Below are 117,898 nucleotides of genomic sequence, written 5' to 3'. Positions count from 1 at the left end.
TGCTGCCAGTCGTAATAGTCTATGTGCTGTCAATTTATTATGGATTCTAAAATATCTGGTAAGTTCCGGACGTTGAACAATGGATGAATGCCAGTTATTTTCTTCTTGCAATTCAATTGATTGACGAACAATTTTGGACCACAAATGTTTGTCTGGTATATAACTTCGAATACATAGTTTTCGATGAATGATACATGTCATATTTAACCACAGTTTTGAACATATCATATGTTATGTTATGAATTCACCGATAAGTAGTTGGCTTAAACGGAAATTAAACAGTATCTTGTGAGTCGTTTCGGAATTGGACCTACATAGTCATCGGAAGAATAAAAGTTTAAATTTATCAATAGTGCCTTGGATTGTCCAAAGTCCTAAGTTTGTTATGCATGCATCTGTTGGAGATGTTTTCGGTAGTTTGAGTATAAATCGAGCAAAATATCTTTGTGTTTTCTCAAGCATATCGATTTCAGTCTCTGTTAACCTCCCCCACAGTTCACATGAATATAAAGCAGTAGGTAGGACAATTCTTTTCCATATAATATTATTTGAAGTCGGACTCATTCCATCGGGGTTGACACCGATATTATACAATGAGTGTAGATTTTGCTTCAATCTATTACAAGCTTTTTCTGTCCGCTCAATCGTTTTAAAGGAACAGTCTATGATATTTCCCGCATAAACCACAGTTTGACTTATTGGAACGTGTATATCACAAAGTCAAAAGTCGTATTCTGTTTCTCTTTTAGATTTCACACAGGTACTTTTTGGTGCATTGTACTTAAGTCTCCAAGAATATGCATAATTTCGAACAGTATCTAGTAATGTCGGTAGCCCGGTGGCTGTAGCATTAAGTAAAGTTGTATCATCGGCTAGAAGAATAGTTGGTATGTGTAGAGAGCCAACAATCGGACATCACTTTTCCATATCCAACGCCTTGTTTGATATGAAACGATCGACTCGTCAAACCATTAAACTGTATATGAGCGGTAGCAGTTTTGTAAGAAGTGAATATAATGTTCCACAATTTTCCCTGTATACCAATTTTCCAGAGTTTGTACATCAATTCATCTTGCCAGATACGATCGAAAGCTTTCTCGTTATCAAGAAAAGCCGAAAATATTTTGGAAGATTGTTCATTATAGTACCTGATCGATTCTTGCAGTGTGTATATTGCCGAATAGAGCCATGCATTTTCACGAATACAAATTGAAGTTTATGAGGTATGACAGTTTTAGTGCGTTCCAGATAATTTTGAATACGTGTTAGAAATATCTTTTCTGGGAGTTTGCTGATAACAGATGTAAGTCACAGCTCTGTAACTGTTTGGTGAACTTTTATCTTTATTCTTGCCTTTGTATATAGGAATCATTATACCGTGTCTAAGAGTATCCGGAAGATATTCATTTTTCAGTTTTATACAGGAAACTAATCACTTGATCGCCGCCGTATTTTAAATGTTCGTTCATTATTCCACCCGGACTTGGAGATTTCCCGTTTTGTAACGTTTTTACTTGATTTTTGATTTCGTCTACACTTATAGGTTTTTCCAATTGTGGAATAGAAACAGATGCACACATATTACTATATCTTTGAACGACTTCCGTTATTTCCTTATGGAAAATTTTATCAAAGTTTTCATTTTTCAGGTGTATAAAGTTCATTGAAGTATTGTTCCCACAGCTGACACACTTCAGCATCAGTCTCTGTGACCTTATTATCGTATACACGTTTAGTAGTAGATTGTTTCGATCGTCTCATTTTCCGGACATTTCTATAAAAATCGTTTATATCTGTCATTGCCGACATTTGAATGTCATCAAATTTATGTTCATGCCACAATTTCTCCTTATTTCGTTTTTGCCCACGAAATTCTCGTTTTTTTTGTCTTTGTATTCTATATATGTTACGTCATCATTTGATCTTGGTCTGTTCTCACTGATCCATTCACGTCTAGCTTTTCGTTGGTGATAATGGTAGTCATTAAGGTGTTCACTTTTCCAATAAAGTTTCAAAAACTGTCGATAACAGCCTGTCGGAATACACGAGTTCGCAGCAATATGGAGTCCATTTGTGAATAGACATGTCATTCTTTCAATTTCATCAGTGCCTTTTTGTTCATCAATGTTCACATCAAAGTTCAGTAAGCGATCCATATCGGTCTTGTACATCATTTTCTCAAACCAATCCGCTTTTGACCATTTGAGAGTTTTTACGCTCACAGAGGAAAGACCCGGTGCACTTTCAGCAGATCGATGTTAATATAAACAAAAACAGGTAAATGATCTGAAACATCATATGGACAATCATTCATAACCTCGATTAGTTCTAAATCATTAGATAAATACTCAGGTATACAGATATAATCAACAAGAGTTTTTCTACTATTATCTTTTGAATGAAAAGTATAAAAAGTATACAATGGCCCTTATCGTTTCTGAAGTAAAGGGGCTGGACATAAGTTTCTGTTTTCAAGAAATACACTTAGTGATTGACTTTTCATATTGTTCTTACTGTTACTCAGATCAACATTAATATCGCCACCTACGATAGTTTTACAGTTATCACATAACCTTAAATGCCTCTTCCAAATACATTACATAATCATCAGTTCTATAATTCGTTGACGGTAATAGTGTACACAAAATACAAATATCTTGAAAATTGTTTGATGACGGCCTGATACCACATACTCGATCACTTTGTATGTTTAGTTCAGTACATTTGAAATCAATTGTCTTTCTTACTAGAATGCTACCCATTTCACCAATATATTTAAGTTGTTTCTTGCCGTATTTTGATATGACAAACGTTTTTGGAAAGAGCAGTTTGAACTGCAGACGAGGTCTTATTTTTCATGACGTAATGATAAGATCAAAGCGTATCACAATAGCACAAATATCTCCCCTTTGATGTGGACATTGTAAAAATGGAAAGAAATCGATTTGAAGACTTTTTTTTAAAGTTATGCGAACAGCTTTTAATCGGGACTTTTATTAACTATATTGACAATTTATTACATAACCCCAATGAAAATATATATAAAACGTTCAATCAGTCTTTTTGTCCGTATTTCAATTATGTCAAAAATCTTATTTTTTTCGACGTTGACCATTGGCTACTTTCTTGCATACGGTTGAGAAATATAACAACGAATAGTATTTTTTCCAAAGTATATCCACCCTTAAAGGACTGTATAAATATTCAGAATATCATGTTTATTCTAAAAAAATAATGAGTTTTGTTGTCTATTAGTAGATAAATACGCACATATGTTGTGATGTCACTTTTTCCCGACGTTTTCTACACGTTGCGTGCTACCCAGTCTCTATCAAAAGCTTTTTCTCGTTGAGTGAACTTATAACTATGAAATTTTGAGTTTCACATGTTTATATGCTGCAGATAGTATATTCTAAAAATAATGGTACTTGGTTGAACTTGTATCTTAGCGCAGCATTTTGTCTCTGTCTAACCAAAATGTTACAACATCTAAAATTTGTATATTTTATTTATATACGCGTACATCATGCAAAATTCGAACCCGTCTCTAACAAAATATCACAAAGCGCATTTTTGACGTTTCCAAAGTAACGTTCTGTTGCGACGTAAAAACTTTTTTTAACGTCAATTTTAAAAAACAATAAAAAGTATTGAAAAGTTACGATACTAGATTAAATTAATTTGAGTGTGAATGAAAAAAAATACGATTTTAGCGAATCAGATAAAATAATGAAAGAAATGTTGAAAAGAAAACAGGAAAAAGAAAGCCCCTCCCCCCTTGCGCGCACTCCTGTCTGTTCATATGCAATGACGTCCTGGTGAAATCGGGATCAGCGTGTCTGCATCAAAGTATTTTGAAGTGTGTAGACACGCGCTTGCACATTCGCTAGTGAAATAATGTATACCATATTACGTCCTGTCAAAATTTTGATGGACGTATAAAAACCTAGAAAAGTGAAGAAATGTAGGGTCCCTGTCGGCAAAGACAGTGACTATAGCATATGTTCTGTTGCAATTAGTTAAACTCTCATCTCGACTTTTATAAATGGCAACTCGACAGTCCCTAACATACTAAAATCCTGATTTATTTCTCTTTCCCCAGTATGCATAAAACAAATATACACCTTCATTATAGGCTTAAAATTTATCCAGTATGAAGACCGGAGACGCAGAGTTTTTTTTTTTTTGTACATCATATAGACTTTGTTAGGAGTGATCAGTCCCTGTAATATAACGACCCAAGATCGACTTCTTGTGGAAGCAAAATGGCATCTTCATGGAACAACACAATTATTTTTATTAAACGACATATCGACATATAATATTTTGAGGGAACAACATAATGTATTGAGTGAACAACACATTAGGTTGAGGCAACGGCATAATATCACGAGTAAGCGACATAATAACTTGAGGGAACGACATAATATCTTTAAGTTTCTTGTGGAAACTACATAGTTTCATGAGGGAACGATAACTATCCTGTGGGAACGACATATTATCTGGAAGGAACAATATATCATGTTGTCTTCCTTAAATTTAAATTGTTAAATCCAACAAGTGTGAGCACACACTGGTAGTGCCCGAGGGGCAAGTATGGACGCAGACTGGTATTGCCCAAAGATCAAATTTGAACATACATACATTTTGTTTTGAAAGAGTAACCAATGGAACCAAAAATGTTATGTCGCCGAGTATTATTCTAAAATTTTGTAGAGTCGGTAGGTAATGATTTTTATTTTCATTTGAAATTTTTGAAATGAAATAAGTCATAAAGATACAATGTTGCTAAATATTTTTTTCTGTACTCTTTAAAATTTTTTATATTTTTTTAATACCAAATGAATTATAATATTTTTTCAGGAAGATGGCAATTTTTTTTTGCCAATCAACTTTACGATAAGAATAAATGGATAATATTATATAAATATCAAGGTAGGGCATATTACAGTAAAGATTCAGTTCAATCTTAATTTTATTCTTGTTAAAACTAAAGTAAAATTAATGAGATTTCAATTCCCTCCCGCTCCTAAAAAATGACATTTTTTTTAAAAATAAAATGGGACGGGAATTTCAAAATCAGGATTTTTTTCACATACGTTTCTTGTATTTAGACACTATTACGTACAGACCTTTCAATTCTTGGTGACCAAAATAATGTTTCTTCTCTGAAACTGATATGGCTATGGATTTGTAAGATGTCTATACATTAAATATCTAAAATTAAACTATAAAATATCAGCCGGTAAGGAGTAAAACGAAATAAAATCCTCCCAACCACCCCATATTTTTGGTGAGGGTTGGATGAAATTTACTTGGCCTAAACACGACATGGCTTTGTCTGTAGCCAGGAATTGGAACAAGAGCTGCTCCTTTTTTTCTGAACTATAACAGAGAACAGGAAAATCTGGGACTCGTGCAGACTGGAAAGCTTCCCCTGCGATAGCACGAGAAAGTCTGGGACTAGTGCAGTGAAGCAGCCCACGTCACAATCAATTATGCATGGCCAATCTAGATTGATCACCTGGTAGACATCATACTTTAAGCAACCCAAAAAAAAGACCAATTAAGCAAGAAGCAATCTATGAGTAAATATTATATCTAATTAAAACGCTTGCACACTTATATTGAAAATAAGGGGTGACAGGAGACAATCTTAGCATTCTCCTGTATGTACATTGAGGGATGGTGTGTTGAATTGTAGATGACTTGGCATTTGGTGTTTTTGTAGAGTCCTTGGATAATCTTTACTATTTAACAGGGATTCCATAGTGTCTTAGTACCTTTGAAAGTATATTTCTGTCAACTATGTCGAAGACCTAAAAGTCCACGATGTTGATGTTGAGGGGTGATTGCCATTCTATGGACTGCTCCATGATGACCCGTAACGTGGCAATTTGGTCAATACATGATCGGTCGCATTGGAACCCGGAGAGTATTTCCTCTGCCTGCAGTTTTTGGCAGTTACCCATATCGCCCTTCTCTGGAAGCTTAATAATGAAACCTAAACTCCACTCAGGGATTTCCACTGTTTACCAGATGTTTTCAAACAGCTCATGTAAGATGATGTTGGGCCCCATAGAATATGAAAAAGAATAGGCCCGCAACAGCGCTAAGTTTGTCTTAAAAGGCGACTAAATAGTGCTCAGAATCCTGGCGGGAGGGGAGGCTAGGGCACACACTGCCCACAGAGCAACTGGTTTGTGTGCTTCAGGTGGTGGAATTGGGTAACCCTGGCATTTTACGTGCTAGGGTTGTCAGGCTATCATACGAAAAGCTTGACTGCAAACCATAGTGGTGCAACGTGTTTGGAAAGGTGCCACGTTCCTCGCAAGTTAAATTACCCTTCTGTGATATTCTACCGGAGTAGATACCATTGGGTTCCGCCACAGAAGGTTAAATTGCCCGACCCTCCTCGCCTCTCCCAATTTCCAGTGGCAATTTGTCGACCACATTATCATTGTGTCCCATCTCATTTTTCATTTCATCATCATTTCATGTTCATTTTATCATCAATTTCATGTTCATCGCCTGGATATAGCTGAAATATTGCTGCTCTGGCGTTAAATCCAACAATCAATCAATCAATCAAGATGTTGTAGGTATTTTCAAGGTTGATCTTCAACACCTCAGATGGAAATTTGTTACGGCCCTGGGGCTTTTCCGGTCCTGATTCTCCAAAGGGATTTTTCATCCTTCATGATTGGGCAAGTATCAACATCAAGGTCTTCTCTAGGAGGTAAATTAGGAGCATCTCGTATATCTTCTCCATTTAAAAGTGGTCAATCTAGGTTTTTTTATCACATTGCCATCTTTGTCTTTCATTGGTTTTGATGTGTTGGTCGTTCTACCTGCCAATTGACATGTGATGCTGTACGCGGCTTTGGTGTAATTTTTGCCCATTGCATTCTTTGTTTTTGAAGCAAGCTCGTTGATGTAGGTTCTTTTATCCTGTTTGGTCTTTCTCTTTACTTCTTTTCTGACGTAGGTTCTTTTATCCTGTTTGGTCTTTCTCTTTACTTCTTTTCTAATGCTTATGTGTCCCCTCGTCAACTCTTGCAATCTTGTCTTGATCTAGGCAAGTTGTATCTTGACAGACCTACGCTTCTCAGCTGTCTCGATTTTATCGTCAGGTAACCGTGAGTTGTACTTCTTCTTTGATAATTCAAGTTTTTCTTGGCATGTGATGTTATATGTGGACTTTACTCTCTCCCATTGTTTGTCTACAGCGTCTCTTCCTTATGTTATACTTTTTGTTTCTAATCTGATCTTGTCTAATTGCCCTTGCTATCTTGATTTTAAATTTAGCCACCATAAGTTGATGATCGGATGTTATATCAACACCTCGATAAGCTCTAATGTCTGTCATGCTCTTTCTCTATCTCCTAGCGACTGTTATGTGGTCTATCTGGTTTCTAGTTTTCATTTCATGAGATACCCAGATTGTTTTGTGTATATCCTGTGAGGAAACAGTAATGTCGTACCTCCTATGACTAGATCGTTGTGGGAGCAAAGAGTTCGCCATTTTCGTTGATGTTACAAATTTCTTCTTCCCCCGTGATGAGTTCTCTTTCCGTGTTATCTTTTTAAACTTTGGCATTCATGTCACCCATTACATTCAAGATGCCTCGTGGTGTTGTTCAATCTAGGGTAGCTTGGAGCTGGTTGTAAAACTCCTCTTTGTCTTCTTCCTCTGCTACGTTGGTAGGAGCTTAGCATTGAATGACTGTTACTTTTTGTATCTTTGACATCAATCTTGCCACGATATTTTTTTCTTTCACAGGATTCCATTCGATGAGTGATGATTTGGCTTTCTTGTTGAGTAAGATTCATACTCCATGTTGATGGTTATCATCCTCGTTTGGTGGTCCAGCGTACAGTAGAGTTTGCCCTGAAGATAGTATAACTGCTCCAGATGATGTCCATCTAACTTCGTCCCAAAATATCAAGGTTGTAGTGCTTCATATGCATTTCTATGGCAGCCTGGGTAGCTTTTCCGGTTTCGTATAATGTCTGCGCGTCCAGCTCGCAATCATTGAGGCGATCTTAAGGGAGAAAAGTTTCACCTGCTAGTGGGTAGTACAAGCTGTATATTTTGCAGTCAAGTTACTTTTTTTTTTTAATGAATTAAACCTGTTGAGATTATGTATTAGGCACATTGGACAACTGTTAAGTCTTAAGTGTCGTAAGGTTTCACCCTATTTACTGAGGACTTAGATATCGTATAAGTAAATTTGAATAGTTCAGGTTCTTATATGCAATGTTAAATAACAATTGAAGTTGATCAAAGGACTCATTAAAACCAATAAAGCCATCATCTCTGAACTAATTATGTTGTTCTTGTTTAAGAACTTTTCAACCATAAATTCAATAAGTTCTTATTCTTCTATGTCGCATATGTCAGGGCTAGGGACTGTCTCCATTGTATGTCGCATATGTCAGGGCTAGGGACTGTCTCCATTGTATGTGGCATATGTCAGGGCTAGGGACTGTCTCCATTGTATGTCGCATATGTCAGGGCTAGGGACTGTCTCCATTGTATGTCGCATATGTCAGGGCTAGGGACTGTCTCCATTGCACATCATATAAAGAAGTAATTCTAATATAACTAATTCTGATATTAGAAGTAAATTCTGACTGATCAAAAGTGTACTGTGAAAGTCCTTAATTCGTTGATACCAATTTTAGTAGAATACGGAAGAAACACAAGTTCGTGGATTCTTTGAATTCATGGTTGTGAGATTTTTCAGTATACATTTCAACTGAAATCTCATTTTCGTTTGGAACTAAATTTAGTGGCTTGGCCTTCCCACGAAAACCACAAAAATTGGTACCAAGCGAACAATAATACTTTCACTGTAACATATTCTTCTTTTTTCATTTCAAGATAACGCTTTCAGCCGCCTTAATTAGTTGAATCAATTAACTTGCTTGTCATGTCATAAGAACATATATAGAAGCTGTTAGATTTCCGAGCTGTCGTGTACATAAGTTCCTTGTTTTTTAAATATAGGACGTAAAAATTAGTCAAGAAGTCTACGAAATTTCCACAATGATAATCGGACGGCCTGGTATTCTAATCTTTTCTCGGATGGAAATCAAATCTAAATTAGTTATAATGTTTCGTGGCAGTTCGAGTATTTTTGTGCATCGATCTTTCTAATAGTTTGATTCACATACTAGATTAATGTAAAACAAAAGTTTCTGGATATTGATATCCATTTAGTTGCTCATTATAACATCATGAATTTTGCGAATATAAACCGAAAAATGTTAGTATTAAAGACATTTGTTATGTAAGTCTTTGTTAAAGAGTTCGATTAATTTTTTACATTAAGCAGTTTTAGTTCAACCATAAGCAGTTTAAATCATATCGCGTCATCACAGCTGATGTAACTATTTCCGTTATCAGGTATGTTTAGTGGATGAGTGTCATCGCCTATTGTAATTGCGATTTGTCTCGCAGATATTATTAGGATTACAAGTGAACTAAGGGAGGTAATGTTGTTCCCGCGTGATTCCCAACATATGTTCCGAACGAAAACAATTTAGAGTAGTTCCGAAAGAGGAAGTCGAAAAGGGGAATTCCCGTTAAACTTTCCTAACCAAAATCTCCTACAAACTTTCCAAATGAAGAGGAAATTCGTAGTAAACATGGTAAATAGGGGTCCTCGTATTAACCAGGAATTCACTGTTTCTTTATTTTGAATTTAAAGTAGTCAAATTTACAGAGAAATCATCGAACATAACGGCCTCCGCATGAAGTGTATACTACAGAGGCGACATTGGGGACACGTAAATAAACAAATGCAGGGTTTTCCTGAAAATTGCTTTCTGTTTTACGTACTTTGACATAAAAATTTCCTGAGTTTTTAATGCAACTAAAAGATTAGCGTTCTGATAAGGTTGGTCAGTTATATGCTTTTATGAGAGGTCTTGAACCAAAACAATCCCAATTTTGTAGTGTATTACTGATTTCTCATGCTTGTGCTATGTCACATCCTCTTGGTAATTAGTAGCTGACCAAATCCTTCTACCAACAAAATGTATTTTAGTAATGTCTTATCACGAATGCTTGTATATCATTTCATATTTTCTGTATGTTTAGTCAGTTATATAAGTATAATCAGCATGCATTATTTTTATTTTCACTTTGTGTATGTATGATCTCTGAATGGCTTATGAAGCACCAAACATAAATGATTTTCGTGAAAGAATTTCTGAAGAGTCATAGTTAACTTTCAGTTACTTTGTTTATCATTCAAGTGTACTTCTTTCTGCTCAGTAGAATAATGAATTAAATAATTTTTAGAATAGGAACAGATTTTTACTTCAAAGACAAGAAAATGACACCTACTGTAACATTTTTGTTAGCATTTAATGACAATAGTTATAATGTAATGATGAAGTAAACAGTTTTGTACACAGTTTTACTTTTAAAACCCTTGTCTTTATTTTTTACAAAGCAGTGAGAGATAAATATTTAATGTGGCTACTTTGTCTGAAAACCATGTATATAAATCTAGATTAAGGTAGTTTTTAATTTGGGGTTAGGTTTTTTTTATATTTGCTCTAAGTAATCTGATAAGTGTCTTCAAAATATTTGACTTGTCCAAAGTCCATGTTATTCAAGAGCAGTGGTATTGTTTGCCTTTAATTACCTCCAAAATAAGCTGCTTCCCTTAATGTAGGATTCCTAATTAGTCTATAAAAATGGCTAAAAGAATCCAAAATTAGATCCATTATTTCCCAATTGGTAGTTGTAGGGTAGGATATGCTTTTCAAAATTACACTGATAAAATGTTTTGACTTTGTTCATATCATCTTCAGTGATTTTAACTACAAATTCAAGGTTTTGCATGGCTATTTCAAAGTTACAAATTTTAAAAAAGAATGATGCATATTGTCCCATTTTAAAAAGGATGAGATAGTTTTGGAAAAGGCCTACTATATCACAGAAGAGATTTTGTTGGTCCTGTTACAGAACTTTATGTCACGAGAAAGTCTTAGTGAAATTAAGTTAAAGTTGAAATAAGTTCTATTGCTAAACATAAAATGTGACACAAATACAATACCATGGCAAATCTTCTGTGTTGTAAACAAATTTGAGGGGATCTCCCTCTTTTTTTCACTGTTTGCACCTACAAATGTATGCTATATGCTAGGAACATTTGTATCTCTTGCAAAACCTAAGTCATATTCCTCATAAAGACATTTGTGGACTTAAGTTGACAAAATAGGTTGATTTGTTAGGGTTATAGTTACGATGTTGTTGTCAAGGTTTTTTTTTTTCATTTTTTTGGTATTAACATTGATTTGCTTATACATTGTAGGGTCTTTACAAACACACAATATTTATTTAATAGCAGTTTTCAGCATGACATGGGTTGTGTCCTTATTGTATGACTTATGATGTACCTTGGTTCTCAATCCTGCATGGAGAGAATTGGGATTGATATAACATACGATGAGGACATAACTTTTTGTAGGTTTAAACTGGTCTGAAGCGGGCATGTCAATTAAACTGATAACAGTCTTTTGTTTGTGCATTTGTGTAACATATAATCAGTTTCTTTATTTCTGTTGTAACAAGTGATTCAGACCTTTTTGAACTGATTTTTAGACCAAATGAAGTTTGTGGAGTAGATAGATTTGACCTTGTCTATTTGTCTGTCTGAACCATTTTCTAAGCAGCTTGCAGCACTGTTATGAAACTTTGTGGGATGTAATATAACCACATAGAAATGTGCATACTGTTAGGGATTTCTGTTTTGGAAAAAATTGTAGAAATGACGGTAGATCTTGATGGACTTACATGTAGGGGTTTTCAGAAAAACTTGGTCTCATCCATTTTCCTCACCTTCTTCTGAACGACTTGCAGAACTGTTATTAAACTTGATGGAGTGTAAAATGACTATATTCAGTGTTTTCATTTGGAACAGGCTGAAGGCCAGTTTGCATGTTTCAAACACCTGTATGTCCGGTTCAAGTGGAAAAAAGTTACATATAATTCAATTAAGAAATAATAGATTTGTCCTGTTCAAATCTTTATTTGACCTTTTAGGAGAAAAATAGTGAAAACACTGCATACTTGGATGTTTATATTGTCAAGAATTTATGTTTGGGCAATAATTGTAGAAATGATGCTGTTGGACTTGGGCTTTTTTCTGCAAATCTTAGTCTGATGCATTGTCCGCAACTCCTTAGTGACTTACACAGGATAGTAATGAAACTCAGTGGAGTATAGGTTACCATATGGAGGAGTACATATTATTGGGAGGCTATGTTTAAAGTAAAGTTGCAGTCATATTCTATTATTGTGTTGTCAACAACAAAAAAGTAATACTGATTTCGGTTTGGAGTTTAGTGCTTGAGAAATGGTAGCAAAATTGTGTGTCAAGAGTGCTTTGTCCCCCATAAAAATAGTGTTCAGTATGAATCCTGTGTCCACATTGGTCCCCTTATATACAAGATTCAACAGGCTGCAAGAGGGCATTAGTCCCGTTAGAGGCAATGTCTAGTTCACACCTGTCCCTAGCTGTAGCCTTTCTTGTGGTATGAGGGTTTCCATGTCATCCATTAAAGACCCATGGGCATGGGTGGCCTTGAGCTGACATTTTTCATCCCTGTGGGGTTGTTGTCTTTTTGACATATTCACCATATCAATTGGCATTATATTGAAGATAATACACATTCTCTGGAAGGATCAAAGTAGGTTAAAAATAACAATATCATTATTATTAAGTACATTACATTACACATGTACTTGCATTTTTTAATTATTGAATTATTCAGGCCATGTTTCTTATTCCATGCCTTTTCTGATAGGATTTTGGATATGACAATTATATTTTATTCACTGGTTAACAAATTAGTGAATTTTAGCATTTCAGCTATAGGTAACAAAGCTTGATTGGTACACAGCCAAATGTGCTACACATGATAATTATATGGTGCTTGATTCATATGATAATCATATGAAAATCATGATATTTAACATATGATAGTCATATGATTATCATATGATTCTCATGTGTTAATTTTGGTTTGAAAACATATGACAATCATATGTTTGTAAAAAACATATGATTATCATATGATAATCATGCGATTATAATATGTAAACTGAATCATATGATTATCATAGGTTGCTAGATTTATATGATAATCATATGATACAAACCATATGTTTCTCATATGTGGTATATTTACCGGTGTATTTGATAACCACTTAATCTGTCTACATGTCATTAAGAACTCATGACATTTCTGTATGATAATTCAGATGACAACATTGCTTCAGTTTTCCATTTATATCTACTGAAATATATCATATCAGTTTACGGCCATGACATGAGCAACTTGGTGGATGGGTTTAGGTCTATGTTTTTTAATTTTGTTTTTGTCCTCTGCTGCAATTTAAATTTAAAATTCTTTAGTAAGCACTCACCCACCTTCATTTGTCAATGGATTGGAATAAATTTATACAAAATGTGACAATAATGAATCACTCAAGCAAGTTAAAAAATTCTGCATGTGTGGCCATACAGATATTTTTTTTGTTCTTTCATTTCTATGGTGGAACCCAGATTGATCATTAACTGTTTGTTTTTCTGTGTGTTATCTTTTGGTTCTTGTATATTAAGTGTTTTTTGTATCCGTTTCTTGTTTCGAAATTGCTGCTTGTTTAAAATTCAACTAAATACTTTATAGTTTGATTTCAACATAGATTAATTATTTCATAAGCTAAATCTAAGCATGTGATTAGATTTTTGATCATATTAACATGTTTAATTCCAATATGATATGTTCAAGTTCTATGATCACTACTCATCCCTTGTCTTAGTCTGTGTAAAAATAAATTCAGAATCAAAACTAAGAAAGGTTTTGTCCATATTTGCTCCAACTGTTCATGGTTTGACATAAGTAGTTGTATCAAGCTACACCACACAAAACATTTTATGGTTAAATACATTTACTTTATTTTTTTTCAGTAGATTGTATACCCATGGTAAAAAATGGTGGAGTCTGTACACTTGTATCAGTGTTTTCACTGATAACTAGGTAGATGGAAGCATGGAACATAGATATGAAGCAGAGAAACTGTACAAACAAATACAATGCTACAGTTCAGAAGAAACAAATCAACTAACATCAGTTAAACAATATCTACGACAGTTTGTTTGTAAATGTCTACCTTCTCAAAAGTTTCAAATCAAAGAGATACCAGAAGTTGTCATGAAAAGTGCAAAGGAAACCACTTTTATTGCTATTAAAGCGTGTGAAGCATTTGAGAAATTAGAATATTACTTCAGCTTAGTATCCTGTAATCCATGGAAAGCTGAATTTCACACTATCAAGGTATATATTCGTGATAAAATCTGAAGACAAACCCTCTTTAAGAAAATATATATATACACAAAATAAAGAAAGGGTTGCAATAGGATTCCTACATTTCCATGTACACAGTACATGTATCTGCTTTAGACTAGATGCACCGGTAGGATAATCAAATGATTATGTCAAGTTTGAGCTTGGAAAAAAAACAATAAACAAACTTATATGAAGCTTACATATGATAGTTACCTACACATGTAGTTAATAGCCACCTGTAGATCAAATATTAAAATATAAATGTACAGAAAGCATGGGAGAGTAGGTACAATTTACAGAAATATAAATGTACAGAAAGCATGGGAAAATACGTACAATTTTTAGAAATATAAATGTACTGAATGCATGGGAGAATAGGTATGATTTGTACAGAATGCATGGGAGAGTAGGTACGATTTGTACAGAATGCATGGGAGAATAGGTACAATTTTTAGAAATATAAATGTACTGAATGCATGGGAGAATAGGTACAATTTTTAGAAATATAAATGTACTGAATGCATGGGAGAATAGGTACTATTTTCAGAAACTGTCACTATCAGACTTAATGATGTTTTTAGGTTGTAATTTTCATTATTGGTAGGTAGGTAGGTAAATAAATAATTTTATTTTACAATTTAGAATAAAAAAAAAAGGATTTAGAATGATCAATATTGGTGTTAATATCTTTTTTAAGATAAAAATTTTGCTGAAAAGTTTGTAGGGCCATTTTTTTAATGTAGATAGGAAAAGAGCAAACATAATTTTACTTCCGGATTAAGGATTTAAAATAAGTTGTGCTTATATTTAGACTCAACATGATAATTTTAAGCTGAAAGATATGTGTCAAATTTCTCTTGTACCTAAACATATATTAACCAGAATTGGTGAATTCAAAAAGACAGCTGTATTTCTCTAGTACATGTACATGTAATTTTTAAAGCATTTAAGAAATGCTAAAGCTTTCTTAATGACCACTTGTTTATAAAAATAGAAACTGACTGATTTTACTTTGAACTGATATAAGTAGTGTATTGTATAGGCAGTATTCTACATAATACTGACATGGGTTAGGAGTTCCATCTACTTTTTACGCTGAAAAAAACGTTATTTATTATTTTCTAAAACCTCAATAGACCAATTGTGCATTCACCTTCTATCTCAAATACAAGAGACCAATAAAGAACTTTGATATCAATACATTTCATATATCTCTTATACTCAATGCAAATAAAGAACATTTTATACTCAATGCAAATAAAGAACATTTTATGAAATGGAAGTGAATGTTTCATTAGGCTACCTACTCAGAGTGATGTTGTGTAGTGAGGTTTATTGGCTACCCAGTTTTATCTTTACTGGTACATGCTAATTGGTATTGTACATTTCAATAAAAATTGATACTTTCAGAAATACAGTGGATTTTTCCAGACAAAAATAGCTTCCCATCTTAAAGGAGTTGATACCCTATTCAAAAGAGCAGGATACTCAGAAAATAAAGCTGGAACAGAGTTGAACTGGTTAAAGAATACAGACAGGGATATTCTGTTGTCTATTGCTTTTGAGTGCTTAATTGCTTCAGTTGAATGTTTGATTATTCATGAAATTCAGGTTATGACAAAGCTTTCTGTGTCTCTTGTAGACATAGTAATATTGCGGACCTCGCATTCTGGTGATGTTGATGAAAATTTTGCTTTCTTACGCAAATCTCATAACTTAAGAAAAGATGATTCTGTGATAAAATCCCCAAATCATACAAAAAAACCTTTGGACTGTGTAGATCAATTACCACCAAGACAAATTCTTGATAGAAATCAGTATGGAAATAATGTGCCTGAAAATGAGTTGAGACCTGATGGTCATAACACTGAATTTAAAGAAGGGACTTTGGATGATCATTTATTAGCAAGTCTCCAACTAATTGAAGAGGAGAATTCACCAACAATACAACAACCATCAGTTAGACCTTCAGATGAATGGTCATTTGTCCAGGAAGGCTTAAGAAAAAAATTTGGAAATAAATACTTTGATGGCCAAAGAGGCGATATTTTGACTCCATCAAGTAAAGAAAGTAAACCATACCGAGATTCTGGAATAGGTTCTGGGATACCATCAGAACACCCTTATGGTACTGGTATAGGATCAGGAATTCCTTCTGAACAACCATATGGTGATGTGGACACAATAAAAACTAGAAGTTCTCGTAATGCTAAGGATAAAATTCCCCCAAGTGTTGCACATGCTCAGATATCTTGGCCAACTCGGCCAGAACAGTCCCCAGTTCACAGGTCACAGTATTCATGGCCTCAGCATGAACCACAGCCTCCTATTCATAGACCTCAATTTTCCTCTCCATTTCCCCAAGCAACAACGAAAACAGAACCTCTTAAAGCAAGAAATAAGTCATTAACTTGTACGTATCCTCCTGACCCTTGGCTGCCAAAAGACAATACCAATCAGAATATCTTAGAACATTCTAATGATGATGACATTGGCAGTGCCATTCGACCTTCACGCTCGATTACAAAAGCTGATTTTGCCCCAGATACATTATCTGATGTTACTGCTGTGCCAGTTTATTCACGCATATCCAAAGGTGTTGTGAAAGAGAAACTTCCCTCCCCAATGCAGTGTCATTATGGGAGTCATTCTGCTCCTATTGCAAGTCGGGAAACAGATGAGAGAGTACATTCATCAAGTCTTGGTGATGAACCAACATGGACATGTGATCACTGTACGATGAAAAATAGATACTCTAGTAATACATGCTCTGTGTGTTCAAAAAGTAAGGATATCCAAAAATCTCCAGACGTGCGATGGGGAAAGCAATGTCCTAGATGTACTTTGATAAACTCTCCTGAGGCATATGCTTGTGAGGCATGTGAGAACAAACTCCCAGAACCTTGTGATATTCCACTACAATAATCAATTCAACATTTTTTAAGTTCAGATTAATTCAATTTATTTTCGTAATTTGATTTTGAAATAATTTTTTATACTTTAAAAAGTAAACATTAATCAAATGAAAGTTAGGATTAAGTGCACTGAATATATGCCTCTTTTTTTTCTTTTTTTTTTCTTTTTTTTTTATGATATGCTTTTATAAATATTATATAAATACTTAAAATAGTTAGAGGAGTTTATATATCTGTTAAAATATAAAATATTTCAATTGAAAATGAACTTATTTTTGTAGTCTTAAATGAGTCCATTGAAGAATATTTATTCTGCAGTAGAAAGTGTGGACTTATTTACACATTGTGGATCTTGATATAGAATCTACAAATGAAAGTGGGTTTCAATGGGCCATGCTAAATCAAATTATTTGTTTATTGAATTGTCTTCTTGAGAGAGGTGGTATGGGATTTTTTATTGTTTTCAGCAGCAGCTGGAGTTAATTTTTTTATTTGAAAAAAAATTACTTTGTTAATTAATGGAGATTTGGGGTGGGGGAGGGGGTGATTAATTGAATCATATTTTTGTTCTGTCCACGGCTGAGAAATAAGTTTTCACTAAAATTTGAAATGATTTTTTCAACAACAAAAAAACAGTCCCCAGTACCCCCTTGCTAATAAAATGGTTAAAGTGGAGTCAGAAATGTAGTTATTTGTTCGTGAAGTTTGACTTACAAAAACATGTTTTTGGCCTGGTCTTATACACATGTACTTTGAACTAGGACTAGAACTTTGCATTGTCTTATCTTACAAACAAATATTTGTTTTTGTATGGCCTTTGCAATCATAAAACTATCTATTTTCCATGGTCTTGTCTGATCAACACAAAATCTATTTTGGTATGGTCATACCAGACAAAAAATGCATTTTGGCATACCCTATGTATAACAATTCATGAGGTAGAATTACTTATGTTCACTTCATTTATGGTAATTTTTCAGCAGTAGGTGGAGTCATGAAATAGTTCATTGGGCTGAGAAAATCTGTGTATGCTGGTAGTACTGTAATCAGTCTCCTTTGAAACAGTATTCAATTGACCTTTAACTTGTATGGATGATTATCTTAGTGCCATTGAACCATGAACTAAGAAAGCACCTATTTATACATCTGTGATCCTTTTCACAAAAAAAAATCATAATTGTAAAATTATTCGAAAGTTATGATATCATAGTAGATCAAAGTATTGTAAGGTCGTAACTTACGACAGATATTACTCTTATGTTTAGTTTTGTTTTTGTTTTTTGAAAAGGCTTGCAGTTAACTTAGTCGAGTTTATGGAGTATATACAGAATATCAGCAGTTTTGTCAATGGAAATTGCTGATATTTTTCAGTATCCTGACAGTAGCCTGAGATAAAAATTAGGTAGTAAGAAAAATAGTTATTGGATAATTGATTGGAAAAAGTAAATAAACAAAATATGATCAGGAGTGCCGAAGAACCGACGCCTAGATTTAACGCTCTTGGCAAGAGTGGTCATATTTTGGTTATCCACGATAGTTGTTCATGAAAGAAGTTGAATATTGTCCAATCAGAAGCAACATTCCTCTTGCTACTTGATATATTGTTTGATTCAAATGTTTCTTTGAAATCTCCTGCTTATCATAGATTATAAGGGGAACAATTAGAAACATGTATACACCTATTATAATGAAAATGTATTCACAGGTCAAATATATTCTATTGGTATATTTTCATATTTGAATTGGGTAACACTTTATTCCAGAAACCTTTAAATTATATTACACAGAGGTTGCTGTAATTTTTCATTTTATTTGAGATCATTTTGGACCGTTTTCCAAAACTGAATTATTTTACATTTAACCATGAAATGTATTGGGTCCACGTCTTTGCACTATATGTAGGGTACAATTATGATTGAGCTGAAATGTAGATTGTAGTATCCAACCTTCTACGTTCAACACTCTTAACCTTTATGTTAATTAACTGTTGTATGAACTCCAGTGATATTTTTTCCCATAAAAATATACCTTATTTGGCAAAGCTGTTATAAAAACCTTATAGTTAATGCTTTCACTTGTAAGGTACCCTGGAATGTTAGTACCTGCAAGTAGTCCAGTTATATTACATGTATTACATTTGAATGGGTTTGTCTCATTGCTGAATTTGAATGTGAAAGATTTTGTCTAGAATTTTTTGGCAGAAATAGTTGTTAAGTGATAAGAATTCACTTTTTAGAACTGTATTTATTTACTGATAAGTATGCATGTGAAACTGGTTAATTGAAAGGTTGTGTGAATAAAGGAAATCCGTATACAAAGATGTTTATTTTGTGTTGGTATTTGGTTTTTAGCTCCGCTTGCCGATGGCCATGTGAGCTATTACCATCACTTGGCGTCGTCGTCGTTAACAATTTTTCATAACTTTTTTCCTCTGACACTACTTGACTAATTGGTACCAAACTTGGTATGAATGTTTCTTGGTGTATCCTGCATAGGAATGATTTGGGAATTTTTGATCCGTCAAAAAACATGGCTGCCGTTACTAAAAATAGAACATTGGGGTCAGACAGTAATTTTCCCTCATATCTCCAAAACTTTCAGGTTTAGCGATATTCTTTCAATTGCTGAAATGATCCAGTTATTGCCCTGAAAGATGGAAAATGACGTGTTTTTTTTTACGGATATCAGCCAATATCTTTCAGAATAGAAACTTTCAGTTGCTGAAATGATCCTTATGATAAATACTACCAAAGTCTTCTTGAGTCAAAATTGTTCGACAACTCCTTTTTAAATTTATTGCACTTGAAAGACACAATTTAACCTGGTGAGCGATTCAGGCTCCCGGGAGCCTCTTGTTTGTCTCTTAGCAAAGAGGGAGGAGAATAATTTTAGGTTCTGTCCATCCATTTATCATTTGGTTCTGAATTGATTGAGATATTAGTTCAGTCTGTGGTACAGTCCATATAAGGACATGACTAAGTCTGTATTTGTATCAGAAGGTAAAGTCTTGTATGATGCTGTCATTGTCCCATTAATTGGGTTTTCATGCAATGTTAAAGGAAGTTAGGATATTTTTTTTTAGGATTGTGGCCACAACCAAAATAAATAAATAAATAAGGGCCAAAAGCAGCTTGTTATGCAACAGCAAAATATTTGCTGCTGTATAATGCTATCACATCCTGTCCTCGTCGGTTAACTTCGGTATATTTACAATATTTTGAAAAAGACTTAAAAGATCTTATTGAATTTTTTTTTCACATTGCTCCTAGGGACATGGAGAAGAGTCCTATCGTTTTAGGAGATTTTTAGCGCACCCCTTTGAAAATAGGGACTAAACGTGGTGAAAATATGGGCTAAAGTGGTGAAAATAGGTTTTATTATTGATAGAAACAGTTTATTATTAATCTGATTTTGTTGGATCTGTTGTCAATATGTTCCTTTTGAAATTTTGTTATGAGAGTTTTTCACAGAATAGACTATCTTTAATCGTTCAAGAGTGATAGGGGAACAAACTGGGCCATGCCCCCAAAAACGGCTTCCGTCATCTGTCATTGTTAACAATTTTTCAAAACTCTTCTCCTCTGACTCTACTTGACCAATTAGAACCATATATACTTGGTATGAATGTTTATGAGGGTGTTCTGCAAAGAACTGATATGGGGATTTTTTGTCCGTTGAACATGGCCGCCTTTCCTAAAATTGAATATAGGGGTCGGAGAGAAGTTTTTCGCATATATCTCCAAAACATTAGGTTTAACCTAAGTTCTGACATAGAGTAAAAATGTTCAGCATTATGAGATCTATTTGTGATCTAATTTTCGTGTTAATCTATCGGAGTTATTGCCCTTTTTTTCGTTTTTTTTTCTCGCCTAAATGTTATTATTATTTTTTTTAATTATCAGAAACTATTTTAAAAAATTGATATGATTGTACCTAATGTTTGATCGTTTGGAATTTTTATTTAAGAAAAAAAACATGGCTGCTTTTACAAAATAGAATGATGCTTATCGACTCAGGTGAGCGATTAAAGCTCTTTAGAGCCTCTAGTTAAATTTTAGTCCACTAAAAAAAAATTAGATTCCTCTTGAAATTCATGCCTGCGTATTTATGTCTCCCCTCACTTTGGTGGGGAGATATATTGTTTTTGGCCTGTCTGTCTATCCGTCCGCCTATCGTCCGTGTGTTCATCACAAAGTTTGTCAGCGCAACTCCTCTGAAAGAGTAATCAAGGGAATCAAGATTCTAGCGGAAATCAAAAGTATGTAATCCAGGGACAAAGACCACACATGGTAAACAGACAAACACAACAAAGAATATAAAGTAACTAAAATAATCATGGTGCAGATTGATACATCGTAACGATCCACGAGTTCATGATGACGACCATAAAACTTTTGTAGTGATGACTTTAATCTTGTGGCAATATAACCCAGTTCAAGAAGCCTAATTGTAAGAAGTCTAGCGCGATACAAATAGTCTGCGTAGTAATGGCAAGCTCTGGCATCAAGTATGAGGTGATATGGAAACTCCATAGGCAGGTGCTGAAGGGATGTTGCCACAGATGAAGGAAAGTTGACAATTCTGAATGAAAAGTCATGAAGTTTGGTCGATAGTTTTCCTTTACCATCGATCGATCTCTAAGTGTAGATCAAGATATGAGGCAGACTTCACAGTGTATGTAGTATCCTTTATCTCAAGTTCTTTGGGGTAGATCCGATGGTCCAAATTCCGAAAACTAGGATTGTTTAACGATAATACGTCATCTATATAGCGGAAACTGAGATTAAAGGATCTAGCTAAACAATGTGCTTTCTTTCGGATCAGGTCAGCTATAAAGTCAGCCTCATAAGAGTGAAGGAATGGGTCAGCAAGTAGAGGAGCACAATTTGTTCCCATTGGAATGCCAGCCGTTTGTTGAAAAAAAGCGTCCACTATACTTGACAAATATATTGTCGATAAAAAATTCCAGCATTTTTAAAACTACTCTTCTATATATTTGGAAGATGATTCGGGATTATTTTTTACAAGGTATGTGGAATCTCTACCAAGAACTAAATATTTGTATCTAGGTGTACCATCTTTTTTTGGAGAAACAACGATGTATAATGTATAATGAGTCGGGATTTTACCTGAGTATGGGGAATAGAAGAAGTATACAGTGTTCAGGAATCATAGGTTTTAATTCTATTATATTCTGATAATAATCTTGAATTGAGGGTCTCCAAAAGATCTTTCGAATTGTTCTGGATCCTCATTGAATTAATACCACTACGGGAGCAACAAGTGTTGTGGTAAGACTGGAGACCCTCTTTAACAGGTATGAGTATAGAAGTTAAAAGTTTTGAAAGAGGTTTGGTGGTACATTTTGCAGATCCAGCTATGTAACTTTGTTTGTATGGATTCTTGTGGAGTTTAGGAATCCAGTACATAGACGGTAAATGACAATCATCGTCTTTGGTAGGGAGACAAAAAGATGATAGCACAGATTTATGATTTTCCACTGTATCCTCTTTGGAAAGTGTAGTGGCAGTGTAGTAGGTCTTATCACTGCTATTATTTTCTACGTCTACCTCTTATGATAAACATTGGATGTAATATGTTTTGCAGACAAAGACAATGTTGTCTTTGGCTTTGTCTGTTGGTACATATTTGTCATGTATAGTAAACAATGTTTTTGCCACATCGGGGTCTTCGAAAACTGTAGCATTGACACTCATTGATCTACTTAAAACCTTCATTCGTTTCAAAATTAAAGACCTCACGGTCTTTACCCACTCTGACAGAGAATCAATGTCTTCTTGTTCTCATTTTATCCATTTTCTTGCGCAGTCCACCACGGCATCCATAAGAATTTTAAAGTTATAATTCCAATTTATGGAGCGTGGTTCATGGTACTTGGGACCTTAGAAAGGGTCTTACGCAGAGATTCGTTTTCGATGATGCTTAAATCTTCCGTAACGACGTGACCGCAAGGACCATATTTGAATGGAGAATAGTCCGGTGGTTTAGCCTTGAAATTCGCAATCTTGAGGTTTTGCAATAGCCTTTTATAATTGAAAATTTTGGATGTAATAGGTGAAGTATAGAAATATGAAATAATCGGTATTGATTTGTCCTTGAAAAATGGGGAAATTTTATTAGTTACGTTTTTGTGATGGAGGATGTCAGCCAAATTAATTGCATCTATACCTTTGTTGACAAACGGAAGTGGAAGAGATGATCGTTTTTATACGACGTATTATGGTATACCGTTGTCACCACTTCGGAGAATAACTCAAAAACACTTTCATCATCTTTAATGAAACTTTGGTGTATTGTTCATATCTACTGACGTATTAGCTCCCTTTCGATTTTTATAAAGTTCAGATTTTTCGTTTCCGTGTAAGGATTTTTTCATACTTAAAAAGGGGGATTTTCAAGTTTTCAGGCAATAACTCAAAAACTTTCACCTACTTTAATGAAACTTTGGTGAATTGTCTATATCTATTGACGTAAGCTCCCTTTCGATTTTTATAAATTTCAGATTTTTCGTTTCCGTGTTATGATTTTTTATACTTAAAGAGTAATCAAGGGAACCAAGGTTATAACGGTAATCAAAAGAATGTAATCCAGGGACAAAAAACAGACATACACAACAAAGGACATAAAATAACTAAAATCATACATACAAAGTAATAAAGTAAATGAGCAACTCGGACTCCACTAAAAACTGGGAGCATGGACCAGGTGCATTGGTAGGGTAAGCGTCCTCTGCTTTTCTATGCCCGCCGAGTTGCTCATAAAGTCAAGTCCGGGGTAGACAAACGAGGAAAGGAAAACCATGACCCGTTGAATAAATCAGTTTTCATGGTGCTGTTGGATGACGACCATAAAACTTCTGTAGTGATGACTTCAATCCTGTAGCAACACAACTCTTTTCCAGAAGCCTATTTGTTAGAGTTCTAGCGCGATACAAAAAGTCTGCGTGGTTTCGGCAAGCTCTGGCATAACGTATGAGTTGTGATATGAACACTCCATACGCCGGAGCCGAAGGGATGTTGCCACAGATGAAAGGAAAGTTGACAATTCTGAATGAAAAGTCATCACGTTTGTAGTAAAGTTAGGGTGATTAAAAAAAAAGTAAAAAAGGGTGATTTTCATGGTTTCGGACAATAACTCAAAAATACCTGCACCTACTTTAATGAAACTTTGGTGAATTATTCATATCTATTGATGTAAGCTCTCTTCCGATTTTTATAAATTTCAAATTTATCGTTTCTGTGTTATGAATTTTTATACTTAAAAAACGGGAAATTTTCAAGTTTTCGCACAATAACTCAAAAACACTTTCACCAACTTTTATGACACTTTGGTGAATTGTTCATATCTATTGAAGTAAGCTCCCTTCCGACTTGTATAAATGTCAAATTTTACGTTTCCGTTGTTATGAAGGTTTTTTTTTTTAAAAAAAGGCAGAAACGGCAAAGGAATTTTATTCGTTGAAAAATCGTTGAAAACGGACCATTTGTTATGATAGTGCCAAATTTTTTGCACATTTTTATTTACTTTGGGGGTGGGTGGGGGAGGAGGGTATTTGACAAGGCTCACAATATTTCTAGTTGATAAAATAACTTCATTAAAAGGACAAGTTAAAAGGGCAACGGGTGTATCATGCACTTAAAGCACAGCTCTTTATTCTTCATCTTGATCTTTTACACAAACTGGTTTACAGAATCTATGGAAACCAATATCCAAAATGATGGCAACAAGTCTGTATAATGATGAGGTAGGTTTAGCAACAGGGATGTCAAGGCTTGTTTTGTAAAGGGAGTGTAGTAGAGTGAGAGGTATAGAATAGAGTTTAGTTCGAATGTGATGAAGTCCAAGAGGTTTTTGTATGAAAGGTAGAATACCATCTATGGAGACAACATGCATCTTCGGTAGTACAATACAGTTAGGTCATTGCTGAAAATTTGGTTTCATCTTGTTGAAATAAAGGTGTTTTGAGGCAGTCCGCACAGAAATCTCTAGTGATTTGTCATAAAAATTGCATATTTTTGAAATCCTTGGTGTGTGGAGGTTCAAGTCATTTATAAGTAATTTAGTGATTATTGTTATAAAATCCAGTAGTCATGATAACATACTGAAAAAAATGTTACTGAGTTTTACTACAAATCAGGGGTGCCTTTCCAAAACTAACAGCCAAATACTATGTTTTATAAAATATCAGGCACTTGGACACTACCACAGGATGAAAGCATGCATGGAGTAGGTGGAAAAAGGTAAAAATAATAAGACCTTTTTCGATTCATTCTCTCAAAATTTTAGTTCCGAAAGGTCGTGCGAAATAAGGTATTTTGAAAATCAGACATCTGATGCTGAGGAGAGAACCTAACACGTCAGTGGACTGAAACGTTCCGGATACCATTCTTCATTTAAATTACACCTGTTTACCATTACATATGTTACATCTGTCTATGTATAAATGCTTTACTACATTTAAACAATATATCAACCAAATTTCAACTTTTAATTTTAAGTTTTACAAAATTTTATGGGGGTAACTTAGTGTGCGAAATAGTGCGCCTTAATGTAACTGTGTAGTGCACCCTTAGGTGACGTATAGTGGCGATGGCCTTTTCCGTCGTGGATCTTTGTCAAATAAGTTCATCACATTAATGCTATTGTTATTTTGGGAAATATTGAACCGAATTTTACGAAACTTGGTATGTAGCAAGAACTTTATGTGTAGTTGTGCATATTACCAGAAAAGTTTGATACCGCAAATTTTGTAGGAGATGCCCATTTGAACTCAGAAATTTGCCCAAAATCCTCATTAATTACCTTGTCAGTACAACTCCTCTGAAACTACTGACCGAATATTACGAGACTTGGTATGTAGCAAGAACGTCATACATGTAGTTGTGCATATTATTAGGAAATTTTGATTCCCTAATTTTTGTAGGAGTTGTGCCTCTTTGAACTTAGAAATTTGCCAAAAATCCTCATAAATTACCTTGTCAACGCAACTCCTCTGAAACTACTGACCGAATTTTACGAAATGTGGTATACGTGTAGCAAGAACATTATATGTTATTGTGCATATTACCAGGAAAGTTTGATCCCCCAATATTTGTAGGAGTTATGGCCTTTTGAACTTAGAAATTTGCGTGCACTCTTAACTTAGAAATTTGTCAAAAATCCTCATAACTACCTTGTCAGTTCAAATTCTCTGGAACCATTGAACCGGTTTGCGCAACTTCTCTGCAGCCTCTCAACATAATTTTATGACGCTGTTCTGTGGATGGGATGGATACTGCAAGTGGATCGAGTTTGCGGGACGGGAGAGACCAGTTTTTGCACACAAAAACAAACTGTAATTCGATTTATTTTGATTTCGATCAAAATTTGAAATACTTTCACTACATTTTTTAATCAGATTTCAGACATCTGTTATGGTTTTTGAAAAAAAAAGTTTTTATCTTAACAAGTTCAAAGGAGTTTTGTATATCGCCCAGTTTTCAATATGGCCGATATACATTTAAAGGTTCTAATCAGAGCCCCAAATTAAACTTAGTATGATAATTCAATTATTTCATTTCTTTGTTATACTTACTTTTAACTACAATAATTGGTAGGCCTAGATTGATTTTCGGGGTTGTCACATGAACTGTTAGGGACCAGCAACAAGCAGTTTCTAGATGTTCTGACAATAACGAGGGTAAATAGGAATGGATCTCTTTGACATCGTACTATCAAGTGTCATTCCACAAAAATAAAGTTGGGATTGAATTTGGGCGTTGTGACTAAATCAGTTAAAAGAATGAGGGGTCTAAAAGGGATCAGAAGCATGCATTTTCACGATGTCCGGGCAACGATTTGAGGTAGTCTTGAAATTATTTCTCATGGTGCATTTCAGTTAGAGAAAGACACGGATTGATTCTGGGGTATGTGATTTATACTGATAAGGAATTAGAAGCCAAAATGGTGAAATTCTTATCGTGTGTCAAACATATAGTCTCAATCCTAATTCAGAGCTGTATCAATTACTAATAAGATTAAATGGTGTGCCCATGCATACTTGTTGGAATTGAACCATGTGTTTAAATCTGTATCAATAGTATCACTATGTGTTAACTATATTGTTATATATTAGTCCACGAGATTAGCTAAAATACTTTGTTAGGAACAGGATTGCACAGCACACAAAATTGCTCTATTTTTAGGTCAATATAGTTGCATTTTAAATCACTGTAGTCATATCAAGCTGCACCCTGCCAAGCATTTTATTAGAGATATTTTCATGTAGTTGGAACTAAATGAATTACTGGTAAATTCACGAGTTAGGACACAAGATATGTTGGGTGGCCTTTTTAGAACTCTGTATTGCCATTGTATATATGCCCTTTCCCCATTAGCAAAATATTATAACTTTCAAAATTCTAATGGATGCTGTGGAGGGTTTAGTAAGATGATGGATTAAATGAGAACAAGAAAACATTGATTCGCTGTCACAGTGGATAAAAGCTATGAAGTCTTTAATTTTGAAACATATGAAATTTTCAAAAGTATCAGTGAATGTCATTGTTATATCAATTTTCAAATATCCTGATGTAGCCAAACATTGTCTAGTATGCATGACAAATAAGTTGTTGTACTAGCAGTCGAAGTCCAAAAGACCATTGATTTTGTCTGCAAAACGCATTACATCCAATGTTTGTTATTGGAATTAAACATAGGAAATAATAGCTGTAATGAGACCTATAATGCTACCACTCTCTCCAAAGAAGAGATAGTGGAAAACCATAAATCCGTGCTGTCCTCTTTTGGTTTCTCTACTAAAGACAATGACTGTAATCTACCGTCCATGCACTGGATTCCATAACTCTACAAGAACAACCCTTCGTGGCCCGGATCTGCAAAATATACTACCAAACTCCTTTCAAATCTTCACAGCTGTCAAAGAGGAAGTGGTTTCAATTCAATGTGGATCCGTGTGATGAACGTATTTTTCAACCAACAGTAGGGATTCCAATGTGAACAAATTGTGCTCCACTACTCGCTGACCAATGCTTTCACTCTTATTAAGCTACTTTATAACTGATCTGATTATTCTATTAGGGATCTTAGCAGAAAGTTAACCACAATGAGAGGTCATATAGTGTGTTGTAAAATAAAGTCAATCTCTTGTAACATGGTTTATTAGCATAATGTATGTTGGTGAGACTTGACAGGTTTACATGGTAATAACGATCTAACTATAGTACTTCTCATCGTGTTGGTATAAAGACTTTCGTTTACCAACGATCGATGCATGTAGAAAATGTGGATATAATCTAATCTAGCAATCAAAACAAGCTGACAATTTTGACCGGAAACTCAAAAGTGAAACTGAAAGTAGGTTCGGTAAGTATAAAAGATAAATTTATCAGTGAAACGAATTTAGCACTGGTAAGTATGAAAACGTTACCAAAATATTTAAAATATATCAAAACATTAAGAAAAAATAATAATAAATCAGATACACAAAAATGAGAGCCGGCACATTGATCCAAAAGAAGGAAAACTGTTTAGCCAGATCCTTTGAGCTCAGTTTCCACTATATAGATGAATTATCTTTAAACAATCGTAGTTTCCGAGATTTTATTGTTATACATTACATCTACTCCCAAAGAACTTGCGATAAAGGATACTACAGACACTATTAAGTCGGCCTCATATTTTGACCTATACTAACAAATCAATGGTAAAGGAAACTCACGACAAAACTATATGACAAGACGATGACTTCTCATTCTGGCTTCTTTTCTCTCATCTATGGTAACACCCCTTCAGCACATGCATATGGAGTTTTCATATCCCAACTCATATATTATGCCAGAGCTTGCCATCGACTTCTTACAATTAGGCTTCTGGTACAGGGTTATCTTGCTACAAGATTGAAGTCATCACTATAGAGGTTTTATGGCTGCCATCATGAATGTGGAATGTTACAGTGTATCCGTCTGCACCATGACAGCCTATTTGTTTACATGTCATAGTTTTCCTTTTTTCTTTTGTCTACCCTGGATTCCACAGATGTTTCTATTAAAAGCAGTGGATGCTTAACCTACAAGTGCACCTGGTCCATGCTCAAAATTTTTGGTTAAGTCCAAGTTGCTCATTTGCTTTTGTTTCTTTGTACATGTGATTTGGTATTTCAAGTTCTTTATTGTGTGTGTCAGTTTTACCGGTCTGGTTTTTATCCTTGGATTATACAATTTTGATTTCTGCTTGAATCTTGGTTCCCTTGATTACTCTTTAAATAAAACTAAGCATAGTAAATAACTGAAAACATGTGGAATAAATATGTATTCATGGATTGGTGAAAATAAGAAGACAATGTATTCATGTATATGTCTAAACAAAATTATGACAAAACTATATCACAGTAAATAAAGAGCTTTGTGCAGTGCAGCATGATTCAACAGCAACATGTCCATTACTATGTTCACTTGGGGCAAGTGTGGACACAATACTAGTTCTTGACACATCTGAGCATAGGTATTTCATTATGGTTTTGACAACTGGTTTGGACACAATAAAGCACAAAATTTGAAATTCAATACAAATTTTCGAAATTGGACCAAAAATAAGAATGTCGTTTTTTGGGCTGTGGACCCTTTGATGCCTCATAACTAAAACACCATAAGAGATGTCTGAAATCTGATTGAATAATGTTGGCAGATTTTTAAGGAATCCCCCCAAAAAATTGTTGAAATTTGACCTAAAACTAAAAGTCCATTTTTTGAATTGTGACCCCTTATCATGTGAAAACTGTAATAGTTAAAGATATCCAAAGTCAGGTTAAAAAAATACAGGTACGAATTTACAAGAGGCATCCAATAATTTTTTTTTAAATTGGACCAAAAACAAATAAGTAGTTTTATTTAGGTGTGGCCCCTTTGACCCCTTAGAACTCCAAAACCATTAGTGATATCTGAGATTTGATTGAAAATGCAGACAGAAACTTTTGTAAGGGATCTAACCAAAACAAAAAAACAAAAAAAACACAAAAATGCTGTTAACACTGGAGTTTTTCAATTCTAGTGAAAATGGAAGCATGAACAAATTTTCAAAGATTTAATGGTGTAAAATAAAATTGTAATCATACAAATGTACATTTGTGCTTTCGTTATTATTTATAACTGTTTTTTTTTTCAAAATGAAGAAACTGAATGTTAATTGCTACTACTTATTTCTGAAGTATAAACTGTAAAAAATAGTTAACAGAGTCCAACATCACACACATTTACAGATTTCCATTTCAACTTTTTCCCCAATTTTTAAACCTGTCCAAAAGTTAATGCAAACTATTTTAACTGCATTTATCCTACACTGTAATTATTCTCGAATAAAAACCAATTTCAGCTCAGTAAACAATTTCCTTGAACACAAGATTTTTCCCAAACTAGATACTTTTTATCAATTTCAATTTTCCCTCCAATTTTATTTGGTTAAAATCCCTCTGCTTCACTTCTTCCTGTTGTTATTCATAAAATATTAATGGTAGGATGAAGATTTTGACTGATAAAAATGTTTGCTTAACACATTTAATGTTTTTGACACAGAATTGCAAGAACTAAATTCCCTAAAAGCAATTTTATTACTAAACATCTTTCATGGCCAAAAAGGAGTCCCTCAAATCTTTAGTTGACTTGAAGACTAGATCTTAGTTTTATTTTGTAGAAATAAAAGAAATATTATTGAGCTGAACACTTACCAGAAACATATTTACTGGTTACAAAAGAGGTGTCGAATGATATAAAAGGAATTACATTTGGACTATCTTTCGTGTAGAGTTCAGTAAAAGTAGGGAAGATCCAGACATAAACCAGTGACATAAGGTATTTTTACCCTAAATGATCAAAAACCCAAAAAGCCTATTTTTGATGGGTGGCTCAAATTTGTACTATAGGATCCCTTGTATCCATAGAAAAAACATGTTGAAATATAGACAGGATAAGTTTTACTCAAGTTATTGTAAATAAACTAAAGTTAATGGACACCAACAACAACAGGGTGATACCATTGTATATATATAATATTTTGTGGTCATATAATGGTGTTAAAAGGGGGATGGCAAAATGTTGAAAAATGGTCTAACTCAAAAACAACATTTGGCATTTTGCTGAAAATTAAACTCGACCTGTATTATATGGTATTTAACAACTGTACAAAGTTTGATCTGTTCTCCAGTTAACATATAGAAATTGATGGACATACATGTAAGTTTTCAGAGGGTATCACATATTACCTTACCACTTCACATAGAACAATCAGAAACCATCTCCATTGTATCATCTACTGTTTAGACAGATAAAAACAGCCACAAGAAAATTAATTTTATAATTGTTCATTACAATCATCTATTGTTATTGTTGTTTAAAAATCAATTATCAAACATGATTTCTTCTGTAACTTTGATGGAAAGAAATACAGCTTTAATTATTCATACACCTGTAATCCTTCACAATTATTTTCCATTGATGCTGTCATTTATTCTGATTTTGCTTTCCTAATCATAGCCTCTAACATTGACCATTGTTCTTTAGTTACAACCTTAAGGTCATTGAACTCTCCTGCTCTGCTAACATATTCTCCTCCATCAAATTTTATAACCTACAAGTACACACATATAACAAAATGTTATTACATGTACATTGGCAGATATTTTTAGTGTGGGTCAAAACTTTAATATAATCTTCAACAAGATGACTAACTTAAAGACTTCTGCATAGATGATTCAAGATGAAAATTATATAAATAGGTTAGGAAAGGCAATTACATTCTTACATGTACAATTTCTTATCCATTTACTCCAACACTTACATTTTAGTGAAGATCAAAGTCTGTTTAAGTGGAAAACCAATGAGTAACAAACCTTGTTTGACAAATTGATATAAACTAAATGGTTCAAGCTCAGTATAAAGTACAAATCAAAAGGTGCTATTAACCCAGTCAATGAAGATAAATTGAGTATGAATGTAGCTCAATAGCACAATATTACCACAGGAAAAACTACATCTATCAGTTTCTTCTGGTTTTGTTCAAATTAATAGCAGTGTTTTTTTTTTACATAATTATCTCCCTTATTTTATTCAAAACCAACTAAAAATTTCTTTTTGTTGTAATTTTATCTATATAATCTCATTAGTTGGATATTTTCCTTTAGATAATTCTTGAACTCGTACATAAAAAGATAGTGCTTTCTTTTTGCAATTAGTTTGATGTTTTTTTACTAGACTGACTGGGGTATATCAATCTATCAATATTTGGAAAATATTGTGTAAAAATGCACTGTAAGAATCCCCTCCTCATAATGTTACTTGGAAGTGTTTACTAGTACTCAAATATTCTCTACACTGGTTAATATATGTATTTCATTCCCTATTGTGTTTAAAAAAAAAGGCAGTGGCTCCTCATCCATGCATTCGTGGATGGGGAGCCTCTTCAAGCTAATTGTCCACACATCCAGGTTGCATTAAAAACATACGGAATTGTGACAGAAACGCCTGATTCATTCCGAAATGTTGTTCTGCAAATGTGCAACTTATCTGCAAATGTACAACTATTAATGTCATCGCGAAATGTGTTCACATTTAATAAACTGAACAGTTTTCTGTTCATAATATATACTAGTTTGATTGCATATTTGATAGAGGGAGCAAGCCCCTGTGCTTGAAAATGAACGGTTTAATGTTGGTCAGACAAAGGACAAAACAGAAGTTATTATGACTGGTGCCAAAGTCGCTGCATCTTTACCAAATGTTTAAAAAAAATTAATTAAGTCTTGGTTGAAAATATAAATATCCTACATGTTAAAAAAAAATGCATGGAATGTTCTTAAAATTTTAGTTTCTTCAAAGAAGGACCAGTGCAAATGGATATATTTCACATCTGCCGTCTGGAATGGCAGCATTGTGATTTAAATTGTGATGTACTGAATCATGTGCCAAAACAATCTTTCTCTATGTGCAAACTTCATTTGAAACAGTCTTTTAAGTTTGTTAAATGTGTATATCTGAATGAATTTTTAATCGTTATTTGTTACATCAGTTACGATTTAAATTGAATTTGTATCATTTTGTAAATATTTGTATGAAAAGAATTTCTCACAATTTCCACATTACTAAAGTAAATGAACCTTTCCGTCATGATTCCACGTGTTATTGGCTCAAACCAGATGTGTGGAGGATTAGCCCGTAGAAGCTCCCTGTCCACAAATACAAATGCATGGACGAACAGCCACTGCCTTAAAAAAACTTTAAAATACCAGCAGTATTTATAGAAATTATGAATCTTACTCTCCTGAGAGTGCAAGCTGTGTTTGAAATTTGTGGTATAGTCATTGTCTATTTTAAAACATGCAGGTCTACACTCAATTCCAGTATTTTTATATACATTCAACGTAAAATTGGCTGTAGGTCTATGATGAAATAAATCTACTTTCAAAACACTGTGCAAGACAGAGAAATCTCAGACATCCAAGATAAGAGTTCAATGTTCCTTAAAATTGGCCATTTCAATATTCTCTGAACAAGGCTCTACCTAGGCTTTGTTTTTTTTTTAATAAAATATGAAAATATGCCTAAAACATTTGGTTGTCTTACAATAGCCCCGTGCAGGTCCGGGTGTTAAAAGAATAGGCCTGCAGCATCGCTAAGTTTGTCATAAAAGGCGACTAAATAGTGCTCAGAACCATAGCCGGGGACTAGGGCACTCTGCCCACAGAGCAACTGGGATGTGTGCCCCAGGTGGTGGAATGGGGTACCCCTGGCGTGTTGCATGCTGGGGTTGTCAGGCTATAATACGGAAAACCTGACCACAAACCATAGTGTGCACTGTGTTGGGAAAGATGCCAAGTTCCTTACACGTTAAAAAACCCTACTGTGGTATTCTCCCGGAACAGGAACCATAGGGCTCCGCCACAGGAGGCTAAATTGCCCGACCCTACCCACCTCTTCCTATTTCCAGTAGCAATCAAAATTTGGTGACCCCATTGTCCTTTTGTCCCTTCCCTTTTTCATTTCATCATCATTTCATGTTCATGTTATCATCAATTTCATGTTCATCATCTGAATATAGCTGAAATATTGCTGCTCGGACGTTAAACCCCAACAAACAAACAAACAAACAATATATGATTATACAATTACCTCCCCTGTCATCCAGTTGGCATAGTCGCTAACCATGTATGCAGCTAAATTTGCTATCTCTGGTACTTCTCCAAGCCTGCCTACAGGGAGTATATCATACAACTTCTCCTTAAACTGTCCTGTTGGATCCAATCTACCAAATGCTCCCTAAAAAGAAAGATCCATTACATATAAAGTTTCATTTACACTAATTTGTGTGCAAAATTCAATAGAAGTAAAATTCAAAAATTATTTATGCTGATTCCAAAATTCTTTGTAATGTTGCTTTTCATCTAAATTTCATGATTGACAACCACAGTTTTTTTAAAACAAACACAGATGTTATTTTTTAAGGTTTTTATTTCCCTTTTTTGGAGGATAATACAAATGTATATTCCACAATTGCATTAGAGTGGAGACCAAAGAATTTTATTTGAAAATTTGCTGTCATCCGGTTGGATGTAAGAGCAACTTAAATTACAACCCTTCAATCCAAGCATGACATCCTCAAACAGTTATAACTTTATTAATACTTGGATTAAAAATTTGATATTATAGCAGAGACTATGTAAAAAAATATGTGTATATTCTAATCTAACCTTAGTTTCAATAGGTCCAGGAGCTATGCAGTTAAATCTCAATCCATATCTACCCCACTCTGATGCTAGTGATCTACAAGAAACAGCATTACACTCTCACAGTAAATGCTACTATTATTAATGATATAATTACAATATGACTGTCACAGGTTTTGAGATAAGTCTCTTTATCTTTGTCTTAATTTGTTACTTACTATCATATACTAATAAGTTCCTCAAAGTGCTATGATTAATAAGGTTTCAGGGAGACACAGATTTGTAGCTTAAGGGAGCATGAACAAAAGTGTACATGACTTTGACCTAGATGTAATAATGGTGATTTTGTGGGGTTGTCATTTTTTGCAGTACAGCATCTGTTGCAGTTTTTACTGTAATATAACTCCTCTTTTTGATTCATACCAGTACACTGATTCATACAGTAGACCAATTCATACCAGTAGATTGATTCATACCAGTACATCGATTCATACCAGTAGATTGATTCTTACCAGTACACTGATTCATACCAGTAGATTGATTATTACCAGTACAATGATTCATACCAGTACACTGATTCATATTAGAACACTAATTCATACCAGTACACTGATTCATACCAGTAGATTGATTATTACCAGTACACTGATTCATACCAGTAGATTCATTGATTCATCTACTAGTAACTCAAGGTGATAACAACATATTAAGTTTATAAGATATAATGTTTAAAGCTGACAAAATGAAGCGAAAATTTCAGACTGTTGTACTATCCAAATAAACTATTTATACATTATTTGAACTGTATTCATCAGGTATGTAATGCAAAGTGAAATCTTTACTTGTTGAAAGCACACATCAAGGAATTTACTGCTTGTTTGTACCCACCGGCTTAATCATAGGTCTTCAGGAAATATCGCCCTTTGTACCAACTGACCAAAAAAAGAGGTCTGTAGGAAATATTGACATTTGCACCTACTGACCTAATCAGAGGTCTGTAAGACATATCGACATTTGTACCTACTGACCTAATCAGAGGTCTGTAGGAAATATCGACATTTGTACCTACTGACCTAATCAGAGGTCTGTGGGACATATCGACATTTGCACCTACAGACCTAATCAGAGGTCTGTAGGAAATATCGACATTTGTACCTACTGACCAAATCAGAGGTTTGTAGGAAAAATCGACTTTTGCACCTACTGACCTAATCAGAGGTCTGTAGGAAAAATTGACTTTTGCACCTACTGACCTAATCAGAGGTTTGTAGGAAATATCGACATTTGTACCTACTGACCTAATCAGAGGTCTGTAGGAAAAATCGACTTTTGCACCTACTGACCAAATCTGAGGTCTGTAGGGAATATCAACTTTTGCACCTACAGCCAAAATCAGAGGTCTGTAGGAAAAATCAACATATGTACCAGGAGTTACTGAATTTAAATGGTCTTTAATCTTCATTTGATGAACTTGTCTTACTTTATAAATAAATAAATGAGTAACAAAAATCAGTAAGTACTTAGTGAGGCACTCAACACCAGCCTTAGCAGCAGCACTTGGTGTCACAAACCCAGATCCACTTGTTGCATAGATTGTTGTTATAGCCAGAAACGATGCTCCTTGTCCAGCTTCTATTAACCTTTTACCAATATCTAGAGTGACGTAAGCTGTACCATTCAGCACAATGTCTACTACAGTCTTCCAAGCATTTGGTGACAGTTTTTCTGATGGCGAGATGAAATTCCCTGCTGCATTGTTGATGACTACAGATGGAAGACCGAATTCTGAAACACACTCATCAACAGCTGATTGAATAGTGACTGGATCTCTTACATCTGCAGCAATAGGTAATACCTACAAAGTTTTTAACTGTTCTTAATTTACATATACCAGATGTGAAAACACATGCAGTAATGCACAAGATAAGTCCATGACCCTTTTCTTTGTTTCAAGTAACATAAAAAATTAAATAACACTATTTTTTCTACTGTTCTGCCCATACAACTAGGGAAAAGATCATGAAAATTGTGACTTTGGTAAATCATCTATACAAATAAGGACAAGGATTTTTCATATGGCATTTTAAAAGTAATTTCTAAGTAAAATCCTGGATGAAGACCACAACAGTTTTTATTGTACTGAATGAAGATCAACATCTGACTAATTTGATTCATCTTACTAATCATGTACAAATCTTGAGATGATGTTACAAGTCATAATTGGAAAATTTACAGTAGAAATTTAGGGAATTTCGAGCATATTTCTCTTTAGGAATAGGATAAAATTGAGACCTAAAATAAGGGTTGGAAAATCACTGAGAAACAAAACAAAAAACAAGCACTTCACCAAAACTGACTGAAATCTATCAAGGGATCTTTATATATATCTTAGGACTTGTGAACAGACAGTGGTATAATATAAAACATCTGTTAAGAGATGGGCACCTAAAAAAAAATGAAGAATCTTAGAAAAAAAGTTGTGAATAAATCAAACCATTAAGTACATAAATGTTTTATTATTCAAAGACAAAGGAAAATTAAAAAGGATACAGATGTCACATAAACCATGGTACACCTTTATAGTAGTTGCTGTAATAAAATGACAATAAGGGCACTTCCATTGCTTTCAGTAATAATTAAAAAATGATTGGAATATTATAGATACCATATGATTGTTACCTTGTTTCCTGTCTGTGAAGTTATATCTGATGCAGCTTTTTCTAAAACATCCAATTTTCTGTTAAAATCAAGTTGTATCATTGAAATGTCATTTGGCATGGATGAGCTAACAGAAAGTGTGTAATTAATAATTGCCTGCTGTCCTTAACTTTCTTAAAAATAGGAAGGCATTTACGATGAGAACATAACTTTTTGTACAGGTAGGTTTAAACTGGTGTGAAGTCAGTTAACTGCTATAGTACCAGTAGTGGTTTATTGGTTCATTGGAGTAATGTATAATCAATTTCTGTTTTAACAAAGAACTCAAACCTTTTTGAAGTGATTTTTAAGTATGTTTAATTGTGTAAAATTTTGTGATCATGCCAAAGTACTTAAACCCGGGCACATTTTTTCCACCTGTCAGGAATTTCAGGCCTTTGTATGTTTTGTTTCATTTTCAAGTTCAGTTTATTTTATGTTTTTGTCTATAGGAGCAACTATTTTGTTGTACCAGTGTTTCATGTTTTTTTGGAGGGGACAGCTGCAGCCTATCCAGTGGAATGAGGGTTTCCTCCTCATTTACTGAAGATCAATGGGTGGCATCAAGCTGACAATTTTCATCCCAGTAGTATTGTTGTCTTTTTGACATATTCACCATATCCATTCTCTTTATATTAGATTTTCTTACATCAATACAATCTATGTATATCTTATATTTATATATTGACAGTGAGATGTTAATGAACTATCTAACAATGCATTTGTTGAAACATGATTAATGTCTGTACAAATGTACAAGAAAGGAAGACAATCACCAGCATTTGTCAGTTAATACTATATTTTGTCTATGTCCTCTTAGGTACTATGACTTATCTTATCTTATTTGTACATTTGTAAAATAAGTTCTAAACCTGCTGGTTATAACAACTTGTGCACCAAGTTTTGACAACATAGTAGCCATTCCTTTCCCAAGTCCTGTCCCACCACCTGTAATTAATGCTGTCTTCCCATTAAATGAACCATCTGGCAGCATTGGAGTTGACATGGCAGGAAATAGTTTGGCATGTTCTTTGGCACAACAGACAGTAGATGTAGAAAAATTATTCTGGAATAGAAAAGACTATTGAAAAAATTATATAGTGTTATCACCAAGACTATTGAAAAAATTATATAGTGTTATCACCAAGGTGTTTAGTAATATTTGTGTATATACATATATATCCTTACTATATTGCCAATGTTTTTTTCCTCTGTAAATTTATACTCATGTAGCCCACTATGGGCCCTTTAATTTAGAAAATAAAATATGTTCTGTTCATACCACCATCTTATTTATAGTTTGTAAGAACACCTTTAATATATTGGATTGAATATAATAATTTCATGTTTTTTAAATGAATTTTCAACTCACTGTTGCTACTACAATACAGCTCTTGTGGCATAAATTGCTTTGGGAAGAGCTACAAAGCAGTCTAGAATTATTTACCATTCCTTACCTAGAGCAGCCATGGTCATGATTTACAACCAGGCAATTTGAAGTGTAAAAACAACTTTTACTATTATATATTTAGTTTTTGGTTCCATCTGTGCAAGACCTGTAATGGTAGTCAGGAACATCAAAAACCGCCAAATAATTTAGAAATGGAAGAATGTTATTGAGTCAATTGTTCAGGGCTATAGACAAGAGGCTCTCAGAAGCCTGAATCACTCATCTGGTTGAATTTTGCCTTTCAACGGCAATAAATTTTACAAGAAGTTGTCCAACAATTTTGACTCAAAAAGACTTTGGTAGAACTTATCATAACGATCATTTCACTAATTAAAAGTTCTTTCTATCTATCATAGTTTTAAAAATACTGGCTGAATACTGTAAAAAAATGTCATTTTTCCCCTTTCAAGGGCAATAACTCTTACAAGGAGTCGTCTGGCAACTTTTATCCCTGAAGACTTGTGTAGGCCTTATATTAAGGATCATTTCAGCAATTAAAAGAATTTGGCTAGACCTAACCGTTTGGAAGAGTAATCAAGGGAACCAAGGTTGTAGCGGTAATCAAAAGAATGTAATCCAGGGACAAAGACCAGACATGGAAAACAGACATACACAACAAAGAACATAAAATAACTAAAATCATACATACAAAGTAACAAAAGTAAATGAGCAACTCGGACTCCACTAAAAACTGGGAGCATGGACCAGGTGCACCGGTAGGGTAAGCGTCCTCAGCTTTTCTAGAAACATCCGCCGAGTTGCTCATAAAAAGTCAAGTCCGGGGTAGACAAACGAGGAAAGGAAAACTATGACCCGTTGAATAAATCAGTTTTCATGGTGCTGATGGATACACCATAACGATCCACGAGTTCATGATGACGACCATAACTTCTGTAGTGATGACTTCAATCTTGTTGCAACATAACTCTCTTCCAGAAGCCTATTTGTTAGAGTTCTAGCGCGATACAAAAAGTCTGCTTAGTTTCGGCAAGCTCTGGCATAACGTATGAGTTGTGATACGAAGGGATGTTGCCACAGATGAAAGGAAAGTTGACAATTCTGAATGAAAAGTCATCACGTTTGTCTTAAAGTTTGGTCAATAGTTTTCATTTACCATCCATTTCTAAGTGTAGGTCAAGATATCAAGATATGAGGCTGACTTCACAGTGTCTGTAGTATCTTTTATCTCAAGTTCTTTTGGGTAGATGCGATTTATCAAAATTAGGATTGTTTAAAGATAACACGTCATCTATATAGCGGAAACTGAGATTGAAGGATCTAGCCAAACAATATTCTTTCTTTCTGATCAGATCAGCTATAAAGTCAGCCTCATAAGAGTGAAGGAATAGGTCAGCTAGTAAAGGAGCACAATTTGTTCCCATTGGAATGCCGACCATTTGTTGAAAAACACGTCCACCACACTGGAAATATGTTGTCGATTAAAAATTTCAGCATTTTGTAAACATCTTCCTCTGTATATTTGGAAGATGATTTGGAATTATTTCTTACAAAGTATGAGGAATCTCTACCAAGAACTATACATTTGTATCTAGGTGTACCATCTTTTTTGGAAAAACAACGATGTATAATGTTTTTAAGTCAGGATTTTAACTGAGTATGGGGAATAGAAGTATACAGTGTTGAAAAATCATAGGTTTTAATGCTATTATATTCAGATAATAGTCTTGAACTGATTGCCTCCAAAAGATCTTTTGAATTTTTCAGGATTCACATTGAATTAATACCACTACGGGAGTAACAAGTGTTGTGGTAGGACTGTAGACCCTCTTTGACAGTTGTGAGTATAGAAGTTAAAAGTTTTGAAAGAGGTTTGGTGATACATTTTGCAGATCCAGCTATTTACCTGAGTAACTCATTCTCAGGTTTGAACCAACAAGTAGTAGTCATGTTTTAAAGCTGTCTTGAATTTTCATTATATCTATTATACCCCACGCAACTAAGTTGCGAAGGGTATAATGTTTTCCACCCGTCTGTCAGTCCATCCATCAGTCCATCATCAGTTTTCCGTACTTTTTTTCTAAACACTTGCAGATATTGACATGATTTTGGTATATAAATTCACCATAAGTTAGTGGTCAAGTTTACTGATAATTTTAAAATTAACAGAAAAAAGTTTTTCTGACTTTATTTCTAAATGCTTGCAGATATTGACATGATTTTTAGTACAAAAATTCAACATGATAAGTTACAGGTCAAGTTCAACTTTCGTTCCGCTCCGATGATTTTTACCGAAATTATGGGCCTTAAACTTAGCAAAATTCACGGAAAAAAAAGTTTTCCAGACTTTTTTTCTGAATGCTTGCAGATATTGACATGATTATTGGTATATAAATTCACCATGATAAGTTACAGGTCAAGTTTACGTATTGTTCCGCTCTGATAATTTTTACTGCAATTACGGGCCTTAAACTTAGGAAAATTCACAGAAATAACAGTTTTTCCGGACTTTTTATCTTAAAGCTTGCAGATATTGACATGATTTTTAGTACAGAAATTCAACATGATAATTACAGGACAAGTTCGTAGTTGGTTCCACTCCAATGATTTTTACCCAAATTACGGGCCTTGAACTTAGTTAAATTCACAGAAATAGCCCTTTTTGGACTTTCTTTTCTAAATGCTTGTAGATTATGACATGATTTTCAGTACATAAATTCACCATGATAAGTTACAAGTCAAGTGTATGTTTTGTTCCGCTACGATATTTACTTTGAATGAAGTAAAACTCAAGGAAATCACAGTCTGGAGTTTGAAACTACCATTCTGAGTAACAGAATTTAGTTAGAAGAAAAAGGTCTAAAGCCTAAAAAAAACCCTCATTCCTTTTTTATCGGGGTCCTTCTACATGTCCTTTCTCTTACAAATTTACTTGAGTATCCATCATGAGGACATGTGGGGTATGTGAGCACGCTCACTAAGGTTCTTCAATTTTACTGAGAACTGTGTCATGTTCTTATTTTTTCCCAACCCGCCAACCCATATTCCCTTTAGTGTATATTTTGAGTTTTTTGAGAATGTGATTTGGGTTAGATTGAAATATTTCAATTTCATTTAAAATTTTGTGGTATTTTTTGCAAAATATTTATCAGATTTTATATGAATGTCAGTTATCTAAGTTTGTGATATAATTTGAAGTAGACTGAAATATTTTTGATAATTCTTTTTGTAATGTTTGTATTTCTATATGATCAACAACACCTACACTGCTTAAATAAATGTTTTTATATTTATATTTAAAACACAAAATTATACTCCGCCACAGAGGATTGAACCTTAAACCGCTTGGCGATAACCCAGTGCCAAACCGATTTGGCTAAAGAATTAATCCTTTAGACAAGTCAATAAACTGGCTATTTATATCTCAGTACCTACAACAAAGTAGGTAGGCAGTCCTTCCACAATTCCCCACCTTAAGAGTCTACGTACCACAAAGACTAATACTAGCTAATTAGCAAACCAAACCCTGTGGGTTTTTTAGTTGGGTGCCAAATGTTACGGGAAAACATGATCTGACAAAATTGTACTCCGCTACCAAGGATCAAAACCTTGGTGACAAGCCAGGGAGAAACTAATTAGGCTAATGAATTAATCCTTCAGCCAAGTCAATTAACTGGCTGTTTAGGTTACAGACCACCAATTCAACCAATGAGCATTTGGAACGTACGCAAAAATAGTCTTACGCAGAAATTACCCCTGTTCCTCATAGTGCTGTGAAAAAAGTTCTCATCTTATTTTAAAAAATTAAACAGTTTCTGAAAGGAAAAACATTTCTGTACAATTTATAGGTGCATTTTGCTTCTTGTGATGTGAAGCCTAATCTCCATTATGATTTCTATATATACCCCTATCTTGTGAAAACACTGGGATTTCCCATGCTATTTATAACCCTTCACTTCCAGTGACCAGTACTGCACTGCAAGTCTGCTAACCCCACATGCCATTCTGAGGATTGTGAGCTGACATATGTAGAATCATGCTGATATATAGTCCTCTGCAGGTTAAAGTTAAGGTAAAGTCCAGAGAAGCCATTGAATATTGTGAAAATAGCATATAAGCCTATGGGAAGTGGAATTAGTGGTTTCTAGCCTTTATATCTCAGTACCTACTACAAGGCAAGGAGGTTATCCTGCCACACTAGACTTGATCAAGTATAAGTAGTAAGTAGTATTTATCTAGTGTCAGGGATGCAACAAAGCTCTTAAACCAATTACGGGTTTAATTTTAGCTGATTCAACACTACAGATTTAATATTACAATCACAATTATTGATAATTGAATCACAATTCAATATTTTGATTGTAAAATGTAATTTGTAATTGTAATTTTATTCATATTCTGTAAGGCTACTTGTCAAGATGTAGTTACAATATTTAACTCCTTGTTACAATGTATCACCTTCTACCAATATTTGCCACCAGAGTTTTCGTCTACTCCAGTACAAAAAAAAACATTCTTGTCATACTTCTAAGTTCTAGTTCTGGAAAAAGTAACCATTGTGCTCTCAAAATTGTGCAATGACAGAAAGATAAAAAATTGACACATTGGCTAGTACAAATTTACTCTGTCCCTACAACCCTTACTTTTTATTTAGATATTGATATGTCTACCAAGTAATGAATTTTCACAGCAGACGAAGGGGTCAAAAATTGGGTCGATGTGCAATAGCTTATTAGTATGCTACTAAAATGTACATATGATGCTTGGGTTGTATATAAAAACCCTGAATTATCGTTTGTAAACCGTCTCTGTAGAATTAATCACTTACAACAAAATGATTTGGTCGCAATGCTTGTTGACGAAGTAAAACACTTAAAAACTTTTTACTGGGCGCAGCCATATTTTTTCAGTGGTGAACTGGTCCTTTTATGACAAAAATAAAAGCAGAGCCAAGCAAGACGAATGTGTTAAAAAGGCGGTATCAGAGGCTGCTCTGCACACATTTGAAGGTGACATGCAAAATGTTACGAAACGTTTTTCGTCTTCATACGGTAATAAGAAACAAAATATCATTATATTATTATTCAGTATTTCAAAAACACTTTGGTGTACATGTATGGGAAGATGTCATTGTATGCCGACTTTTTGCATCAGTTGAAAATGATTTTAAAAATGTAAAATTTACTCAGTACCTAGACCTATAGTTAGTATAGATATTACCCTAGGGAAAATCAATGAAATTATGTAAACTTCTAACTATTAATCAAGTATTGCAAAATTATTACGCAATAAAAGTTATACTATTTTAAAGATCTTTTTATTGGTAGAAAATTCCAAAGGTTAAAAACGATGATTAAAATTCAAATTATTTATTGTTCAAACACATTTTCATTAAATGGTTATGACGCAATAATAACATAATGCACATACATTTGTATAAACAAAACATTGCTATCAATTACATGTATAATGGGGTACTACTAAACAAAGAGTTGTAAAGAGCACAAAAGTCTGGTAAAGACTGGTACCGAAATATTGAATTATTTTATTGAATAAAAGTTTCTTTGTATCTATATAGTGATATTCATTTATTTTTACTAAAATAAATATTTTTGGTGCATTTCTGTAGACATTTATTTACATACGGTCACGACTTCAACATTTTCGTTTCTCCAACATGACGGCCGTAAAATCTGGAGGTACACAATTCGTGACAATTTCAGTGTATAATATTGTTTTTATGCGAGTTGTAGTTTAATCATGTTATTTTGTCATTTTCATATGTTTTTTTAAACTTTTTCAGTCTTTAATATTGTATTTTATCACTCATTTATAACTCCCAGATGTCATGACAGATTCATTGTAAGGAAAAAGTAAGTATAAAATGGATTCGGAATGGAGATGAAAAAAAACATAAAGAATGTTCAAATAGATATATTTATTAGTGGTGTTTTAAGCTCGATCAGCACAGAAAGGCTGTATCCAGGCAATGTTCATATTAGACAACCATTACATGCAGTAATTATGTAAATAATGGAAGAGCCCCACGCAACATCAAGGCTATGAAACGTGTGGGGGTGGGCCCCCAAATTTCTTTAGCCAAAGTTTCGGTGATCAACCATACCCCTCCTTTCATTTCCTTTGATGTCGGATAATTTTGGTTTCATATAGAAAATTTATTCTGGAATATTCAATCAAAAAATAATTTATAAAATTTAAAATCCACAAAGAGAAATTTAAGGGGAAAGTTGAACTTAATGAATACTCAATCAACCAATCATTGATAATTCATTTTTTTTTCTGTTATTTACCTAAAAAATTATCTAAAATTATTTTATGTCATTTCTATTTGAAAAAAAATGTATGTCAGGTCTTTTACTCTCCTGTCTTGCAGGCAAATAAAGGTTGTCCATAGACAGTAATGTAAAAAAAAATCTAAGTAATTTTAACTATATATAAGTTTTTGAAATGCAAGATGTCCAGATGCCGATCTATGAATAAATATCCAGAATAGTAGTTGATATATTATTTTCAATGGTCACATAGAAAAATAAACACTATATAGGTACTAAGAAACATTTATTTACTCAAATAATTCAAAATTACGATACCAGTCTTTACCAGACTTTTGTGCTCTCTACCACTCTGTTTAGTAGGACCGGTATAATGTTGTGGTCTACGGTGACCAACCAGAAAATTATAACGTTATACTTTGAATGAAAGCTTGGCAGTTGTTGATATAATCAATTGTTGCCTTGAGTATTGGGAGTGAGTTAGAGTTAAAAATCAAACTTATGTTGTTTTCTGTTAGTGAGATGAAGTGCTTTATATATTTTTTTAATTTTAGTTATTAAATTATTTCTATAATTAATGTAGACAGGACAGTGTATGAAGAAATGGGTTTCATCTTCAATTTTATTTAATTGACATGATTTGCAAATGGGTTCATTAGCTAAAATGTTTTTGTATCGTCCTCTCTCAATTGAAAGAGAGTGGGTACTAATTCGGTATTTGCAAATTATAGATCTGTCTGATTTGTATTTACCTGTATGAACATAAGATGGTTTTTTGTTAACCTTATAGATTTTATTAAAAGAACAGAAGTTTCTAATTATCTCTCAATGTACAGAGTTGATTTTGAATACTTTGATCAATGATTCTTTGCTTTATATGTTTTATATTATGTTAAAGTAGATGTGTAAAATGTAATTTAAACCAAGTTCTTTTATCCAATTGTGAACTGTTGTTTACCATTTATTATTTTGTGGAATATTTTTATATACATGTATTTCATTTTCAAGGGTGTTATTGGAGTTAATAATGTGTTCCCATAATAACTTGAACCATAATTTTGACTTTGAGAGGTTGTCTTTTTAGTTCTGCTAAGCATGCAGAATTGGTTGCCTTGCTGTGAACACCAAGGATTTCTTTTATAAATTTTAAGTGGAGATATTCAAATGGTTCACAATTTTTGAAATTACAATTGGTTCATAAGCATATTAAATAGTTTTTCTAGCATAGAGCATGGATTGTTCAATCCTATAGAGTTTTTAATCTTAAACCATGTCTTGCAACCTTTCTCCATTAATATCTGAGAACAGATGTTAAAATTGCCTGTATATTCAATTGTTAAACCGAGATAGCAATATGTTTTTACAGTTTCTAAAGTGTTATCAATAAGTTTATAACTATTAAGATGAGTTTTTCCATTTGAATTGAATATCAAAATTTTAGATTTTTGTTGGTTGACCTCTAGCTTCCATGATTCACAAAAATTGTGCAAAATATTCAATGAGTTTTGAAGACCAGTTTGAGAATTAGATAATAATATAATGTCATCTGCGTATAGTAGTGAGTTAATTGAGATATTTCCGATAATGATAGGATCAACCTCGCCTTCACTAAGATTTGAAATTAAATCCTTTATATATAAATTAAAAAGAACAGGTAAAGAACATCTCCTTGCATGACTCCACATTTTGACACAAATTTCCTACTTAAACCTTGTTTGAACTTCAATGTACAAGAAGGTTCTTGATACATTGAAAGAATAATTTTAAGTATTTGAGAAGGGAAGTTACTTTTCCATAATTTATAAAATAGGTCTTCTCTCCAAACTGTATCGAAGGCCTTTCTTAAGTCTATGAAAGCTGCATATACTTTTTTATTGTTTGATTTATATTTTTCAACAATTGTTTTAATGTAAAATGATGATCCGTTGTTCTGATTAACAGCTACAATTAGTCAAATATTTGTATTTGAAGTCTATTGCTGTCCATTGCTCCAGTCGGACAGTAAACCAGTCTGTCGGGTTGGAAGGTTACTTCCCTTTGTGCAAAATCTCTTAAATCAAAGTCAAAGGCGGGAATATGGAAATGGTCTATTGGAGTCAGAGATGTATGATTAAAGAGATAAAAAACTTGCTAAATAGCCAGTTTATCGATAAAATTATCATGTGGTGGAGAACAAGATTCTTTAACCTTACCACTTATTTATTAAACTACTTTTTCCCCTATTGAGAAATGATCTGAAATAAATTGTAGAAGATGCTCAGAAGACATAAAAATAGGAAACAGAAGATTTGATTTAATTATCTTTAAAAACAAAAAAAAAATATGATAGGTAAATGGGAAAAAAATGAATTTAATTTTGAATTTTTTCATTTTCGTAACAATCAGGGAGCTGGTAGCTTGTTTTCAATTCCTGGTACTTCTTTGTTTGGTAGAAAGAAGTGTGGTATGAACATGAAACTAAGATACTGTAAGATGGGAACGAAGGTTTTATTTCAACTTTTGGAATACTTTTTTAGTTATGATCATTTAAATCAAGTTGTTATTGTTAATTAAGTAAGTCCGAGATCTTGTTTCCTGCCGCAAGTTGATATGAGATTTCAGTTAGTTGCAAATCTCTTTAATTACAGGTCTATATTGGAGTTCAGTTTTGAAAATGGAAATTTTGACATTTCTTTCACATTGTAGTTACATTCATTTTATTTTTGTACTGAATTCTACTTAAATCTAAGATTAATGATGTCACAATTAAAAATGACATGGTTTCATTGATTCAAAGTATGTATTCAAAGCACATTTTAAAGCCATTACCATTCAGCTGCGTTTTCTCTTTTATTTGATATTAATTTCGTTTTAATCAAACAATCAATGACAATCCAACCTTTATGAACCTTTTAAAAAGTTCTTTTTTTGTCATTTGTCTAAAAAGACATTAATTTGAACTAGAAAATATTAACATTCCTCATATTTCCAATAAAAAAAGATATGTTGCTATTCTCAAATCTTTTATCTTTAGATTGATACATCATTCATCATAATCCAATTCAGTGGATTTTACAAACACCCTTAGCAAATTTACCCTATTTTCAACACAGAAATTTGAGAAAATGTGATACAGGATGAATAATCAAAAGCTAAACATAGGCAACCACTAGGATAACATGGGTTAGCACTAGGATAACATGGGTTAGCACTAGCATAACATGGGTAACCACTAGGATAACATGGGTTAGCACTAGCATAACATGGGTAACCACTAGGATAACATGGGTTAGCACTAGCATAACATGGGTAACCACTGGCATAACATGGGTAACAGAAATAATGGTTACTAACCGGTCAAGCTGAAATGTGGATGGGAATCGGCACAAGGCACAGGATGGCAACTCTGAAATTAGGCACACATGAACAATAGAAAAGGAAAAAAAAGAAAGAACTGCTATAATTTACTCAGAGGAAAAAGTAACTTAAAAAGACAAAATTATCTTGTATATGATTTATGTTTAAAAATATTTTCGATGAAAAACCTACATGTAAGAACATGTTACTGGGATATGCAGATTCAACCGAAAATACCTGATACAGCAACATTTCGCAGGCTTTTTCTACATTTGGAGCCGTAAATTCACTTACATAAAAAATGGTTTATTAAAAGGTTTGCCATTAGAATACCAATCGTTTAATCATAAAAAAATTGCATAAAATTTTATTCTCAACATTCGATAAAGGTAAGAGACAGTTAGCTTTATAGAAAAGTCAGTCTAAATCATCATTTTTTCATCAATAGTTTATAATTGATTAACAGGAAGTTAAGAGCAGTAATTTTAACCAAGTAAAATTGGCAGGAAAATTCAAATTGATTATAAACATCCTTTTCAATCTAATTAAAACTAGCTGTTGTAATTTGTCCAATACATTCCCACATTATTTGCTGACTTTATGAACATGATGAAAGTGATTGCGAATTAGTTTTTGGACTGGTTAAAAAATTGTGAAAAGGGAAACTCCAAGGAAATCAATAAAAAATTTAGATTCCCCAAATGTCATATTTTTGGTTAAGATTACTATATTTACTGTGAAAAATATGAAATAGTTGAATTTTTATATAAAAATGTACTTTTATGTAAAAAATCTCTCACATAAGACAGTGTCTATGGAGAAAAATCTCTTACATGAATTGTTCCAATTTAGGTTAACAGGTGTGCATATCTCTAAGAACATTCAGCTTAAATATTTAAGAAAAAACAGTTCTCAATTATATGGGTAATACAAATTTATGATTACAGTTTTATTTTTTATCTTTAGCAAGAAATATGAGCAGCCAATAAAGTTTCAAATAAATATTTTTTACATAACATGTACATTGCCCAACAATCACATCGATGGACAAGATTCACTGAAGAGCACTTTGGTTTTGTTTTTGATCAGAATATGATCAGATCCAGTTTCAGATAAAAATCTTTTCCTAAGTTTTGTCACAAGTCCTGTACATGACAATATCCTTTTGGAAACAGTGGATGTTGCTGATACTTCTAAAACATGTTTAGAGATGCAAGATTTCAATTTCATATTTGAGACGAACTGATTTATACTGTTTATATAACTAATAAAATTTTGAATTGTCAAGTTGATATTTTCAAGGAAAACAAATTAAGGAGAACTATCTCAAGAGTTTTAAAAGGAAAATGACGATCCAAGCACTAATATTATACTTTAAAAATATTTTACCCGGATTACATTCTTTTGATTACTGCTAAAACCTTGGTTCCCTTGATTACTCTTCCAACTGAGTACTGGAGTACTTGTCCCCATTCCTTATATACCTTATGAAGGAGATAAGAAGACAATGATGATGTTACTTCCACATCCAAGGGCCCCATATAAGGCATGATTGACAGTATGAACAGTTATGAGTCATACAAAATAAGATAACTTTATGCAATATACAATGTATTTCAACAGGTATTATTTATTTACTGAAACCATCACCTTTCTATGGACTGTTGATTCTCAGTTCTTTATGTCATCAGGTCGAAAAGTTTTCCTAAAACATTCTCCATGATATTTTTTATTATTTAAATTTAGTTAGCCAGAAGTTCTGCCTGTAGGTTCACTAAGAGAAACTGTTCATCGGAGGCTGCAGAGCTTACTGAAGGTGAACAGAAACTCATTACTGTACTGAAAGAAAAATTCCCTGCAGCTAACGATGTACAGGTGTTGGATATCTCAGGTAAATTGTCCAGACTTACTATAGACACCATGATAATCAGATATTGATGAGAACTACATAGAACTGTGAAACATTGAAAAAAAAATATGATGTGGATAAAGAAATTGATTTATGATTCAAAGGTACTCCTTTTTAGCTCACATGGCCAAAGTCCATGTGAGCTATTGCCATCACTTGGATGTCTGTCATCATCGTCGAAACTCTTCTCCTCTGAAACTACTTGACTTATTAGAACCAAACTTGGTATGAATGTACCTTGGAATATCAGGGCATAATCTAGGATTCAGTAAATAGGAGAAGTGACTTCTCCCTTCCAGGAGTGATAGGGAGATGTGAGTCTGGAATGGGGAGAAATCATACTTCACCGCTGGAATATTTTATCACATTGATACTGTATGAAGTTGTATCTCAAGGACATGTATTCTAATAAATAATGAATTAATAAGGTAAGTTTAATACTGTAATTCCACTTTTTATTGCAAATGAGTAAGTTAGTGTATAATAAGTAACTTTAATTGAATATAGTAAGTGATAAGATTGTCATTGAGAACTTGTCTCTTATAGTAGTCTGTTCTTAAAGTCTAATGATGGTTTCCACCTTCATGTGTGGTCTCCTCCTGAAAAAGAAAAGGATAATTATGTAAATCATCTCTGTTCTGACATTATGAGGAGTGCACTTGTATTGTTATTGATACAAAGCACAAATCAACCTGCACAGACATGCATGTACATGTATGTATACATGTACCATTGTTTAGTGGGAGTAATTGAAAGTTACAATTTAAATTGATAAATGAATGACTGTATCTTGATATGGTAGTCTATTATCCAATAAATTTCCTTGATGTGGGTTTTTTGATTCATCAAGCCGCCATGACTAAAAACAGAACATAGGGGTCAGACGTAATTTTTCGCATTTATCTACGAAACCGTTTAGCCAAACTCTTTCAATAGCTGAAATGATCCTTATTTTAAAGACTACAAAAGACGACTCTTTGTAAAAGTTATTGCCCTTGAAAGGGAAAAATGACATTTTTTTTATAGTTTTTAGTCAGTATCTTGAAACTTATGATAGATTAAAAGAAACTTTTAATTGTTGAAATGATCCTTATGATAAGTCCTATCAAAGACTTCTTGAGTTAAAATTGTTGGGCAACTTCATGTTAAATTTATTGCATCTGAACATCTGTTCAGTTGTAACCTTGTTAATTCCCCTAATTGCACCTGTGGTCATGTGGAATCAACTTCCCATTTTTTTCTCTTTTGTCCCAAATATACTTTATTACGATGTGAAATTATATTTTCTATGGCACTTATTGTACCTATTACTGTAAATGTATTTTATGGCTAAAATATTCTAAATGCTGAACAAAATGTAGAAGTTTTTCTGAAAGCTCAGAAGTTTATTATCAAAAGTAAAAGGTTTATAAATGCTTGACTTCCATGTACTGCATCTGTACACTAATTTTGTAATTCCATTTTTGTTTTTCTATTCTTATTTACTAGTCATTTATAAAAATCATTCCACATGCATCTTATATATAAGAATATTCTTGCAAGTTTACTCTTAAGGACACGGAACTTTGTATAAGCTATCTAGCTTCTTTCCGAATCCTACTATGAGTTTGTATGTAAATGTGTATACTGTATTTGCTTGTGCTTATGTACTTGAATAAATATGTTTAAACTAAATTTATTGCTTTTGAAAGGCAAAATTCAGCCAGGTGAGCGATTCAGGCTCCTGGGAACCTCTTGTTTTGAAATACTGAGGTGATTTCTGGTAGAGTTTTGTACAATTTATTACTGCTATCTTAAGTATCAATGATTATTTTGTAGGAGGATGTGGGGCAATGTTTAAAGTTTATATAGAATCAACAGAATTCTCTGGTAAAAGAACTGTGATGCAACACAGAATGGTTAACGAGGTCAGTACTGGTATTGACTGTTATTCTTTTCCAATCCAGGGATTGCCAAATACATGTATAGGTTCAACTATCTTTGAATGACCTCTGCTTCTTCAAACTCCAAAAAAGATTCATTTTCTTCAAAACAAATAAGCACTTTTAAGTCAGTTGAATTGAAATTTTAATGCTTCCTCAGGATTTTCATTTCAAATTAGAAATCACTACCAAAGGTTTCTGAGATTTTACAAATCAAGTAGTAAGATGTGCAACTTACTGGAAAGCTTACATATGCTACAACCTGTCAAGATTCATACTTAATTTCAAACCATTCCCATGAAAGGTGAAAACTTGTGAATTTGTCCATTAATTGCAATGTTTTAAGTAGAAGTGTACTTTACATGAATAATTTCTACTTTTTTTAGGCTTTGAAAGAAGAAATCAAAGGAATGCATGGTCTGAACATTATTACTAAAGTTCCTGATTGAGAGAGGAGAATTGACATAGTATGATTGGCAGAGAAAATCCAGTAACACACTTCATGTTATTAATGACAATCTATATGTGGAGAAAGAATGCATATTGTGTACTGTGTGCAAGGACATTTACTTCATTTATGAATGATTTAAGTAATAAATCTATACTCAGTCATGATTTGTTTTGTAATGATGATCCTAGTACATTTTCATTGTCAGTATGTGTTACTCTGAGTCAGTATATTTATCAAGATGTCTGTATGTTAATCATGGTGTCAGTTGTGCTCTTAATATGTCTAACTAAAACTCTATATTCAATACTGCAGGATGTTCATTTAGTTATAACAAACCATATAAGGGACTTCTTTACGTAGTCAATATTCCTAATTTCCAATAAATACACTTTTCACCTGCGGGAAATAATTTAAATTATGAAATGAAAATATTCTTATTTCTCAGTAAAATGGAAAAGAAAATATATGTATTGAATCAGTACCAATTTTCTTTTTCAAAGAGTAAAAATATAGTTAGAATTTGCTATATATTATAATTGTATGCTTATAACATGTATGATATTTATATGTCTTGTTATACAACATGTGAATATGCCTCCTATTGTTGCATGTTTATTAAACAATACTATAGTTTTGTTTGATAGATAAGCAATATTGGAATTTACTATTACAATTATCATTTACAATTACTATTTACATTTTCTAAAAAGAATTATTTATACAAGAGAATCAAAAATGAAAATGTTTAGAAAATTTTTACCAGTTTAAATGATGCGTCTCAGTTAAAAGATAGAGTTATCTTTCTTTTCACACACTTTAGCAAAAATTTACATAATAATACTTCATGTTCAATTCAACTGCACTCATTCTGAAACCCATTGTATACTTTTGTATGTAGTTTTTTTTAGATCAAATGAAAAAACCTCATCTCAAAAACCTAAACATTTCCATGTGGAACATACATGGTTTTTCCCAAAGCAAGCCAGATGAAAATTTCTTAAAAAAATTAAGTAATGTTGATGTTTTTTTAAGTTTAATTGAAACTTGGTGCTGTGGTGACAATCCACAAATTGATGTTTCCGGATTTTCATTCATAAATAGTAGTACAAGAAATAAGCACAAGAAAGCTAGACATTTCTCTGGCTGTATCTCAGTATATGTAAAAAATAACCTAAGAAATGGTGTGTCCAAATTACCCTTTAGTAACTGGAACATTGTCTGGATCAAATTATTGAAATCTTTCTTTAACCTAAAAAAAGATGTTATATCTTGGTATCATTTATTTCTCACATGAAGGTTCAACCAGCAACAATCAAGATTTTAATGTTGTATACTCCAAACTCCTAAGTGACATTGAACGCTATAGCTCTCAAGGTGATATTGTAATCCAAGGAGATAGTGGTAAACAACTTTGTAACCATTGTAAAGAAGCAAGTCTTTGTATATTAAATGGAAGAACAATAGGAGATCCTAATGGTAAATGTACCACCTACAATGTAAGTAGCGTTGTTGACTACACTAGTAAATACTGACTTGTTACAAAGAATTGGCAGCTTCAAAGTAGCTTTGACAGAATTGTCAGATCATTGTTGATTAAATTAGTGCCTTCTGACATGCTTTTATAATAACACTCATAACATTCATAGAGATAACCTAACCCCCTTGCCTGGGAAATTCTTATGGAATAATGATGCAATTGAAAATTATAAAGCCAACTTGCAATGTGAACTAATAAAACACAAACTAAATGCTTTTTTTACTTGATAATTTTAGTAATAGCAATGTAGCAGTGGAAAATTTTAACTCAATACTACATGAAACAACTTTTATGTCAGCTAAATTTATTAAAGGAAAAACATAAAGCAAAAAATCTATAAAGAAAAAGAAAGAATGGTTCTCTCATTCATGTCATGAGCTCAGAAAAACTGTAAAAAATTATCTTTCACTTGTAAATAAATACTCAAATAATGACACTTACAGAATCAAGTACTACTACTTCCTGAAAATTCGGACTACATGTCCTATTGAATGTAACATACTGCAAAGGTCCCAAAATATGATACAATGCGGTATCCACAAAATTTCATCATCGGTAGTCCGAATTTCAGTAAAATAGAATACAATATTATAATTTAAGTTCACAAATACATATGGTTTTCCATACAAAGACAACGGAAATATTCCAATTGAAAGTCTGGCAAGTACAATACGGCGTCCGTACCTTAACTATCGGATTTCCGAACTGTAACAATTGTTACAATTTGTAAACAAAACTATGTTTTGACAGATGTGTAACCTTGCCAACTTAACAACTTAAAGGATTATAAGAGTAATTAGGGGAACCAAGGTTATAGCGGTAATCAAAAGAATGTAATCCAGGGATAAAGACCACACATACACAACAAAGAACATAAAGTAACAAAAGTAAATGAGCAACTCGGACTCCACTAAAAACTGGGAGCATTGACCAGGTGCACCGGTAGGGTAAGCGTCCTCTGCTTTTCTAGAAACAACCGCCGAGTTGCTCATAAAAAGTCAAGTCCGGGGTAGACAAATTTGATAATTAATTCGATAGTCCAGGATGGACAAATGACCGGCATTCCAATGGGAACAAATTGTGCTCCTCTAATCACTCTTATGAGGTTGACTTTATAGCTGATCTAATCCAAAGAAAGGAACATCGTTTAGCCAGATTCTTTGACCTAGGTTTCCGCTATATAGATGACGTATTATCGTTAAACAATCTCTAGTTTATGGGATTTCATACATCGCATCTACCTCCCAAAGAACTTAATTGAGATAAAGGATACTACAGACACTGTGATATGCTTGCCTCATATCTTGACCTACCCTTAGAGAACGATGGTAAGGGAAAACTATTGATCAAACTATGCGAAAAACGTGATGCCTTTTCATTCCGTATTGTCAACTTCCCTTTCATCCGTGGCAGCACCCCTTCAGCACCCTCGTATTGAGATTTCACATCACAGCTCCTACGTTATGCCAGACCTTGCCGTAACTATGCAGACGTTTTGTACCGCGACTTCCTACAATTAGGATTCTGGAACAGGGTCGTCATCATGCATTTAATGTGGATCGTTATGGTGTATCCATCTGTAGTGTGAGAATCGATTTATTCAACGTGTCATAGTTTTCCTTTCCTCTTTCGTCTACCCCGGACTTGACTTTTTATGAGCAGCTCGGTGGGTGATTCTAGAAAAGCAGAGGACACTTACCCTACCGATGCACCTGGTCCATGCTCCCAGGTTTTAGTGGAGTCCGAGTTGCTCATTTTCTTTTGTTACTTTGTATGTTTTATTTATATTATTTGTTGCGTGTGTCTGTTTTCCATGTCTGGTCTTTGTCCCTGGATTACATTCTTTTGATTTCCTCTAGAATCTTGATTACTCTTATTAAAAATACGAGCAAAACGGACCAGTTGTTAAATGTAAATACCGTAAGAGCTAGGGTGTGTCAGGAATATCGCCATCTAGGAATGGAAAATTGACAACAGGAAAATCAAAATCATCTCTTTTATCACAAATTCTGGTATGAATTAAGGCTGCCATTTTCTAGTGTAATATCTTAATCAAGAAAAAATAAAGGTGTACGGGGATCCTACTAATTTCTTATCTTAAACAAAAACAAAATGTTTGTCTGTTTATGGCTCATACCAGGGACTTAATATTACACTCCCTACTCACACCTTAAAGGTTGGGTAAATTATGAGAAAAAACAAACCCCAGTATATGTATTAAAACTGCAAAAGACATGCTTATTTGAATTTAAAAAAAACATCAATATATTCTACTTCGTCCATTTACAGATTATATATGCCTTATATCAGACTAAAGGTAGGAGGTACGTAAATGTACGCCCCTAGCGGATTGCGGGAAAAAAACGTTGAAGTTGCGTTACTATGCGAGTTATTTCTCTTTGACCACTGAATAAAATGTCCGAGGCAATCGAAATTCCCATCGATATTTCGTTCGTTAATTGTATTTTACTAAATTACATAACCTTCGCGGAAAAGACCCAGAAGACGTTCACGAGAACTGAAAAAATAGAAGCAGACGAAAGTAATTACGACAATTTGGAATGGAGACAGGGTAGAAGAGTAGTCGAATTTGGGCAGATGTACTGTTCTAAAGGGTGTAAAAAAAACTGTAGTTCTTATTGTTTTTGCATAATAGACTTTTTTGTGGCAAGTTGGTGAGCATGCTCAATATACACTTCCGCAAGGTAGGGCTTGGGTAGAACAACAGAATTTTCCTGGCGGAAGTGTATATATATTGATCATGCTCTACGCATGCTCATAGGTCACCCCAACGTTAGCACCAAATGGTCTATTGAAAATCAAAGAAAATATATGGTCTTGGGAGCAACTTTATGTATAATGTGAAAATTGCCCTCATATAAATTCCATTTTGACCAACAAAAGACACAGAGAAAAAAATGTCAGTACTAGGTTTAGGGGAATGCAGATCTGGGATTATTTACGATAACGTCAACTTCCATCCACGGGAAAAATTATGAGGATGGAGGGTTACGTTATCGTAATTAATCCGAGATGTAAACACAAAATTGAGTCTGGTTATGAAATTAAACTAGAAAGCATTTGTGTTCTGCATAAGTTTTTCACTGTATCTATGTATTCTCATATTTAAAGGGAGGGTGCCGGTGCGTATATGAAATTTATCAGATACGTAATAAATGAGTTTTCGGGAATTCATTTTCTTTATACATACCGCATGTCTTCTTTGGCGTACATCAATACTAAATGTACATCATTTATCATTTTATGAGTAACTTTAAAAATAAAGTGAACCTATAAGAAAAAAAATTATGTTCATGTTGCACATATCTGAGATACAACTCTAATTCCAGTCTGCCCCTTCTTTTCTCTCTCTTACATTCCTTTGTTTTTGTCAACCAGCTGACACAGAAAAGCCAAATGATGATTAATAAGGCAATAACACCATACCATAGACTAACACCATTCCATAGAAAATTGCATGATCACAATTACTATACTATACTTCTTTGCGAAGTCTTATTTTATTTGTCATTTCTTTTTTCCGATAGCCGTGCTAAAATTCTGTTGAAATTAAGATCGACCAGCACACTAGTTGTTTTCAATCTAGCAGCCACTTTTAGTTCGTTTGATTCAGCTTTTATAGTTTATGTTGTTGGTTTTATTCTATTATTTGCTTACTTTTGCCCAAACACTGCATGACATTTTTAACCGACTTTTGATCCACCACTGGTATAAGAAATCAAACCGAAATAATATGGAAATCGGAACGAAGGAGGGGACTTGATCTACTACTGGTATAAGAAATCAAACCGAAACAATATGGAAATCGGAACAAAGGGAGGACGATTCAAACATCTCAATTAGACCCCTAGAGGAGAATGGCTTGTTGGAAAGTTTTAAGGAAAAGTGTGTAGGATTTATAAATACTCTATCGCTTACGAAAGAGTTTAAAGTAAAGCGGAAAATTGAAAAGAAAAGCTTTAGTCAGGTGGCGTTAGTAACCAATTTATTCAGCATATATGACGCTCATGATGCCATCGGGGAAATGAAAGTCTTGCAAATGCTGAAAAAAAAAATGATAAAAGTCACACCTTCGCTGTTGAATTCATCATGAATTCGTTTTGGACATAACTGTGACATTAATATCCAAGGTTCACATCTGTTCCGTCTAATGTAATTTCAAAGGCTATGGTTAAGAAAAATGTGTTATCTGTATTAGAACTATTGCTGCTTTGAAATTGGAATTAGCCTATAAACGCAGAACATGGAAGTTGTAGAACAGCTACTCGGCGAAGAACTTTACAATGGCAAGCCAAGAGTAACACACACAAAAAAAAAAACAAAAACAAAAAAAAACAAAAACAAAAAAAAACAACAAAAAAAACACGAAAGAATCGATCAATCGCTTCACTTTTGAAAAAACCGCATCGATCGTGTGTCCATTTTACTTTTTTAAGAGATCTTTTTTCGATACAAATACAAGTTGTTAAATAAATGAATAAAAAGAAAATTCTTTCGTTAAAATATAACAATCAGAAATAGAATGGTTATAAAGTGCTATTCATAAATCGTGAAAACTGCCTTTTCGGTATTTTAAATACCTTTTCCATTATTTTAATATTCATTTGAAACTAAAGAAAAAACTGTGTTCAGGGCCTTCTCTTCATTAGTTTTGCTACACGTACTATATATGTAACAAGTGTCGTAGCAAGCCTAGCGTTTGGACATTCACAACCGCAAAAACATGTAAAGATATGTGACGTTATAGAAAAAGTCAGAAAAAATTGAAAGAATTTCCACTTTAAGAAAGCATGAAGGGTTAACTAGTCCCGTTGTCAAGTGATTTTTTTTTATATCGTTATAGATAGCTATTGATAATTATATATTATTTTTTAAAGAAAATTCTAGACACCGTTTTTTCACAATACTAAGAAATAATTTCATACCTGTCATATTTTTTTTCAAAAATTTCCCTGTATTTGATGTATTTTCAATATTGTACTTGTATATTTCAAATCTATGTACAAAGAAAACGATTTCCAATACAATGTCATATTTTTTCTGTTATATGATTGCATTCGAGTCGATCTTTCCACATGCAAAATTTCAGAAAAGTTATATGACGCGATATTTACGTATCCCCTACCTTAAGGGATATTTCAGACAGTAATAATTTTTGGGCTTGGCGATCTGATCATCATACTAATTTTGACTATCAGTCCGTTCTTGGTTTATATTATAACAACATCTGAGTTGGAATTAAGCTAGTATTACTTTCGGCAGCAGTTTCATCTAAAATGTTTCGGACATGCATATCGGAACATAAATATATAAATGACGATAAAAAATATTTAATGATAATTTTTACACGAAACAGAATCGAACATTTTTAATCGCCTATGCCAGTTTAAGTATTTGCGAAACAAACAAAGCTGGTACTCAAACTCGCACGAGGATATTTCTGTCGCTCAACGGTGACCAGAGCTCCCCCTTAAATAGTGCCAGATGATTGCGTACTAATTTACACATATTGGAGGTTATTTATATCTACTTTCATTTCACCAGACGTGGGATTGTTGCATAGAAAATAAAAGGAGTTTTTTTGCCGAAAAGTTAATCATTAAATAACTAAAATGATACAAAAGTAAATGAGAAACTCGAACTCCACTTGAAACTGGGAGCATGGCCCAGGTGCACCGGTAGGTTGAATGTGTGCTTTTTTTTTTTTTTGCATCGGCCAGAAAACTCGGCAAAGTCGGAATTAGGACATGCTCTATTTTCAATTCCCTAAAAGGCCTCTTATGACCAAATTAGTAGTGTATGATTTGCTATGATTTACATCTATAATGTCTTTGTTTTTACATTAGTCCTAGTTAAACAGTTCTCTAGCAAAGGAGAATAAAACAGCATAATGGAAATTTTTTCCACTTACAGTTATGTACTCAACGAAAAACATTCGAAATTCTTATGGAACAAAAATAAAATACCGGCATATAAAAGACTTTAAGGCTAAATCCATCAATACTGGTTCACAAATCAATATTTCAACTAATCTTGTATTAAACAATTTTATCTAATTCTAAATAGTCACATACATTTGTAGCCTGAAACTGTTTCCTTGGACAAAAACTGTACCGTTGTTATGAATTTTTTAATCGACAACATATTTGCCCAATGTGGTGAAAGCGTTTTTCTAAAAAAAAAAAAAAACAACATATATATATGTATGTCAGAAGTTGGGATATCCCAAGCCAAGTCAGAAAAAAAGGCTTGCCAGACAATCTCTAGCACTACTGGAGTAAATAAATAGACCGTCCGTTTAGGCCTAAAACTGTTTCCGGTCATCCTACTGACCCTCCTTCAGACCCCCTACTTATTTGAAATTTTTAAGAATAAAAATTCTGCCGTCGATTGTCTTTCAGAAAAAAAAAGATAATTGAAAACACACATGCCATGAGTGTGCTCTTGGTCGTGGATAATCCCTTTTTGGAATTCGGCACTTGAGATATTTTTTTTTGCATTTACCACCTCTGTCAAAACAATACTCATGCGCCGAATCCCAAATGGGATTAGGCTGTAGACTAAGTCTATTACGTGTTTAGTCTTTCCATATTTGGTTTTCATTGTACCTTTATGACTTATTTCATATAAAAAATATCAAATGAAAATAAAAATCCCTACCTACCGATCCTACAAAATTTTAGAATAGTGCTCGAAAACATAACATTATTTTTTTTGCCTTGGAAATATCTCATCAATTGACTGGGATGCACCAATATCTGTCTTACAAGCACCTGAAAGTGTTGATTTTATCCCAAAAATTATTTTGCTGGGTCAAAAAATACAGCAAATACTGCTGTAGGTCATACAACACTGTATATAACGTGCACATTACGAATTGAATCACTAGGTCACCGATCGACATTAAATCACGTTATAGTGCATTAATTTTAATAAATGTAACGAATGAACGTGGTCACATGACAACTAATTTCCCCGAATACACAATGATCCACACTCACCGGTTTGACTATGCCTGGGGACTGTGTAAACTCTTTGATGCTTTACGCCGTCCGTGAGAGACGCCAAACGATAGCCAAGATGAATGCAAACCGGGTCTAACAGTATTGAGTATATACATGTATGTTAGCAAGAAAACGAAAATTAAACCAAGTATAGGAACAGTCAGCTGATTGTCAGCGTCACTCCTATCGTGCAAATGATTGGCTACGAAAGGTTGTTAGGGATTTTAGTGGTTTATATCCACAAAGAAAGTCGAATTATCTCCTAGAAGCAACGATGTTCTAGTTTTATTATGCACGAAATAAAGGATGTAACGGATATACGGGAAGGGCTATCATTTTCAACTTTATTGTTATGGTGTTATTTAATAAAGTTACAGTACTCCTTTACTTGCTGACCTATTCCTTCATTCTTATGAGGCTGACTTTATAGCTGATCTGATCAGAAAGAAAGAATATCGTTTGGCTAGATCCCTCAATCTCAGTTTCCGCTATATAGATGACGTATTATCTTTAAACAATCCTAATTTCGGGGATTTGATACATCGCATCTACCCAAAAGAACTTGAGATAAAAGATACTACAGACACTGTGAAGTCAGCCTCATATCTTGACCTACACTTAGAAATCGATGATAAAGGAAAGCTATCGACCACAATTTACGACAAACGTGATGACTTTTCATTCAGAATTGTCAACTTTCCTTTCATCTGTGGCAACATCCCTTCAGCACCTGCATAAGGAGTGTTCATGTCACAACTCAAACGTTATGCCAAAGCTCGCCGAAACTACGCAGACTTTTTGTATCGCGGTAGAACTCTAACAAATAGGCTTCTGGAACAGGGTTATGTTGCTACCAGGTTGAAGTCACTACAGAAGTTTTATGGTCGTCATCATGAACTCGTGGATCATTATGGTGTATCCATCAGCACCATGAAAACTGATTTATTCAATGGGTCATAGTTTTCCTTTCCTCGTTGGTCTACCCCGGACTTGACTTTTTATGAGCAACTCGGCGGGTGTTTCTAGAAAAGCAGAGGACGCTTACCCTACCGGTGCACCTGGTCCATGCTCCCAGTTTTTAGTAGAGTCCGAGTTGCTCATTTACTTTTGTTACTTTGTATGTATGATTTTAGTTACTTTATGTTCCTTGTTGTGTATTTCTGTTTTCCATGTCTGGTCTTTGTCCCTGGATTACATTCTTTTGATTACCGCTATAACCTTGGTTCCCTTGTTTACTCTCTCATTTGTAGGGTATTCAGATTCAGATTTGTCAACATGTCAAGGGTGTGCCATTCTGAATGTCTACCTCAAATGAGAGTTGCAATGCTCTGGTTTTTTTTTTATAATCAAGTTATCTACTATTGATTTTTACATTAGTTTAGGAGTGTTGTACCCTGAGTTGTTTATATTCTGTCTAGAAATGCTTTGTGCAATATTTCAGATGGACGTTTGCCTAAACAGTTATGTTCTGACAAACATTGGTAGGGGTAAGACTTTAGTAAAGTGGTCCAAAAAGGTAAAATTTCATATCTGCTGCAAAATCAAACAGAAAAATGTGGTCGAAAAAATGAAAGTGTCCTTATAAGTCCTGTGCAAAAAGACATCACTTTGTACTAATTACATATAGATAAACACTGTGAATCAAATGATGTAATTTAAAAAAAAATCATAAATAATTAAATATTAAAAGGAGTAACTCCCTTATACACAAAACTGAAGGGATGTTGCCACAGATGAAAGGAAAGTTGACAATTCTAAATGAAAAGTCATCACGTTTGTCGTAAAGTTTGGTCAATAGTTTTCCTTTACCATCGATTTCTACTTGTAGGTCAAGATATGAGGCTGACTTCACAGTGTCTGTAGTATCCTTTATCTCAAGTTCTATGGGGAAATGCGATGTATCAAATCCCCGAAATTAGGATTGTTTGAGGATAATACGTCATCTATATAGCGGAAACTGAGATTGAAGGATCTAGCCAAACGATATTCTTTCTTTCTGATCAGATCAGCTATAAAGTCAGCCTCATAAGAATGAAGAAATAGGTCAGCAAGTAAAGGAGCACAATTTGTTGCCATTGGAATGCCGACCGTTTGTTGAAAAACACGTTCACCACACTGGACAAATATGTTGTCGATTAAAAATTCCAGCATTTTGTAAACATCTTCCTCTGTATGATTTGAAATTATTTCTTACAAAGTATGAGGAATCTCTACCAAGAACTATATATTTGTATCTAGGTGTACCATCTTTTTTGGAAAAAACAACGATGTATAATGTTTTTAAGTCGGGATCTTAACTGAGTATGGGGAATTGAAGTATACAGTGTTGAAAAATCATAGGTCTTAATGCCATTATATTCAGATAATAGTCTTGAACTGATTGTCTCCAAAAGATCTTTTGAATTTTTCAGGATCCACATTGAATTAATACCACTACGGGAGTAACAAGTGTTGTGGTAGGACTGCAGACCCTCTTTGACAGTTGTGAGTGTAGAGGTTAAAAGTTTTGAAAGAGGTTTGGTGGTACATTTTGCAGATCCAGTCATGAAACGTTGTTTGTATGGATTCTTGTGAAGTTTAGGAATCCAGTACATAGACGGTAAATCACATTGCGAGGTATCTAGATACTTATGGGAAGAATCTAGATACTTGAAAGAAGTATTTAGATACTTTTGATATGTACATGTGTTTCTTGATATTTGTGAGAATCTTCTAGATTCTCTTGCGAAGTATCTAGATGCTTTTGCAAAGTCTATAGATATCAGTAAGAAGTATCTAAATATATCATTTGTTATAAGCATCTAGATAGTTGTGGGAAGTATCTATATAGTGTGAGAAGCATTTAAATGTTTTCGCGAAGTATCTAAATACTTTTGATAAGTATCTAGATATTTGTGAGAAACATCTAGATGCTTTTTGAAGTATCAAGATGTTCGTGAGAATTTTTTGTGTATCTAGATACTTGCAAAAAACAGCAAGATAGAAGTTAGAAGTATATAGATAGTAGTGCGAAGTATCTAGATAGTTTAGGGAGGTATCTATATGTATGTTCCTATAGGGGACCAATGGTCACCCAGTGTTATATCTATATGTATGTTCCTATAGGGACCATGGGTAATCCAATGTTATATCTATATGTTTGTTCCTAAAGGAGGCCATGGGTAACCCAGCGTTATATCTATATGTATGTTCCTAAAGGGGGCCATAGGTAACCCAATGTTATATCTATATGTATGTTCTTATAGGGGACCATGGGTAATCCAATGTTATATCTATATGTTGTTCCTAAAGGAGGCCATGGGTAACCCAGCGTTATATCTATATGTATGTTCCTATAGGGAACCAATGGTCACCCAATGTTATATCTATATGTATGTTCCTATAGGGGACCATGGGTAATCCAAACTTATATCTATGTTTGTTCTTAAAGGGGGCCATGGGTAACCCAGCGTTATATCTATATGTATGTTCCTATAGGGAACCAATGGTCACCCAGTGTTATATCTATATTTATGTTCCTATAGGGGACCATGGGTAACCCAGTGTTATATCTATATGTATGTTCCTACGGAGGCCATGGGTTACCCAGTGTTATATCTATATGTATGTTCCTATAGGGGACCACGGGTAACCCAGTGTTATATCTATATGTATGTTCCTATAGGGAACCAATGGTCACCCAATGTTATATCTATATGTATGTTCCTATAGGGGACCATGGGTAACCCAAACTTATATCTATGTTTGTTCTTAAAGGGGGCCATGGGTAACCCAGTGTTATATCTATATTTATGTTCCTATAGGGGACCATGGGTAACCCAGTGTTATATCTATATGTATGTTCCTACGGGGACCATGGGTAACCCAGTGTTATATCTATATGTATGTTCCTATAGGGACCATGGGTAACCCAGTGTTATATCTATATGTATGTTCCTATAGGGGACCATTGATAGCCCGATGTTATATCAATATGTATGTTTCAATAGGGGACCATGGGTAACCCAATGTTATATCTATATGTATTTTCAAATGGATCACTGGTAAATAAATGTAAAATGTACGTTATAAAAGTCAAATAAAATCCAACTTAGGAGCTGCACTTAACAGGCTTATCTTGCGAAATCAGCCTAATCATATTGTTTTTCTTTTTTTATAATCTGCATATTTTGCTGTTATTGCTATTATTGTACATAGTGTACACTGTTATGTTTATCTTTTCCCTACTTTCAATTTCATTTGTATCGAACTATATTTTGCGTATTAAAAGAGGTCGTGATTAGACAGGGGAACCTCTGGTCACCGTTGAGCGACAGAAATATCCTCCTGCCGCGAACTCTACGAATTGGCGGGATTTTGCTGGATCAACAATTTTTTTTTTCTTCGTAGTAGACAAGTAGAGGACATGGGAATTCTAGGCCTTACTAAGCTCCTGGGCGACCATGCCCCAGGCTGCATGAAAGAGCAAGAAATAAAAAATTATTTTGGTAATTAATCTAATGAAACATTAGATTCATTTTTCACAAGAGCGGCTGAAAAGTTTCTGGAAATGATTAGACTAATCAAACTAAAAAAAAACATCTATTGTGCTGCATAAGTACCGTACATGTTATTTTATATCATAAATTAAGAATAAAATATACTTTTTTTGTTTATGCTAAGAAATTGTAAAAACCCAAACAAAAGTTACAAAGTAACAAGAGCAAATGAGCAACTCGGACGCCACTAAAAACTTTGGCCCAGGTGCACCGGTGGAGTAAGTATCCTCTGCTTTTCCTAGAAACACTGGCCAGTTACTTTTAAAAAGTCAAGACTGGGGCAGACGAAAGAGGAAAGTTTAACTATGACACGTTGAACAATCAAGTTTTCATGGTGTAGATGGATACACCATAACGATCCACGAGTTCATGATGACGACCATAAAACTTTTGTAGTGATGACTTCAATCTTGTAGCAATATAACCCTGTTCCAGAAGCCTATTAAAATTCAACGTGATACTAAAAGTCTTTGTAGTTTTGGCGAGCTTTGGCATAACGTTTGAGTTGTGACATAAACACTCCTTATGCAGGTGTTGAAGGGATGTTGCCACAGATGAAAGGAAAGTTGACAATTCTGAGTGAAAAGTCATTACGTTTGTTGGAAAGTTTGGTCAATAGTTTTCCTTTACCATTGATTTCTAAGTGTAGGTCAAGATATGAGGCTGACTTCACAGTGTCTGTAGTATCCTTTATCTCAAGTTCTATGGGGTAGATGTGATGTATCAAATCCCCAAAATTATGATTGTTGAAAGATAAAACGTCATCTGTATAGTGGAAACTGAGAATTTGTGAGCAAAAATGGAACTAAATACTTGTTAAATTTAAATAGTACATTGTAGATGTATGTCAAAACTAAAATACGCATCTTTAACCCTTTCAAGGCAAATGTATCCTATACGATACACAATGCGCAGGGCGAATGTATCCTTCAGGGTACATAGAACACATGATTTTTTTACTTTGGTTTTTATACCATTTATCGCTCTCTTAGTTCACTCATAATGAATTAATCAGAATTATACATATCTAGCGATTTGTATTGTTCACCTTCATCACCCCAAAAGCTTTACAAGATTAGATTTTACTAAATAAAACAATGGAATTTTTCTGTGCTAAAATTAGATCGGAAGTTCATATGCCATGTGATCTTGCAAAATGGCAATGCTTTTTAGAAAAAATAAATTCGTTATTAACGAAGGTTTATGGCTGTAATTGAAATTAACAATGGTAAATTTGGACGAAAATTGAAGATAAGATTATAATGTTTGTCTTTTTACACTGCTAGAACTTATAGGTAAGTTTTTATGGGGAAAATATTGACTTGAAATAGAAAATACGTTCGAGTTCGGTATTGCGCTACTAATATTTATGTTAGATAAGTTCAGAGGCCGTCTGCTGTGGTGTTAAACATGTCTTCGGATGAATCTGAAAGTGAATTTAAAGGTTTTAGCGAATCTGATGTTGTAAATGCTCGGAGGGAAGTCTTAGCAGCGGAAGAAAGATTAAGAAATGTTCTACATGAACAGGGTATAGGTGATGATTCAGAATCGGATGAAACCCCTGAAAATGAACTTGCAAATGAAGTACCCATTAATATCAATGAGAGAGGTGACTGTTGATGGTTGGCATTCCAGCTTTGATATCATTGACAGGGATCTGCCCCATATATTTACACCTAGGGGAATAACTGGCCCCCAGACTACAATGGACCCATTAAAGAGGCTTTAGATTTTTGGCAGCTCTTTATTGATGATAGTTTTCTACAAAATTTGATAGAAAAAAACAAACAGTTAGGCCAATTACCAAATAACGAACATGCCAGGTAATAATAAAATGCCATGGAGTACACCAACCCTTCCAGAAATGAAAGCTTTTCTTGGTCTAACATACCAAATTGGTATAAAACAAAAACCTAGCACTAAACTATACTGGTCTACTGATCCTGTCATGTCAACTCCCATATTTTCTTCAACAATGACCTAGATACACACAAATTTTGAGTTATCTGCACTTTTCTGATCATGCAGCTGAGCTAAGACCAGGTAATCCCAACTATGATCCGTTGTTCAAAATTAGGCCAGTGGTAAATCATTTAAATGACACTTTTGGTTCTCGGTATATTCTAAGAAGAAATGTCACAATTGATGAATGTATGGTGCCCTTCAAAGGTTGTACATCCCTGAAACAGTATATACCCTCTAAACCTAACAAATGGGGTATTAAGATAAGGATGCTGGCAAGTTCTGATAATAGTTATATACAGTATATTGGTATATACCCAGGCAAAACTTAGATCTGAAGGAAGCTTAGCAACCTCTGTAGTTTAAGAACTGCATTGTTAATGAAAGACTAAGAGACCAGGGCTATCATGTGTATACTGATTTTTTTACTTCTCCCTGTCTTGTAACTGAATTGTGGGGAAACTATGGTACTGGTGCATGTGGCACTGTACGTACAAACAGGACAGGTTTGCCGAAGGACGTAATGTGTAAAAACTCCAATATCAACACGAGAGGTGATTATCAATTCAGGCAAAAGGACCCATATTAGCCACAAGGCACAATATGGAAAGATAAAAGAAATGTATCAGTCATCTCCACAATCATGATGACAGTGTAGGACATGTAAGTCGCCTAGTCAATGAAATTGGTACATTTTCTAGAAAAGATATTGTTTATCCTAATTGTTGATTGTACAGCAAACATGGGAGGAGTTGATAAAGCTGAGCAATATATACAGTACTACATTTATAATCATAAAACATTGAAATGGCCAAAGAAAGTTTTCTTCCAGTTATTTGAAATGGTAAAATTCAATGCTTTCGGACTTTAGTTTAAGTTGCAATCACTCATCCACCATCACCTCCTTAGATTTCTCTTCTATGCTTATTAAAAGGCTATAATCTGGTAATGTACGGGAGGTCCACCAAGGGAGGCCAGCAGTTAACTTACCAGAACTCAGATTAGTTCAGACTATGCCAACAACCTTGCAAATTAAATACAGAAGTCGTGTCTGTTACATGAATTTCAGAAGTGGCAAACAAGAAAAAGTAGGCAGACGAATTATGGCTGCAGGGATTACCAAAAACATTTATGTTTATCTAACTGCTTCACGAAGTACCATACCCTGAAAAACTATTGCTAATTTGACAATTCTAAGAAATTTCTTGTTCGTTCCTGTTTCTGATTTTAAATTGACCAATTCGTTAGAGTTTTTTATACTTAATTGAATATTACATTTCCATGGTTAAAATTGGATAGAGCTGGCTTAATGTAAGGAAATCTAGTGAAGGCAAAGATGCATTGTAACTTGTCAAAAAGTAATTTATTTAAGGTGAGGGATAGTTGTTTTGTTGTTATCATTCAATTTTATTAATTTTTATTTTTTGGAGTTCATTTTGATGCATGGTGTCAGTTCAGTTATCAAAATTTTATTTGATATTTGAAATGAAAAATCCTTCATCTGTTCACATGTGTAATTTTGCAATTGAAATATCAAGTCGATAACTCTCAATTTTTCTTAAAAAAAAGTTTCAACTTTCGATTTTAAAATTTATTACATATATATTTATATTAGTACACTTTTTCTGTTAAATTTATGGGTGTGAAACAATGGGCAACATCAAGTATTATAATCCTTGTGTTTTGTTCTGTCATTTCAAGTAATAAATTACTAGCTTGTAAATCCGTATTTGACGGCTATTGACATCTCGGGGACAAAACAAGTTGGGTCAAACTGATAGAATTTTATTGTAGAGTTACTTCGCTTGATATCAACAATGGAAGTTTAATGAAAAACTGATAAACTTGTTCATGCTTTAAAACTTTTCAACGTTCCTGAATAGAAAACCCAATTGATGGATAGACGGACGACCATCTAAATTTCACAATTTAATATACGATGATAATTTTCCTATGCAGGTCTGTGGAAAAATTAGACATTAAATTGCGTAGTTGAAGTTTGGCGCAATGATTACCCGAACGGGTGATTTTAAATCCTGAAATTTATTTGAAATTACAATGTGCCTTTATATGGAGTGCCCGAGTGTCTCTAATACATCCCCACTTAGGTACATATCAAATTTCACAACTCTACTATGTTGAATGACTTAGTAATCTTGAGTTTTGCAAGTGTCGCCATTTCATCTAGCACATGTTCAGAAATTAATTCCGCCCAGCGCGGTATGTCACATAAAATTAACTCAGCTGCTTAGACGCACCAAAAATACAAATTCAGTACTGAAAGTGTTAAAATACAAAAATGTAATACTGTAACAAAGAATTTCCAGATAAATATTTTGTGCTTTAAAGTTTTTGAATCAATTTGTAGGGAGAAAAGTAGCAATAGATGCTTCGATGTGTATATACCAGTTCCTGATAGCTGTCAGACAGGATGGGAGTCAGTTAATGAGTGAAGATGGAGAGACTACAAGGTGCCATTAGCGAGTGATATTAATAGTTACAACAAAGGTTGAATTAAAATCCTGCCTCAGAATCATGCAAATTCAGACCATAAGTGATGCTTTGGCATATAATATTTTGCTGCAGGCTAAAGGAGCAAAAAAAATGCTGAATGTTTTCTTGTGGTATGCCAGTTGATATGTTATCAAAATGGTATACCCATGTGGGATTCTGTTCAAAATTTTGATTTTTCAACTTAATACACCAGACTTCTGCATGATATGTTAAAACAAAAATTCACATATCTTAGCAGATGGTCATTTGATAAATCGAAATGTGAATATATTTGTTTGATTTTTTTCTGTCACAAAAAACATAAAAACTACGTTAATTGGACTTCTTTTGACATGCTTACAGCACACGAATTCCTTTTAGACAACATTTTCGTACGCTTTGGTTGAAACTGTTCATTGTCAAGTTAATTCCCATAGTGACCAATTGTGCACCACTTATTGTGGACCTCTTTCTGTACTGTTATGAATCACAATTTATGACTAGTATAAATATAGACCCTTCCAAACAACATTTGGTAGAAAAATTTAATAACGTCTTTGGATATTTGAATGATATTTTAACCATAAAAAATGATGACTTCAATATTTATACAAAAGATATATATCCTGTAGGACTGTCTTTGAATAAAGCTAATATTGATATTAATAATAAAGAATGTCTGCCTCTTGATCATAGTATTCATAACTTAATACTAAAATTTACAATTAAAGGGATGATTTTTCATTCCCTATTGTCAACTATCTGTTTTTAGATGGTGATGTCCCCCTGTCACCGTCATATGGTGTTTACATATCACAATTGGTTCAATTTGCTCATATTTGTAACAATGTTTCGGATTTTAATGAAAGGAATCTATATATGACATCAAGGTTTTCCATATCATACATATATATTTAAAGCTCATAAAAACATTTTTCAGCCGATACATGGATCTCGTTCTCAAATGCAGATGTTATTGTAAAGGATTATTAGGTGCGGGTATCTCTCACCGTTTGTTTTAAGGTAATATTCTACTCAAAGCATGGAAAGCTTGATACTTGTTCAATAAGTTAACTTAACTGTTGAATATGCTTATTCCTAAGGGATATAATTATGAAATTGTTGTCAAATTGCTCAGGATAGCCAAAGGCCACGTGAGCTATTGCCATCACTTGGTGTCCGTCATCGTCTGTCGTCGTCGTCAACAATTATACAAAACTCTTCTCCTCTGAAACTACTTGACTGATTAGAAACAAACTTAGTATAAATGTTTCATGGGGAATTCTGTATGAAACTGATGTGGGGGTTTTTGATTCATGGAAAAACATGGCCGCTCTTACTAAAAATAGAACATAGGGGTCAGACAGTAGTTCTTCACATATATCTCCAAAACCGTTAGGTTTAACTAAATTCAGACATCGGGTGGAAGTGTTCAGCATGATAAGATCTATCTCTGGTCAAATTTTAGTTATAATCCGTTAAGCCATGTTGGAGTTATTGCCCTTTTTCAACATTATTTGCTATTTTTAATGTTATTTCTGTCTAAAATCTTCTCCTCCTCTGACATTATTTGATCAATTGGAACCAAACTTAGTACGAATGTTCCTTGGGGTATCTTGCGTTGATATGGGGATTATTGCTCCGTCAAAATACATGGCAGTCGTTACTAAAAATAGAACATACGGTATATGGGTCAGACAGTATTTTTTCGCATAAACTGTTGGGTTTGGCCAAATTCTTTCAATAGTTGAAATGATCCTTATTATTAGGACTACAAAAGTTGTTAGGGATAAAAGTTGTCAGATGAGGTCTCACTAAACACTTATAAAGTTTCCATTACTTTACATGTTAAACAAGTAAGTTTCAATGTTTCACTGTAAATTCCCAGGACAAATGACACCTGAAAGTTGCATACCATTGCAAAGCTTGGAAAATAAGGCTTTCAAAATCATTTTTCTAATGGTATAATGACCTTAGAAATTCTTCACAGAATTTTACCTGAATAAAAAATACTGAAAATCAACATTTTTACCTTTTCTGCTAACTGAAAGCATGGAGGCAAATTACTCACACATGTAAACAATATTCATACACTTTCGTAGTAAATTACAAATATGACTTTAAAGTACACATTCTCAGCTTTATTTTAACTACTTTTGACCAGAATACACACAAATAATGCACTTTACAATGCATATTTCTAGGTTCAGTGTGTTTTTGGTACTACATAGGGGTGGGGGTGGTCATTTGACCCGGAAGTGGTTAGTGAGACCCGACTCCTTGTAAGAGTTATTGCCTTTGAAAGGGGAAAAATGACTTTTTTTAAGTTTTCAGTCAATATCTTGAAAACAGTGAATGATAGATTAAAAGAAACTTTCATTTGTTGAAATGACCCTTATGATAAGCCCGACCAAAGACTTCTAGAGTCAAAATTGTTGGACAACTTCTTGTTAAATTTATTGCTTTTGAAAGGCAAAATTCAACCAGGTGGGCGATTCGGGCACCTGGTAGCCTCTAGTTTTGGTATTAATTCGCTCATACAGGGATCTACTGTGACTGGAAATACTCGCTAAATGCGAGTGGAATTTAGCGAGTTGAAGCTACTTCATGCGGCAAATTTTAGAGAGTTTTTTTTTAATGCCAAGTTTCACTTTCAAGCGTCTGGATCATTTAAACGCTTGATACTAGGGCCAACTTATTTCTTTTGCCTTTAAGCGTTTTATTGACCAGGGTAATACACAGGAAAATTAAAGACCTTGTATGGTCAATATTCATTATGCTGGCATGAGTCGACAAATTATGGCTTTTTTGAAGTAATGTTAACAAATGGAAACTCTCAGAAGTAGGCTTAGATCATGCAGATGGTGACACCACAAGCCAGCCGGACAATATGAACAACATTGTTATTAATCAAGCTGTTACTGCTTCTTTAAAAACCATTTGGAAATGGTGGAATTTCAAATCATTTAATGAGAATTGACGTGAGTGTGAAGGCACTGGACAGTTTCCACTCAAGACCTTTTGTTACACGTTGATGGTATAATGGACAGAAAACAAAGAGGCCAGTTGCTGTCCCTTATGGCCCTAACCAAATTGTGTAATATTACTACACATTAAAACAAAATTAGCTAGTAGATAAATCAGCACTTGCTTTTTAGGTCACCTTGCCAAAGGCCATGTGAGCAATTGCCATCACTTGGCGTCCGTTGTCGTCTGTTAATAATTTTTCAAAACTCTTTTCCTCTGACACTACTTGACCAATTAGAACCAAACTTGGTACGAACCTTTCTTGGGGTATCGTGCATAGAGCTGATGTGGGGATTTTTGATCCGTCGAAAAACATGGCCGCCGTTACTAAAAAAAAAGAATGTAGGGGTCAGAAAGTAGTTTTTCACATATTCCTCCAAAATCGTTAGGTTTAGTCTAATTCTGACATGGGGTAAAAGTGTTCAGCATGATGAGGTTTATCTGTGTTCAAATATTTGTTTTAATTGGTTTGGCCATGTTGAAGTAATTGCCCTTTTTTGACGTTTTTTTGGCTATTTTAACTGTTATTTCTTTCAAAAATCTTCTCTGACATTATTTGATCAATTTGAACCAAACTTGGTATGAACCTTCCTTGTGGTATTGTGCATAGAACTGAAGTGGGGTTTTTTATTGCGTTGAAAAACATGGTCGTCAACAATCATCAGGGATCAAAGTTGACAGGTGACTCCTTGTAAGAGTTATTGCCCTTGAATGATGAATTTGTAGTTTTCAGCCATTATCTTGAAAATTATAATAGATAGAAAGAAATTTTCTATCACTGAAATGATCCTTATGATCATCCTACCAAAGTCTTCTTGAGTCCGAATTGTTGGATAACTCCTTGTTAAATTTATTGCCCTTAAAAGACAAACTTTAAACAGGTGAGCGATTCTGGCTCCTGGGAGCCTCTTGTTTTAGCAAGTGGTAGAAAATGGGAAAATCGATCCCTGTCATAGGGTCTTTACACTGAAATTAAAATATATTTAAAAGCAGTTTTTTGCATGACATGTTATGACCCTATTGTATGTCTTGTGATGTACTGCAGTCATGACGAAGTTGATTTTTGGTGCGCCAGGCTTAATAACAAATTTAGACTTTTTTTCTTATATGTGCAAATAAAAAATCTGAAATTTTCTGCTGGACTGAAAAAAATTACCAGACATCGCCTTTGGTCTGACAAATTTTGCCATGACTGATGTACTGTGGTTCTCAACCCCACATGGGAAGAATTGGGATTGATTTTACATACGATGCGGACATAACTTTTTGTGGGTTTAAACTGGTCTGGAGCTGGCATGTCAGTTAACTGCTATTAGTCTTTAGTTTGTACATTTGTGTAATTGATATTCAGTTTCTTTTTTTCAGTTGTAAGAAGGGGCTCGTACCTTTTTGAACTGATTTTTAGGTGTGTTAATTATGTAATATTTTTTCCACATTGGCCAGATTTTACATGGAAGAGTTGTGATCATGCCAGAGTACTTAAACCCATCCCCCCCCCCCCCCACACACACACACACATTTTTTGTGCCTGTCCCAGATCACAAATTTCTTGCCTCTGTTTGTCTTGTTTCATTTTCACCTTCAGTATACCTTTATGTTACTGGAGTATATTGGGACAACTATTTTGCTGTACCTGTGTATGATGATGTTTTGGGGCCAGCTGCAGCCTTCCCTGTAGTGTGAGGGTTTTCTCGTTAATTGAAGACCAATGGTTGGCCTTGTGCTGATTTTTTCATCCCAGTGGGGTTGTCTCTCTGATATATTCAGCATACCTATTCACATTATAAATTCATCAAGTTTAATCAGTTTCAAAATTTGATCTAGTAGTAAATAGCCTCATACCCGGTTAGCTGCCTTCTTAGAAGTTGTTCTGTCTTATCTGAAGTTTTTGCTGTTTTACACACCATTTGTTTACAAAATTCAGCTATAATCCAGAGGTTGGCCTATTCAAAACATTGCTGTCAAGAATGATGCTTTTGAAAATTTGATTAGCGGTATTTTTGTTAAGAAGTAAGAATTGGCAGTAGAGACACATTTTTTACACCAAGGCAAGGTTTTCACAAAAAAAAGTGTTGGTGAAGTTGGGACTTGATGATTACAGCTGAATTTGAGTTTACTTGTACATTAATGTTTATTTTATTTTTTTACAGTCACTTAATGGGCATGTTCTACAGATCAATCAGGATGTTGGAGAATGGTATAAAACCAGTTTATGTATTTGATGGTAAACCACCAGACATGAAATCAGGGGAGGTAATTCAGATAAACCATCTACATGTACACCTCAGAAAAATCAAATTACATGTTTTATTGTCATCTGATGAAGTGGAATAACAAAACAATAAGAAAAGTCACTATGAAGTATTTAAGATGCAGTAGTTACAATTTGTATCTTGTACTAAATCATAATAATGAATATATGTGATAGTTACTGAATTCATAGAACTGAAGCATATAATAAGTTTTTTGAAAAGTTTTAATGCTTAAGTTTATTTTCAGTTGGAGAAGAGAAAAGAAAGAAGAGAAGAGGCTCAGAAAGCTTTAGAGAAAGCAGAGGAAGCAGGTAATGACAAATTGAATCCGTGAAACAATCATTAACTTGTGATCCTGCAATGTTCAGTAATGAATTATTCCTCCTTTTATTTAAATAAAAAAAACATATTGGATAGGTATTGGATACTATCTGGAATTAGCTAATTACGGCACACCATTAAAATTGGTGGCCGCCCTATAGTGATCACACTGCCCGTCCGTCCGTTCATCCATTACAAATTGTGTTCAGGCTGTAGCTTTTTTTGTCTTCTAATGTAGGCTTTTGATATTTTGCATGTGGGTGGATCACCTAAAGATGATGTTTCATGTACCATGGATATTGACCTATGATGTTGAACTTTGACCTCAAGGTCAAATTCCTTTTTTTTTTTTTTTTTTTTTTTTTTTTCAGTGACTCTTGTCTTGACTGTAACTTATTTTGTCTTTCAATATGAGCTTTTGATATTTGGCATGTGGGTAAATCATCTAAAGAGAATGTGTTTGTGTATCATGCATATTGATCTTTGACCTTGAACTTTGACCTCAAGGTCAAATTCCTGTTTTGTTTTTTTTGTTTTTGTTTTTTTTTTTTCAGTGACAAACTTGTGTCCCAGTTGTAAATTTTTTGTCTTTCAATGTGGAATTTTGATATTTGGCATGTAGGTAGATCATGTTAAGATTGTGTGTTGCATAACATGGATTTGGTCCTATGACCTTGATTATTTACCTCCAGGTCAAATTTTTTTTTGTGTTTTTTTTTTGTGACAAACTTGTGTCCAGGCTCTAACTTTTTGTCGCTTGCACATAAAGATGATGTGTTGTGTAATGGCCTATGTTATTGAACTTTGATCCAAAGGTCTAATTTCTGTTGTTTTTTTTTTTTTCAGTCACAACTTGTGTCCAGACTATAACTTTTTTTTTGTCTTTCGATGTGGGCTTATGTGGTTTATGACCTTTAACTTCAACCTCAAAGTCAAATTAATGTTTTTTTTTTTGTTGACCAACTCTTGTCCAAGCCGTTACTTTTTTGTCTTTTGAAGTTGGCTTTTGATATTTGGCATGTGGATTGATCACCTAAATTAAATTTATATACAACAATGTATTTGGCTTGATTGCCATGGCAGGGCTCACAGAGATGAATTCCATCAGAATGATTTCTAGTTTATGATTATGATTAATAGGAGAAAATTAAAATGGCTTGGAATGGTGGAAGTTTCTATATACACCATGACATATTTGTTATATAGAAAGTTTAATCCTATGGTCTGTTGTTTTTAGGTTTTTGATCTTTCTGTTTCTGTACGGGTCCATGTGTCCAAGAATAAAACTGCAGCAGCACTAAGCTGGCTGTAAATGGCAACTAAAAGGCATTCATTATCCTGGCCAGGGGTCAGGGCACTCTCTCCATAGAGCAACTGGGTTTTGTACCCAAGGTGGTTGAATGGCCAGTGTGGGAAACCATTTTTTTTTCCCAAATTGCCATTCTGGCTAGTGGAATATTGATCTTACTAACCAAATAGAAATTCAATTAACCAAATTTTTTTGGATTTTTTTTATCTGTACTATCATCTGTTTTCTCTTGGATTTGACTATCTTCTGCCTTTCTTTTTCTTTTTTCAACTATCTTTTCATTTGTTTTTAAATTTATTAAAAACTTTTCCATTTTCGAATATTCCCTCCCATTGAATTTGTTCATGTACAATAAGTACTCCATTTCTGAACTCATATTTTAAAAATAAAATTACATTTTAACAGACTGATCATTAAGAAACAAGAAAATGTTTATCTTTGTTTTCATTTTTATTTTGACAATAAACAAATAATTTAAGGTAACATATCATAAATTACCCAGATAATTTCGTTTGAATTCTAATTTGAGATTGCGACGTAGGTTTTGGCACATCCCGTGTATCGGAAATTAAAATGGCAGATTGTAAACAATGCTTTACATCAATAAAATTGTACGTATTATGCCAAAACTCACTTGACATATTAAATCTAAAGCTATACTTCTTAAAATGTAAGGAACATGTTTTTAATGTATGTTAAGGGATGTTTAACTAAATAACCTGTTGGATGGTTAACTTTCCTTGGAACTCTCCAATCAAATAACTGTCGCCAAATTGATGAGTGTAAGCTAATGAGAATTCGTCAAATTACACACACTCATATTTGGCGAGCTGGTGAGTGTTGGTTTCCCATACTAATGGGGTACCCCTGGTATCTTACATAATGGGCTGTCAGGCCTTAGCACTGAAAACCTGACGGCAAACTGTAGTCATGCTGCTTGGGTGTAAAACACCAATCAATTAATCAATCTGTCCATCAGTCTGGTTGATAATTCTTTTTTCTAGACATATGTTTGTATATTTACCCTGTATTCTTCATCAGTATAGTTGTTGGCATCTGTTAATTCTAGTTTTATTTATGATAATTTGAGTAACGGTAAAACTTATCTGATCTTTTTTTAAATTTTAACATACTGGGACAGGGTAGAGGGCCCTATATTTAATGGAGGATTTTGTCCCACCCCTTCTAAAATTAAGGTGCTAAAAGGGTGAAAATGGGATTTATCATTAGAATTGATAGGGAAAGTTTATTGTTGCTCCATCTTTTATGCTTTAGATGTTGATCAGTTCCTTTTGAAATTTGGTTTTTAGAAACTTTTGTTTACAGGGTAGGCTTATCTTTAATTATTTTGGAGTTAAAGTGGTACAAAATTAGGCCCTACCCAAAAAATCAACTTTTAAAAATTTTTTTCTGATTTTTTTTGGATTACTCATGAAATTCCCTGCCTGTGGTTTTCAATCAGAATTCAAATATTACGGTTTATTTAGTTATAATTTGCCAAAGCGGGCACACCCAAAAAAAAAAATAAAACTTTTTATACCCCAGCTCCAAAGGTGAGGGAGTAAACTGTTTTATCCTTGTCAATGTATCCATGTTTCCGTGGGTTCATGTGTCCGTATCAATGTTTTTCGTCAGTTTTCTTAGCAACTACTCATTACAGTGGCTTGAAATTTTAACACTTTCTACCTGCATGTTTGCCATATGGTGGGGTACATTTTTTTGAGAAATTCCACCACGACAACTTACTTAAACTTAAACTTTTTCTATATTTTAAAAGTTAAAATTTTTGTTGCACTTTCCTCGATCATCACAGCGGCAACACCTTCCTATAGGTATATATGGCAGGATACATTTTTGGAAAAATTTAAGACCAACTTTCTGTTTACTGAAGACTTTATTTTCTTCTACTGTGATTGGTAGAAGGAGTATCACTAGTGAGCCATCGATTGCAGATTAGTGCACATTTTGAAATTTTTTCATTGAATTACAAATTTGGTGCTATATCGTGTCCAAACTAGTTGTTGTGTCCATAATGAGCTGTAAGTCCTTTTGCTAAAAACTGAAATTGTGTTCACACTTGCCCCAAATGTGTTTGACATGCTGCTGTCATATCATGTTGCACAGCACAAACCTTTCAACATGGATTCCTGTCTGGGCCATAACTTCTTTGTTCTTTAACATAGGCATACCATGTTTGGCACATGCACCTATGATAACTCTGTATGACCATGACCTTTGACCTCAAGTTTTTTTACGTGGATTCTTGTCCGGGCAACAATTCTTTGCTCATTGTCTAAAGCATTCCATTTGGTCAGGTGAGCTACTGCCATCACTTGGCATCTGCCGTTGTCCTCCATTAACAATTATTCTCATCTAACACTGCTTGACTCCTTAGAACCAAACTTGGTATGAATGTTCCTTAGGGTATCCTGCAGCTAGAGAACTGATGTGGGGGTTCTTGTTTGTTTTGTTTGTTTGTTGGGGTTTAACGTCCGAGCAGCAATAGGTTCTTGATCCATCGAAAAACGTGGCTGCTGTTAATAGAAATAGAAAATAGTGGTCAGATAGTTGTTTTTTGCATATATCTTAAAAATCCTTAGGTTTAGCCAAATTCTGACAAAAGTGTTCAGCATGATGAGCTCTAGCTGTGGTTATAATTTCATTTTAATATGTGAAGCCATGTTGGAATTATTGCCCTTTTTTGACATTTTTTGCTATTTTTAATGTTATTTCTTTTCTTTCAAAAATCTTCTTCTCTGAAATTACTTGATCAATTGGAACCAAAGTTAGTATGAATGTTCCTTAGGGTGTCCTGCATATTTTAAAATGATATGCCAAAAGCATGGCTGATGTTACCAAAATAGAATACAGGGGCAGACAGTATTTGTTTGCTTATTATATCTCCGAAACCATTAGGTTTAGCCAAATTCTTTCAAGTGCTGAAATGATCCTTATTATAAGCCTACAAAAGTCTTTAAGGGATCAAAGTTGTCAGATGACGTAGTCTGCGAAAACTTGACTCGCCCTATCAGTCATGGGACTGACTGGCTGGTTAGATTGTCCAGTCAGTCCCACAGATATTTAGCCAGTCCAACTCATTTTTTTGTTAATTTGCTGTTAGTGAATTAATATTCTTCAATGACTTTATGGTATGCAAAGTTGTTTTTCATTGTTTTGTATTGACTTGGTTGTGGAGCTTTTTCCTCAATCTGTTTTCAGAAATGTTTTTTAATAAAGATTTATTTATTTCTCATTTTGCATGTGATTAGTTCAGTAACTTTAGTTTGTATCAATATACTTATCTGATTATCAATAATTTTATTTTATCATTATCATTCTTCAACAGCAAATTTTATAATCCATGAGAAGTTTTCTGCTTCAGTCTGCTCAAAGTCAAACTCATCACCACTGTCCATTTCCCCATTTGCTGCTAAATTGTAGCTTTTGATCTTTTTCTTTTTTTGCTGATCGAACATTAAAATCACAAAAAAATAGTTCGAGCTACATTTCACAGCTATTTCTCCCATGATGATCATCTTTTATGGGTGTTGTATTATTAGTCTGAACATATGACAGTTGCTTAGCTGGTCGTATGGCAGGAACGGCACTGGTAAAGTGTTGAATAGGTCACATTAGCATGATGTCAACAATCTGGTACCCGATGTTAAACCGGAAATGGAATTACACAAATCAGTCAATGTCTAAATAGGTTTTTAGACATATAATCAAACCAACAAAGCACTGTGACGGCCATTTTTTACCGGAGGTCCCTGGACCGTCCCTTGTGGTGAAAATATCAGGCAGACCGTTCTTTAACAGTGAGGATCGACAAATTTCGTGTATTCTGAGACGACTCCTTGTATGAGTTGTTGCCCTTGAGTTTTTATGAACAGTTTTGAGCCAATATCTTGAAAACAAAGGTCCGGAAACGGAAATAAATGGCGGTCATTGACCGACCAATTTTGCGAATGATCAACGATCATTTTCCAATATCGAATATAAAAAATTGTCAGTCCTAAGTGCATAAACTTCCTGTCTACTTGTCTCCTAATTGCTTATTGGAAATTAATTGACAGGTGTGTGACAATTTCAGCCGATATGCAGCCACTTGTGACTGTGATTTACTTGTTACTAATTAGTTGATTACATTAACGTTACACTTGCTGCCCCATTGCGTCTACCTATATGAATTAATTAAAGTAATTGGGAGAATTTTCATACATTTATTACTTGATTTATAAAGAAAAAGATTGACAAATCCATTCCGCCGATCTTTCAGATTTAACGAACATGGAAAGCACATGGTACTCAAACTACGAATTGGTCGTAGTTTGTAATTATTAATATATTGATTGAATCTTTTTAGCACAGAAGTCAACAGGTCATTTAAATCAGTATACAAAATGTATTTGTTATTTTCTTTCATAAATAATCAACATTTTTTTCATCACTCGGAAGTTTTCAGCTGTTTGTGGATGTGATGAAAAAGTCTGGGAGATACGATGTTTTGTTTACATGTTAGAACATCCATGTGTGGTCGAAACCGAACTTGTTCACTCGTTCAGATATTTTGTAAAAGACGGTGTATGTGATGAAATTACACAAATTCCAATATTTATCTTGAAATAACTACATAAGAAGAAGTGTTTTTAAAGTTAATTTTCGATCTGAGTTTGTAAAAGACTGACACACACTTCTGCTGAAGTTTGATAAAATAACCAGCATGGGCAATCAAAATTTCTGGACCCTTGCTTGAAAACAATAATAGATAGAAACTCTTAATTGCTGAAATGGTCCTTATGATAAGTCCTACCAAAGCTTTCTTGAGTCATAATTTTTGTACAACTCTGTCAAATTTATTGCCCTTGAAAGACAAAATTTAACAAGGTGATCGATTCAGGCTCCTTGAAGCCTCTTGTTTTGTATTTGGCACATTGATGTATTTTGACTATATTTTTTGAAAATTGAAACTTTTTAAGCAATTTTCTCATCTCGGAAAATTTTTAATTGAATTTTTATTTTTGTGCAATATTGTGTTTGAACTAGTTGTTGTGTCCATAAGGAACTGTAAGTTCTTATTCTTAACATTAAGTGTGTCAAAAACTAATTAAGCGGGACTGGAATTGTGGCCCCTAGAACAGAGTGGGTTGTTTTAAAAGTACATTCTTAATTGAGCAATCTTTTGAGGTGACGAAATCGTGTTCCTACAAACCCAAATAAGACAATATAAATATAAGTGCTAAGAAAGATAACTCTAACCTGTCAATGTAATTTCACAATGTAGCACTTATGAAAATAACCTAAATAAAATATAGCAAATTTGCATATTAACGTATTATGAAACTTTCTATGTCATACAATAATTTTGTGTCCCTGTTTATAGTATGAATTTAGTTATTAACCAGTACGACCAAACATTTCAAACACATGCAAAGCAAAGCATTTTAGTATGCTTTCTAACTAAACAAAATATAAGCAAAGCAACATAATAAAATAATAAAAATAATAGCAAAGCTCACCTCACAAAGTAAAGATCCAGAGTCTTAATGAATTAACATCATCTATCTTCATTGTACATTGTGAACGCAAAACCTTCAAGACAGATATCCCAGGACCAATATGAATGCTATAGTTTGTAGGAAATCAAAAATGTCTGACTTTCTATACCAAAATCTAATTTACAGTGACCCCTAAAGGGATTTATAAAAAGAAATCCCTCCAAAACTACATGTATCTCAACAGTTAAACTACAAAGCAAATCAACAGAACACACTTGAGAAATAAAAAAACCTATTAATAGAAATGACATGACCAGACATTCCAAACTGAACTGTCAGTGGCTAAAGTTACACTGAGAGGTAAATATCAGCAGGGATGTACAGTGAAACCTCTCCAAACTGGACTGGGACAAGAGCAAATGGCCGGTTTATAGGGATGGCTGGTTTTGTGAAAAATAGCAATGAATTCTAACAGCTGTTTCCTTTAATGTGTTCTATAACCCTAAATATTGTCAGTTTATTGGTTGAGACTTGTATAATGCCAATTCAAAACTTTGGGCCTTTTATTACATTTCAAAGCTTGCATCATTTGTAAATGATTTGATTTTACAAACGGTACTGCCGACAAAATAATGGTTTTGAAAATATGTGTATTAAAGATCAAAGGGCTATTGATGGTAACTGATCATTTGTATTGTTTTTGTAAATTGCCTATCTACAAAAAATAATAATTTTACCCCTTTATTGTTTTGGCTTGGGTACAGTTCACATTAATTGTCAGTTTAAAGATCATACTATTAAATGACCCTGGTTGCCTAACGCGTGTATACACCAATTAACACCCAACCAGTCACAAAATATGATGTCTGGATTAAATTTGTTATTTAAACAACTGTCCCCTTCAATTATCATCTGTCCACTGATGAAATGCAAACCGGTCAGTGAATGAATTTTTAATATGTAATATTACGTAATCATTTACAATTTTGTTCACACATTTGTTATAGGTAATCGATAACTGGACGGCTGAAATTGATAGGTTGTTTTTACTTGAAATATGTTACTAAAACTGAAAAACCAGCCGATGTATGGTTTTAGAGGGTGGCCGGTCTATGGAAGACAAAACACAGTTTATAAGTTTTATCAGCCAGTATGAAGGGAAGACCGGTTTTCTGAAGGTCCAGTTTGCAGAAGTTTGACTGTATATGTAATTAACTTGCAAACGTACCAATGTATGAAATTAAGTATTTTTTAGCTCACCTGGCCAAAGTCCATATGAGCTATTGCAGTCACTTGGTGTTCGTTGTCATTTATAATTTTTCAAAACCCTTCTCCAGTGACATTACTTGCCCAATTAGAACCAAACTTGGTATGAATGTTCCTTGGGGTATCTTGCATAGAACTGATGTGGAGATTTTTGATCTGTTGAAAAACAATTCATAATTCTTGTGATCAACTTTAAGTATCTATTCGTCTCATCTCAAAATTGTCCTTTAAAAGTTGAGGTCACCTGATCTAGTCCATGTTGTTTGTATCGTTATATATATATTATTAAAAGCTTACGAATTGCTGAGTTGAAGATAGGTTATTTAACTGATAATAGGCTAGATAGCATTATAGTCAGAAATGGTGACTGAGTTATTTCTGGAAATAACAACTTTAAAATTTTTGTCCCCAGCTGTGAGAATTGCCATCACTTGGCGTCCTTCATCGTTGTCTGTACCAATTTTTCAAAACTCTTCTCCTCAGACACCACTTGACCAATTGAAATCAAACTTGGTATGAATGTTTCTTGGGGTAACCTGCATAGAACTGATGTGGGGATTTTTGAACTGTTAAAAAAACATGGCCACCTTTACTAAAAATAGAACATAGGGGCCTGACAGTAGTTTTTCCCATTTATCTCCAAAACCATTAGGTTTTGCCAAATTCTGACGTGGGGGTAAAAGTGTTCAGCATGATAAGATCTATCTTTGGTCAAATTTTCATTTTAATGTGTTAAGCCATGTTGGAGTTATTGCCCTTTTTCGACAGTTTTTGCTATTTTGAATGTTATTTCTTTCAGAAATCTTCTCCTCTGACACCACTTGACCAATTGGAACCAATTTTGGTATGAATGTTTTTTTGGGGTATCCTACAAAGAACTAATGTGGGGATTTTTGATCTGTAGATGAACATTGCCACCATCACTAAAAATAGAACATAGGGGTCAGACTGTGTGTTTTTTGCATATATCTCCAAAACCATTAGGTTTAGCATAATTATTTCAATTGCTGAAATGACCCTTATTATAAGGCTTCGAAAGTCATCAGGGATCAAAGTTGTCAGGTGACTCCTCGTAAGAGTTATTGCCCTTGAAAGATGAAAAATGCTTTTATTTTTACAGTTTTCAGCCAATGTCTTAAAAAACTATAATAGATGGAAAGAAACTTTCAATTGCTGAAATGATCCTTAAGAAAGTCCTATTAAAGTCTTGTTGAGTCAAAATTGTTGGACAACTCCTTGTTCAATTTATTGCACTTGAATGACCAACTTTAACCAGGTAAGCAATTCAGGCTCCTGGGAGCCTTTAGTTATTGTCCAGATCATTAGAACCATCACATAATTGTATAATTTTATGTTGTAGGTGATGAAGAAAATATAGAAAAGTTTAACAGACGTTTAGTAAAGGTTTCAAAACAACACAATGAAGAATGTAAAGAATTACTCAAGCTGATGGGAGTTCCTTATATTGAGGTATAAATGAGTATTTTGAGAACCTGATGGGAGCTCCTTAGGGTGTACTATATAGTTACATTTAGGCACACTGTTTTGCACACGAAGTTGACTAGGTCTATTTTTGTAAAACTTAAAATTCAAAGTTGAAATTAGGTGGATATATTGTTTAGATATAGTTAAGCATTTATACATAGACAGATGTAAAATTTGAATGGTAAAGTAGTGTAATTGAAATGAAGAAAGGTATCCCAAATGTTTTAGATTCCTGTTGGATTAGGTTCACTCCTCAGTATCAGATGGCTGATCTTTAAAATACCTTATTTCACACGAACTTGAGGAACTAAAATTGGGAGAAAATAAATCCAAAGTAGTGTTATTATTTTTACCTTTTTTCCACTTCCTCCATGCATGCTTTCATTCTGTGCTAGTTGCATAGAGCCTGATATTTTATAAAACATAGTATTTGGCTTTTTTGTTAAGGCACCCCTCAGGCTTATTAGTACTAAATCTCAGTAATATTTGTTTTTAGTATCTTACCTTGGCTACTGGCTTTTTTAACAATTATTGCTAATTTACTAAAAAAATTACTTAAACCTCCACACACCCAGGATTAGAAAAATATATACTTTTTATGGAAGAAATATTTTCTGTGTGGACTGCCTCAAAACAGCTTTATTTCAACAAAATGAGCAGGGATTGAATTTCCAAGTTTTTCCCAGTAGCTAAATTTAACAAGTACTGAAAATTTACACTCACAAAATTAAAATTTTTAAGGCTATTTCTGGACTTTACCTATATTACATACAGAATTCCACTAGCAAATTTTAGCAAGTGGAAATAGTTTCTACTAGCAAAATTGAATTTCGACTTCCATTTAGCGAGTATTTCCGCAAGGTACAAGGGAGTATTTGGAGAACCTGATGGGAGTTCCATATTTCCTTACATATTTAGGTATAAATGAGCATTTATAGAACCTGATTAGCATTCCGCATATATATTGAGATATAAATAAACATTTATTGAACTTGCTGGGAGTTCCATACTTCCATATGTTGATTTATAGAAATTGATGGGAGTTCAATATATTGAGATATGAACATCTATAGAAATTGATGCATAGTCAAGGCAGTGCATGTATATATATATCAAATATTGCTGTAAATACATGTGTTTATAGAAAATATATAGTTGAACTCTTCTTAAAAATTGGAATGGGAAATTTCCTAATACAATACATCACTATATAACCAGTCAAACCTTGTTGCGTGGAACTTGGATTAGTCGAAATCTGGGATAACACGAACTAATTACAAAGTCCCAGCAAAACTCGCCTTACTAGCTCATTACAATTTTACCTTGGATAACTTGAGGTAATCAGCCAGTCCCCTTGATAGCACTTTGAGGTTAATTAACCCTGTTGTCTTGAAGTCAACTAATTAGTCAGAAAACTGATTGGGTTTTTGCAAACCATGATCGAAGTGTGTTTTAACATGTATTAGCATGGCCTTTAAAATTAATTTGTTGACACTCTTCATGGCATGATTTGTGTATTTAATTATTTTAAAATAGTGCGTGTAGTGAATAGAAATGAATTTTATAAATTATACGTTGGAATTCACACTAACAGGGATAATTTGATATTTTGATTAATTTTTTTTTAAAAATACAGATGAATTGTAATGGTGTCTGACTATTTAATGAAACATCAAACAGCTGATAGTAAGTGTATTTCAATGACTACATTCATTTTGGTAGTTCATTTGAATTTTTTACCATAATAATGTAGAACACATGATGATACTCCTGATTGTGAGTCAAACAAAGCAGTATGTTATGATATATGGTGTTTTGGATGTAGAAAAAATAAAAAAGAAATTTCACTAAAGCACTCAGTGCCGTTCATTATTTCAAACATGATATACAACAAAAAAAATTCTTATATAAAACGCAAGACATTATGGAGTATCGTGTAAAGTGAAGTACATGTACATGTACAAGCACAACAAATAATGTAAATGCAGAAACAAACAACTAGTATTTATGGTTTATCCTCGACCTAATGTTAACTAACATTTTTGTATGGTCCCTTCAACTTCGACTGAATGAGGTTCGACTAAATATCACTATGTAACCAGCATACTTGCTCATACAATACATTACTATATTACCAGTGAACTTACTCATACAATTCATTATTATATAATCAGTGAACTAGCTTATACAATACATCATTATATAACCAGCATACTTGCTCCTACAGTACATCACTATATGACCAGTGAACTTGCTCATACAATAAATCACTATATAACAGTGAACTAGCTCCTACGATACATCTTTATATAATAGTGAACTTGCTCATACAATACATCAATATATAACAGTGAACTAGCTCCTACGATACATCTTTATATAATAGTGAACTTGCTCATACAATACATCATTAAATAACAGTGAACTAGTATATATAATTCACCATTATTAACCAGTGAACTAGCTCATACAATACATCATTATCTAACAGTGAACTTGCTCATATAATTCACCATTATATAACCAGTGAACTTGCTCCTACAGTACATCACTATATAACCAGTGAACTTGCTCCTACAATACATCACTATATAACCTGTGAACTAGCTCATACAATACATCATTATATAACCAGTGAACTTGCTCATATAATTCACCATTATATAACCAGTGAACTTGCTCCTACAGTACATCACTATATAACCAGTGAACTTGCTCACACAATACATCACTGTATAACCAGTGAACTAGCTCATATAATTCACCATTATATAACCAGTGAACTTGCTCATACAATACATCATTATATAACCTGTGAACTAGCTCATACAATACATCACTGTATAACCAATGAATTAGCTCATACAATGCATCACTGTATAACCAGCGAACTTGCTCATACAATTTACCATTATATAACCAGTGAACTAGCTTATACAATACATCATTATATAACCAGCATACTTACTCATACAATACATTACAATATAACCAATGAACTAGCTCATACAATACATTGCTGTATAACCAATGAACTTGTTCATACAATACATCACTATATAACCAGTGAACTAGCTCATACAATACAGCCCCTTGCAGGTCCAGGTGTTAAAAGAATAGGCCTGCAGCAGCGCTAAGCTTGTCGTAAAAGGCGACTTAATAGTGCTCAGAACCCTAGCAGGGGGCTAGGGCGCTCTGCCCACAGTTTGTTTGTTTGTTGGGGTTTAACGTCCGAGCAGCAATATTTCAGCTATATTCAGAAGATCTCTGCCCACAGAGCATCTGAGTTGTTAGCCCCAGGTGGTGGAATGGGGTACATGCTGGGGTTGTCAGGCTATAATACGGAAAACCTGACTGCAAACCATAGTGGTGCACCGTGTTGGGAAAGATGCCACATTCCTCACACGTTAAAGAACCCTACTGTGGTATTCTCACGGAGTAGAAACCATAGGGCTCCGCCACAGGAGGCTAAATTGCCCGACCCTACCCACCTCTCCCTATTTCCAATGGCAATCAAAATTTGTCGACCCCATTGTCCTTGTATCCCATCCCTTTTTCATTTCATCATCATTTCATGTTCATTTTATCATTTTATCATTTTCTCATACAACACATCACTGTATAACCTGTGAACTAGCTTACACAATACATCATTATATAACCTGTGAACTTGCTCATACAATACATTATTATATAACCAGCGAACTAGCTCATACAATTCACCATTATATAACCAGTGAACTTGTTCATACATTACATCACTGTATGACCTGTGAACTAGCTTATACAATACATCATTATATAACCAGTGACCTTGCTCATACATCATTATATAATCAGCGAACTAGCTCATACAATTCACCATTATATAACCAGTGAATTAGCTCATACAATACATCATTATATAACCAGTGAACTTGCTCATAAAATACATCAATATGTATGGCCAATGTACTAGCTCATACACAATTTTAATGGGATAGTTTATAGGGTATTAAAGTAAAATTATAGTAAAATATATTTGTCACCCTCCATATTATTTTTGAAAGGAACCATTCTTGAACAAATGATTTGCCTATTGATAACCATGCTTTCGAAATTTAGAACCAAAGAAAGGCTATGACTCCCTATAATATAGTATTATTGCGTTATTCCTGTGCTAGCAGTATTGGACTTCGGCTACACCTCGGACCAATAACTTAGCCAATATGGTAAACCTTGCGTAATTATACCTTTATTGACTATCTAGTCCAATACGTCATATTGGATTTTAATCAGGCTAATATGACGTGTTGGACAGGTAAAAGCCGTATTGGACGGCTAAATCTTGTATTGGACATCTAAAGCACGTAATGGTGCACTTTTGTAGTTTGTATTGGATTGGCAGCTTTGATCATATTTAGGCTTATATTTGAACTTTAGTATATAATGAAATTTATTATATAGATAGCAGTGTTTTATCGAATGTTCCCAGTGAAATAATTTCATTAATTTCGTGCTCAGACTTTCTCCTGCCAAAATTTCACAACTTATATATCAATCCACCGTTCACAAAATTTGAAAATAGCAATGAATCATCAGGGAAATCTATATAATAAATAGGATAATCACTTGGTTATTCTGAATAATCAAAATATGATCACTCATGCCAAGAATGCAGTAAGATTTAACTTGAACAAGTTCTGCACACTTATTAAATCTAGTCGTTCTTCGGCTTGATATTTCACTCACTTGATATTTTCACAATTAATTATCCTATTAATATTATAATAAACTTCACCTGTGTTTCATGGTCCACAACATTTAGTTAATGTTCACTGAACTAAAAGGTATCATATTCTGTTCATGAACAAAATACATGTACATGTATTAAAAATGTTATACAATTAAATTATTTTACATGTTAACAGGCCCCTGGTGAGGCTGAGGCTCAGTGTGCTGCCCTAGTAAAATCAGGTAAAGTTTATGCTACTGGAACAGAAGATATGGATGCTTTAACCTTTGGTACAAGTGTACAGTTACGTAATCTTACAGTTGCTGAGGCAAGGTAAACTTTATTCATTGTAGGTGAATTGAAAGATATTAAGTCAATTTTTTCATTTAAATTTTTCAGTCAATTAAAATGTTTTTTAAGTCCTAAATTGATAATTGTGTGAGCTGTAATAATCTTGTAATACTCTGTTAGTTTTTTAATATAAACCATACTTTTCTTTGAGAATTGATTATCTTTTTCCCCAATTATATTTATACCTTGTGGGGTTACATAGTGATTGGACTGTACATTCTTCCCTCCGTTTATCAGAGGAGTACCTCTTATTTTAGATTTTGATCCAAATCTGTTTGAAGGTCTCATCATATCAGTGATATTGTTTGCCTTAAAATACTTTCAAAATAAGGTTGTCTCTCTTAATGAAAGTTATCAAATATGAAAAAAAAAATGCCTACAGAATAATAAACTATATCTCAATTGGTAGTCAAAGGGTAGGATATGATGTTCTGTTCAAAGTTATACTGATTAATTACACCCCCCTCCAGAGGATAAGGGGATGGGGTAAACTGTTTTGTCCTTGTTCATGTTTCTGTGTGTTGGTGTTTCCATAACCATTTTCCGTCACAATTATCTCGGCAACTACTCATCACAACAGCTTGAAATTTTCTGGTGGGATCCATTTTCATAGAAATTGGACAACAACCTGAAGAATTTACAGTCCCATCACTATATAACCCCACAAAGCATAAATATACAGCATGATGAGTTGAACCTGTGATTAAATTTTCAGAAAGATTAGTAGACAGATGAATGAGTTATGGGTCATTAAGCGAATTTTTTTCCTGAATTTTACATTTCCAACTTTAAAAATCTTCTCCTCTGAGACAACTTGTAGGATGGATTGTAACCTAACATGGCATAGATGTTTGTTAGAAAACCTGTAACATTTTTTTGTGTTAAAAACATATTAGTGGGGGGAATTGATCAGCATGCTGAGATCTGTTGCCCGTTGTTGGAGTTATTGCCCTTGAAGAGTAAATAAATGACTATGAGAGATTTATTTTATAAATGGTCATCCAGGCGTACAACTAAGATGCTTTCTATTGATTAAATGATTCTTGTGACAATGGTATGGTAGGTCAACTCAAGAGGCCAGCTTTAAAAGCTAAAAACACTATTTTTGACCAGATAAGCGTTTCAGGCTCCCTACAGCCTATAGTTTTATGTTCCTGATATGATGATTGAATGTGGGGTATAATTAGTGAGCCATCCCTCACTGATTCCATGTTGTTTTTATCTTGGCATCCTCTATAAAATTAGTCTAAGTGCAAATTCAAGGTTTTGTATGGTTATTCCAAATTCCAAATTTTAAAAAATGACTCATTTTTCCCCCAACTGAAAAAAATTTGCAAAATATCTACTTAAAAATCACTGCATGGGGGTACCTATCTTTTACCTGTTACTCCATTTACACTGTTGAAACCATCACAGAATCTTTATTACATATTCCTATATTGCTTATCTTATTTTAGAGTTTATTCCCAATTAATGTGGGGATTTCATATAGCAAAACATGGGACTTGCACTATGTAGTCATTTACAGATATGGGGACATTGGGGTACCCTTCTCTTATCCGTTACTCTTCTGAAACAACTGAATGGAATATGATGAAACTTTCATAGAGTACATTTCTTTTATTTAAATAGATCTTGCATCATTTTACATAACAAAACTGTGATCAGATCAGTCATCAATCATCGATCCATCAAATCCTTGAGCGAATTTGTTCAAGTACTGTACTTTTAGGTGTCAAATCAGAAACATAGACTTTATCATTCTCAGACATGAGGGTATCCATCTCTTATTTTTAACTAGTTTACACTACTGAATGGATTTTAATATAACTTTTGCTAAGAACTAATTACAGTGTACCATTTTGCACCCTCCTGTGTGGATTTTGATCCAAATCAATTTGGAAATTAACAAGAAGCTCACAGGAGCCTGAATCACTCGCCTGGTTGAATTTTGCCTTTCAAGGGTAATAAATTTAACAAGAAGTTGTCCAATAATTTTGACTCAAGAAGACTTTGGTAGGACTTATCATAAGAATCATTTCAGCAATTGAAAGTTTCTATCTATAACTTTTCAAGATATTGGCTAAAAACTGTTAAATAAATGTCATTTTTAGCTCACCTGGCCAATGGCCATGTGAGCTATTGCCATCACTTGGCGTCCGTCGTGGTCGTCCGTCAAATTTGTTAACAATTATACAAAAGTCTTCTCTGAAACTACTTGACCGATTGAAACCAAATGTGCCTTGGGGTATCTTGCATAGAACTGAAGTGGGGATTTTTAATTCGTAGAAATACATGGCAACCGTTACTAAAAATAGAACATAGGGGTCAGACAGTAATTTTTCACATATATCTCCAAAACATTAGGTTTAGCTAAATTCTGACAGAGGAAATGTGTTCAGCATGATGAGATCTATCTCTGGGCAAATTTTGGTTTTAATCTGTTAAGACATGTTGGAGTTACTGCCTTTTTTAAATGATTTTTGCCATTTTTAATGTTATTTCTTTCAAAAATCTTCTCTGACACTATTTCACTAATTGAAACCAAACTTTGTGTGAATGTTACTTGGGGTATCCTGCATAGAACTGAGGTGGGGATTTTTGATTTGTGGAAAAACATGGCCGCTGTTACTAAAATAGAACATAGGGGTCAGACAGCAGTTTTTCGCATATATCTCCAAAACCATTAGGTTGAGCAAAATTCTTTCAATAGCTGAAATGATCCATATTATTAGGACTACAAAAGTCTTCAGGGATAAAAGTTGTCAGATGACTCTTTGTAAGAGTTACTGTCCTTGAAAGGGGAAAAATGACTCCTTTTTTTTAATAGTTTTCAGTCAATGTCTTGAAAATTATGATAGATTAAAAGAAACTTTAATTGTTGAGAAGATCTTAATGTAAGTCCTACCAAAGAATTCTTGAGTCAAAATTGTTGGACAACTTCTCCTCTCGATTCAGGCTCATGGGAGCCTTTGGTCCCCTTTCAAGAGCAATAACTCTTACAAGGAGTCGTCAGACAAATTTTATCCCTGCTTTTGTAGTACTAATAATAAGGATAATTTCAGCTATTGAAAGAATTATGCTAAACCTAATGGTTTTGGACATATATGCAAAAAACTACTGTCTGACCCCTTTGTTCTATTTTAAGTAATGGCAGCCATGATTTTCAATGGATCAAAAATCCCTACATCAGTTCTATGCAGGATACCCCAAGAAACATTCACACCAAGTTTGGTTCCAAAAGGTCAAGTAGTGTCAGAGTAGAAGAGTTTTGAAAAATTAACAAAATTAATGGATGCCAAGTGATGGCAATAGCAAAAAAGGTGCTTATTCAGTGATATTTTTTTGCCTTAATTACCTTCAAAATAAGGCTTTTTTTCCTGTTTTGAAAAAGGGAATCTCACCGTTGTTATCAAATGGATGTGTGGGGGTATTAATTAAGTGAGCATAAAATAATCTTTAAGTTAAGAAAAATTCAGATAACTATATGTCATGTCAATGATAACACTATATAAATTTGACCTGTTTACAGGAAGCTACCTATTAAAGAATATCATTACCAGAAAGTTTTAGAAGAATTAGGAATGAATGCTGAACAGGTGATTTATATACTTGTCATTACTCCTTAGAAGTTATTTAAGGAATTAGAGGTGTCACTAAACTCTACTAGGTCCTTTAAGTAGTGTAAGGGTTGTTATTGTTTGTCTATCCATCAGCCTAGTTCTTGTCACCTGAACTCTTTCCTATCCATCAGCCCAATTATTGTCAGCTGAACTCTTTCCGAACAACTTTGTAAAACATAAAATATAGAAATACAAGCATATAGTTTTATTCTGATGTTATAAATGTTTTACCCCACCTTGACCACTTGATGGATTTAATCATACTTTACAAGAAGTAGGAACTTAATACATTACTTTCACAGAGCAATATATGTTTTGTCATATCTAAATGTGATTTTCAATCAAAGCTCAGTAGCCTTAACTTAAGTCCTTAAACAACCAGCAGTTTACAAACTGAATCATCTCCCTTGTGCCATGTTAATTCATCCCCTGTATGTTCAACAGTTACTCATTTGATAAGACAGATGGAATGTCTTAATAGAGGTAAATCCTGAATTTGATGGAAATGGTCTTGGGAATTTGTTTTTGTTATGTAATTTATCAAGTTATTTTAATCACAACTCAAAAACAGCAATTTCTCCTTTGTACACATATTTTTCCTTGAAAACTACTGATAATCCTTAAAAAAACCTTAAATTTTATGTCTTAGAAAGAGTAGCAACCTTGTAAAACCTGGTATGATTTGTAGATATTATAATTGTTATGTTTGACTTTTGTATAACCCAAATAATGAACTTGTGGGTAGGAAGGGGGAATAAGACTTCTTAAGTTATGATGTGGCATGATAATGATTACCATAATACATTCCTTCTTCATATGTAAGATGTTTGAGAAATCTTAAGTATAGTGGAGGTCTCCTTCATACCTTAAGTGTATGAGAAATCTCTTAATAGGCTTCAAAAAGGTTTGTTAGTAAAGACATGTAGCATATATACAGTTCCTTGTAAAGGTCATGTATCTAACTTGAAAAATTAAAAGTTCTGATTACATAACCTTTACAAGGAAATGTATATATGCTGCTATATTTATTTGTACAGTATACTAACCATATTTATTTGTATATTTCATTGACCTGTAAAGTTTATTGACCTGTGTATACTGTTGGGATGTGACTACTGTGACTCTATCAGAGGTATTGGACCAAAGAGAGCTTATGATCTTGTTAAACAACACCACAGTATAGAAGAGATCCTCAAACACTTAGACAGCAAGGTAAAACCTAATTAGATAGCAATGTCAAACTGAGTAGACATCAAGGTCAAACCTAATTAGATAGCAATGTCAAACTGAGTAGACATCAAGGTCAAACCTAATTGAAACAGTCAAAGGTACTCATACAGCTGCTCCCATTTGAGTTATAGCTAAGTTAATAGCTATAAATACTATATATCACTGTGCAGTTTGAATTTACAGGTTTTTGTGTATGTAAATATGCTAAAGCTTCATTACTGCCTTGGATTATGTCAAGATGTATTCTTTCAAGTATGATGGAATGATTTTAGGGTAATGAAAGGTTTGTTTTTGAACCTATTCTTTACATATGCAGTAGACGTTAACTTTCCTTGGTCATTATAAGAAGTAATTATATTTAATTGCAGCTCTGTAATAAGATCAGTTTGGGACAAATAAGGGATAATAACATGTCCAAACTCTGAGACTCCAGTGTCACTAGAGGATCACTCATTTACATTTTCTTTGTGAAAATTAATGTTTCTGAAGGAGTTTAAAAAATAGAGGTAGTTGCATGTAACTTGGCAGTGAATTCAATTATTTCTTATTTTTCTCAGAAAATACACAATGAATCAGTATTATGTGTTCTTATGGTCTTGCAACACTTGAAAACATAAAGAAAATCTAAGATTTCAATGTTTATATTACTTCAAAAATTTATATACATTAATTTAATGATGATGAGGAGATAGTAATTTGTATAATCTTTGAAGAATGTTGTATTGTAAAATGGTTGGTTAGATGATGATATGTTGTTATTGTTACAGAAATACACAGTACCAGATGACTGGATGTACAAGGTATCACCGGTTAATATTATACATTCCTACAAAATCCTCATTTACTGTTTAATTTAGGGGTTAATTGGGGATAAATTGTAGACTGTTTAGGGCTTGCTAATATTAAATTATTATGTAAATGAAAACAAGTCTACAACCTTTGAATATAACAACAGGACAATTTTGCATCGTTGAAGAATTGCATGTAAACTATTAAGTGTAAGTTTTAGTAAGAATCAGGCAAAGTGGGGAAAATCTGAAATGTTCATTTCAAAACCCTGCCGATCTGACAGTATTTTTTTTACTCAAGGATGCTTTCTCTATTTGAAAAGACCATTATTTGATCTCTGCATGGCAGGATTTGCTTAGAAGTTTTTCAATAGAATGTTAGAAAAATGAGGCTTTCCAGAATTATATGCCCTAGAAATATTCATTTTCGGTGCATTTCAGTGAAACTATAACTTCAATTACCAACGTGATGTGGAAAATCATGTCTTTTTTCCTTCATTCTGATGGTGCAAAATTCTTCTCCTCTGAAACCACCTGACCAATTGAAACCAAACTTGATATGAATGTTCCTTGGGGTATCCTGCATAGACATGATATGGGGATTTTTTATTTCTCAAAAAACATGGCCACCGTTACTAAAAATAGAACATATGGGTCAGACAGTAATTTTTCACATATATCTCCTAAACCATTAGGTTTAACTAAATTTTGACTGGATAAAAGTGTTGAGCATGATGAGATATGTCTCTGGTCAAATTTTAGTTTTAATCCGTTCAAGCCATGTTGGAGTTATTGCCCTTTTTAAATGATTTTTGCCATTTTTTAGCTCACCTGACCAAAGGCCATGTGAGCTATTGCCATCACTTGGCATCCGTTGTCGTCAACCATCATCGTTAACAATTTTTCAAAAATCTTCTCTGACACTACTTGACCAATTGATACCAAACTTACTTCGTTGGGGTATTGTGCATAGAACTGATGTGGGGAGTTTTGATCCGTCGAAAAACATGGTTACTAAAAATAGAACATAGGGGTCAGACAGTAGTTTTTTTGCATATATCTCCTGAACCGTTAGGTTTAGCCAAATTCTGTCAGGAGTTGAAATTATTCAGCATGAAGAGATCTATCTGTTGTCAAATTTTGGTGATAATTTGTTGACCCATGTTGGAGTTATCACCCTTTTTGGGCGTTTTTATGGTGTTTATGATGTTATTACATAAAAAATTCTGCTTTTCAGTACAGTGAAAGTTGGCATTTTTGTTTTATAGGGTTTCCTTAATGAAATGACTGATTTTTGATCGCTGAAAAAAACATGGCTGTTTCTAAAAATAGAACAATGGGGTTAGACAGCAGATTTTTGCATACATCTCCAAATCTGTTAGGTTTAGCCAATAGCTTTCAATTGCTGAAATGATCCTTGTTATAAGGCTTACAAATGTGTCCAATGAATTAAATGGAATTAAAATTGTCTGACAACTTCTTGTTAGAGTTATTGCCCTTAAAAGGCAAAAATTTAATCAGGCGAGAGATTCAGACTCCTGGGAGTCTCTTTTTTTTTTTTTTTTAGCAGTTTTTAGTAATATCTTGAAAACTATGATAGATTAAAAGAAACTTTCAGTTGTTGATAAGTCCTACCAAAGACTTCTTGAGTCAAAATTGCTGGACAACTTCTTGTTAAATTTAGTGCCTTTGAAAGGCAAAATTCAACCAGGTGAGTAATTCAGGCTCTTGTATTTCAACACATTTATGGGAGTCTTTTGTACATTGACATAATAAGATTTTGTGAACGCAACTCATCTGAAACCACCGGACAGATTTTGTTCAAATTGTGTACGATTATTAGATACACTATGTAGTTTATCACATCACACCACCATTTTGTTTTGACAAATAATGCGGGAGTTATTGGGTTTTCTGCACATCTTTGTTGAGGTGGAGAACCGTTGTTACATGTAGCAATTTTGTTTTTAATTGTTTTTGTATGATTTTTTAATTAGGAAGCTCGACGGTTATTCCGGGAACCAGATATAGCAGACCCTGAAACACTTGAGGTAGGACTTGCAAGAACTTTATTCATATTATTTACATTTCAAGTCTTAATAGGGGAACAGAACTTTCTGCACAAGACTATCCTTGCCTATGGAATAGAAAGCAACAACAACTAAGTTTACTAATGTCTGGCCACGTACTTTATTTAATAATATGACTTTTATGATATTGTTTGTTATTGGTTCAAAATGGTAATTAATGTAAAATGATATCAAGTATCAGTAAAATAATACATGTAAAATGGTCTCAGATATAGCAAAGTAATACATGTAAAATGATTTCAAGTATCAGTAAAATAATACATGTAAAATAATTTCTAGTATCAGTAAAATAATACATGTAAAATGATTTTAAGTGTCACTACAGTAATACATGTATAATAGTTTCAAGTATCAGTACAGTAATACATGTAAAATGGTTTTATGTATCAGTTTAGTAATATGGATGCAGCATCAGCAAAGTCCTATATATGTATAATGTAAGACCAGAACTATGAATGGCTAACAAATATTCTGACCGAAGTAGATGATTGCACAAGTGCAGAGGTGCTGTTTTGTCTAGAATACGACATTGAGCTCAGTCCATCATAGGCATAGCTTAAAATCATATTACATGCACATGTAAAATGGTTTCAATTATAGCAAAGTGATACAGGTAAAATGATTTCAGATATCAGCAAAGTAATATACATGTATGTAAAATTGTTTCGGGTATCCATAAAGTAATACATGTAAAAATTATTTCAGGTGTCAGTAAAGTTGTATGTGTAAAATTACTTCAGGTATTAGTAATGTAACACATGTAAAATGGTTTCAAGTGTCAGCAAGGAAATACAGTCAAACTTCACTCGCTCGAACTGATGGCTCGACCACACCAGATTTCTCTAACACAATTCAAAGTACCAAATTTTTCTCCTATATAACCAATTGAAATAACTTGGATTTCTCAAACACTTGACTAGCAAGTCTGTTCAGTAATAAATCTTAGAGAATAACCCTCATTAACTGGAACTCCTCAGCCATTTTGTCAGCTAAGGTAATAAAAGGTGTGAAAAACTGATACCCTATCAGTATTCAAATGTGTCATTTTAGTTAGTGACCAAGGAACTCAAACTGTGAAAGTTTTTTTAAAAGGAAAACATGGCTTTTTTAATGTCTAAAAATATCCAAGAAATAACAAAACTTTGTAGGAAGTAAGCAATTTCTGACGATAAAGTTGAAGTCGGATCAGCAACAAAAGAAATCCAGAAATCTACAAACTTCAATTTCTTGAACTCCCGATAACTCGGAACACATTTCAATGGTCCCTTGGAGTTCGAGCTGTTAAGGTTTGACTCAACCCCTTTATATTGCCATATCTAGAAAGTACCTTCCTGAACTTTTTTCTTGGTGTGAACAAACCATGCTCATCACCTTTTTAGCTCACCTGGTCGAAGGCCATGTGAGCTATTGCCATCACTTGGCGTCCGTGGTCATTAACAATTTTTCAATTTCTTCTCCTCTGAAACTACTTCACCAATTGGAACCAAACTTGATATGAATGTTCCTTGGGGTATCCTGCATAGAACTGATGTAGGGATTTTTGATCTGTTGAAAAACATGGCCGCTAAAAATAGAACAAGGGGTCAGACAGTAGTTTTTCACATATATCTCCACAACAGTTAGGTTTAGTCCAATTCTGACAGGGGTAGAAGTGTTCAGCATAATGAGATCTATCTGTGGTCAGGTCTCACTAACCACTTCTAACGTTTCCATTATTTTACATGTTAAAAAGTAATTTTCAGTCTCACTGTGAATTCCCAGGACAAATGACATCTTAAAGTTGCATACCGTTGCGAAGCTTGGAAAATAAGGCTTCCAAAATCATTATGCTAATGGTACGATGATTGTAGAAATTCTTCACAAAATTTACTGGAATAAATAATACTGAAAATCACATTTTTACCTGTTCTGCTAACTGACAGCATGGAGGTAAATTACTCACACATGTAAACAATATTCATATACATTTGTAGTTAATTACATATATGATTTTAAAGTACACATTCTCAGCTTAATTTTGACTACTTTCAATCATAATACACACAAATAATGCACTTACAATGCATATGTCTAGGTTCAGTGTGTTTTGGTACTACATAGGGGGGGTGGCCATTTGACCCAGAAGTGGTTTAATATAGTGAGACCTCAAATTTTCATTTTTATCTGTTCAGCCATGTTGGAGTTATTGCCCTTTTTCAACGTTTTTTTTGCTATTGTTAATGTTATTTCTTTCAAAAATCTTCTACTATGACACTACTTGACCAATTGGAATTAAACTTTGTATGAATGTTCTTTGGGGTATCATGCATAGAACTGATGTGGGGAATTTTGATCCATCGAAAGACATGGCTGGTGTTTGTAAAAATAGAACAAGGGGTCACACCATAGTTTTTCACATATATCTCCAAAACCGTTAGGTTTAGCCAAATTCTTTCAGTAGATGAAACGATCCTTATTTTTTGGACAACAAAAGTCCTCAAGCATAAAATTTGTCAGACGCCTTCTTATAAGAGTTAGTGCCGCTGACGGGAAAATAACAGGTTTTTTTTTAGCTCACCTGGCCAAAGGCCAAGTGAGCTTATGTCATCACTTGGTGTCCGTCGTCATCATGGACAAATTTTAAAAAATCTTCTCTTCTGAAACTACTGGACTGACAGGTTATAAACTTTGCATAACTGTTGCTTAGGGTGTTCTGCACAAAATGACCGTTGGGATTTTTGATCCATTAAAAAACATGGCCACTGTTAATAAAAATACAACATAGAGGTCAGATTGCAGTTTTTTGCAAATAACTAAAAAATCATTGCCTTTAGCAAATTTCTGGCGTGGGGTAATATTGTTCAGCATCATGAGATGGACCTATGCTAAAATTTCATAACGATTGGTCAACTGATGTAGGAGTTATGGCTCCTGGAACAGTTTTTTTTTTTTGCATTTCTTGCATATGCAACTTTGAAAATCTTCTTCTCAAAATCCATTTCACAAAATTCAATGAAAGTTGGCATATATGTTCCTTAGGGTATCCCACACAGAATAATCGTTGGGATTGTTGATTCATGAAAAACATTGCCGCCGTTACTAAAAATAGAACATAGGGGTCAGATGGCAGTTTTTTTTTTTTTCAAAGAACTCAAAAACCATTGTCTTTTCCAAATTTCTGGCATAGGGTAAAATTGATTATCATCATCAGAAGGACCTATGCCGAAATTTTCAAAACCATTCATTGACTAATGTTGGAGTTGCGACCCCTGAAACAGTTTTCTTGTTTTTTTTGTTTTTTTTTCAACTTTGAAAAATCTTCTTCTCTAAAACCATTTAAGATCATTGAATGAAAATACGAATAATAGTTCTTTAGTGTATTGTGCTCAAAATGACTGTTGTGATTTTTAATCCATGTATAGATATGGCTGCCTGTACTAAAAATGGAACTTAGGGGTCACAAGACAGGTTTTTGAAAAAAATTCAAAAATTGCTGCCTTTAGCAGAATTCTGGTTCAGGTCATGAAAATGCTATGAATAATTTTAGTTGATTTTTACTTAACCTGTCTCATTCTTTAAGTTTTTCAAATAAACAAAAGGTTAACCAGGTGAAGAATTGAGGCTATCTTGAACCTCTAGTTTACAGTTTTCAGCCAATGTCTTGAAAACTATGATAGATTTAAATTTTTATTTGCTGAAGTGATCCTTATGATAAGTCCTATCAAAGTTTTCTTGTGCCAAAATTTTTGGACAACTTCTTGTTTAATTTATTGCCCTTGAAAGGCAGAATTCAACAAGGTGAGCAATTCACGCTCCTGGGAGCCTCTTGTTTGAGCAATGAAATAATAAAATAAAATGCCTGCTTCCTTCATTGATTTTCATAAAATTAGCTTGAGAACCTAGAAATTAGCATTGAATTGCCTTATCGTAAAAATTAATATTGAATTGAGTTATCTTAGAAATTCTGCAGTAACCTTTGCACTGCTTAGTTGTTCACTTAGCACAGTGGACCCAATAAACCAAGACATGGCATTTTATCTTCTAAGAAATGTATTTCATACCACAAACTCTTACGACTGTTACTGGGCAGTGTGATTATTATTGAGGTAACATCCTATATATCCTCACATAATGCTTTATCTATATACAGTTAAAATGGTCTGAACCAGATGAAGAAGCACTGGTAGAATATATGGTGAACAAGAAAAACTTCAAGTAAGATTTAAATGACTCAGTTGTAATATAAATGACGAAGTCTTAAATTCAAATGATTTAGTTGTAAGATAAACAAATAAGTTGCAAAACAAATTACATAGTCGTAGGCTAAATGATTTAGTTGTAGGATAAATGACTTAGTTGTAATGTAAATGACCTGGTTTTCAAGATAAATAACTACAATAGAACTTTAAGTTTGAATTGTAAGTTTAACAATTTTTATATGGTCTTAGTATTAAGTAGAATTTTGTGCTTGACCATCTATTTGCCACACAAAAGTTTTGAATATTTATTCTACCTGCCTGGGTAGAGAAACAATTCTGGACCTATTACTTTCATGATGAATACCCAGTAAGAAAAAAAAAACATTTATATAAACTGACAAAAGAAATTATATTAATGATTCCATAGGCTTCCATACATTCCATAGACTTCCCTACATTTCATAGGCTTCCATACATTTCTCTGACATTTTTTGTTTCGCTTGCAACGAAAGCTGCAGACGGCGAGACTTGGTTTTGCTATGACGGTGATGGCGTCCACAAACTTAACCGTAAGTTTTCTGACAAATGCATTTAAACATGAACCTCTCATGCTAAATGAGTGATATTTGCTGTACAGATGCATTACCATCATTGCATCACAAATTCATGCCAATTTTATGCATATACCCCCCAGTTATTGTTGACTTCAATAATTCAATGCTTCAGTTTGAAGTTAAGTTTCCTGATAAGTTCATTTTAACATGAACCCCTTGTGGTAAGTCAATGATTTTTGTGTACAGATGCATTACCATCACTGCATCACAAATTCATGCCAATTTTACACATATACCCCCGCAGCCTTGGTTTGTTGGCTTAGAAAATTCAATGTTATAAGTTTAACATTAAGGTTTCCTATTCATTTGAAACATTTTTATTTGAATTCCATTTTTAACTCACCTGCTGAAGGCCATGTGAGCTATTGCCATCACTTGGCGTCAGTCGTTGTTAAGAATGTTTCAAAACGCTTCTCCTCTGACACTAGTTGACCAGTTTGAATTAAACTTGGTTTGAATGTCCTTGGGGTATCCTGCATAGAACTGATGTGGGGATTTTTGATTGGTTGAAAAACATGACGGCAGTTAGTAAAATAGAACATAGGGGTCAGACAGTAGTTTTTCGCATATATATCCAAAACGGTTTAGCTAAATTCTGACATAGGGTTACAGTGTTCAGCATGATGAGATCTATCTGTTGTCAAATTTTCATTTTAATCCATTAAGCCATATTGGAGTTACTGCCCTTTTTCAACATTTTTTGCTATTTTTTTACGTTATTTCTTTAAAAAATCTTCTCTGACACTACTTTACCAATTGGAACAGAACTTGGTATGAATGTTACTTGGGGTATTCTGCATAGGACTGATTTGGGGAGTTCTGATCTGTCAAAGAACATGGCCACTGTTAGTATAAATAAAACATAGGGTCAGACAGTAGTTTTTCGCATACAATATCCCCAAAACCGTTAAGGTTAGCCATATTCTTTCAATAGCTGAAATGATCCATATTATTAGGACTACAAAAGTCTTCAGGGAAAAATGTTGTCAGACGATTTCTTGTAAGAGTTATTGCCCTTGAATTGGGAAAAAATGACGTTGTTTTTTTTTTACAGTTTTCAGCTAATATTTTGAAACTATGATAGATAGAAATTTTTCTTAAATTTACTGCCCTTGAAAGACAAAATTCAACCAGGTGAGCAGTTCAGGCTCCTGGGAGCCTCTTGTCACTTAAATCCTTTCTATCTCAATGTGTTGGAAAAAAGAACACTCCCCAGCTACTCACATTTTTGCCATTCATAATCGCATGTTATTTAAAAAAAAAAAAAAATCCATTTTTCACATCTTTAATTTGTCCTCAGTCCTTTCTTATTTAACAAAAGCATGTTGTAATTATGTGACCACTTTTTATACCCTGCCACAGGAAGTGGCGAGGTATTTTCTGATGGCCTCCAGAAAAAATTAAGTTGAGTGTTCATTCATCTGTTGCCAAGTGCATTCCTTGTAGTGGTATCACAAAAATGATTACTTTGCAATTTCATATTATTATACAAAATATGAAAGCAACAGAAAAAATAATATTTAACAGAAACACCATTATATTGACAATATCAAACAGGCAAGACTTATTTCTTTGATAACAGTTTATGGTTGTGAATTGACCCATATTGTGTATCTTAGGGACCACTTAAAACAACCATAATACTCATTGGACACTCCATTTAAAATATCAGTGGGCAAAGCATAATTTTTTTCTGCTGTTCTCTAAATCCTATGGTAGTGACTAACTTTCCTCCGCTACACAAAAGTAATCCATGAAACTGTTGATCGTTCCTTGAGTATATATATATATATTTTTTAATCTTTTTGGAAAGCATTCCAAAGAATTAAAAGTCTAATACACTTCACTTGGAGTAATTAATGTAGCTGACATCCAAGTATCTGTTTCAGTGTCTGTCCAGTATTACTTTTTTCATCTTACTAAGATCAAATTGAATCAGAAATATCTGGCCAACTTAAAAAAAAAAACACACACACTATGTACTATTTTTATAGTGAAGAAAGAATCAGAAATGGGGTGAAGAAATTACAGAAAGCAAAGCAGGGATCAACACAAGGCAGAATGGATTCTTTCTTCTCTATTGTATCAACAACCAGTACAAAACGAAAGGTATGTTTCAAATTAATTATGAGGATAAATTGATGAATCTATATCCTGTCCTAGATCATAGAGAGATAGGGAGGGGGAGCGGGGTGTCCGTCCTTAGTCGAAGTGCTAAGTAGGTACCCATCTCATATCTGCTACTCCTCCTTCACCATTTGATAGAATTATGAAACTTTCACAAAGTCTTTATTTCATATTAAACTGAAGTCTATCCCCAGACGGTTTCCTGATGATAACTTCGGGATAGATCAATGAATTGTTTAACTTCGTAAAGTTGTTTAGTGCCATAAAGTACAGGTTCACTTCAATTTTTAGCAAAATCCAAAATGTTGTTTTCAAGTTAGGCCATTTTGAACATTTTGTCATCCTCCTATTTATACAACCACACAAATATTTTTTTGGTCATATAATGTTATTACCTCCTCGTCATCGTTGTCATTTACTTATGATAACTTGAGTAAAACATGTCTGATCTTTTGATATTTTAATACATGCTTTTTAAAATTGAGAAAATGGGTGTTATCATTAGAATAGATAGAAAAGGTGTATTGTTGATCCAATTTTTATTAGAATAGATAGGAAAGGTGTATTGTTGATCCAATTTTTATGGTTCAGGAGTCAATGTATTTCTTTGAAATTATGTTTTGAATATTTTTTATGGGTTTGACCTTATCCTTAACTCAGTTAAAGAGGTACAAAATTCAACTTTTCATATATTTTTTTATTATTATTATGTGTATAGGGAATAAAGTTTTTTGGAAGAGTGCAGTGTGTGTGCATGGATATTGTGAGCATGCTGACTTAATATTTTTAATTATGGGATGTTATGCAGAAACACATAGCCTAAGTGCTGATGTGCCACCTAATAAAAGGCTTGTTTTAGAGGAAACAGTCAATCACAACATGTGACTCAGTAAAAATATTATCATGGTTTCTGTTTATAGCAAGAAGAACAAACAAAGGGATCAGCGAAGAAGAAAGCTAAAGGAGGTTCATACAAGAGAGGAAAATAATTTTATCATCTATAGTCAATGTATGATGAAGATGCAGATAAATTTAATGACAAAGAATTGAATTACTGTGGGATGTTTACATGCTTTATACCTGTACTTCTGTTATAAATAACATTAAAATTGTGATATTGATATACATATGTGTTTTGTTTATTTGTTATGGGTGAAGACACATTATATGCATTTGTTCTAAAGTCAGCTTGAATTTATTAGTGCTTAACCATGTAACTAATCTTAAGCCAATGTCTCAGGCATTATATAAGCATACCTGTTCACCTTCCCGTTTATTGCGGGAAATTACCATTATTTGAGCTCTTTCTCCCACAAAGAATGTGTTAAAAAACCAGCATTAAAAGATTTCTCAAGCTTTATACAGTTGCAATCAAAAATTGAAAAACCTGAAATCTTAAAACCATGTGAAGAGATCAAGTCACCATACAATCCCTGTAATAAAGTTATTGTAACCATGTGAAGATGATCAGTTAGCTTTGAACATTACCCGATTTCCAATTCAGGCACTGAGGCTAGTTACAAGACTATATAGGTCATATACATTAGCATGCCCCAATATATATGAATATTCATTGTCAGCTGCTAAATTTGATCCATAAACTGGTTCCTCATCAATATCATAAGCGACCCAAAGACCGTTACAAGGCACGAGAGCACAATTAATTTTCAAGTGCATTTCAAATACACATTTGAGCAGATTAAAAAAATTCCACCGGCGCAAACTGAACAAAACTTCTCTGGCCTAAAGATATGTACAAACAGGATTTATACATAAATAGTAGACAATTTTACCATCATTTTCTGAAATTAACCCAGAGATGTGGTAAACATGACAAATGAACCGAGTTTCAAGTCCTAAATTTTAACCTTCCACTGAACCAAATCACAACTTTTAGTCAGAATTGATTAATGAAAAAAAATCCTATGTAATTTTAACCTATTTTCTACCAATTGGAGGCAAAACTTCTGCAAATAAGTTTCCAGTTAAAACATGAAAAAATATGGAAGGTACCTACTACCAAAGTTGGAACTATATTCGTATACAACAATAGCCAAGGGGAATTAATTGTGTTCTCGTACCTATTAGATCAGTAAATGTGCTCACTTCGAATAAAAACTGCACTCATGTCAAGATAAACCTTTTTTGACTTGAATTACAAAGTTTCATCATGATTAGTTGAAAAATATATAAGTTGTAGCAAATTTAGTATCATTGGTACATTGCATGGCTCGCATGTCCAATGGTCGAAGGAAATAAGACCCCTCTAAAATGTACATTTTTTTTTTAAATGCAATATTTTTGTGATTTTTTACATTGGTTGCATCATACTGTGTGTATTTGATGCAATGAAGTTCAGTTTACACAAGTTCCAGCTGCTTTAAGGCCAAAAATTGGGATTTTATACATGTGACCATGGTCAATGCACTTGTAGACCATGTATAGGGGTACACATATGAAAACTCATTTTATGATGCTGACAATGACTTAAATTGATCAACTTCAAGCATAAAGTGGTCTACTCATCTCAAATGTACATTGAAAACAATAAAAAGTGGCTTCAAAGCTAAAACTGTCACTCCAGATCAATTTAAACTGGACCTGTACAGAGCTTGTTCAAGTGTGATTGTGTCCGGTATTCGAAGTTAGCATTTGTTTGGGTGTTGAATGCTAAAAAAACTGAAACAAATGTAAGATAATGTAAGGTTCTAAGCTTATCAGGTACATAAGCAGACAGTCAGCTGTATTTTTCCAGTTTTTCTACAAAAAATGTCTTTTTTGAAACCTTACAGTGTATGCGGTACTCTAAAATTAGGTGTTTTTGAGACATGGAATGACCACAATTAATTTTCAAGTGCATTTCAATATACACATTTGAGCAGATTAAAAAAATTCCACCGGCACAAACTGAATAAAACTTTTCTTACCTAAAGATATGTACAAACAGGATTTTATACATAAATTGTAGAAAATTTTACCATCATTTTCTGAAATTAATACATATAACCTGGAGATGTGGTAAACATGACAAATGAACCCTAATTTTAACCTTCTACTGAACCAAATCACAACTTTTAGTTAGAATTGTTTAATGAAAAAAATATCCCATGTAATTTTAACCTATTTTCTACCAATTAGAGGCAAAACTTAAGCAAATAAGTTTCCTGTAAAAATATGAAAAAAATGTGGAAGGTACCTACTACCACAATTGGAACTACCCAGACAGCATTCCTACGTTGGGCCAACGTATTGTGCTCCATGTTGGCCCAACGTTGTAAGTGCAAAGAGAGCCAACGGATGCAAACAAGAGTTGGGCCAACGTTTGCCCAACGTAATGCCAACATTTACCCAACGAATCCCCAATGTTAGCCCAACGTTAACCCAACCATATGGTCAGACGATTGTTTGCCTTAAGATATTAGAAAATTATTTTATTATGCATTTCCTGGTCATGCCGCAGAGTGTTGATGCCGTGTACTCCTTCAAAGTAAGCGCTCACTTTTCCCCTCAGTTTATCATATAAATTCTTTATATAACGAACATACCAATGACAAGGTAATTGTAGTTTACAAGATTAAAACGAGAAAACATATTGTAATATCAGCAGATACTACGAGCATTGGTATACTGAATATTGAAAATTTGCATTTTTTTGCATTGAATAGACAAATGATAATTCCTTCACTGTTTTGTGTTTAAAATGAATTTACATTGAATATATGTATAAATTGTTCAAAATGAACGACAACTTCTGTTTTGTTAAAGGTGTATTATGCTCCCAGTTATAAAGCTGCATAAAGGGGAGATAATCGCGTATGACAGTTTAGATGCAATACAATTCATACATCAGGATTTGGTTTCTAGTTTTACTTTCTTGAGACCGACATACATTTTTGCATCAAGAATAATATTTAGTCTTTTTTAACATGTTTGTTCAGTGTTGGCTCACTGTTGGGTCTGGGTTGGATATATGTAGATTAATGCAAATCATGTAATCATGGTTTTGATTTAAAGATCAAAATTTTATAATACTCTTGCACAGAATTCGCTTCTAAAACATTTCTTTAAAGAAATATAAAATGAAATGATTTTTCGAATACAGTAGGGCCAAACGTTGGGCCAACATAGTGGTCTAGGGCGCTGGACCTCGTGCAGGCGGTGTTGCCATAGATGTCACAGCGGTGAGAGTTCGAGTCCAGCGGATGGAACGACCAAAAATTTGCATCGCAAATTTTACAGTTCTAGCATCGTTGGAAATTTTTCAGACCTTTCCATATGCTTATGTATAAACGTCTCAGAATGTGACGAGACTATTCGCTGCACTGCTCCATCGGATCAAATTGATACAGGGAAGATAACGTAAACTTATAGAAGGGTCTGAAAAATTCCCAACGATGTTAGAACTGTCAAATTTGCGAAGCAAATTTTTGGTCGTTCCCTCCGCGGGACTCGAAATCGTACCGCTGTGACATCTATGGCAACACCGCCTGCACTAAGTCCAGCGCCCTAGACTACTCGACCAGCTAGGCTATATAAAATATAGCTTTCGCTGGCCGGGTCATTCCTCGTAGGATTAATCTAGGGCTGTAACTTAGTACACGATGTATGGTAGTACGGGACAGTTCATCTAGGCGTTATTACGAGGAGGAATGACCCGGCCAGCGAAAGCTATATTTTAGAAAAATTTCCAACGATGTTAGAACTGTCAAATTTGCGATGCAAATTTTTGGTCGTTCCCTCCGCGGGACTCGAACTTGTACCGCTGTGATATCTATGGCAACACCGCCTGCACAAAGTCCAGCGCCCTAGACCACTCGGCCAGCTAGGCTATATAAACACTTAAATTCTGGTTATTTTCTACCACAGAAAAAGTACAGGAAAAAATTTCTGTCAGAATATTTACACTATAACCAGTCCAAAAATATTTCGTCACCAGATAAAACAATGCTACGAAAATTTTTTATTTTGTATGAAAATGTTCTTTAAAAAATTACCAAATGTCTCAAGTCTCACATAATGGAGGAATTTAAAGCTTCCTTAATAGAAGCGAATTATTTTTTTTTATTTTGCTCAGATGCTGGCTGCAATCACTGAAAGAAACCCGTAAGGAAACACATTTTGACCTTTATCTTTGCAAATACTGAGCCTGTGGTAACTAAACTGGAAGCTCTAGTTTTTGATATGTGCAAATAATATAATTTGTTTTCTTATAAGCCTTTTGATTGGTTCTCTTTGAGCAATTTAGTTTATTTTTTTATATACCACATGTAACTTGGTACTGTGACTTCATTAACGTCAATTTGAGGTCTCCAATTCAATTTATCCAAAACTTCAATAGGATCGAATCTATAAATTTAGACTTGAATCATAAGTACTGTTTGCATAACCAACTTTGGAACAGTTTGCACTTTTCATGAATGAGGAAGCGGCCTGAAATTTGGTTGTATTATATACCTTAGTCAAAAATAAAACAAAAAAAAAGGCAATCCTTGAATTGCCAAATATTTGACCACTACAAACAGAAGGGCAAAAATTGCTACACCGAGCAAAAGGGATCGGTATGCTAGAGTTTCTCCTGGACAGTATATTTATCACTTTTGGAGTGACAATTTTTCAACAAAGTATCGGTATTCCAATGTGCACTTATTGTGCCACTATCTTAAGCGACCTGTTTCATTATTCTTATGAATCGGAAATCGTTCAAAATCTTATGAAAGACATAAAGTTTAAAGAGGCAAGGTCCTTTAATTATCGATACATATTGGCGATGTCCTCTCCATTAATAATGCTAAATTTTGAAAATGGCTTCCTTTTATTTATCCACCACAACTCGACTGACACAGCTTCCTGCGCGTCATCCTCGAATTCAACGACAGTAGTTATCTCCGTACAAAAATATATGCCAAACGAGACTATTTTGATTTCAGAATTATAAATATCCCTTCAAGCCCTTCATATTATGTTTGTATTTCTCAATTGATAAGGTTTGTCAGATGTATTAGCGACTATTTTAACTTCTTTAACCGCCACCATTGCCTGAAAGGCATGCTTCTTAACTTAGGTTATAAGAAATTTCGTCCCATACGCTGCCTAAAAAGTTAAAATTTCCGATATCCATATCTCATTGAAAAAAAGTCTGTGCCTGGTATATTAATGATGGTGGTTTTTCGTAATGTCTACAAATTAATTTCCTGTAGTTACCACTTGTTTGTTATTATTATTTCATCTTGAACTTGACGCACCTTCAACAAAAAGTTCAATACCTTTTGAAACTCGTGGCTAGGATTTACATCATGTTCATTGTATAAAGTGCTTTTTATTTTCACTTATTTATTTTTCACATCTTCTGTACTGTTCATCGATTTTGACTGTTGGCAATTTGATTGCCATTTGTTATGCGGACTTTCATTTTGACTACTGTCTAGATCAGTTCGCTGATTTTATTACATTCATTGAACGAAATGACCACTAGAGGTTTTCAAAGAGTAATCAACTGAACAAAGATTCCAGCGGAAATCATAAGACAGTAATCCAAGGACAAAGATCAGTCATGGGAAAACAAACACAACAAAGAACATAAACTAACAAAAATAATAGATACGAAGTAACAAAAGTAAATGAGATACTCGGACTCCACTGAAAACTGGGAACATGGACCAGATGCACCGGTAGGGTAACCGTCTTTTGCTTTTCTAGAAACACCCACCGAGTTGCTCATAAAAAGTCAAGTCCGGGATAGACAGAAGAGGAAAGAAAAAATATGACACATTGAACAAATCAGTTTTCATGATGCAGATAGATACACCGTAACGATCAATTATCAAATGCCAGTTTCCTCTGAAAACACAAATTACTTGATAGAGTTGTTTATTTTAATGCCCTTTTTAAACGACTCACATTTGTATTGCTCAGCGGGTGGTTGTGGCTTGTCAAAATTGCCAGTGAAACCCTATGGGGAAGCACATATTGGACTACTTACATTTTATTTTTATTTGCTAACACTGGACCTATGGTAACCACACTAGGCGAAATTATATAAAATGAACAATTTCTACATTTGCCTTAAGTTTGGTTTGTCTTAATTACAGACGACGGCCGCCATAGGCTACCATACCTTTAATTCCGCTGAAACTACAGGTGCCAATGTTTTTAAACATAGGTTTTTTGTGCCCAGGTGACAGGAGTAATGTAAATGACCTCTCATAATGATTTACATTTTGTTGATGAAATGATACTACCATATGATTTTAAATGTTCAAGGTGAACGAAGCACCCTTTAGTTATAACTGTAATAATCGTTTTCATTGAAAAATTGTACGATCAGAAATAAGATTATTTACTTGCAGATATAAATTGTTTGTCCAAATTCAACTATTAAACCATAAAACAGTGGATTATTATCAAAAAATGTTACTTTTTCTTCTGTATACTCCACCAGCTTCATAATGATATTTTACAATTTTAAAGGTCGGTTGTCCATTAACGACTTAATGTCTGGATACAGTTGTTGGTCTGGAGGTACGGTTAAAATAAACGATTTCAAGACCTGGGTTTTTATAGCATTTATCTAGCGAACTGTTCTACCAACCCGTGGTTTATGCAATAATAATGAGTCTTACCACATTTTTTTTTCAAAATCAGAAGTCGCTTGGAGCTTCTAAAAAGACGAAGAACTTCCTTCCTTGTATATAATACTGAAACTTCGTAATTGTCCATACGTACAGCGTTTCATTGCATGTTCGGCCATGTGTGTCACCAAACCCCATTCTAATAATCAAATGTTGATGTAATTATACTTGAATCTCTTTCTGAATTCAGGAGAACTTTGATTTCTCTACCCTCTTTAATACCATTCCTCATAAACAACTGAAGGACAGATCTTAATTCAATACTGTTTCTTCCATGAACAATGGTTCCTTTGGCATCAATTCCTTGTTTCTTCCAAGAACAATGGATCATTTGGCATTTAAAGTGGAACGCGGTATTCTTTGCTCAAAACATTCAAATACACTGATGATGCAATTGTAACCATTTTGAATTTTGGTGGATTAGTTCTGGAGACAATCACAATGTCAATCGATACGAGTTCTGCTCCTCCTTTGGCTTGATTTTTTTACTACGTTCCTTCCAATGAATTACACAGGACATTTAGCGTCTTCCTCTTTACCGGACATGACATTTATTGGCAGTACGGCGGGGGTTTGTCTAGAAACATAGAGGAACTGCTCATCCTTCCAGAATACGAGTTCGACACCGTTATTTTTTAAAAAATGTTTTTTTGTTTGAGAGGGGTTGTTTTGCTGATCCTTGTTCGCATTTTAACTTTGGTCTTTCTAGTTATTAGTCGAACACGCTTTTTGATATCTCCAATTTCCATTGATACTAAAATTTTGACGGATATTCAAGAAACAAAGCTCAATATCTAAATGCATTCAGCAAATATACAAGTTCAATCACCGATTAAATGAGACGCGATGGCATATCTTTAAAAAAACACATCATAGATAGCTGATGACAACAATAAAACTTTTGTGGTAATGTCTGATCTTGTAGAAATATGAATCTGTTCCTGAAGTCTAATTGTAAGAAGTCAGTGTAGTGTCGGCAAGATCTGGCATATGGTATGAGTTGTAATATGGAAACTCCATATGCAGGTACTGAAAGCATATAGCCACAGCTTAAGGGATGTTGGTTTCATAGTGTCTGTAGTGTCTTCTAGAAAAGCCGAGGACGCTTACCCTACCGTGCACCTGGTCCATGCTCCCAGTTTTTAGTGTAGTCCGAGTTGCTCATTTGCTTGTGTTACTTTGTATGTATGATTTTAGTTGCTATATGTTCTTTATTGTTTATGTCTGTTTTCCATGTCTGGTCTTTGTCCCTGGATTAGTCTTTTGATTACCGCTATAACCTTGGTTCCCTTGATACTCTTTTTACTCTTTACGATAATTCGTCATTTATATAGCGGAATCTGAAATCAAAAGATCTGACCAGACGAGTTCCTTGAATATTATAAACTATAAAGAAAGCCTCATTATAGTATAGGAATGGCGGAGCACAATTGTCCCTATTGGAATGTCGACCGACTGTTGAAATACATGTCCATCACATTGAACAGATATGTTGTCGATAAACAATCCAACATTTTGACAACATCTCCGGTATACTTGTTTCTTATAGAATATGATTTAGATGCTGGTGGACCTAAGGTCCCCGAGGGTATTCACCAATCCAGTAGTCAGAACCCGAATTATATCAGATTTTATTCATCATAGTTATTTTATCTGCAGTGGTACAAATTTCGAAATACATGTACCAAAAACACTAAGAGTTCATTACTTGTATTGCACATTGTAGAATCTCTCGGTGATGGATTTGGCTTCCTATTTCGATAGTTTTGGTTTTGAGTGCTTCTTGAATTCGATTTATTTATGGATTGAGATCTTCCTTTATATTTGATCATATTTTTGCTGATGAGAGGTTACTCCTTGAATCACTAGTACAGCATATCGAAATTAGTATTGGCAGTTTTTGTATTTTATAATTATTTTTTACAAAGTACGAAGAATCTTTACCAAGTTAAAGTTCGTCAAAGTAAAATGAGAAGTTGCAAGCGCACATTTGATTGAAATAATAGGGACAAACATAAATGCAAACTGATTTCCATGCCAGACTTTTACAATAAATATTATCGAGTGTCAAATTATCATTTTAATAAAATACAGTAGTTTGTATAATATGATATTTACTTTCAATTTTATGTAAATATTGTGATTCTTCCTGAATTCTTGTGCTGATTGTAAAGCCAAAGCAGAGTTTAATCGACAATATTTGATCTGATGTCCGAACTCTATAGCATCAACTGTTCACAACATCAGTATTTGGAAAAGTGTAGGTCATGGAATCCGTTTGTTAATGCTGAACGTATCCAATACAAACCAAAAACGACTAATCCACTTTCCTTAACATAGAAAAAAAAGAACGGATATGAAGAAACGCAACAAATACTCTTGGGTATAACCTAAATACTTTCAGAGACCACCAAAAGGTCTTCAGTCTTGATTAGAATTCTGGACAACAGTACCGGTAACAGAAGCAATGAAATGGTGTTGATTTGTAAAAGATATCGCTCTCCCTTCGCCTAATCAATAGCACTTCTTTATATCTCTATTACATATCCAATTTAAGTAACAAGTACCGAATAAACAAACAAAAAGGTTCGTAGCGAAGTACAACAATTAACTTAACTCGCGATATGAAGACGAACGAATGATTATGCCAAAATAATTTGTATTAAGTCTACAACATCAATTATTCACGATACATACTGCAATAACTTATTTGTTAGTGTCTATTAAATAGCAAAGTGTTAATGTGTTTATTTATTAGAAACAATACATCACAATGGGCAACAGTGTAAATATATTGTCGTTTCAGTTCTACTCTTTATTATCTGTTTAACGGTTTTGACTTGCATTAAGCCTACTCGATGGTTTTGTTGTGGCATTGGTAACGAGTGCGAAGGTCGTGGGTTCAATCACCCCGAGTCATACTAAAGACTAAATGTGGTAGTCACTGTTTCTCCGCAAAGCACTGATTAAAAACTGGTTGGCTAGGAGTCGTGATAATTATTCAGAGTGTGGTGAAATGTTTATCCGCGGGTTATTCTTTTCGTGAAGCAGCACAATAGAAATCCGACACAACGACATGTGCAAAACAGGGTATGGTTGATTAATTAAACTTTCTCGATCAACAATCAATCATCTTACACTTCTCACCAGTTGTTGGATTCATCATCAGCAGTTAGCCAGTTTTCTGTAATTGATTCATCGTCAGCAATTCGCAAGTTTTCTATTACCTTCTATTTTAATTTGGTAACAATGTTTTTTTTTTTTATTATGATTTGATACCAAAGAGTAATCAATTACAAGGGAACCGAGATTCTAGCGGACATCACAAGAATGTTATCCAAGGACAAAGACAAGACAGGGAAACGTCATACACACACAACAAAGAACAAAAAATAACCGAAATAATACGTACAGGCAACAAAAGTAAATGAGCAACGCGGACTGCAGTAAAAACTGGGAGCATTTACTAAAAATTTATAAGAACAAAATCTAACGAAAAAATTGACAATAAGGACTGAAGGTTTTCCAGAAAAAGTCAATACAACTCTTCTTAACCGTATATTTCCTAAATCTCTGAAGCACGGAGGCCTCTTTCTTTGTATTAAGTAATGTAACTCCTTTGACACACCTCGGTAAAACTTATCGGTACTTGATTTAGACATCTTTGTCGATATTTTTAGTTTTTTGTACTCATTGTATTTACTTTATTTTCATTTTTGGATATGGAACTTCCTAGTATTTGATATGAGAGGTTACTCATGTATACGTGTGCAGCATACCGAAATATGCTATTTCTATACGATTGGTATCTATTGTATTTGGAAATCACTCGGTCGATGCAATGGCTATATGTTCCCGAGAGTATTCCATCAGCCATGTATATATAACTGTATTTTATAGGGCATTAACATTTATTGGCAATAAAGCATAGAACCCTAGAGATTAGAGTTTACTTCTATCAACACCCTAGAAATAGCCCAGAATAACAGGCAAGAAGGGTAATAGAAAGAAGAAACCACCTAGCGACTGGCATTGGGGAGATAGAGAGGAGGCAGCATTCAAAAAGTTGAAGGAGCTCTTAACATCAGCACCAGTACTCAGCTACCAGCAACCTGAATGTCCATTTGAGCTTTATACAGATGCCAGTAGTATTGGACTTGGGGCAATATTGCATCAGATTCAAGATGGACAAAAGAAAGTAATATGTTACGCCAGTAGAGGATTGACGAAAGCGGAGCAGAACTACCCAGCCCACAAACTGGAATTCTTGGCTTTGAAGTGGGCGGTCACGGACAAATTCAAAGATTACCTCTATGGACAGCACTTCACCATCATCACTGATAACAACCCACTGACATATGTTCTAACCACCGCCAAACTGGATGCTACCGGTCACCGATGGCTTGTGGACCTTGCAACCTTCGACTTTGACATCAAGTACCGGCCAGGGAAGACCAACACTGCGGCTGATGCTTTTAGCAGATGTCCACAACAAGAGGAAGTCAGCATCAGTTGCGACTCAGTTAAAGCCATATGTAATTCAACTACTACCGCACCCTTTGCTGAATGTGGCTGTGGCACCAGGTATACTCAGGGATGATGATGAACAGAATGGAACACTTACATCTGATATCATTGACTGGAAGAAAGCACAAAGACAGGATACAACGATACAACACTGGATAGAAATCATATAAAATAACCTAGTACCAGAAAAAGGAGACAGTACACTGAAGCGAGAGTACAATCACCTTAGAATTGACGACGGAATATTATATCGCCAGGTTACAATCAACGATGAAGTTAA

At 33.9% G+C, this 117,898-nt stretch overlaps 4 protein-coding genes across 10 annotated transcripts; 3 read left to right on the top strand and 1 right to left on the bottom strand.

The window, feature by feature from the left end:
* Nucleotides 1-9,553: 9,553 nt before the first annotated feature.
* Nucleotides 9,554-19,606, top strand: LOC148615507 (uncharacterized). 4 transcript variants are annotated; one of them, XM_088581762.1, is made up of 3 exons: nucleotides 9,554-9,657; nucleotides 13,995-14,361; nucleotides 15,784-19,606. In XM_088581762.1, the coding sequence occupies exons 2-3, from the start codon at nucleotides 14,077-14,079 to the stop codon at nucleotides 17,296-17,298; spliced, it is 1,800 nt and encodes a 599-aa protein (XP_088437888.1). In that variant the 5' UTR covers nucleotides 9,554-9,657; nucleotides 13,995-14,076; the 3' UTR covers nucleotides 17,299-19,606. The 4 variants fall into 4 exon arrangements, with proteins under 4 accessions (XP_088437888.1, XP_088437889.1, XP_088437891.1 ...); XM_088581763.1 differs by having other exon boundaries at nucleotides 9,561-9,657; nucleotides 13,998-14,361; XM_088581765.1 differs by lacking the exon at nucleotides 9,554-9,657 and adding an exon at nucleotides 9,748-9,905.
* A 9,997-nt stretch (nucleotides 19,607-29,603) lies between these two features.
* On the bottom strand, nucleotides 29,604-44,056 carry LOC148615506 (2,4-dienoyl-CoA reductase [(3E)-enoyl-CoA-producing], mitochondrial-like). Its single transcript, XM_088581760.1, has 7 exons — nucleotides 43,953-44,056; nucleotides 38,589-38,782; nucleotides 37,699-37,756; nucleotides 36,540-36,874; nucleotides 35,044-35,116; nucleotides 34,466-34,612; nucleotides 29,604-31,928 (listed from the first exon to the last, which is right to left on the bottom strand). The coding sequence occupies exons 1-7, from the start codon at nucleotides 44,022-44,024 to the stop codon at nucleotides 31,806-31,808; spliced, it is 1,002 nt and encodes a 333-aa protein (XP_088437886.1). The 5' UTR covers nucleotides 44,025-44,056; the 3' UTR covers nucleotides 29,604-31,805.
* Nucleotides 44,032-53,196, top strand: LOC148615505 (bolA-like protein 3). Its single transcript, XM_088581761.1, has 4 exons — nucleotides 44,032-44,175; nucleotides 50,500-50,644; nucleotides 52,481-52,569; nucleotides 52,971-53,196. Exons 1-4 carry the CDS (start codon nucleotides 44,053-44,055, stop codon nucleotides 53,031-53,033), a joined length of 420 nt encoding a protein of 139 aa, XP_088437887.1. The 5' UTR covers nucleotides 44,032-44,052; the 3' UTR covers nucleotides 53,034-53,196.
* Nucleotides 53,197-65,913: 12,717 nt separating this feature from the next.
* Nucleotides 65,914-106,588, top strand: LOC148615504 (flap endonuclease 1-like). Of its 4 annotated transcripts, none has more exons than XR_015921997.1 (13): nucleotides 65,914-66,084; nucleotides 70,466-70,568; nucleotides 75,768-75,870; nucleotides 76,117-76,180; nucleotides 85,624-85,733; nucleotides 90,659-90,795; nucleotides 94,346-94,412; nucleotides 95,517-95,648; nucleotides 96,434-96,475; nucleotides 98,452-98,505; nucleotides 102,674-103,291; nucleotides 105,331-105,445; nucleotides 106,384-106,588. XR_015921997.1 is itself a non-coding variant. In XM_088581757.1 (13 exons), the coding sequence occupies exons 1-13, from the start codon at nucleotides 66,003-66,005 to the stop codon at nucleotides 106,450-106,452; spliced, it is 1,134 nt and encodes a 377-aa protein (XP_088437883.1). In that variant the 5' UTR covers nucleotides 65,915-66,002; the 3' UTR covers nucleotides 106,453-106,588. The 4 variants fall into 4 exon arrangements, 3 of the variants coding, with proteins under 3 accessions (XP_088437883.1, XP_088437882.1, XP_088437885.1); XM_088581757.1 differs by having other exon boundaries at nucleotides 65,915-66,084; nucleotides 96,434-96,466; nucleotides 102,674-102,738; XM_088581756.1 differs by having other exon boundaries at nucleotides 65,915-66,084; nucleotides 102,674-102,738.
* Nucleotides 106,589-117,898: the final 11,310 nt, after the last annotated feature.

This window comes from Perna viridis, chromosome 5, assembly GCF_037379345.1.
Source record: "Perna viridis isolate PV_CMFRI_1.1 ecotype Kerala chromosome 5, ASM3737934v1, whole genome shotgun sequence".
Classification (NCBI taxonomy): Eukaryota; Metazoa; Mollusca; class Bivalvia; order Mytilida; family Mytilidae; genus Perna; species Perna viridis.
Note: the sequence above shows the minus strand (reverse complement) of the source record. Positions and strands in the feature narration are given on the sequence as shown.

Coding starts and splice junctions, on each gene's coding strand:
- LOC148615507 (XM_088581762.1), top strand. CDS start 14,077: ATGGAACATAGATATGAAGCAGAGAAACTGTACAAACAAATACAATGC. Junction 14,362..15,783: donor CTGAATTTCACACTATCAAG/GTATATATTCGT, acceptor TGATACTTTCAG/AAATACAGTGGATTTTTCCA.
- LOC148615505 (XM_088581761.1), top strand. CDS start 44,053: ATGACAAAAATAAAAGCAGAGCCAAGCAAGACGAATGTGTTAAAAAGG. Junction 44,176..50,499: donor ACGTTTTTCGTCTTCATACG/GTAATAAGAAAC, acceptor ATTTAAATTTAG/TTAGCCAGAAGTTCTGCCTG. Junction 52,570..52,970: donor AACACAGAATGGTTAACGAG/GTCAGTACTGGT, acceptor TACTTTTTTTAG/GCTTTGAAAGAAGAAATCAA.
- LOC148615506 (XM_088581760.1), bottom strand. CDS start 44,024: ATGGCTGCGCCCAGTAAAAAGTTTTTAAGTGTTTTACTTCGTCAACAA. Junction 36,875..37,698: donor CTTCACAGACAGGAAACAAG/GTAACAATCATA, acceptor AAAACTTTGTAG/GTATTACCTATTGCTGCAGA. Junction 35,117..36,539: donor GGTGTTGAGTGCCTCACTAA/GTACTTACTGAT, acceptor TGTTTCTTGTAG/ATCACTAGCATCAGAGTGGG.
- LOC148615504 (XM_088581756.1), top strand. CDS start 66,003: ATGGGAATTCTAGGCCTTACTAAGCTCCTGGGCGACCATGCCCCAGGC. Junction 94,413..95,516: donor TAGGAATGAATGCTGAACAG/GTGATTTATATA, acceptor TGACCTGTAAAG/TTTATTGACCTGTGTATACT. Junction 102,739..105,330: donor GTGAACAAGAAAAACTTCAA/GTAAGATTTAAA, acceptor CTATTTTTATAG/TGAAGAAAGAATCAGAAATG.